We start from the raw sequence: 125,500 nt of genomic DNA on the forward strand, positions 1-125,500 counted from the left end.
GAGTCTTAAAGCGGACACTTACTTTGAGAATTTATCTGTTTTATCACCAACCATAGCCCTAACAACTGTAAATCCAGATGGCTACTGTTTTCCAGAAATTAAACCATACCCTCACTGCATGGCAAAGGGTTACCTATGACAGCCAGTGGCATTGTCCACTCAGGAGGATGCCAGGTAAGAGCATCATAAATCATTTTCTTGGAAATATCCGCCCTGATGTGCTTGCGTGTATTTGGAGAAACACAAACAGCATGTGGAGCCATAGAAGCACCGGTCTCTTCCATGTGCATCCACAACTGAAAAGCTTTCAGATCCTCATGGTCCTGTAGCAGAAATACTTTCTCTTCTCTTGCAGCATTATGTTGTGTGTTACATTGCACGTTACTCCAGAAGAAAATTTGTATCTTTCTCTCAGATACTTCAGATATAAAGTTTAGTATTAACGGTTTGGAGTGAAAGCTCACAATCCGGTGATTCAAACCAGCTTCTTCCGAATGTCTCATTTCTATGTTTCCTTTGAAGAATATTATTTGATGAACTGTGAGGGAAAAGGGAATATGTTTGCTTCTAGATGCCCATTAAATTAAAAAGAGCAAGTAAAAGAAATGAACACTGTTTTTTTTTCTCTCTTGCATGAGCTACATACAGTCAGCAGCATGCACGCTATCCAGAGGATGGGATGGTACCTGGCTTACTTCTCCCTTGCCTCTGTCCAGGCAGGACACGCTGTGCCAGAAGGATTTTCTCTGATGTGGCGGGAGGCTGCCCTCATCACAGGGCAGCTCTGCCCTCTCCTTGCCAGCTGTGGACAGATGTTGTCCTCCCTCCCCCTCCAGCAGTGGGCCTGCTGGGAAGCCAGAGGTGGGAGCTGCCCCAGGAGTTTGCCTGGGCATTGGACGAACTGCAGGCAGCTCCTGGGCAGCGCTGGGGAGAACAGCTATGTGAGAACCGAGCTCCATTCACACAGTGCAAGTGGCTGCCTAAAATAAGCTTGAGCTACTTTTATCTTTCCACCTCATAAACAGGAGTTTGTTCCTCACTTTACAAAGGTTTAGATGCTAACGTGATAGTGTATAAAAATATTTTGTTGCTTTATTGCTTAAAACAGGCAATTAAATTATCTTGATTGAAGAACTGCAACTATTTAAATAATGTTTAGTCCACCATTAGTTGCCAGAAATATGACTGTACAGTCATATACAGCCAGCCAGCCACAGTTCCTTCCATGTGAATTAATTTGTGAAAAGATTATTTAGATGCATAACTTTGTCACTGTTTCTTTTTAATAATGAAGCAACCATGCCATCAAGCATTTGGGACTTACTGCTTTGAAGTTCTAATGAGACATGCACATCAGGTGTGAGCAGGATGATGTGTATTAGCTGCTTTCTGAGTCACACTGCATCTTTTCAGTTAGTCCTTCATGGCAGTATGTGAATGCATTGCATCTAATCCCAGCACTACTTTTTCCCTATTTCATAACTACTGCGTAGCAATTTGGGTTTTTTTGTGGGTTTGTTTGGATTTTTTTAAATAACATTTAAAAAATGCTCTATGCATTCTTGGTGCAACACTGGCGCAACCCTGGCTTTGTCCTGGGGAGCCCAAGGGAAATCTGAAACCTTCAGGACATGTCTAGACTGAAAGATGAGCTATGACAAAGCGTGGATATGCTGGCAGAGATCCAATGGCTGTGATGCTGACTGGTCCCTGGCCCTTGGCAAGGCTGCAGGATCCAGCCTGAGCCCAGAGGGCAGGTCAGCGGGGCCACCAAACATCATTGATGGACCAGCAATCTCCAACCTACCTGCAGCTGCCAAAGTGCCAAATGAAAATGTTGCTTTTAAGCAAATGGGAACAACCCTGCCCCCTAGCCGAGTTTTCAACATAGAAATAGAAATTTAGCCACTTGAAACCACTTGCATGGTTTATAGTGTTTAATGTACAGGAAAGCTATCAGGCCAACTGAAAGACAGGCAGCTGTTAATGCAAAGACTGAGCCAATGAAAATGCAACTTGGGACCTGTAAATATTTAATAGATAAATTAATAAAGACTGTTCTGATGATACTGTAATTACCTGCAGATTGAACTAAATCTACCCATCGGGGAGATGACTGGGTGGTTATTTTTCTTCTCTGACTATTGCAAACACAGTAGAAAGTTAAAATACAGATACTTACTTTGACAATGAGTACAATATGTGATTGATTAAGTTCTCGATAATTTTATAATACTCAGTGAGCATTTTACAGCACTCAGTTTTCCTCTTTCTTAAAAAATGTGTAGAAAGAGGGTGTTTAGATGAAGAATTATAGAACTGTTTCAGTTGAAAATGAGCTGTAGTTTTATGTGTAGTAAGCAGCGTAACATTAAACACAGACGATTAAACTAGAGATACAGGGCAACTCTGATCAAGAACTTAAAGCACATGCCTTGATGCCAACACTATTCCTTTATCCCAGCTCCCATGTTTAACATCACAATTTTTGTCAATTTGTGTGGCTTTCATTGGTTGTTGTGCTTCCCTGGGAGAGTCAGATTGAAGGAACTAGCAACCCTAAGCTGGCTCTGACATATGCAATTGTTACCTTTAGAATTCCTGGGGGGAAAAAAGCTGATATAAACCAGCTTACCAGCCATCTCCAAAGAAGCCATTCCTTGAGCAGCATTAGGAATGACAGTGAGTTGGTATCTGTATAATCCAGTTTCTTCCACCTGTATTTTTGGCAGAAATAGTGCAGTATTGCCTTTTAAAATTTCACTGTCTAGCATGTAGGATCCTACTCCAGGAGGACTGGTTTCCAGCTATAAATGTAAATAGTATCTTTTCTTGGTCAATATTTTGGGTTTCTAAATACCAAATGATTGTCAGATTGTTGTTATCCAGCTGTGCTGTACTCCAAGTTCAAGCACGGTACCAAGGAGTCTGTACTCAGGAACAGCACTATTAGTGCTTATTTGCACTTTCAGGGTCTCTTCCAAAAGGAAATAGCATCATGGAAGAAATGCATTCTTAGAAAACAACAACAAGCAAACAAAAAAACCTACAACCTTTTTGAAACATGGCAGCTGTTGTTTCGCTTTTGGGGGATCATTCAGTTTTCAACATCCTATTTTATTATGTCACCGTTCTGCTTCTTAATTAACTTGTAGAAGTGCTTGGTAATCCTTGTCTTAGGCTCCCTCTAGTGAAGAAACGGTGTGAAACCGTGTGTGCTGGCCATGTGAAAAATCCTTGTGTTGTTATAGTAGATTTTGCATTGCTTCTCCGTAGTAATAAATGCACTGGCAAGGTCCGCACAGCCTGTAGAACAGCTGCGGGCTCAGGAATGTCACTCATTGCTACTGAAGTATCCAGTGTCTTTCTGTGGCTGTGGAGATTTCCAAACACACGAGTTTGCACAGGACTCTAATCCATGGCTGAGTAACAACTCCTCTCCTCCTGGGTGGGCTCCAAATTCTGCCCAGCAGAGGTGGGGGGCTGCCTGCACCCCCATCCTGCTTCCTCCACTGCCACTAGGGAGCTCAAACACTGGAGTCCTCTTCTCAATGTGATATTAACAGCAACGAAGAGCTACTGGGAGAGGGTGTGGAATGAGATGTTAGAGGGGAAACTCTGTGTATTGTCTGCACCATCACCTTCTACAACACAGGAATGGCTCCGTGGGCAGTTTCCTGGAAGATACAAGCTGTGAGCCATTACGTGTTAAGGAAATGCACATTTGATTAAATACTAATTGTTTGCAACATACTCTGAACAGCAGTCACTGTGCAGTCATTCAGACTAAGAGCTTCCCAAATTGATGGAAAAGGTGCAAAGAATGGAGAGGTCAGCTTTGTAGTGCTGCTCTGTCCTTGCATTTGTCACTGAAAAATATACCAGGTTTAGAAACTTGAGTATCTCTGCAAAAAATTACTTCCCCTCATTGATATTGTTCTTTACTACACGTGCAACTATGCAGGCTGTTATTTAGCATAGTGTTGGATAGTATAATTATGAAAAGTGTTACTACTGGATACAAAGTGATTCCGGCAAGTATGGCTTTAAAGGCATTAGAAAACATTGGGTAACTGTAGATGGTTTTGGTGTTTGCTGTCTGTGGATGCATAAATAACAGGACTCAAGCTATTTGTCTATTTCCCATTACATTAAACAACAAAAAAAAGTAAACTAAACTACACCAAGTGTTGCTATATTTTCAGATGGGACTTTCATTTCACTATCAACTACCTCTTAACTTCAGTAACAGATATCTGAGGATGCAAACAAGAAAATACTTCTGGGGCCAACCTTAAGGGTGAGCTCCTGGCATCTGCTATGTACTTTGATGTACTTTGGCATAAACTATATGTCACGGAGGCACCCCGTAGGTTAATTTAAGGGACAACAAGGTCCAAAACAACTTTTATTAAACCGGTGAGAAACAGGGTTTTAGCACTCCAAAGTGACTTAAATACAGGTTCAGATATCAGTTGAGGAAAATTACTAAGGGGCAGCAACTAATACAACACGCGGTCCACAGAGTGCATGCACATGGCTTCACTCAAAACAATGCCAGAGCCGTCCCAGAGTCCTGGAGAAGTACACACTTGCCTAAACATGGCGTGGGATTATTTTTAAAGAGATACATGTACTCGTAGTGAATACGGGAAGTGTACACTCGCAATTCTGCGAGGGTTAATTTATAATACACTCGCAATCCTGCAAGGGTTAATTTACTTACACATGCAAGTGTGCACGGAATATTACACGTGCTTATGTGGAAGCATGGGAGGGAAATACACTCGCGATTGTGCGAGGAAATAATTTGAAGTACACGTGCAAAAGTGCATGGAAAGTTACACGTGCTTATGTGGAAGCACAGGAGGAAAATATACTCGTGATTGTGCGAGGAAATAATTTATAGTACGTGTGCAAATGTGCAGGGAAAGTTACATGTGCATATGTGCATGGAAGGAAAATACACCCGCAATTATGCGAGGATTAATTTTACACGTGCTCAAATGGAGCACGGAAAGTTACACGTGCATATGTGCACGGAAAGTATAAATACACTCGCAATCCTGTGAGGAGAAGTTTTACTCACAGCCGTGGCGGCGCGGCGAGCTGAGTCTCCATCCTGGGGTGGGTCTCGGCGGCAGCATCTTGCTCGTGCTCCAAGAGACCCGCGAATGAGTGGAGTCTCGACGAGAGTCCTGTTTTTATGATGCCTGATCAGATCTGACTGTAGGCATTCTAGAAGCTTCTCTGCACCCCCACCCTGGCTGTGGGTGCCCCTGAAGCCTCCAAACATCCCCCACACTGGTCGCAGGCACCCAGTGGCTCACTGGCGCCTCAGCACTGCCTTCTCCTAATGGCCCTGGCCACGGTGCTCTGGGGCCAAACAAAAGAAGCTGTTGGCCTCAAACAGCAGAGAGAGAGGGAGATGTGCCCACTCCTTCCATACTGAAGGACGGAGGGGGAGAGAGGGGGGCTTGCATTCTGCCACACTATAAAAGGACAACCCATAGCTCAGAGCTTCAGTTCTTTGCAAGATGCCACCATACATCACATTTTTCTTAATTGAGATACATTTACAAAATGGAAAAGTCTGATATGGCTGGATATGGCATCAAGTCCTGTGGCTCTCCCCAAGAGACACATTGCCTCGGCCATTCTGACATCCCCAAACGGTGAGGCCTTGGTTTTGAAGGCAAAATCTGTAAGCAAAGAGAAAGTAATCTAGAGAGAATCTGTTATTAAACCTGGGGGTGCTTCACCTTTTCTGGGATTTCTGGTTTGCATTTGTAACAAGTCAGGGAATTGTGTGGTGTTGGCATGAGTTTGTAATGCTTTTGCAGGAGCATTTTAATTAGTTGGTTTGTATTTTTATGAATACAGAAAATTGAGCATTTGAATGCCTAATTAGCGAATAGCTCTTGCAGCTGGTACCAGGGAAGAACACAAGATACTTACGTATTTTTATAAATTCCTTTTCTTATCTTTTGAGTAAGCAAAAATGGAAGGCAAACAGGGCCTCTAAACAGGAAGTTGTGCATATACACAAGATCTAAACCCACTTCTTTCCCACCCACTTAAAATAAAACACTAGACGTCTGTCACTGCGCTGAGTTTCAGTTTAATCCAGTTAAAAACTAATCTATACAAAGTACAGAGCGGGGCTTGTTTTTTTTTTCCTACATGTATTGCACTGGAGGATATGGATTTGTACAACCTTGACCAAATCTTACTTCTTCATCCTCCTACCAAAATCCCAGCCAAGTACAAAACCAAATCTCTGCATCTTTGTCTTGGAACTGGTGTCTGTATGAAATTACATTCAGTTTTCTTGTAATCACCTCCTAAATGAAAAGCAGAGTACAGATGAAAGCACAGAAGCCCATGATATTCCAGTCCCTTATTTATCTGTGATTATAGCTTTCTACTTCCTCACTTAGCTGTACACTTAGTTTGTTTGGGGTTTTTTTTCAACTTTAAAAAGCTCCTGAGAAATCAGTACTATGGTAGAAACATGCTTTTAGCAGCTAATACTTTTAGTTGCTTTTATGGAAGAGAGAACCCAATTAAAAGACATCAGCACTAAAAACAACAAAACACATTGAAAAGCAACAAATCTGTGAAATATTTCATATGTGTGACTTCAGCACATTGCATAACCTCTAAGGTAGATGTTCCTCAAAGGTTCCTCACTCTTACTTAAACCACACTTCAGAACTGATCCGCAAAAATAGTTTAGTGGCTTTATTACACTCAGATGGAGACCTCTTTTAGCCTGGGCCTTTGAGAAGGATGAGATGGACAGTATTGGGTGAACATTGTCTGTCAATAGACCAGACCTGACAGATCATCTTCTGGAAGGACATCCACCAGGTCCTTGCTGTCTTTGTGGACATGTGACACAGGTACCCATGCACATGAGACTTTTGAACTGGGTGGATGAGCATGACGTTGTAATTTGGTCTTTCATCACAAAAAACATTTAGGCAACAAACTTAAGATGTGCTCAGTAGCAGTTCAGGAACCTAAGCATTATTGAGGACTGAGGCTCTGACTTCCACATAATTTAGGGCAAATAACTGGCAGTTTGACTGAGCCTTGATTACTGTTAAAGATAAACCAAAACACCAATTCTAAGGCTTAAAAAACTTCCCGTTTCCTTTTCTAAAACATGAACAGAAAGTCTGTAGAATATTGCTGAACTGCAAGCCTACTAATTAAATTAACACTGACAAGAACAACATTTAGCTATCATATAGTAATTGAAGTTGTATGTCATTTTATACTGAATGCACCCCAGTGCCTGGTTGAAATGCAAAATGAGAAACTTTTGCTAATGCTGACAGCAAGGGAAAACTCTGATTTCTCACAAGTGGCTTCCTCAGAGTCCCCACTGACACTCACTACACGGTGGCGTGCAGGAGCTGAGTTCAGCGCCCAGGTTATAACAGTTCTTCACAAAACTCTGGGTGTTTCCAGGTAAATGGGATAAGAGAGATACAATACCCATCTCTGACAGCAGGGATAGTCAGGATCTTACAATCAAAATGTAAGAGGCTGCCCTGAAACCAAAGCTTGAGCATTACAATACAAAGCACCCCATTAAATATGACATTTGTTAGGAGGCAGATGTAGCCTGAAGGAATGATTTGTATGGTAGAAATGCCTTTACACCAAAGGTTTCAGTCCTTGATTCTGTACAAACATCTGTGGCTTTATAATTTGTCCTCTGCAAACTTTCATGTGGGATGGGGGTGAACACACATGAAAAATTTCCCCCACCTTTTCCACAATGTTTGAATAATTCCCCCTTTGTTTCCCTCCTTGCTCTGTTACCCATTATCAGGCTGCAACCCCAAAGCCAGGGCTGTGCAGTGAGAAACTCTGTTAGCCTGGCTGTAACTAGAACTATGTCTGGGACTCTTGGCAAACAGTCTCCTGCCAAAGACATAATCAAACTGATGTTAGAAGCATGGAAATGACAAACTGTGGGGACATTGATTTTGGAAACAAAATGTTAACCAGTTGTGCAGAGAACAAAACAAAAAAAAAGGTAAAAGTCCAGTTGTTTGAGTAGCATAAATGAAGGAAATGTGACATGACAACTAACAAGATGAAACAGATAGGGAAACCTAATCTGTTCTGGCAGGGAATTCTATGATATTGTGTGGAAAAAAAAAGAATGTGCTCGATCCTGCTTAAAGGAGCCTTAAACATGGAAGGAACACACCTAGCTTCTATCACAGTTCTTCAGAGAAACTTACCAAATGTCAATACAAAACATGGGTTATTGCCTTCTGTCTTACTTGAGTTGATTAAGATTTTCAAATCTTATTCTGAAAGGAACATATCTTTATAACTGAGGGTTGCCTCTGTTTCTTTGCTCAAAACTCATATGATTTCTTTTAATGACACTCAGCAGTTAGCCAGAGAATAGGAAGGAAAGGCAAAGGATACTTGCCACGGTGTATGCGTATCAGTTCAAAGCCAGCATTATACAGTCAGAACAATCCATGTTTAAAAAAAGCCTCAAACAGGGTTTACAGATTAGGATACTTCCAGTCTGAAATGAATGACAAGCAAGGACAATCGCACGACTTTGCAACATTATAGTAAAACCCACAGGAAAATGAACTTATTCTTGTAAAATCTTGGCTTACAACATTAGGGACCTACGCTGGTTGGTTACCAAATTAATACAGTCAAGTAGCACTCCTGTTTTAAGACCCTTCACAAACTTAGACCAACTGCTGGAAAACTAAGAGTTCATAGTAAGACTCTTAACAAGTCAAAGATTCATGTCTGAGAAGAGCCTTCTGAAGCGCATGGTGCATCTTGAAAAATCTGGTATTATCATAGGAGGTAGGATAATCTGTACAGAAAAAGACAAAGTCTTGTTCTGTTTTGCACAATATTTCTATCAACATAAAAAGCTTACTTAATAACATGCAAAATTTTGAGATCAGCTGGCACCTGATGAAAGAAACAGGGACAAAAGTACTGTCCCAAGAGCCAGCTGAGTATTCAACTGCTACACATAATTAATCTCAACAAGGAGGACGGTTCAGATCAGTACACCAGAAACACAACATTTTTTGAAGGCTTACAGTGAAATTCTTAGGCTTCTGTAAACATGAAAAATATTCACTGTTCCACATAATTCTTTGTTGTGTTTAGATTTTAGAAAGTGCAAATTTTCTGTGATTAAGTGTGATTGTTTTTATTTGGTCTCAAAGAAGAATAGGTTTGGAAGTGCTGGAAATGGTAGGCCTTTATCTATGGTCTTTGTTTCTCCATATTTTGCTTCTCAGCATGTCTGGAAAGAGTTTCTACATAAAACTAGACCTAACTTGACATTCAGGCCAGTTCCCTGCTTCCTCTCTGAGCAGATTCTAATTTGTACCTAAGCAGAGAATGGCAGCCATCTCCTCCCTTCTTTGTAAGAGAAGAGTTCAGCTCAGCCCCCTGCCCATGAAAACCTTTAGTCTTAATAGTTTTCCTCAATTCCCTCCTCCATTATAACCTCTGAATGATTCCCTTACTGTGTTGCTCACTGATGCATTGGAGAGAAAATTAGTTTAATTTATTATTCAAAGATGGTTTCATACTTCATCTCTAACATTTCTAATGGTTTGACAATCCAAGGAAAAAGTGAAGAGTTCATGTTTCGCTCTGATTTCCTGCCCACCCACTGCCCACCCTTCCCTCCCCCCAATAATAAAGATGCTACAAAGTTGAGGCACAAGTGGTTAAGGGTGAACTTGATCAGTTCTGGCAGCTGGTTCTTGGACGTGTACTGGTGGTAAAGGCTGATCACCTCCCGCAGGGTGTTTTGGTGCATCCCCAACTTTGTGTTCACCGGCTGTAAAACAACAATAAAACCATTTGTAACTTCTCAATTGAATTTGCCACAAATGTGAAAAGCCTCTAAAGGCAAGTTTCTAGTGCAGGGACAATCAAAAACAAAGTTCTGGGGTTTGGTCTGTAAGTGGAATAAAGAATTTTATTTGTGACTCCTAATGAAATTGGATTGAGATTACCCAACAGACTGGTCTTCTACAGATTTATATAAACTTATAATATCCTCTTAGATTACTAATTGTTACTGTTTACTGTGAAATATTTTCACTTCCATGAAACATTGGTTCTTTGGAGATTTTTCTTTCTGGAATATATTAGGTTTATGAAACCTTTAATCTCAATATGAGAAGCTTGGAAAAAATACCCACAACAACCTGCTCCTGTATTTTACTCCTCACTGTGTCAACAATACAACACCCTCCCTTTGCCTACCTTTGAATAATACTCATTTTCATAGTTAGCTGTAGATTTCAGAACTTGCAGCTGCATTTTTGTGATTTTTTTTTTTTTTTTCCTTAAATCACTCTTAGTACCTCTAGTAGCCTACAGATTAGAAATACTGTCTACTTGGATCTCCTTAACCCAGTGAATGAGTAGTGACTAGTTCTGGGTAACATAAAGAGTTCCTATGACATTTGATTAAATGACTTTGCAAAAAGTTTTTACATAAAATAACATACGTGTTCAGAACAGAATCTGCTACAATATTGCCAGTACCAAAAGACGTATCATTAATCCAATTCTCAGGGCATCTACTAATTCACATGAAGTTTTTACTGAAGGTGAGGGGGAGTGAGGCTCTCAGAACTAGGGATCATAAAATGAAATTGTGCACAGGCAGTTTTGAGGCAAATGAAAGACAACATTAAATTGGTACTGAAATTTCATTACTTGACAGAACTGAGGAGCTTTGGGATAGAATTTCAGGATACTCAACAAAGTAAGCTGTAATCACTGAATAAAGCATTTATGGTTTGAAAGCCCAATGTTGGGCCTGCAGCAAAGAGCTTCCAGTATTCAAAAGGCTGCTTGGACATAGTTTGAAGTCTTACGTTTGAGATGAATGTCAAGAAGTTCTAGAGCTCTACTGATAATGTTAGCACATGAACATGGAGGCCAGTAAAGCCATATTGATTTCAGCCTTTCTAGAGGAGTAGAAAAAGCTAATTTAGGATGCATGGGAGAATGGAGCCCCTTTAAAGCACAAAAGAAATGTGGACAACGTGTTATGCGTAGGAACTACTAATATATACCTGACCATTTTGTTGCCACTAATAAGTGAATGCAGCGACTTATTACAACATTCTTCTGAGGGTGCTGAAGCAATTGGTCGCTCATACTGTCTCAAACTAACTTGCCATGTCACGTTGTGTGCAACTTCTGGTAAATTTGCCACAGGGGGTACACTTGTTGAAAGCACTTACATGCTTTGATTTGTTCTGCTGTCTCAGACTGGTAATGCAGCCATAGGACACCAGACAGTCCTGGTCATTTCTATGTCTCTCTTCTCTGGATGCTCAGAAATCCCAAATATCCTAGATTTCAATCGTTTTAGACTAATAAGTACAACACAATCTCCTTCTTCTCTACCCATTTGATGCCTTGACTTGGAAAGTCTGCGTTTTTTTTTTTACTATGGGCTTAGAAACACTGAGATATCAGGAGTGCTTTAGAAGAGTTCCATACTTTCCTTTTCAAGACAGTTTAGTGAACCTCTCCCGAGATCATTAAAACCACATTCTATTAACAGTTCCAATAGAAAACACAGTTTTAATGACTGTTACATTGGAGATCTTATTCTGTGTATCTACACAGAAAGATACATACGGGGTTGGAATTTCAGTTCTCCAGCTGGTCCTGCAGGAGGATTTCCTTGCTGTAGTTTCTTTTGTTCCATCTGTTTTACGACCTGGTGAAAAATAAAATACCACAGTTGAAAAACGTAAATCTGTCAAATTTCTCTGATGTGAATACACTTAAAAGAAATTTTGCAGCCATTATGTTAAGTCTGTGTCAATGGGCCTACTGCTGAGTTAAGATACTTGCATTGTTTGCTGTAACTCTGAATGCTAGATTATGTTTTGATGTGGTATCATTAGTTTAGAATTCATCTGGGACTCAGAGGAGAACTCAGGGTAAGGAATGCTCCAGATCTGAGGATTGTCATGAGCTGTCACATGTTTAAGGATATAGAAAAGGAAAAAACATAATTCTGTTCTCCTAAGTGTACCTGCTGAAGCTCTTGTTTCTGAGCCTGAAGCTGGTCCTGCTGCCTCTGTAGCTCTTCCTTTTGCTTCTCAAGGTCTTCTGCCTTCTTTCTAAGTTCATCTTCTTGCTGAGAAATATGACTTTCAAATTCCTTCAGCTCATCCTCAGTGAAGAGCTGCTGTTGATCTAGTGTCTGCAAGAAAATACACACAAACGTGAATACTTAGGCAGAAATGCATACACAATGAAATTATTAACAGCTGAATTGTACAGTTCACTAAACAATCCTCAGAATTTTCATCAAAATATCCAGATGTGACACTGTCAAGCACTAGTACACTCACTGTAAGAAACAGCAAAATAGCAGTTTCTCAGCTATTTTCTCTGCAAAATTCCACTAAGGATTTAGAGGTAGGAGAAAAAATTCCTCTTGCTTCCAGCTGAGTTCCTATCTCCCCTTTAAAGTGACTCATAAACAAAATGTCCATTTTTGTTTTGAAAAGCATGTGGGGAAAGCTCTTCCAGAATCCACAGGGTGGCGTGAGACCTTTCTGTTTGTGTGTGGACAATACATCTGCATTACATTATCTGCTGCAGTTTGTATATTACATTTAGCTAAGGAGCTTAACCATATACATACCAAAACAGAACTGAAAAAAAGCAGATTCATGCCACTTGGTTTGCTGGTTACAATGACAGTAACAGTACAGTATGTTGCACTTGGAATACATTCTCATTACCTCCCAGCTATCTGGCTCCAAAAATTCTTTTTTCTCTGTAGCTCGCAGGAACTCTTCCAAAGTCACAAGCCGGTCCTTGTTGATGTCGACCTATTTGAAGCAAAAACTTAAACTCAATCTAAAGGATAGGGTTTGGTTGATTTAATATTTAATTTCATTATGCAAATATCTTAAAAAATAAACATTTTATAACTGTCCCATTTTCAAGGGAGTGTCTGCAACATCTTCTGAAAACTTCTCTCACAAGCTTATATAGCTTAACAGAAATGGAAATAAAACTAAATCCTCACATTTTACTTAAAAATTCATTGGCTTCATTGGAAACGTTATTTGTGGTCACAGCCCCAACTATAATAGTGGCATGCATCACTTTTTTGAGAAAAATGTTTTGTAGCTTTCTGGTAATAATTTTGTAACTGTGAGTCAGAGTAATATCCACTGTTGGATGGGGAGGTTTTAAAATGTAAAAAAAAACAAAAACAAAAACAAACCCAACTGAATTGTGTCAGAATCCTTTAAGGGGAAGGAAGGAAATGCTTCCCTGTATGACTAATAGAAGACCAGGCTTGCTCCATTCCTCAAGCTTAGGTAATATAGTTGAATACAGAAAAGATATAAATGAAAAACATGGTGGTTCAAAACATCCTATTCCCTTCCCTGTCTCCTGAGCTGAACTAGTAAAGGTATTCACTGTCATAGGTGACACCTTGAGCTCTGAACCTCTTCTGAAGGGACAAAGGTGAGCTACATGAAATAGGGCATTGCTCTACTCTCTCTTCTCACACCTCAATCTTACCCATTTGCCAAGTGCAAAAACACATTTAGAGTCTTTCCTGTTGGACGCAAAATTCATGGGCAATTTCTATTGAATGTCAGTATCTGCAAAATACGGAGGTTACAGCACAATTCCTTCTCTGGAATTTCTTAAATAAAAACTAGTCAGCAGGCATTTACATCAGAACATGGAGACAGGGCTTGAGAACTGTAGCTTGATGTGAATCCCAGCACAAACAGCATTCAGTGTTACAGGTCATCCCTTTCTGCTGTACTTGGACAGCCTCATGTTAGGACAACTGTATTTCTTGAACACAGAAGGAAATCAGCAGCTCTACTGAACATCAGTCCCACCTCGTTCATTACGTGTTCTCTCATTCTGAGCCTTTCTTCTTCCATTTCAACCATGTCATCCTCTTCATTTTTGGGATCATACACTTTTTCTAGCTGAAATTCAAAATCAGCAAATGTTAGTTCGGAAAAATGGCTACTCATTCAAATGACAGAGCATACTTGGAATCATAGTGCAAGATGTTGCTAAAAACACGAGTTCAGTGTTTTTCCAACAGAATGAGAGTGTGTGTGTAATTCTCTTTCAGCATAGTATTTAAGCAACAAGTGAACCTTTCTTTGCTAAGAATTAAATTTTTAGCTAATTCATGTGGTTGTTTGTAATTCAGTGCTGTGAACACTACAGTAAAATAGACCTCAGCATCCACAGTCTGATCCTACATTTAATTCAAAGCAGTCAGAGCTTCCATGTGGTTTCTGGAACAGGAGAGAGCAGCTTTTTTACCAGAGCATGCAGCTGACCTGTAGGCATTCAGGTTATCACAAGACAAATTGACTGCTTAATTTAATGGTCCACTTCTCTTCTTGCACATTGTCTTTCTGATGAGTTCATGCTTATTTGCTTCTACTTAGCTTTCTTAGTCATTAGGCTTCACTTGCTTAGCCATAGGTAATTTTAAGGCCTCAAGTATTTGTTTTCAAACTATGAAGCTGCAAAATGGTGGGACAAATCTGTCAAAAAAGGCTGCCATATATCTTCACTGTATTAGAGGGGATTATGGCAAAGTATTGTTAGAAATCTGTATTTGCAAATTTAATTTATTCAAAAATTTACAGTAGTTCAAATTTATAAGCTTCTATATATACTGTACAGCATATTTCCTCCCCGACTCATGAAATCCAGAAAAAATTCTAAGATTAGATATTGACAGCCACAGTACTGGATCTCTGAATGGGAAAATGAAGACCATGGCCTTTCATTTACTTATTCATTCTGCAATTCCCTTCACTGTAGAATTTCAGTATATTGTTATCATTACTCCCCTGGGAGGCAAAGAAGTACTAATATTTGTGTTTTCACAGACAACAAAACAAGGCTCAAAGAACCTAAGAGCCTGTCTACTTTATCAGATGTACATGAACTCCAAATTAGCTACACACAAAATATTTGAAATTTCTGTAGCAACTTCCACAACGTGCTGCCTTTGAGCCAGTTAGCACAGGCATGACCCTTTTTCTCTCTACAAGGCTTGGGAGTGGAGCATCTCCCTTATGAGGAAAGGCTGAGGGAGCTGGGGCTCTTTAGCTTGGAGAAGAGGAGACTGAGGGGGTGACCTCATTTATGTTTACAGATATATAAAGGGTGAATGTCATAAGGATGGAGCCAGGCTCTTCTCGGTGACAACCAATGATAGGACAAGGGGTAATGGATACAAACTGGAACACAAAAGGTTCCACATAAATTTGAGAAGAAACTTCTTCTCAGTGAGGGTGACAGACACTGGAACAGGCTGCCCAGGGGGGTTGTGGATTCTCCTACTCTGGAGGCATTCAAGACCTGCCTGGACGCCTTCCTGTGTAACCTCATCTAGGTGTTCCTGCCTCGGCAGGGGGATTGGACTAGATGATCTTCTGAGGTCCCTTCCAATCTCTAACATTCTGTGAGTCTGTGACTTGCTGATGAGCCCTGAATGAGCACAGCTACCCAGCTGCAGGACCTCTACCAGGCTGCATGTAGCCAGAGCAGGAGTGCAGCTCTCTGCATCACAAGTTATACAAGTATAGCTATCCCACAGATTAATAAAATCTCAAACAAGCCTGTGGTAGAGAAATAGATGAGCAGTAGATCTCTGGTGTCTGAGTCCTATGCTTCAACTACTTTATTTTCCCTGCTGATATGTTTTTATACTTTCATAGAAACATTAAGGATACAGAAAACTTGGTGTGAATATTCAAATTGGCAGTCCAAAATCCCCAAATATACTTGGAAAAAATACAGACATTCCTGTAACCATTTACTGAAACAAGTTAAGTATCTGAACTTTTTTTTTTACCTCTTTAGTAAATAGGGCTTCTAATTCTTGCTCATCCAGGAAACCATCATTATTGACATCTACAAAAAGTGTTGAAAATAAAAGCTGAGTATGTACAGAAAATAATACATGTAATAGTTCTCCATGAGTTAAGTAAGAATCAGCATACACATCTATGTAGATTAAAAACTTCATTTAACAAGATGCTGGTTACAAAGGTCAATTTTTCTGTTTAGGTTTTTATCAAGCATTGGCTGAACTGTATTGCCATTTTTGGCTGGTTAGTTGGACAAGTCTGGAGCAATCTCTCTATTTCTTAGATTAGCAAACTTAAATAGGTTACAACAGGATAGTACAGTGTGCATTTGCTAAAAAATGTTGCTGAAAACAAGTTGTCCCAATTTAACAACTACATTTGTAAATAGATTCAGGAGCAACAAAAATCTGTAGAAAAACTTTGTTAATCAACAGTACGACTCTTCAAAAAAACTAAAGAATTGTGAAAATCTATATAAATATGCAGCACTTGAGATCACTGTAAAATGACTTCTAATGACAAAAGCAAAGAGAATACTTGATAACTAACAAACCATCTTTTATCCTACATTCTACTCTGAATGTTGTTATACCACCTCTGAAATGGAAAGAGAATGTCTGCTTCAAACAAGTGTTATTATGCAGTCTTTTTGTTTAATTGCTTCAAAGTTTTTTATATACTAAGCTGTAAGGCAAAAGGTTATTTCAGCTATTTCTCTTTTGGTAAGATTTGCACAAAAAAGCTACCAAAAATTTTCAGAAAATGATCTTTCAAGATGTCTCTAAAAAGAAGAAATAAGGTTTAATAGCTATAATGCAAATTTATATATTTTATAAACCAAGATAAAGGTTCAGACTCAAGCTAGAACACTTCAGTTAAATTACAACCTTTGGGAGTAGTCAAATCCTACATACTGTTCAACCATTCATAGGCAAGATCTGCTTAAGGGTACTTCATTATTAAGCATTTAACAATGTCAGAATATAAGGTTACACATTTATATAATCACATTTAAAGCAAAATGCCTATTAAGATGCATCCTCACGTCTGCTGCTGTTTTATTGTTTCTAGCTGCACACTGCTCAGAAATATAGAGGCAGGATTGGGAGTCATTTTGGATTTTGTTTTATACAGGGAATCTTGCAACTTCTGAAGAGGCTTTGCACTTCTCCGGCACTTACCTGCAGAGCTGATGAGAAAGCACATTTTCTCACACACACCTCTGAGGATTTATTCCTAGCATGCTGTATGTAAGTAAACTTACAGATATGGATAGCCCTTTAAGTATCCATATTTGCCTGAGGAATCACTACTGGCTGCATGATTTTATAAGCAGTTAAACAAAACTCTGTTTTTAACTTTTAAACCTAATTTAAAACTTTGCAGTAAACTTACAAGCAATAGCATTTTTTTCTTCTACAGATTCATCCAAATTGCTTGAGGTATATGACTCCATCATAGCATAAGACAAACTTGCCCTTAGCAGAAGGTAACAGAAAGTCACTTCACTTGTTCATGAAATTAAACTAAACCTCTTACCGTGTAATTTGAAAAATGTTTTGGGGTCAAATTCATTAGGATCTAGTCCATCTGCTTCTTCCCACACCTCTTTCAGTTGATCTTTGCTTCCCTATGGATTGGTTACAAAGAAAAACTATTGAAAAGATGACTAAGTATAACTATTACAGTTTCTCTAAAAGGGTTTGTTTTCTAATTAGTCATGTTGCAATGTCTAATACTTTCATAAGACAGAAAGGCCCAGGGAAAGAGGGAGTGTCAAGGAAATGCGCATTCTGTGGAAAGGAACACCTATAATAATCAGTCATGCCACAGATACCCATCCAGAAACAACAGCTGAAGGGAGTTAAATTTTGCCTTTTCTGGAGCAAATGGTACTGTGATGCAGTTTCTTGCGGGCCAGGCATCCCATGAAGGCATCCCTACAGTTTTTAATACCATTCTAGCTTCTTATGAGTTTTAGCTTCTTAGTAAAAAATAATTCTGCCAGCAAATAGCATACTTGTACAGAAAAAAAAAGGGTATACATAGTGGGTTTTGTAATGCTCTCAGCATTGTTCCCACACTCAGCTCCCATGTCAATCAGAAGATGCAAATGCTGAGAACAAACAAGAGACACCCTTCTCTTTATTAGCTTTTTCTCTCTGGAAAGTTTCCACCCAATCATGCAAGAACAGATTATGGCCTTACGGGATGGTGAACTTTAGGGTGATCTCCATGTTTTTTCTTCATCTCCTCAAATTTGGATTCTTCTCGCTGCCTCTTTTCTTCATCCAGTGTTTTTAAATACTCTCTCCTCTCATGTTCTTTCATCATCTCATATTTCTTAAACTCCTCATGGCGAGTCTTATCATAGTTTTCCAGGTCACTTGTGGCCTAAAAATATACATATATGTAAACATATGATTACGCCACATGATTATGCTCACACATATGACATTAAAAACACTGTATTGTTCAGATCTGTGGGCAAGGTTGGCCATATTGCCATTCTCCTTTCAAACATGAGATAGACTAGTCTGGGGTTTCCTTTTACGTGACAGTGATGCAGAAACGTCTCTCTTCACTTTGTTATTTTCACACAAATTGATTTTCAAGGGCTCAACTCCTAGACCAAGACAGTTTTTGCAACCACACAGTACTGTAAGAAGGCACCAAGGTGTTCTTTCCAATCAATTAATAGTAAGTTGACTCAAAGTTAAGCAAGTCTCATAGTAATGAAGTGCAGCTTCAAATAGCTCCATTAACTCCTTGATTATTTCAGAATAAGAACGTTTGTAGCTTATCCTACAGTTTCATTTAAAAGTGCCTTCCTTAATAACGGGAGTTAGTTTGCAGTAGCTTAATACAGATATGGAGAGAAAGGGTGTGAGTGGAGAATTTCTGACAAAATTTTCCAAGGGTAAAAAAAATACACAAAAATAAAAGAAAGCTTAAAATATGCCTTATCTTTCAATTTATTTTGAAAATATAAACTCTGTCAAATTCTCATGTCAGACATGCAGTGCTCTCTAAAGCATATCTGAGATTAAAGTCTTTTTTTTCCCCTTGGGTAGCATATGTTTTTCAGCAGTTGAAAACAGCTGTGCTGTGCTTCATTTAACTGTATCTCCTTAATAAACATGCACTGAAAAAAAACCCCACACCTTTGATTAGTACTGAATCTGCTAAATACTTGAATGCCATGCCCAGCATTTGCAATTTCTAATATGGATATCTTAAATTTTACTCTGCTGTGGTTTTGCAGCTTGAGATATATATATATATATATATATATAATAGTAGATCCCAAAATTTCAAATGGCTAGTTTAGGAATGATTATTTGTGAGACACCTAAATAATTTAGAAATAGAAATCAGAAAATATACTTGGGAAAAATGTACTCCTATCAAGATTGTATTTAATTTAAAGGCTTCCAGAAAGGAGTATTTTATTCCTAAAGTTGTTTGTACTGGCACATGAATGGAAGTCCTGTTAAGATGTCACTCCAAAACTGACGGGCTCTTCAGCATAAACCACGATGGCAAAAATTTTCAAGTGTGCAATGGAGACAACTGACTTTTCTCTGAAAGCTGTATATCATTTATATTTAAAAAGTGGTATATATAAAAGGATTTGGCTTTACCAGAGAAAAAAGGCATAATAATTAATACAAAAAAACCTCATAGTAGCACTCACTGCTTTGATCAACATATCTAAGTCTTTAGGTTCAAACGTGTCAGGATTCTGATGGTTCAGGTGCTCAAACTGTTTAAGGAGAGCCTGATGGTCTAAGCCAGTGTCTGAAAGAACAAGGTACAAATGTAAAACATTAGAATAAGTTTGAAATCAAGCAAGATCCGGAAATTTAAAACTTTCATATGGGAGCTTTTGCCTTCTAAGTACCTGAGGCTCCCTGAGGACTGGATAATTTTTTCACTTTTGGAAGAAACTATAGCAACACTTCTAAAATTGCTTTTCCTGAAGAAGACTGATGAACTTGATAGTAATTTTCCACTATGATGTGTCAGTGTAGCATTGAACACAGTAATTTAACATTCATGAATTAAGGCGTGTGTTTCAGCAAAGAAAACTACAATCAATTTGAGCTTCACAGAATAAGAAAAACATTTTATTCTCTTTTATATAAATCAGATAGTTGCAGTATCAAACCTAACAACCTGCACCTCTTCACTGAGCTAGGAGAAGTCTGACTCTTCTGTCACCCTGTGCATTTTGCAAATTACTTATGTCTGCCCAAAAATGTATGTACAATATGGTGTAAAATTATATCAAATCAGATAAGTAGATATTCAAATTCCATTTGTTCAAAACGCAAGTACAAGACAGTGGAGAGTCAGGTCCTGTGTCTAAAAGCTGAAAACATTTCTCTCTTCCTTATGACAGGAACAATACCAATACACAATGCACTAACAACAAAACACATTTCTACAACAGGCTTTCCTAGCTGTTACCATGGTTTCTGACTGCTAATTCTAGATAATAAAGCTACCTTAAACAGCATACACTTTGATATGTTATGTATAACAATTTTGACAAGATTTTACTAGGTTACTTAGCAAAGAAGATTTCATTTGTTTAAAAAAAAACCCTGAAAAACACAATTTTCAACATGTCATTCTTTGGTAAACTGTCTTACACTCAATGCTGTGTTTGCATTAACAGAAAATGGCAAATGCTGGCTGGTGCAGATTTCAAGCATCATTCCTCCCTGGTGAGATCATAATTTCTGATGAAATACGTGCGGCTAAGCCTGTTTTTGAAAGATGTTTAGAAGTTGCTTTAAGGCTTTATAAAAAGGCAAAAAACAACCCCCAGACCCATCTTCTTCCATATTTATGGGAAAAGACTAATTCTATTTAATAGTTATTTACTTGCCACATTACTGTATTACTGGAGACCAAATCCCTAACATTCTTCTGTCCTATACTGATCAGTCTAGTTGGATCTTGGTGAAAATGTTTAAAAACACATCTGGGTCAGGACTGAATATATACAGAATATAATCTCCAGCCTGTTTTTTTCAAACCTGATCCATTTGAGAGGAAAGAATACAGGGGGGATTTGTGCTTTTTATTTTTTTAGATCAGAAAGAAGAGTAAGATGTTAAGTGGTGTTCCAGGGAAAAGATTAACACAAAAAATAAAAGGAGAGCAAACAGCTCTGCCTGCTCTTACTATAGAATGCTCTTTTGCACATGTTCCAAGATGTTGCCTAGGTGTAAATTATGCAGTTGTATTTTATAGATAATCTGGCCATAGTTGTTGTATGTGATGTGAAGTACTCACTGGCTGGGCTGATTATAAACCTTAAAAAACATTTTCTCACTCCTGAGGTTTTCACATCTTAGTAGTAATCTGAATATTTTGAACCAGAATAATCTGTTCTTGTTATTTCCCAAATGTAAGATCTCACACTGATACTGTAACACATACGATCTGTTGGGGGGGACTTATTTTTTCTAAAGCATGCTTTTTTAGTAGGATTTCTCCCCATAACTTGCAAAGGCTTCTAATAATAAAATAATTATTATTTTTGTATTAGAGCTTTTTGCAAGGAACAGCAATTCAGAAACAAGATCATGCAGTCCATCATTAGGATCTTTGTTTATGAACAACTAATTCTCTCCAAAAATAAACCACTAATACGAAATTTACAGAATTAGTGCTAAATGTGAACTTTAAAAATGCTTCAGTAGTAAGAAATAAAAAGGGACAGCATTTCCCACACAAACATACAGCAACCAGAATAATTAGAAACCTGTATACTTTATTCATTAAAAGAAATGGCCTGAGTTTGTAGGATTTCATTAGCAATTAAGAAAATGCTATGGAGAGTTCTTGTGACTCCAAATGTTGTTGTTTACTCAGGAGCTTAAAATTGTGCCAAAAAATAAGGAAAATACTCTTCTAAACTGAAGTCTTTGATGTTTGTTATAAATTTGTGCAGTAACTCTATTTGGTGGAAAGGAGGCTTAAAAAGAGAAAAAGGAAAACTTTTGTCGTAACTGACTGTAAAAAACAATTAGTTTTCTACTTTGTAAAGACATGAAAAGCTATGTCATGTTGTACTACTATATTACAAGATCTCAGTGACCAATCTATAAAACATAAATCTACAAAAATAAAAATAGGCTGAAAAGGGATTAAAAGTATCTGAAAAACCCACTGCCAGAATCAAGTTAAGTTTATTTATCAAATACAGACTTTTCTTCCCAGTTTCCTATAAAGATGGGTCTTTACTGGCTCCAGGCCAGCTCAGGAAGGACACTCACTTCCAGCTTACAGTCAATATTGCTGACAACAAAGAATGCACAATGGAGGGACTTTGGGCACCCCTCCAACACAATCCCGTCTGTTAACTCACCAAGTTAAATTTTATATTCTTACCTTGAACAGAATCCATTTTAGCTTTAATTAACATTCTTAATCTTGCTACTTCTTGTCTTTTTAGTTCATCCAGCCGTGTTCTCACATGATGGCTCACTAAATCAAGCTCCCTGCTTAGTTTTCCACTCTGTCAAAAAACAAAAGTTATACATAAAAAACAGAAGAAAGTAGCCATTAGGATTCCCATAAGACACAAGCTGCAAGACAGCAGACTAGTGGCTGTCTTTGGCAATACTGTAGCCCACACTATAAGAATACCAACATCTTTTCAAGGAGCAGATTCTTTTTTTTTTTTAAGCCTATGGTTATAAAAACATAGATGAATCCTAAAAGCTTTCTGAAAATATAATATCTAAGTATTTTGCTTCTCTAAAGAGAAAAAGCTTGGTCTTGAAGCGGCAATGGCTAAATATGTTTAAGAAGTGACAAATTTCTTGATTAAATGTTCTTGAATTAGTTAAAAAGAACTGTGAGATACACACAAAATGCTGTGTTCTTCATCCACTTGATGATGGCTGTACGACTTGAGAAAAGGTACAAGCACAGCAACAGCCACCAATGTGTATTGCAAGAATATTTATCAGGATCTGGAAATAGATAGTAACCTTCAAGGGTTACACTAGGTGTAGCACAGAAGAAAAAGAAGCCAAAAGCTGCCAACGGCAACATGAGATATTAAAGAAAATGCAAAGGCAGGATCTCCTCTTTAAGTCTGTCATCACTTTAGACTGTTTCCTACCTGTCCCTTGCTGAATTTCTAGCTCATAAAGGGGAATGCAGAACAGCCACCACCTAGAGCCAGGAACTAAAGTAGAAAAGACAAGAGTGTGGTGAGGTTTTGGAGAGAGTGCTATGTGGATTGGCACAAAAGAAAGGACAGCAGGGAGAAAGCCAGAGGTCTAGTTTATTCCTATATACACTAACTTTACCTTTAGCACAACTCCTTGATTTTCCTAGACTTTAAAATCTGACTGTCTTGTAATTCTCTTCCATGTCATCATATTCATTTGTGACATACTACCTTAATCTCAGAAGGCAGATATACCTCTGTTCAAAACAGCATTCCAAACTACTCAGCAGACAATAGTGAATGAGAGCTATTCTTGCAGTTGTTTTGATGTACATTAAGGTTCACCTGCCTGTATGGAGTCTGTAACTAGCTTTTTAGTAGATAAGTAAAAGGCAGAAACCATGCATTCAAGTATACATTGCTATGGGATATTCTTTAACAAACAAAAGTTCTACTGTCCCTTGACTAAAGACAAAGTTTTAGTAAGAGTTAAATACCTAAGTAAATGAAAATGAAAGGAAATTTAAGCTCACAAAAATTGAGAGGAGTATGTAAAAAGAAAACAAAGAATACAACATAAATGGCTCATGATTATGGATTTAATTAACCTTAACTTTTTTTTTTTTTTTTTTGTACCTACCTTTATTTCTTCTATGTCAGCAGTCTGGAGTTTCTCCCTAAAATGCTTATCTGTTTCCAAGACATCTATTACTTGCTTGAGATATTCATCATAATAAAGTCCTGTATCCTTCAAAAAATAGTGTAAAATTCAGAAAAGAATATACTGCCAACATTTCATTTTGTTTAAATATAAGGATTAAACTGAAACTCAAATCTCAGCAACGCAGACATTATACTCTCTTACTTCATTTTTTTCTGATTTGCATCATGGCCCTATAACAACTTATGATTCATTTGTTTCAGTAACTGATGAGGAGAAAAGTGTTTAGGAATCCATGTCATACACAAGCATCTGTCATGTTAATATAGGGGTTTTTTTTAAAGTGCAATTTATTCATTTGTGTTCTATTTGAAACAGTCAAACAGAATCACAGAGTGGAATTTCCTAAGCCACCACTCAAATCACTTGAAAAAAAAGTCTCTGGAACAGTAAACAGCTCTTCCTCTCAGAAGCTGGGGAATTCCTTCTATGCGCCACCTCACCTTTAGCAGTTCATGGAAAAAAAAATGAAAGAGAACACATTTAAATGGAACCTCACTATAGTAGATGGTAGAGTATATGAAAATACTGATTAGTATCAGTTTCCTTCCTGCAAGCAGTTCCAGTAAAGAACATCTGAATTTCAGGAAGGCAGTTTGCTATAGCCAGATTGCTAACAATTAGGAAAAATATTTAATTAGATAAATTTCATTACACTTACTGGGTTTTCTACCTTCTCTCCTTCTACATGGCCTTCTCCTTTGACTTTTGTCTTATCTATATCTATAGGTACAGCTTCCAAGACCATTAGGAGACATGTCATCAGCAAAATACACTGCTGGGGCAGGACAGGTAGCCACTTCATCTGAAATGAGACCAAGTCACAAAAATTAACATAAATAATGTTATTGTACTGTACTGATTAGAATTTTTTGACGTTCCTACATAGATACCTCCAATAACCCACTTCTCATATGTTCTACTGCTCTCAAGGAATACTAAAACTCACAGAATACAGCTTTAATTTGTAAAGGCCACTAGTACAGAACCAGATTTCCTCAGATTATTTTAGTTGTGCGGCAAACTGAAGTTGTACTGTAAATGGTGAGAGGTTTTTAACATGTTGTGGTATTATCAATGGCTCCACAGTAAAGAAGGGAACACCCAGTGTTCATATACTTGTTTAGAATGGCCAAGTCTTGCATAATTAAGACTGATGTTCCTACTTTGATCATGTCTTTGCTGAAGTTATTGGCAAACTCCTAAAGATAAAAATGGACACTAAATCAGATCTTAGTGTGGTAATGCCAGTAGTTTTTGTGTTTCAGCAATGGAGTAGTTTGCCTAATTTGGAGTCAAGATCCCCTCGAAAATTTATTTACAGGAAAAATATTTTTCAATTCATGTTATATCTGTATTTCAAGTTGACAGAGACTCATAATAAAAGTGTTCACATCACCTGAAATTGTGGCTGAGGCTGGGGTTTTATTAAGCCAGTCTCCCCTATACTTTCTTTGGTGCCTCATATGGGGCTAACTCCCACATAGTTTGATGAGCACTGAGCACTTTGGGAGTTATTGACCTCTGTCTTCATCTCCTCTATCAAATTTGGTTTAAAAAGCTCAGTTCATTCAGAAACTGATAAGATGGAATACTTAAACAGGAAATCAAGCTAAAAAAGTAACTACAGTAATCCAGCATCCAACAGCAAAGTCAGGCTCTTGAGACAATTCAGCCAATTCAGCTTATGACAGTTCACAGTCTCTGGATATTCTAGAAAAAAGCTTGAGCAAACTCCAATGTTAGGTTAGTAATGTAAACCACCTCCTGGAAAGTGAAAGTTACCAGTCCAATACTGCCTTATTTTAGACACGTCAAAGAAAAAGACATAACATTTGAAAAATGGGAAGTCAAAGAAATCTAAAGTATACCTGCCACAAGGAGAATTTCTGTACAAGTGCTTTAACTAATCATGCAAGTCTGTCAAAAGTACCTACGTCCACCAGCAGCAAATCCTTAGTTTTTGGGGGGGTGGGAGGAACAAGATGTAATTATGGTATCAGTGCCGGTTTTCCTGAGTACATGCTCTGGTACTGGATAGCATTAGTTTTGCTTGAATTAAGCTGCCCCTTTACTAAGGCAACAAAAGTAGATAACAGCAGCTGCTTAATATTAAGCATTGTTGACACCCTTTATTCATGTAAGTATTATGTAGAAGAAAGCACTCGTTTTAAGAAAAAAACATGGGAAATGCACACAAGCTATGCAGAGATATTCTCTCTTTTGTTGGGGATGAGGGAATAGCTGGAGATAAAAATGTGTCCACCTACCTATTTTTTGGTTTATATGTCAAAGGCTCAAGAATGACAAGAATTCTCTGAAACTGTTTTTTCCTAAGGACATCTTCAGCAAAAAGAGCCTAAATGGATTCTGCTCATTTGTAGAAAATACCTGTTACCTTCATTTAAAATATGACTAACATCTGATTACTACCAGAACGGATAGCAGGAGCTATTGTTGCTGCCACATTAAGCGCATTAGATTCAATGTCAGTACTTCTGTCAGTCATTTGAAATAGAAGAACCTTAGGAGGCCTAAACTATGCTACAGATATTATCAGAGCATTATTTCTTAACAAGAAAGGTTTATAAATTATATATGTAGGACTGAGAATATTTGCAAGGTGGTGGTTCACTTCCAAAGCAGATTGAGATACAGTTGTGAGGAAGTCACTGTACTTTCCTTCTCAGACGAAAAAAACGGCAAAGAAAGTAAAATTAAGGCAAACACTTAATTCAGTATCTGTCAACTAAGTGTATTTAATAAATGAAAATGAGAGAACTGAACCTCAAAATCTGCTTTGAAAGATTCTGGATGAATAGCCTGGGCAATAAGTTCTCTAAACATAGAGCATCACAGTAGAAAACTTTACAGGTAAACTAAAAATCCACTTTGCTGAAATTCTAGCAGAGTAGGAATAGGGCACTCTTGTAAACTGATAAGTGAAAGGTCTTAAGTATGCAATGGATATAAACCAAAACTAATAAAAGCAAAAGACCTATTAAGTTTATACTAACTATACTCTCAGCATTTTTAGAACTGTTTATTTTTAGAAGGTTATGTATGTTTGAAATATTAATTTAAAGAAACAGTAGCTTCTGGTAATGCTAAAAATTTGGACCCCTGGGAGATTAATATTTTCCCAACTTAAATATTTTCATATATACAAAATTATAGAAAAAAACTAATTGAATTGTATTATAAACCACTCTAGTTATGTAAGGTGTGTAAACAATGCTAGAGTTAGGTTACGTTATGGTTGGACTCAATGATCCTGAGGGTCTCTTCCAACTGAAATGATTCTATGATTCTATATGTGACTATTATTTGAGCATTTCCTGTGAGACCAACACGTCATGTAGTGAGATGAACCGTGGCAGAGAAGCCAGAAACTAGAGTGGTAGCTGTAGTTATGGCACTGACTCATTCCTTGCCTACAGCAAGTACCAAAGCCAAGACTTTCAACAGTAGTAATTGCTCTTTGATCCACTTTAAAGACATAAATAGTCTTTTTTTTAAGCTGCTGACCAACAATGTCTAGTAACATGAATAATTGTGGAGATGGAGATTAGCAGATAGGGCTGAAGGGGGGTACACCTTTCAATTTTTAGGACTTCTTTCCTTGCTACTCAGGAAACCTGATACATAAAATGTCTACGCTGAACTGAAACAACTGAGATATAAGCAACCGTGTTGGTCTGCCAGACCTCATAAGAGAGAGCACTAATGTACAGCAGATTTGGAATGGGCAACTGAAGCTATATAATCTTAAACCACCTCTGCAGCAGTCAGGAGAGCTTATCTATCAAAAGTCCTAATCAAACAAAGAGTCATTGGGTCTGCTGGCTTTCTTTTGTGCTCATTGGTTCCCTTGGAAATACCAACCTTTGTAATTAGATGCTGTCATACATAATGGAAAGGACTGGATGATATAACAATATGTTCTTCACATCTATTTGACATAATAAGCTGCTCTGAAAAGAAAGCTATCTACTGTCCATCAGGCAGTTTTGTTTCAGGTTGTGCATATGGTGTTTTTATTGTAGCCCTTTTGATAAAACAGGTCAAAAATCCACCCGTAGCAGAGAAGACCAAAATGAATAAGCAAAAAAATATCTCTATCATTGGAGCTGACTTTGTAGACTGCTATGCTTAACACAGGACTCTCAATAGTATTTTGAGGAACCCAACTGTTTACACAATCTGTGCTGAAACAAGCAAATTAGAAATAAATTTATTAGAATAAAAAATAATTACTAAGTGAAGACAGAGTTAGTGTATTTAGGTATCTATTAGTCCAAGACAATACTAATCAAACTGCCCTCAATAAAAGGTGACTAAGACATGCATCAGCCTTTAGAGTGTGACAGTCACAACTGAGTCACTGAGCACATTCTACTCTGACACATATTAGAAGATAGAAACCAGGTCCACTGCAAATTCTAAGATTAATCAGCTGCAAAAAAACCTCAGCATGAATCTCAAATTCAGCAACTAGAGGGAAGAGTGACAAGAGGCAGGATGAAAGCAAAACTAGGGTTCCAGGTTTTGTTCCACTAAACACTTTACTATTAAGTTTGTCCTGCTCTCAGCCTGTTACCAGCTGCCTTAAAGAGTTCTTGACTTTTGAGAAACACGTCCCTGAATGCCCATTTCTTCCCAGCCTTTGTAGGGTGAATCTATGTGTCTCACATAGAGACGTGGTTTCTTCTGTAAGGACTAGGAGCTACCAAGGCAATAGACAATCACAGCGCTACAGACAAGAAGCAGTGTCAACCTGGTCATTGTCATCCCCGGTACATAATGCACAGCATACATCCTCATGCCCTGCCATGGGTGCATCACTTAAGCCTTTTATTTTACTTTTCTTACCACTGCTATATAGCTTAATAGAAATATAAATTGTCATGAATCTGCCCAGCTGACTGGTTACTTTCTTAGAGACAGACAGAAACACCTAATGTTACAATTGTCATCTGGAAATTAAGTTACTCTAGTCAGAGACATGTAGCCCACCTAGCTGAAAAGCTAGCACAACTCTAATCTGCTTGTATCAGAAATCAATCTCATCTTTCCCAGAGGGATAAAGAAACATTTCTACTTGTAATACATAAAGAGAACTAATCATAAAAGTAGTGCTTTAGAACTGACTAACATTGTAGTTTTTAAACAAAGCCAATATCCTAAGCTTTCAGAGAAAATGAAAAATAAAAACTTCTCTAAGCAAAAAGTATTCTAAAAAAAACCCAGAGTGAGTGCCAAGAGAATGAGAGACTCAGCAGAAAATAGAGCCACCAATGTACTTGCATGAACAGAAAAATACAATCAGAAAAGTAGGCTGTCTGCCAGCAACCTCGATCTTGATCCCACTAAAGTTAATCACAAATTCCTATAACTTCAGTGGAACAGGATCAGACATTCAAATTATAAAGACTTATGGGCTTTGAAAGATAAATACCAAATGCAGCTTCTAAAGTTTGTTCTAGCAACATTAACACAAGCAGCTAAACATGGCTTTAGCACACTTAGTTTACACAACTGCCAGGTGTTTATAATATAGACCTGAACATTTACTTTTCATTACCTTAACACCTATTGCCCGGAAATCAACATAATACTGGTACTGATATTTCCACCACCCTCCTAGCAAGTAACACCCAATGTCAAATTTTCTAAAATTGAGACAGGCAAAACCATATCCTGATTATCAGTGCATATAGTGCATAGTGTCTGCACATGTAGAAGCTCAGTGGATGATTACAAAGCAAGAAAGCACAACATTGTAAATGCCATATTGCACATTTGCACTTGCCAAACTCATTAAAAAAAAAAAAAAAATCTAAGATCTACAGATCTTCATCTTTCTAAGAATATTACAGCATCAGTACTAGAATGGGAATATTACAAATGCATCTGACCTATATAAAGCACTCCTTCAGCAGTCTGAGTTAGCCATCCAGCATCTTGAATCTCTTTTCACCTCTCTGAAACAGTGATATACCTGTCCACATATTCACAGCTTAGAGAATGTTTAATTCCATGGGTTTTTCCATTTCTTTAAAAATTATTTGCAAATACATAAATTGATTAGCTCACAAAATCTTTTAAAAAATACATTAAATGTTTGAAATTAGGCAGAAACATATTAGTCTTCTGCCATATTTTCTGTTTGTAAACACCTGAATTATCAGTTCCTCCCTGTTCTTTCAGGAGGACTTGCTGCACAGACACAGTGAGCTATCGTACCTTAACCAACAATGAAAGTCAATTAATCTATAGTTAATGCACCTTCTTCACAATGTTAGTCCATGATTTAAAGTAGAATTAGCATAACTAAAATGTGGCAAGAATTTTGAGAAGCAAGTGTGAAAATCTGTTGCAGCTCAAGATGCTAAGCTAAACTTCTGGTAGTGGTGAAGATCTCTTTTCACTAGGTCACCAGTCCTCCACATATAGTTTTCTCATCAAAGACATGAGCATGAAATGATGCAAATGGGGAAGTGGCTACAATCTGCACTAGTTTTCCCTTTACAAGTTATCTTTTGAAATACAGAAACACTTGCATACTTTTCTTCTCAAATAAGAACTCATTCTTTTAAAAGTTAATATGCAAGCATCATTTTTCCCTCTTTGTTCTTTCAGTAAATGTCCCACCCAACACAAGCAGCTACGGTTTCATTACGCTTTAAGCATTTTTTATCTTCTGTCAAAATTGCCCATTAACATCATGATATAGATGTTGCTTCTTTTTTCTAGCCAATATCCAACAGGTTTCAACCTGGCCATAGTGTCCTAACCTTTTGTTACGGTACATACCACTCAATTCTCTGCACCAGGAGACTTTGTTTTTTTCAAGTAGCATTTTAATACTGTACTTAAATATAGTTTTATATAAAACAGTATTATTTAAGTACATAACAGCAGTAGAATCCTTTCTTCTCATACTGTTTATTTTGCTTACATTGTTTTCTTTTGACTTGTATTTGTTACATTTTTCTTTATCTGCTTTGTTCTCTTTACAGTTCAATTTGGCTGATAGAACAGTTTCTTTTTTCAGCTTCTCAGAAACGACAGAATGCCTCAACTGCGTGTGGTACAACATTTGCTGATAGAACCTTTTTTAAAAAAATACATTTCAGCTGTTTTATGAAATGAGTCACCCAAATGCTGGGGGATACTCCATAGTAACACAAACTATGAATGCTCAAGTGGGTAAGAAGCAAGTACTATTTACAACGCAACTGTCCATTCAGGAATAAAGACGGCATAGAAGCAAAACAAACGGCTGCTGCTACACGTGCTTAGCTCTGTCATAAGTAAAGTTTGAAAATAAAACTCTTTTTTCTTCTTGTTGCAATGTTAATGGTTCAATATTTAAAAACCTGCACACACACACAAAAAATAAACACACACATATTTGTAATACTACCTGCCTCTATGGAGCTTCTCTGTCATTGTTTCAGAAAAACAAATACTAGTGTTTACAAAGCTACCTTACTAACTGAAGAATGCTGAAATATTAGTAGTTTTTTAAAATAAACTTGGATGATTTCATCAATTCTTTCCAATAAAGCTGGCTCAAAAGAAAATTAAGAAGCCAATACTCTAGCAAAAACCTGTATTGAATTCAATGCCTACTTGACAAAACTCATCAACTTTAAAAGCAAATTAAAAAACAAAAAAAATACCACTACAAATATAACTTCCTGTATTATGAGTTCAGTTCCCATACAGAACAAAATACAACAGCACACCTGGAATCTCACAAATTAATTTTCATAAATGCAAACAGCACTTTTGTCAGTGCTGGTGTAAAAGGAACCTCGTTTTAAATATGCTACTACATGCAACCAAAGTATTTGCTCAAACCCTAATCTCAAATCAAAAAGTATTTCAATTATTCTACAAATATGCATTTTGCTCTAGTCGACAACACATGATGATGGTGAAATAAACCCCAAATGTCCCAGGACTTCAAGGTACTTTTTTTCCCCCTTTGGACAGAAAATACAAAATAGTTAACAAGAATAAAGCTAGATCTAATGATATGGTTTAATGATTTTAAAATATTTAGGCACCTAATGATAGCTGCCTAATGATATTTATTTCCATAATTTGCCAGTTCTCATTGATTTCTACTTGCTTAGGAATCCAAATACGCATAAATGTCCTACTCTTGTTTTATAAAGTATGATAAATGTAATAATGAGAAGGGTCTACATATTTCCTGAATTACTTGTGATGAAGAATATTTACAACTGAATATGAATAAGATGCAGATTCTTTCATTCTTCTGACTATCAAATCATGTACAGCCTTTAAAAGTAACAACTGTTGAAATTAACATGAATTTTGCCTCCGATTTCCTTCAATTTGGCTTAGGTGCCTGGCCATGTTTTTAGCCACACAGAAGCATATCCCTATCCAGAAGGCCTGTCTCTACTATGTATCTAATAGGAACTTCACAGATATCTCCTCTGCTTACCGAGCAATCAAATAGACAAGAGCACAATAGCTCACCAGATAAACACCTTTGTTGCACAGGCGTTCAAATCAAGGCAACACTGATATGGGCTTTTACCTTAACAGTAAAGGATTTTATCTTTCTTTTGTAAAGTGGATTTGTTTAGTCAGTATATCACTAGAAGCATGGGTCAATATTTTCACACCTCTGACATTTGAGTCAATATAATAATATTTTAGATTTTTTATTATCTCAGAGAACTACTGTTCTCTCCTTTCATGATTACAATTCCAGTTACATATATATCACTTGGGGACAGCTTCTGGCAAAAACCCTTTAACTTGGCTTATAAGAACCAACACTTTATGTTCAGCAGTACTACTGTTACTACACAACATGTTATGGAAACTTCTACTTAGTATTATTAAAAAGTAATTATTTTTGTTGGTTTTGACTAGTTTTTATTTGGTTGATGGGGTCTTCTGAATATAATTTCAGATACAAAAAAAATGGTATCTCAAGCTGTATTACAGCATCAAGTTACAAACAAATTTACATCAGATGCCTGTATTAGATGCCCTTGCAGCCTATAGCTAATGGAAGTTTTAAGCAGACCCAATGGGTAATATTAATTTATCATTTTGTTTTCCTCTTTTTTAATGTTAATTATTTTGGTTAGAAGTGAATGAGATTCACATCGTTCTACTATGATGTAATGTGTTTAAAGACAGACTTATGTTATCACTTTTTAAAATCTTGCCTATTCTAGAATAAAATACTGCCACCATCCAAAAGATAATAGTAGCAAAAAAGGGAAAACACTTAATCACAGTTAGGAGGTACTATATGTAATCAGGGTAATAATTTGTGGTCCATGGTGGATCTTGCACTGTGACTGTACAAGACCATTATGCTAAGACCCCAAGAAATGTGACAGTAAGAAATACAAGTGGATCTTAAGAGCTCACAGAAATGTAGGCTTCTCCCATAAACCTTTTGTGAGTCTTAAGCAGAAGCCCTTAAAGGTTACAACAAGACCTGGTTTGAAGCTATTTTTGAGTGGCTTTTCATCTCCTATGCAGTCTTCAGAGTAGGAATCTTTCCCGTGTTGCTCTGTTTAGTTGAGAGGGACCACAACTTCAGAACTCAGGGCAGAACTGCACCTACACTGACTGAATCAACTACAGGCCTTTTCTTCAGTGTGAGAAAACAAGATAACAAACAAAACCCAAAGCAAACCTCCACACTGAACTCCATAGTGTGGTGTACTTGTGCTTCATAGTTGTTAGTGTGATGACCTAATTTTGAAAATGCTGGACGTTATTTCTCCACAGCAAATACTTACAACTCAAACAGAGGCTTTTCGTCCTACAGGCTGACTAAAAAGTGTTGCCAAACATGAACTCTTTCGAAAACCATAGCCATGCTTTTTCTTTTTTTTGCGGGGGGGAGGGGAGAGGAAGAGGGGAAAGTTACCTCTCTATGGCCATGTTTCAACCTTTTCCTCTTTTGGAATATTTTCTGAAGACAGTGGTTAACTTGACACGGGAGGATTTCACCCAGCTCGGCAACAGAACGCTGGAAAGCTGTATACCCTGTCTAACGAAACCGGTCTAGTCTCCCGGTCAAAGCAGCCGAAGATTTTCCTGCGGTTGTGCAATTAGCAACCAGTCAAGACCGCGCTGCTCCTGCCAGGTATGCGCTAATTTCTGCTGCAGCTTTAAAGCCAAGCGCTCACGCGCGGCCAGCGGGGCTGCTCGAGTGCTACTTCCTGAAAAGCCGCTGACCGGCGGGCGGCCCCGCGCACAAAGGCCGCGGGGAGGGAGGCAAACCTGGGCAGCCGCCTTCCCGGCGGGCGGCTGGGCACCCTCGGCCGAACTTCACTCGCTCCCCGCTCCCGCCACCCCCACCCAGGAGAAAGCCCCTCGCTCCGGCCCGCCCGCCTCCCGGCACCCCCGCGTTACCGTTATTCCACGTTTTCAAACCTGACAGGAGGGAGGGCGGTTAAACCCCGCGAGGGAGAGCGCTCCCTCCGCCCCGCTCCCGCGGCGGCGAACGGCTCCTCCTGACAGGAGCTGCCCCGCCGCAAGGCCTCCGCCCCGCTCCGCTCCGCGCCCGGGGGCGCCTCCCGCCGGCCCCTCCGCCACCGATGGGGGAACCGCCGCCCGCGGGGCGGCCTGGCGCTGGCGACGCTACCTTTCGGTCCCCCTGCGGCGGGAGAGGAGCCGCTGCTTCTTAAGGGCAAGGTGTCTCCTGCGCGCGGAGACGAAGAGGGTGTCCCCCGGGCGTCCTCCCAAGGATCTGCGGGGCTCGGCACGGCGGCGAGGCCCACGGCGGCGCGGTGCGGCGCGATTCAGCACGGCTCGGCACGGTATGGTACGGTACGGTACACCACGGTACAGTGCAGCGCGACAGCCCCGCGGCACTCTGGCGGCCCCGGTCCCGTTGTCATGGGGACAGGTCCCGCCCCTCGAAGCGTGGGGATTGGCCGGCCCTGACCCCCACGCGTACGTCGCGGAAGGTTCTGATTGGACGGTCCCGGACGCCGAGGCGAGATTGCACGAACGGCGGGGCCGCCGCACGGGCGCCTGTGCCGGGAAGGTACGTGGCGGTCGCCGCGGGGGCGGGCCTGGTCGCGCGCCTCTGGCGTCACGGCGGAGGTGGGAACGCACCTGGGCCGCTCCGGGCATTCCGGGGACTCTCCACCGTGCACCCTGTGGGTTACCCGAGCGCTGCTTCAGCCCAGCGCCGCCGCCCGGGCCGGCCCGCTGTGTAGCGCACGCCGCGGTTAGCGGTGGGTGGTCCTGACGGGAGCCCCGGGCTGTGGTGTCTGCGGGGACACGGGCCCGCGCCGGGGCGCAGTGCCGGCTGCTCAACACCGCCCAGCTCACCCTGTGCTGCTGTGAGCGGGAACTGATCCCGCCGCGATGCTCCTGCCTGCGCTGCGGCAGGAAAGAGCGTTTGTGTTCGCTCGGTCCGTGGCGGGAGCGCGTCTGCGGGGGGACAGCGACAGCGGGGAAAGTGCTGCTGGCAGCGACTGGAGCCGCTCGTGGCAGCTCCTTTCTCGCTGGTGTCCGCAGTGGGGACGCTGACACTTCCCTTGTTGCCCCTTGTGAACATTTACTCCTTACACCAAAAGGCATTTTGTGCGAGCCTTCTCTTAGCTGCAGTAAATCGTTAGTTATGTGTCCAGTCGCGAACCGATGTATATAAACTGATACATATACACATATAAAGCTACTGGAGAGTGCCCTGAAAAGGGCTACGAAGTTGGTGAAGTATATGAGGAGCAGCTAAAGTCACTTGGTTTGTTCGGTCTGAAGGAGGCTGAGGAGAGATCTCATTGCGGCTACAGCTTCCTCACAAGAGGAGGAGGAGGAGGGGCAGGCGCTGATCTCTTCGGTGACCAATGACAGGACCCGAGAGAATGGCAGGAAGATGTGCCAGGGGAGGTTTAGGTTGGACATTAGGAAAAGGTTCTGTCACCCAGAGGGTGGTGGAGCCCTGGAACAGGCTCCCCAGGGGGGTGTCACAGCCCCAAGACAGTGTTCAAGAAGAGACTGGACAACACTCTCAGACACATGGTGTGAACTGGGGGGTTGTCCTGTGCAGGGACAGGAGATGGACTCAGTGATCCTTGTGAGTCACTTCCAAATCAGGACATTCTATGATATATGAATAGTGTGGCCTGCACAACTAGGCAAAGGATTGTCCCACTGTATTCACCACTGGTGAGGCCTCACCTTGAATACTGTGTTCAGTTTTGGGCCCCTCACTACAGGAAAGACATCGAGGTGCTGGAGGGGGTGCAGAGGAGGGTGATGAGGCTGGTGAAGGTTCTGGAACACAAGTCTTACAAGTAGCAGCTGAGGGAGCTGGGGCTATTTAGCCTGGAGAAAGGAGGTTGAGGGGAGACCTTATCTATCGCTATCTACAACTACCTGAAAGGAGGTTGTAGCATGGAGGGTGTTGGTCTCTTCTCCCAAGTAGCAAGTGATAGGACAAGAGGAAATGGCCTCAAGTTGTGTGAGGGAAGGTTCAGATTGGATATTAGGAAAAAATTCTTGATAGAAAGGGTTGTCAGGCACTGGAACTGGCTGCCCAGGGAAGTGGTGGAGTCACCATCCCTGGAAGTGTTTAAAAGGCATTTAAACAAGGTTCTTAGGGACATGGTGTAGTGCTGTAGTTAGGTTATGGTTGGACTCTATGATCCTGAGGGTCTCTTCCAACTGAAATGATTCTATGATTCTATAACATTACAGGGATATTAACCAAAAGCATGTCACAGGCTACACAAGCATGAGTCGCTGCAGGCAGGAGATGGTGCTCTGCCCATGTGGCAGCGACCCAGCAGTGTCACCTGTGTGGTGTCTGTATTTGAACAGGTGTTTGCAAGGCTGCAGCGTAGGTCCATTTGCTGCTATTTAAAACAGGTGTGCTTTTTTTTTCTTTTTTCTTTTTTTCCCCTGCCTCTACTTGGAACAGTGCAGAAGGGTTACATGGGGGAGAGATGGAAATTTTTTAAACAAGTATTGGTGTCAAGAGGAAAAAAAGCTGTGTGGAGCTCTTCAACAGCTGCTCTATAATATATATAATGATGAAAATGTTCATGGCCAGTTTATGCCAATAGCCTATAAATCAACAGGGCACCCAGGCAGTAACCCAGTTGCTGTACTGATACTGGTCAATACATTTTCCTGCTTTGTTTCTAAATTTCTATCTGAATTTCTAAAGCATTTTTTTTCTTCTGTTAAAAGTTACAAGATGGTGATATGGGTATTGAGGTTGAGTCTCCTTTTTTTTGCTCCTCCTGCTTTTTTAAATTTTCTTAAATCATTTGGGTTTGTGTGTTGGTTTTTGAGCCCACTTAGTTCAGATATCTCCTCTAGGTTTCATCTGACAGCTTCTAAAGCTGTTTGATTGCTGTTTTAGATGGTTTAAAAGACACTTTCTGAATTTTCAAACATTATTCTGGTTTCAACATGCAGGAAACTGCAAGGTTTGAAAACTGCTAAGTATCACAGTGTTGTAACAGAAGCAGTTACCTTAATCTGAGATTGAGACACACTCTTCTTAATTCTGGAAATATCATAGCAAAGTAGAAGAAAGGATTGTGTTTGGCTACCGTTTTTATTGCACTGTTCCAGTACGTCAGTAAATATGGGTAGGATTTCAAGAGGGCTGCTGTACACCACAGTACCCTTAATACTTTTTGCTGTTATTTTTATTTTGTGGAAGGTTATTGATAGTACTCCCATCAGCAAAATGAAGAGTTAGGTATTCAAATGCCTCCCAAGCATCAGTACTAAACTCTGGCTCCTAAATCTCCCTCTTCTGCCTCTGCTCTGGGAAGTACAGCAGCAGATGCTGCTTTTGCCATTGATAGCAGCCAAGTGTTGTTTTCTCAGGGTGAAAGTGGGTAGAAAAGGTAACTTATTAGCATTAGTTTCTGTTTTAACCACAGAGTAAGCTGGCAATTTCAAGGCTGGTGCTAAAGTTCTTTCCCTGCAACCCTCACCCCCTACCCCTCTGCAAGTTCTGTCCATCTGAAGAAACAGTAGAGACAATAAACCATATGATAACTTCTTTCGTTTGAATTAGGAAAGGAGACCTACAAATGAGAACAGAGTTTATCCTTAATGCCTCTGTGGCCATGGCAATGCTGGTATTGAAAAACTGGTGCTTAATGAGTGCAATGTGTGGTTTCCTGTGACAAGGACCTGCTGGCCACAGAGCTGTGGCTGCTGAAGTCATTTGCTGTGTTTCCCAACAGCAATGAGTTCACAGACCCGAAATGGAAATAAAATAGTTGTGGTAAAGTTAAGGGTGTCATGGTTAAGTGCCCAGTTTATCAGATGTGAGGTGGCTGTTGACTTCATATGAAAGTGGCAGGCAAGAATGCAATTAATTCGCTGGTGAAGCTCTGCTGTGGCTTATGTCTCCTTGAGGAGGCACTGGTTTCAGAGGAGTTGTAGGAGTTTCTGCTTAGCTCATTGTATGCCGGTACATTTTCTTTCTCTGGCAGACCTCTGCCTGGACTCTTTCCCTAATTTCAACAAGGACAGCTCGTGTCCTACTACCTTTTTGTTGTTGTTTTAATATATAAACAATTGGAAACTTTTTATCCAAATGTAGTTATCGGTTCCACTAGCTTATTGTTCTGGTCATACGCTCGCTTTCAGGAGACTGTTCAGTACCAGACTTACGTATTTTGTGGGCGTTGTCTCCTGTTGTAACAGTGTTAGGTTTTCTTTAAACAAAATGACTTCCTTACATTTCAGCCCTGGTATGAGTATCCTGACTGAAAACAGTGTAGAGGAATTATGCTGTAATTTTACCAATTGCTTTTATTGCATAGCCTGTCTTTTACATAGGAAAGAATATTTGCCTCAAAGTTTGCCACATCTTCTGTTATTAACTTATACATAGATGGTCTTACTCTAGTAGCTGATACATGGGGCTGATCTATTATTCCTTGTACAACTGAGATGAATTTACTGTGGCAAGATACATCTCTCTGTTGTAGAACTGTTTGGCTAGTACAAGCTTTTCTAGGAAATTAAATTTAGAACAAAAGACTGCATAGAACTAATCCAAATGTTGCAATTCAGAGCTGAAAACTACAGTCACTTTTGAGAACCCCTTCCAGGCTGGGAGGAAGGAATATTTCTAACTTGTTTTGTGAGCCAAAAATATGAATTGATTAATAAGTTGCTGTGAATTAAACCACAGAATGCTCTTGCAGCAGGGCAGCTATTCTGTGTCAAACCTGAGATACCTCAACCCTTGGTAGAAAAATCAAGTGGCAAGAATTTCTAGTTTTAAAGACAATGAAGTAACAGCTGAAAGATATATATATTTTTTCTCTTCTTGCAGGTCCCATGCTGTTGTAAAGCCTGCTGCTTGGAGTGGAGATTTCTATCATTGCTTTGACTGTTTCAGGATTGTTTTCACCCTCTGTTAATCACAAGCTGATATGTACTGTAGCCTAGTTAGTTGTGCTGCTTATTTTTCTCTCTACAAATACTATGTGGCTACTTCATTTTGGCTCTGGAATGTGGTTTAACTGAAGGGTGGAGAACCCCTGGGGCTGTGCCAGTGCCCCCCCCCCCCCCATGATCTGAGGCACATCTGGCAGCGGGACAGCTCTGGGATGGGACGGCTGCCTGTTTGTGACCGGGAGTGCCGCAGCTGGGTCCCTTGGTGGATCTGCTTCTGGTCGTGTCATGTTATTAGTTACAACGAAAAACTAGACTGATTGTTCTGCTTAGTTATTAGTGACTTCTCATTGCTGTTTTGGTCTTAGTTATCTGTTCAGTGACATATAACAAGAACCTATTTGTTGCAGCTCTTGAGGAGAATTCCATTACACTAGTTAATTTGGAGAGGCAGGCAAAAAAAAATCATTGTGTTCTAACATTGACCAAAACCCAAATTTTAAAATAAAGATGAGTTACCAGTATAAGTCCAACATATATTACTGTAGTAGAAAGTCCAAGTCTCTTTTCAGTTACCTACTGAACAGCTCAGACACAGATAAGAGCTCTTTGTCTATGAAAGTTCGTAAGTCTAAAACTATCCTATATTATCTCTCATCTTGTGCCTCTTCTTTTTTGGGTATGTACCCACCTGGCTTTCAGCTGCAGCTTTCAGAATGATGTATTCATTTTCAGACTGATTTTCTAATTTTAAAATTATATTTCTTCTCTTTCTGGATATTGTAAATGAAAGGAAAAATAAAATACACTGTGCATTTAGAAATGGTTGAAAAGGATGAGGAGAAATAAATATTTTCATAATATAAGCTTTTATTTACTGAATTTTAATAAGGTGGCTACTCCAGAACAAAAATAATAAATATTAGTCTGATCAAAGAGAGTTCTGTTTCAGCTGGACATGTTTTATACAGGTAAACATGCTTAATCAGATTCAGCTTCTAACTTCAGCAACTCTTAAACAGATATATATCACCCAAATAACTTTATTTGGAAACAGGAATATTTAGGCCTTGGTGCAGTAAAATATTTAAGGATATGTTTAGGTCTATGCCCACTTCCTTTTGAGTATTTGTTTACATTTCTATAAGAGTTTATAAATAATATTTTTCTAAATGAGCAAACCAGTGACTCAGGACTTTAGGTTGGAGACTGGGCAAGGGACCCTTCCTTGAAAATTTCAGTTCTACACTGATTAAAAAAGGAAACAAACAGACAGTTTTCTGTAGAGTAAGAATATTTACATATACATTTACCAAAACCTGGTAACCATGCAGGATGCTTGAGAAGCAAAGAAAGAGATATGGTCAGAGAAACAAGTGTGATCTTGCCACCAAAATACCTTTAACTAGAACTGAGGCAAGAACCGTAATGTATTCAGAAGGAAAGAACAGTAAATTGAGAAAGAAAGTCTAGTTTAAAACAAACCAAAACAGCTTTCACTGTTTTGAGGGTGTAGAAAAATACAAATGCTGGTACAGGACATGAGGATAATTTCATACTTGAAGCAACGAGGAAAAGTCACAAAGAGAAAACAGAAGAGAAATAATATCTTGCTTAAGAGGGAGGTAAAACATCTAAGTTGGTACGAACTATTTTGGCGCTCTCAACTGAACAGAGGGTGGCTTGGAAATGAGATAATGATGAAGAGCAGGAAAAATAAGTAGTAAAAGGTAGGGTACGGTGGTTGCAGCAAGAAGTGTATCACTTACAGCACGTTTTTGGCTTCTCATTTCCACTAACGGAAATATTTTAAAAAGCAGGAAAAAAGGCTGTTGTAAGGCCCATACAGTGTACGTATTTCACAGTAATCTCATGTGGAACAAGAAATAGCATAAATGGGTCATTAAATGGAAATGTAGCACTTTATTCCTGATGCAGTTTTTATTTGATTTCTTGTGTGAATCAGTATTTTATTACGTATTTTTTCAAGTCATCGGCAGTTTATATAACGCCACTGTCATAAAGCAGATGAGTAGCATCTGAACATTAGGCAAGGTTGAGTACCAGGTATTTCCAGGATTGTGGTAGTAATTTTTTTAAATGCCTGTCTTTTAAAATTGTATCTGCTTCTGCCTGGTCAGAATTATATGCATGTGATGATCACTCAGTTATTGCAGGGAAAAAAAGGAGGAGTCAACATGGGGGTTTTATTCTTGTGGTGTTTAGAGGCTTTTTGGTTATTTATTATTTTTATAAACCTTGGACTAATGAGGGGAAGACAGCAGAGATGTTTCCCAGGAATTTGTGCTTCAGTGTTATCACGAATGACCACAAAAGGGGTACAAATTTGTGTGAGAGAGTTTGCTGATGACAGGGAATTACTTAGAGTAATAAAATTGAAAGCTGACCTTTAGATCTGCAGAGTATCTCATACTCGGTAGCTGGGTGATAAAGCAGCAAATGATATGTTAATAATGTAAACTGATTTGCCTTGAAGAAAAAGCTGGGTTTTTTACATCCAAAATTGTAAGCTCTGGACTAGCTCTCTAATTGCTCAGCTTGCGAATGTGTAATAAGAAAGTTCTGTGAAAACATCAGCGCAGTGCTCAGTGGTGGCCAGAACTGCAAGTATTAGGAATTATGAAAATGCTGGGAAAACGACAGCATAAAATGCGAAGGGTTTATATTACTGCATAAATCCATTGTGCACCTGTATTGTAAATGTGACAGGCAGGTCTGCTTTTGTAATGTAATGAGTAGCATGCTGGAGGTAAATAGAAATGTCTCATAAAACAAGAAAAAGCAACCAAGACAGGTGGCAGGTTCCAAGGTACGTGCTGAATGTTGCTAGCTGTCTTTTGTTGGTATTGCATGCTGCAGCTCTCAACTGTCTTCTGCTCTGCGAAGTTATCCCACCTGTTGGGCCACATTGCAAATCAGAGTTTAAGTATAAGCTTTTTAACTGCTTTGTGGAGGAAGATGTGGTAGGATCTGACGTATCTTTGAGAGATTAAAGTTCAGAGCACACTTTCCACTTTGCATGTTGTGCAAAGTACAGCTCTTCTCTCTGGGCACAGTGGTTGAAAAGTGCTATTACCTGGTGTTGTCGTGGATTGCATGAACCAAAGGTCTTCATTTTCCTTTGGAGTTTTAAACTTAGTTCCTGGGGAGAATTTATCTTTAATTGCAGACAACATAATAATCAGTGCCATTAGCAGAACTGGGTGTTAAAAATAGAAAATGCATAGCCAAAGAATGAATGATTACTTGTTTGAGCAAGAAGATCTGTAAGGATGGGGGGAAGTATGTGTGAGTGCGAGGGGGTGCAGCTGTGTAAGCGAGTGTGAGTACATGTGAGCAAGGGTGCGAGGTGGAGCAGCACTTGGTGTCTGTGAGCAACAGGCATGTGGAATGCGTGTGAGTGAATGCAAAGAGGCATCAGTGTGTGTACATACCGGTGAGTGTGAGCGAGCACGCAGGTCAATGTGTGTATTGAGTGTTTTTTCAGGAAATCAGAAGGTGAAGGATTTAAACCAGAATTTAAAGGCCATTCATTTTTGTGCCCCACAGAGATGTTTGTGAAGCGGTGGCCCTCACTCCCCGCTCTCTTGAAGTCTATTCGTTTTTCCCTGATACTCTTCCATGGGGAATGTGCTGAAGACCAAATATTCTCAGCCAGAGGGTGCTGGGGCACTGGAACAGGCTCCCCAGGGAGGTGTCACAGCCCCAAGCGTGACAGTGTTCAAGAAGAGACTGGACAACACCCTCAGATACATGGTGTGAACTGTGGGGTTGTCATGTGCAGGGACAGGAGTTGGACTCAATGATACTTGTAGGTCCCTTCCAACTCAGGACATTCTGTGATTCCAATGAAAGGGCAGCAAGAGCATTTCTAGTCTGGAAGCCATTTCCCCAACCTTTTTAGACTCTCCAGAGCATGAAGCACCCTTTTTGTCTGCTCTTTCATCTCGTTATGCTGAAATGAAATATGCATGTTTGTGGACATCTGTAGAATAGTGCTGACAATATTTACAGTTTTGGAAGCTGGAAATAAAACACAAATGTATTTGTGTGCTCATTGAAACAATGAGTTATAGACTGGATTTGTGTTTGTTTACTCACCCTGGAAAAAAGGAACAGTATTTAGCAAAAAGTATTGTTGGTGTCCTTGTCGGACCCCAACATTATCTTGTTCCTGAAAAACTTGCTGAGGAAATTTGAATGTTACAAGAACGGGAGGATATGGTTGCAAGTTCTGCTCCATCTTTTATTGTTTTGGACCCTGGCCATCAGGAAACATTTTGCCTACTTCGAATATGAAACACTTTCTGCTCAGTAGTATTATGAGAAAGACGTCTAAATAATTTGTGGCAAGGGGCAACTTTATTACAAAAAGGGAAATAATCTCAACTTTTCCTTTCTTTGATGAAATTTTAAAAAGAGATTTCTACAAAAGATGTGCCAGGAGGAATTTCCATGTTTTGCATTGACCTACATAAACCCTAGTTAAACATGCAAGTAGCTTAGAAGTTGTTTCACTCTGCTTCTGCTTCCTTTTGTACTTAAGCAACCACTGATCTTTACTCTTTGTCAATTCATATATGTTTAATACTGCATGGCAAATATTTTTTCTCACCTTCAAAAGTATTCATAAAAATCAGGCTTGGTGAGAATATTTAAAAGAGCGTTGCTTGTAATTTGTTTGCCTCTGCCAACCTGTGTGTCTAGAAGATGGAAATACAGACTTCTCTAATACCTACTGCAGAGGAATGGAAATAAATAATAATGCAAGCTCTTTCAAAAGAAATCACATCTCCTGGAGTAGGAAAACTCACAGATCAGTATAACAATTTGTTGTATAGCTTGAGCTTTATTTCAAAAGATGGACTTTATGTAGACATTTGCTTTGGTGTCTCTACTGTAATTTTACTGAATGTATCTAATTTGGATGACAAGTTACGTGTTTAACTGGAATGACTCATGTCACAGGGGAAAAGCAGGGAAAGAACAGTTTGAAGCAACGGGTAGAGAAAAACTTGTGTAGAAAGGAAGTCAGGATTGCTATATACGCCTGCAACTAACACTTTTAAAAATACATTTTTGCAGGAGCAGGAATTTAATAGTGACATAAATATAAAAGTAATACCTTTGAAATCATTTTGGAAGACCAATATCAAATCAATTGTGCAACTAAATGGCCATCACACTGTAATTACTTACGCACTGTTTTTTCCTACAGGCAGTTTTCATATGAAATATTTTATGGTAGTGTTCATACTTATTCTGTGGAAAAGGTAAATATTAAGCCAAGGTTTTCAGAGATTGTGAAGCAAAGTGATTGCATGTTGTGGAGCAACTACCACACTGGAAATAAAAACCAGAAGTTTTGTTTCCAAACCTGTTGATACAGCTTAGAAGTAGAAAAACCTGCCCTGCGAACCAACACCTAAGAGCTTCTTAGAACTGGTGAACTATGTGCTGCCTACTTTTCTGTTGTTGCCATTGGAATTAAGGTAGCTAATGCTGCCTTTTTTTGTGGCACTTGCTGCAATTGCTGCAGGTGTTTACAGCTGGCAAAGGTAGTGGAGAGAGAAATGTCTGAGAGTGACCTATAAAACAGATCAGGACAACAATGATTCTTCTTCTGGAGCTTATTGGCCGATGTTGTCACTTCTGGCCTCACTCCCATGTTCTATACCCTCCACCAATACAAATGTAATGCACACAGTAAAAGCTCTCATCAGTCTATCCGAAAGCAGCTGCAGTTGTTCCTTGTTTCACAAAACCACAGTGAGATAACGGCCACTTTGCAGACTGGTGAACCGAAGCCAAGACAAACTGGTTTCCCTGAACAAACTGCAGCTGTTGTAAAAGTGTTATCAAACTCTTTCTGTGAGCCCCAGGCTGCAGATACAAAATTTCATCTAAGAAATGGTGCAGGTTCCATTGCCTCATTACCAGGGGACTAGAAGGCCTGTCTTGCAACAAATCCTTTTCACCCATCCTTCTCTGGCAGGTCTGAGCCTCTGCCCAAAACTTCTTTTCCAAAGGGACATGTGGACCCCTGCAAGTCCTTGTGAAGACTCATCCTTCCCAACCTACCCAACAGGCCACACAGGTTTAACAGAACTGCAGTAACTCCAGAGATGGAAACAAATATTGCTTCCTATATGATTTTTACATTAATACTGTTTTTTCAGGTTTTAAGGAACTTTACCAACTGAAGTGACTGCACAATTTTTTTTAGATACTTAAACACAGTCTTAAGACTTTATTATCTGGTCCTAAGGCAAAACTCCCTTCACATTAATGACTGCAGACATAAGATCCCTCCCAGGACTCAAGTTCTGGGCAAGAATTGATGTCTTGCATCAAGATATTCTGACTTCTGTACTGCTAAGGTTTAGGATTAGACTGCAGTCATGTTATTTAATCATTTAAGGATTTTTCAAACCCAGTAAAAATATCAGCATCAGACGTATCCCTATTTACAACAACAGCCCAAAGCATTCATTCCCAGTGCTTAATAATCAAAGAGAGACATACAGTTTAAACATGTGTTTAAAAAACCAAAACCAACAACAAAACCGCTTTCAATAGAAGCTCTACCTCTGTCATCATATCTGTCTGCCTTTTGCCATTAGGTGTGCAGTGTATTTATCCTTGGAGTCCTTTATTTGCAAAGGTGCTAATCATGCTATATTAGTACTCTCTGATTTCCACCTGTGCACTTAGTTGAGACCACAATACAACATCTGTTTTTTACTGATGAAATAATGGTTTCTAATGAGTTGCAGGGTCTTCAGTGTTGTAAAGGTCTGTTTTGACCCTAAATAATGTGAGCAAGGTCACTAAAATGCTAGGTGGTGAAATAACTTAGTGTGCTTATTTGAGCTTGCTTAAGCTATATGCTTATTTAAGAAAAGGAAAAAATAAACAGAAATACAGCACTGGAAAAATGTTATTGGTGATTATACTCCAAAAGGTTAGTGAATTCTTAGAACTGTGACATCTGAAGGGATATTTAAAAATTGTGAATATTTTTAAAGTAATTTAGGGTTAAACTAGACTTTCTGGAAACAATCTAATAGTTATGGAAGAGCCTGTGAGAAGCTGGCTCTTCAGACGAGTTCTGGTCCGAACCACGTGCCACCATGTGGCCTCATTTTCAGAGACTAAATATACTCCAGGGTTTGCTGCAAATCCCTTTTATTGAGGGGTCAGATGGAATCTTAATAAATTACATTATGATACATACTGTCATGGAAATAGATATTTTCAGCTTTTTGCTCTGGTTTATTTCTTCGTTCTTTCTTTGTCCGAATGCAACATAGTAATAGCTTTTGAGACTGCATAGAAGAGATTCTAAACTTCTGGGGAATGTTTTAGTTATCCATGAGATTGACCCTGTTAATTTTGGTGCAAATACGAAATGAGTAAAGCTTAATTTCCACTAAAATCAGATTAAAGGAGGATTCTTTAAATGCTTTCAGTGTAAGCCTGCTACAGCTGTCAGGCTATCTGTCCTTTTCCTTAGAAAGCTACGGGGTGACAGCAAAGCTCATGAAACTGTGATGAGAGAAAAAAATAAGCACATAGAAGTGGTATAATTGAGAACAGAATTTCTAATGTGTAGGATTTGTGAGAGCAATAATGGCAATAAATCTTCTGTATCTTCCCTCTTCAGTGAAAGCTGTATGCATATTGAAACAAAATCCAGGGAATTCTCTGAAAGCTTGGGAATGTTTCTTATATGTTCAGGGTTGAAAAAAGTCCACTTCTGTCTGTCTTTAGAACAAGTTATTAAAGTCTCCTGCAACCAAAGAGGAAGATCAGAGATGATCAGTACTGAGTATTTTCTGCTGCTTTAGGGAAGTGTAGTGGCCAAGACTACATTTATAATACTTCATTGCATGGTAGGGCCATTTTATAAGACTAACGTGTTCATCTTTAATTCAGGTTTTAAATCTCATAAAGACTACTTGAGTTTAGAAAAATTTTGGCTTTTCTGACTCAAACATTGTGGATTTTCAGCAGTTTTTAATATTAGATAGGAAATGGGCATTTTACTTCCTAATCTAATGACCAGGTTAGAGTTGGACATATGTTTAATGATATGAGGCTGAGGACAGGATGACCTTGCTAAGAGAGTATGAACAAATAGCTGGAGGACATAGCTTTTCATTAGTTTAGTATTTTAATACATGGTCTCTCACAGGTTGAGGATTCAGCCAGGTACCTTTGGGGGGTGCCAAAACATTGAAGGTGGATTCATCTATTAGTTTTAGTGGGATAAAGCAAAGATAATTTTATTCTTTTAAGGTTATGCTTTCAGTGAACCCAGAGCAAAACTTCCATTGATTTAAATAGAAAACCATGATCATGCTTAATGCTACTGTGATGTGATTCCTGACTTGGGTGATACATTTCTGCTCTTCCAAAAGACTACACAGTACTGTAATGGAAGTAATGTTTGCAGGTGACATATAGGCAATTTAATAAATTTTTTCTGAAAGCTTTGGAATTTAGTTAAAACGAGGTAGCTAAAGATTTTTCCATTAGGAAGTTTCAAAGAGTCACTAAACCGCTCTGTACTTTCACCACACACACGCATAAACTTAAATACCTGCTGCACTGTGGCAAATTAGGTATGGTGTCATAGGCAGGATTAGCCAATGACACTATATTGAAGTGCCATTCCTTTATCTGTACCCTCTTTCTTATCTTTCAGCTACTCTTCAGTATCTTTCTCGAGCAAAGGGCCATTGCTATTTAAAACTTCATACTACATTTTTATTTGCAAAATAAGTAATTTTTCTTAACTTTAATACTGGGTTTGCAAATGCTTCAATGCTGCTCGAGCACTGCTCTTAATTAGGATATTTCTCCATGGCCTGGTGTGTCACTGCCTCATTGCAGAAGGATGACTGTGGATCCCGAGAAGTTTTGCTGACAGGTGATTTCTGTGACACCTGGAAGATGAGAAGTGACGTTCCTTACCTGTTCTGCACACCCACACTTGGGTGCATGAGCCTGATCCTGACGGAGTGCCTGATACATTGGGTAGAATTATTCTGATGGTGAGTAGTGTCCACAAAGCCAGGGTTGGTAATGAGGCCAGACCCGTGTGGTATGCTGATCAGCTTGAAGTTTCCCAGTGAGCACTGCACACATGAACACACACTATTTTTTTCCTCCAACGCGCACAAGCTCCGTGTCAAGTTGTTTAAGTGAGTTGTGACATGTTAATGCTGTTGGCTTCTTTCTGCTGAGGGCCAAGTGCTGTAATCCTATCTGAAAAGTTTTCCATAAAACTTGGAGATCATTTTAATTAAAACAGTATCTGGTTTTGTCCCTCAAGCATGGGTGTCTTTCTGCTCATGAATGTAAACAGCAAAGGCAAGCAATAAATCCCTTTGAATAATGTGCCAGTACTCTACTCTTACATAACTGTCATTCCTAAGTAGAAGATGCTTATTTACCAGTTAAAGCATGTTGGCAAGGATTTCAGGCATTTTGAATTCATTCTGCTGCTTCCAGAATGTTCATTAGATAAAATCTGTTGAATTTTTATCAGTGACCCTTAACCTGAAAACAAGTTTTACAAATGTCCTCCAGGAAACACATTGTGTGCTTAACTTCCCCTATGAAAACTACAAAAAACTGTATACAAAAATACAAAGATTAAAGGCCAGAGCCATGACAGAATTAGAATTGGACAGACATATGAAAAGTACCTCACTGAATGTACTTGATAGGATAATTTATTCTTAACAATGTACACTATGTGACTACAAATAAATGCATGACATATGTAATTGTTCATTTTTTTTAAAATAGGATATTTCCATTGACTTGCAATGCTTAAAGAAGAACTGTGAAGTTGTGTTACTGATTAACATAGGGTTACTACAAGAAGCTTCATGCAATTAGCTCATACCAGAAAGAAAAGATCAGATTTTGTGGTGAGGGCTCAGATCTTGCATGGAACTGTAGGAATTTGGGCAGCTGGAAAAGACCCTGTAGGCTGTTTTCTCAGCAGCCTGCCAAAGAGATCGTTGTGCACGTCTCTTACTTTAGGATTCCTACTGGTAGTGCTGGTTTTATTTTGTTTTCATTTGTTGATGCAGGATAATTCAAGTGAGTAGTCAATATGAAGTTTTATCACCCTCTGCCTTTGGATGTCTGATTAAGCATGACTTGCTGTGATTGGGATTTTAAATACCAGAAGCCTTCCCAATTACATCAATTACCTTTACCCAAGGAATGATTGCTATTTCCAGGTACGCATCCTGTTGCCCGCAGTTTCTCCCTGAGGTTTTTCTGGCATCATTTTTACATTAATAGCCCTTACCAAAGCATATTATAGACTAACAACTATCCCACGGTACCTCCTGAGTATATTGCAGCACTGGCACAGTTTCTGTGTACGTTTTCTAGCTCTTCTACTTCCACTGCATTTTAGGAATGTTCAGATGCTTCATGTTATTTAAGGCCTTCAAATGATAGAAATTGTGCATATCTATGTAGAACATGTCCTATCCAAAAAATATTTCTTATAATTTCTTATCTGATTATATAAACTGTGTATTAAAGGAAGTTGTATGAAAAAATATATCAAGTGAAAAATTATCACAAAACATTTACAGTAAAGAAAGTAGTGAAATGTGTTAAATTGCTTTGTTATTTAGTTCCCTGGTCCAGTAGTTCTTCTGGACATAATTTATTTTTTAAAATGGGATAAATATGAAAAATCTTTTATGAATTTCAAACGTGTGCCCTGTCATGCCATTTTGAAGAGAATGTTGCTTAAATTGTCTGGGACATACCTAAATTTCTGTGCCAAGATTTGTAATAGTATTTTGGCTCCTAGTGCCTCAATTTCCATTTACTGAAACAGGACCTGGGTCCTAAGAAATCAAGTCAAGATTTTACTTGCACTTGAAACTATTGTAAATATTTTTTGATTGCAGAGCAGAATTTTCTCATTACACTTTAGCTTTAAATATGTCATTTGTATATGTAGTCAGCTGAAATTACTGTATAGATTTTGAGAGCCATGTGCAGACCTTAGACATGCTGCAAACACATGCAAGCTGTTGCATAACACTGGAACAATAAAAACATAACCATGGCCTATTTTCCTCTTTCATTCACTACTAACGCTGATATCCCCTTTCTCCCAGAAACAAATCCACAATGAAATATTCATAGCAACATACTGTTGAATAAACATCTGCAGATGTCAGCAATAGCCATTTAAGCTTGAATAAACACTGGGAACAAGTGTGTATTAATAATAAAGTTCAAAATTACCAAGAAAAGGCATTATGAGACTACTCTTGGAAATTTTACTGAATTTTCAAAAGGTGTATTTTTGAGGAAGTATTACAATATTTTGCTTTCTTTAGGAGTAAAAAAGAACCTGTCTCCCTCTGCTGGTTTTCAGAGAGAAAAATACAATTTAGAGTCTAAACAAACATAGCTGAAATGTTGATACAAATTACCAGATGTTCCAGAATTAGGGCTTAAGACTTGCTGCCTTTAAATACATAGTAGTCGCTTTGAGGACGCTAGAACTGTCTGTCTTGCTTAGCTGAGGACTGGTAGATTTTTGCAGTAGTTACTCTGTTTAAGCTAATAGTTTCTCAATATTTAACGTAATTTCTTTATACGTACATCTTTAAGACAATAAAACTTTAATTCAAACATCACTGAATCTTGTAGCTATCCTGAAGAGCAGCCTAATATTTGAGTCGTACATGTAGATTCATAATTTTCCTTTTCTGGATAGTCTGAGCTAGTGCACTTTATAATTCAAATTAAGCTTTTTTCTTTCAAATATGAGTTTCTATCCTGCTCCATAAATATAAGTCGTGGTCCATAACACTTTTGAAGGCCATACACAAGTAGCTACAGTGCTGAGCACAGCTTGCCAGTTATGACAACTGCATGAGCTTTGTCTGACTTGTGCTGGGACTGAAGTGTTGAGGCTGCTGCTCCGGGATGGGTACCCACACCTGGCCAAAATGCAGCGTTGTGGGGTGTGACAAGGAGAGCGCATCCGTGGGACAGGGTGACCTATGTGTTGTAATCCTGGCCCCGATGAACAATGTTCAGGGATTTCCATGGAACAGACGTGCTGAACAAAGGAGGTACCATGTTCTGGTAAATTTCATGAAAATAAATTTTTGTCCTTGGTAGAATATGCTCCATCTTCCTATTTCCAGAGGAAACACATTTGTCCTTTATGGTCCCTGTGCTACTACTAACAATTTCTCATTCACAAAAATAACGCTCTAACAATAGAAATCGAGTTGGTTCCTTCCAATTAGTTAAAGGCAAGTAGCAAATCCAGTAGTTAAAATAAGGCGTTCATCTATTAAATTTGGAGAGCTTACATAAATGCATTTTAGGCTGAAAAGAAAATGAAGGAATTTTAGTTTTAAAGTGAGTTTTTAAAAAAAAACTTTCTATGTGTTATGTTAACCAAAACACTTTTGTTATGCCTTGTTACATGTAGCCATCCTTTTGATCTGGGTAGACATCAAGCTTCCTTGTATCGTAAGTATTGTTGTAGAAGCCATTTGCCAACTGCAGTTTGTCATATTTCCAGTTAATACCAGTGTCAGTATAGTTAGTTACACAAGTCGATTTGATTTTTGCATATGTTGTGTTGTAATTCTTTTGTGAAGTTTGAGTATTGGGGCAGTGAGCACAGCACTTACTTTCTCCAAATATTTCACCAAATTCTCTCATATTTATTCTGCCTGTAGTATACAATTTAAATTTCAATAAAAATGCTAGTTAATAAAGTTGTATGGTTTTTTCTCCTTGTCTATCTGCACACACTTTTTTTTTTTTCCAAGACAGCTTTACCAAGTGCCTCCTGAAAACTCTCAGGGCAGCTGTGGCACTTGGTCAATGTATCACAGACAACACATATAGTAGCCAGGTGGTGAGACTGCTGAGACACACACCTTGTGCATTGTATTTACATAGACATATTAACAACTTCCTGTATAAGAAATACTTTAAAACTGATGTAATGCTATCATGTGGGAATGTGTAACTTTTAATTATCCATCCGTAAGCCAGTCTGCAGGCTATGTCATTGTTCCTTTCATTGACTCAACTGTCTAGGGGATACTGTCGTTTTACTTAGAAGCTGGGCTTCCACTGTCAAGCAGTTATTTCTCCTGAAGCAGAACTATTTTGGATGCCAAGCTATGGAGAATGCTACATGGCACCTGATATACAAATGCCATTTCTAAAACTGGCTGCTACGGCTGCTAGAGCTCATAATTGGTATATATTTAATGTGAATGTAGCTGAGAAACTGTGAAAGCAGAGGCCAAAGTACGGGTGTTGGAGTTACTCTTCAGTGTAAGGGGTGAAAGCCAGGGAAGGAATAGCATATTCAGGTTTCTAATTTAGTGTGATAAAAACAAAATAGTACCTATTGAACATGAAGTGGAATTTGGGTTTTATGCAATCTTTTGTAACCTAGAATATTTTACAAAAATGAGATACCACAAAAAGGTTGGGCTTAAGTTATTAAAACACATACAAAATAGCAGGAAAATTTCATTATAAGAAGGAAATCATTTCTAAGGAAAGTCACAGGAGGTTGTTACAGTTATGGGACTGATAGACAGACTTGATAATAGTCTAAAATTATGCACTAATCTGTAGAATGAACCAAATCATCTTTCCTAGCTTGGCTTTTATGATTCATATTTGACCTGGACGTAGTCATGTATTACCTAACATGATGGGGGTTAGTCAATCAAACAGTCATGATCTTGTTGAAATAGTTGGATATGGTAGCTACCTTTCATTTAGGCTAAGCAGGTTAATGCTCCTTTGGTTAGTGAAACATGGAAAAATGGTTGTCCCAGAGCTAACCACTGTGGTCAGTGACTCGGAGGTACAACCCAGAGCAGTTTAATGTGATCCATGTGAGAGGGAAAGCAGCACAAACACTGTGGGAACTGGCTTGCACCAGGAGATGCTGGTCTATTAGGATCTCAATAGGAAAGGCACTCTGCCTCTGCAAGTATCATTTAAATGGCTTTTTATTAGAGCCAGAAAGAGAGGGTAGCCTAGGTAATCCTACACCCTTAGAATTGCTGGGAACCCTCAGTTGTGCAGCATCAAACAGGTGCAGCACACTCTGCAGACTCCATCCATACAAAATGGTTTCCTGTTTCAGTCATTATAGGATTTTCTAAAATAAAACAATTCTACCCATAATTTCTCCTGCCAAACAGAACGGGTGTTCACATGGGAACATCTTGCTGCACTTTAAGATAAAGGCAAGGCCACGCAGGTGGTGTTATCACTGGTACCAAGTGGGAGCTGCCTGGAGACTGAGCCATATGAGCCATAACATCTTCCCTGCAGCCAAAGGACAGCACAGCCCAGGTCTGAAGGCACAGGTTGCCCTGATGTCGTATGGGTCACCAGCTCTTCCACCTACAGTGGCCTCCTGGCCAGGACCATTACAGGAGCCCAAGAGAAGAGGTCGTCATGAGACATGACTGCCAGGACAAAAATCTAAAATGCAATCAGAAAAGCTGGTGTACATGGACAGACAGTCTGGAAAGAAACCTGGAACTTGTGAGCAAAGTACATATCTTCTGCTGGTGCTCCATTCTGTTTTCAAAAGTGGAGCAGAATTGGGCTATCGGTTGTAAATCCTGGAACAGCATTGGAAAGGATCAATTTCTACGCTTAATAACTGAAAACCTGAAAAATTCTTGATAGCTTGGATCATAACAGTAGTAAGAATTCTGGTAGGTTTTTTTAAACTGTGTAATAAAGAGTCATGGCTGTGATGCTTCTACAGGAGCACATTTTGTGTCAGCCATCCAAGTCTCCATGTTACCCACGTTGAAGTCACCTGCAAGGGCTTTCATTGACCTTAATGGTGCTAGGTCAGGATTCATCCAACAGAAAATGCTTAGATGCTAAAATGATGGGGTTTATACAGACATACAGAAAATGTCACTTCTAGCTATGTATTTATGACATTTTTATTAATTCATTCATTATTGTAGTTTCTGAACTGGCATCTTCATATGTCTTCTATGCTTCATTAAGCATTTATTTTTTTGGAGGGAGAGGAACTTCAGTTTGCTAAAATGACTGAACAAGATGCCAATAAGCATGAACTAAATCCTTTTATTATTTTAACTACTATCCCCTGAATGGACGGAATACGAAATTCTATTCCTGGAATTCTTTTGCATCTACATTAAAAACTCTATTGTTATTTTAAATGCCTGTTACAACTTTTAATTTGATCTCATGAAAGGCCCATTGTCTAAACTTTGTACAAAATCCCACATGCAATACTTTTGAGCATACTCAAAACATTATATTCTTTTGAAGCTATTGTGAAGGTCAAACCAAAATATTGTTTTTGAGATGCGTTGGTACGTCAGGAAGGCTGGGCTTGACAACAGGGATCAGTGGGGGCCGGCGAAAATGCTTCTGAAGTTAAATTAAGCAAAATTCCGTTTAGCAGAACATGTTGTTCCGAACTGGAGTCGTCAACTGGCAAGTGACGAAAAGTGTTTCTTTCTACAACTAAACCCCACGTGCTGCGGAGCACCCGGTTTCACCGGCGTCGCCTCTCGGCCCGTTCCCGCTGCGCGTCGCGCTCCGGCGGGCCGGGCCGGGCCCAGCCCCCGCGGCCGCGGCCGAGGAAGCGCCTTGTACCCGCGGCTCGGCCCCAGCCGCCCGGCCGGACGTTTTTGGTGCGTTGTGCAAGTTTCCAGTCATGCCGAGCATTCTTAGGAAGATCGGGCGATAAGGGGAGGAAATGACGGAGAGTCACCTCAGAGCCACCCACCCAGCCGCCGCTGCCGTGGCCGCAGCGCCGACGCTTCCAGCCGGGCTCCCGCCGGCCGTTAACGGCCCGTTTCCCTGGCGGGGTTGGCCCAGCGCTACCGGCCAGGCTCCGCAGGGTGCCGTGCCGCTCGGGCGAGACGCACACCTGCGGTGCCGGGCTAGCGGGCGGGCGACTGTCCTGGACAGGCTAGTGTCCCGGGCAGGCTCCGAGTGGGGCGGCCGGCGCCCCGCCCCGCCCGCCCATCTCCTCAGGGCCCGCCCCGCCCCTCGCCCGCTCCAGCGCTGCGGGCCGGGCCGGAAGTGAGCGCACGGCGGCGGTGAAGCGGCGGGAGGGGAGGGGAGGGGGCTGCCCGGGCTGGCGCGCGTTCCCGCGGCGGGAGCAGGAGGCACGGAGGGAAATGGCCGTTGCCGCGGGCCGGCGGCGCTGCCAGGTAGGTGCCGGGAACCCGCCGCGGGGTGTCGGGGCGAGGCTGGGGCTCCGCTCCCTCCCGCTCTCCCGTCCCCTCCTCCCTGCCGGTGTCCTTTTGCCGCCCCCCTTTCTCCCGCTTCGCCCTCTCCTCCCTCAGGGGTCGCGGTGCCGCGCTGCAACTCTCGGCCTCCGGGCGCTGCCGGCTCGGCCTCGGCGCCGTTCCGGGCCCGAGGGCGGCCGGTGCACTCTGCGCTGCCGAGGCGGCACCTGCGAGCGGTGGGGCCCGGGGCTCGGGCAGCGGGGCCGGGGGCAGCGCCGCCCGGTCGGCTCGTCCCCGCCGCCTCGTCTGTGTCCGGGCTGGTGCGAGGCGGAGGCGCTGCCTGCCCCGAGAGCCGGGTCAGCGAACTGCGGTGTCTGCCGCGCTGGAGGGGGCCGTTTGGACTCGGAGCCATCCGAGTCGTCCCGAGAAGCCGCTTGTCCTTCACAGCACCCCCGGTTCTGGAGGAGCTTTGTGTACCTGAGGGTGAAGTCTCGGGGCGGCGGGTCGTGAGCAGAAGGCACTTGGGAAGGCTTTAGGGAGCCCGAGTGCTCGCCATGTGTAGGGGGAACCTTAACAGCCACCGCAGACCCGCTGGGTTTACATTCCCTTTTTATTCACCTTCTCGTTGGCTTTTTGAGTGGGTTAACTAACCTCGGGTTGCAGCGTTACTGTGGTTCCACAGAAGTTGGCTGTTGACAAAGCTGATTCTCACACAGCTCTGCTGTTTCCTCCGAGAGGCTTTCGGTTACTCGTAGTTACACATGGAAGCCTGTAACTGGCTTACTGCTCACAAGTTGACCGAGTTTATTATTAAAAAAGGTATACCTGTGTCTTCGTTAGCACTAGTGACCCCTCACTAAAGCTATGCTGCACTTACAGAAAGGGAACATGGTAGTAAAATGCACTCAAAGAGCTTGGAAGAAAAGAAACATTCTGATGTTCTTCCTCATCATTGTATTACTTATTGAAAATGTGGTCCTAGAGCATTGTGCAGTTGAGCTGATTTAGGGTAGGGGAGAGATATAAAGTTTTTAAATAAGTCTTGTGTGTTTAATGCAAATATTTTTCTTAAGGGAACTGAAAAATCAAGAAAAAAAAAGTGTGATGTTGGTAAAAGATGTTGTGCAACACCTACTTACAGTATAAACTGTGTTCAGGAGTAGTAGTGGTGGATGATTTACGAAGAATCCAAAGGGGAAGTAGAAGTGGGGTGGAGGGAGTGAAATCTGACAGATGAAAGTATTTTGTTAGTTGGATTTGTTAGCTTTGAAGGTGGTTGTGTCCCTCATTCTGCCAACAGTGGGAGTGGGCCTGCAAAAAACTTTGTGTCTGGGAGGACAAGAAGTTGCTTAAATTTGGATCATTTACTGCATTTGGTGGCAGGAATGCGGCTACAATGCACACTAGGTTAATTTTTTTTTAACTGAAAGCGAGTTGATATTAAGCTAAAGAATAAATGGACAATAAAAGAAAGTTGAATAATACTTCAGGTTAAATGGCCTTTTGTTGAGGAAAAAATAATAAACTCTTTAGAATTCCATCTTATTAAATGTTGCGCTGTATTTGAACAGTCACAAAATATGTTTTTTTATAAAAGTACATCAGAGGTCTCAAGAAAGATTTAAAATTCCAGTTGATTTAAAAAATAGATTTGTCCTACTTAATTACAATATAATGGTAATCCTGATTTATGAACTTGATGTTCCTCTTTCCTTTTGGAGTATTACTGTAATCATTAAGGACTCAAACATAAAGGTTCATCAGTATAGATGATCAGTGTATATAAACATAAAATGATTATTTTGTTATTTTTATCTTTATTGAGTAGCTCTCTGTATACCACCAAAGAAAACCGAATGCCCTAAGTGGAAAATTATGCATTTCAAAATGTCAAGTAAAAAAAGCTTTCTGAATTTGTGTTCCTCTGCTTCTAACTTCTCAAACCAAGTTAACTTGAAATGGCTGATATTTCTTATCCAATGCTGCTATTGTAGCTGCTGCCTAGCTGAAGAAAATTGTATTAAAACATTGCTTAGAAAACCAAATATGCTGAGGTGATGTTTTTGGGGTTTTTTTTTGTTGTGTTAGGCTGTTGTGAGACTAAAGCCAGACCAGTATGGAGCTATCAAGAAAAAGGAATGCTAGGTTAGAGCAGGGTTGCATATTGCTTGTCTTTAAACTCCTGAATAGTCTTTAGGCTATCTTAATGGAAGCTTTAAAAATTGTAATTAACATTGGTAGGTAGGACATTATAAGCATAACGCTAATGACTAGAATTCATAAAGTATAGCATGTGTTTTAAGGTTAGCTGTAATAACATTCAGATAATGATCTTCCTTTTTTTATTTTAGAAGTATTGCCTTTCAGTGTCTGCAGTTAGAGCAGAAATTACTGTGGTATTTATTTTTAGGACAGTACAACAAACTTAAGAGTATAGCACAAATGTAAATTGTTTGCTTTGTGGAAGTGCAAACTGTAAACATTCTTCTATTTTAAGTAGAAGATGTGGATGTGTAACTACTTACCAGAACCAGAGTTCAGTTTTTATCAGCATGACATCAGTCATCTAATACAGTATTCATCCAGGCCCTTTGTACATGAGAAAGTTGCTGTGATATCAGTTTTTGCAGAAGAATGCAGAAGCTGTTTCCAGACTGGACAAGTGAGTGAAGGAGGAAATGTTTCAAAGTGTGCCACTAATGATAAATCTCACTTAATCTATAATACATTTAGAATGTTTTCCTCAAAGCTCTCACACACACAAAAAAGTTGTGAGAAATATTACTTTGATCTATACCTTAGTAGAAATGCAACCTGAAATTACTTCCCTCGAGTCAGTTGGGTTTGTTCCAAGTGGTGGTCACTTCAAGGTGCTTTCATTGAGGAATCTGAAGTACAGAGAGAAGGTATGTCTGCTTATTTCATTAAAGTTGTAATTTTCAGGTGTGTGGCATCAAAATTATAAACAAAACATCACTTACTAAAAGCCAACCATAATTGAAACCTTACAGTATGTGGTGTATGAGGACCTCACGGTTTTTATGTTAACAGAATGTCACTAGTTCAGATCTTGAGGTTGTTCACCACATGATGACCTAGATTAAATAATTTGGTCCAGATAGAGTTGGAAGCTCGTAGGTTTCAGTATTGTAGTTGATGTTAATAGTTATGGGAGGTACACTGAGAACAGATCACGAGTAATTGATATGGTCTTCTACTTGGATGGTAGTCACAGTAGAAAGGCAGAGGGTGGTGACAGTTCTGAGTTACAAAGTGAGTGCTGAAAGTTTCCATGAGTTCAGCATGCAGCTGGACAAATTCCTGGAGGGAAAAATCCATCAGGGGTCTTAATATTAGAGAAGTTACCTCAAGATTCAGGAAGTCCTTGAGTGGCAAATTAGTGAAGACTGGGGGAGTATTTTGAGGAAGTGTCATTGCATAATTGCCTTGGTTTAATCTTTTTCCATTTGCATTTCTGCAACCACGCATAGAGACAAGTTAAGGATGAGATGAACCTTTGGCCTGAGTGTAGCCATGCTGTTCAGTTTTCTACCAGTGTAGTGTTTTTAAAAAAAGTAATAATTGAATCAATATATCTAATAAACATTTAGTATGTTCTAATGCATGAAACAAACAGGTATATGTGAACACTGCATTTGTTCTGTTAATAATCAACAGTTCTCTGTACTACTTTCATAAACACTAGATTTGTGACTGAGAAGCATCTGCTGGTTATGATTGAAACTGTGCAAGTTTCCTGCCTGAGGGGAAACTCGTCTGCTGAACCAAGTGGTAGAAATAATTTGACTACTGCAGCAGAATTGCATTTGGTTAGCCTGGTAGGTTGATACTAATACAGTGATACGGAGTTAAATCTGGAACAGAGCTGTGGTGGCGTGTTTTTGTCTCCTTGCTCTACTATTAGTTTTGATGGTGTTTTATTGAAGGTGTAGACTGTGTGGTGCTGCACAGGGAATAGAATAAGATCTTTGTACGGGAGGGTTGTTTTCATCTCCCTGTGTTAGTAGCCACTGGATGCTGCATCATGAACTTCCTGTGTTTTACCATCTTTAGAATGCTTTGTGACATTAGGAGAATGTTTGCAGGGCTTGCTTCAGGTGTGTAAATTAAGAAAATCTGGGTTTTTACAGTGGTCCTTTGTGATGTAGAATGTTATAAATCTGTGGAAGGTGTTTGGGCATCTCTGGATAATTAAAGCAGATAGCACAAATGTTCCTGTCCTCTTTTCTCTCTCCTCCTCACCCTCTAGATACTTCCTGTATTTTTTATTGAATTGGCCATGTCGGTTAAAATGTCTGCTTAGTACCACTGCTGTTTGGATTAGTGGAAGTTACGGTATAAATAGATGCTCCAGGTACTCTACTGTGATCAGGCCTGCACTGTATGAATAACTAAAACTTTGTCTGCGATGTTGCTGCCTGGATAAAGCCCTGAGCACCCTTGTCACCTTCTCATAGTTGACCCTGCTTTGAGCAGGTGGTGGAATTAGACATCCCCTGAAGCCCCTTCCAGTCTTAATTGTTCTGTGAAAGTGGTATTTCAGAGTTAAATTATTTTGCAGATCACAAATTACTGCACAAATTATTCAGCTGGGGAATCAGAATATTTGGAGCAATGGAATTACTTAAAAATTTTAAAAAGCCCACCCAAAACAGTAGTTGATAGTGATTTTGTGTAGAATGTTCTGTATTGCCTGAATGTTTTCAAGTACCCTTTGAATAGAAGGATTGGTGGAAATGAGTGTGAATCGTAAGGGTGACATGGAGAAAAGCACAAATTTAGAGGTGGCTGAAAAGCAGGAGAACCAGTAAAAAGTTTATAAAAGTAAACTTCTGAAACAGAGGAGTAGATATGAAAGCATTATTCTGTAAGGAGAAACATTGCAACAGAACTGAAATTCTTAGCCTTTGTCAAACAATGATGCTAATAGACTTGGCTGTAAGGCATGGAAAAAACCAAAACAAAACCTTGGCTAAGTGCTTCAGAATGAAACAGCCTGGGATGCCATCAGTTTCATTATTGCTTTTTCTGGTATGTGCATCCAGAAAGTACTGGGCAGGGGCAGAATTGCAGGTGTGGTGTTAGAGAGCTGAGGACGAAATAGGGAGAAATACAGAGGTGAAAAGTTGATGAGTAGTTCTACAGCTGATGAAAACTATGTGAAGTTTCCTGTTGATTTGTGTCTTCAACTGATTTGCTTTAAGGACTTCTTGCCATAATTCAAGCTTTTATGAAGATTATCCTGATAATAAATCTATGGTGTCCGATAGTAAGAGCTCATGCTACTGCTTCTAGCTGTGGCACCCAGTGTTCTTGGTGGTGTCAGGTTGCTTGTTTTTATGGAACTTATATGGAATTATTTTTAAGACCCCTATATCTTCGACAGACTTAAATGAAATGGTGATTGTGTTTAAAATTTGATGGGAGGAGTGTAACAGCACAAATATGCTGAAGAAGCTTGGAAATGTACTGTGCCAAATCTGCATGTAGCCACATTCACTGGTGGAATGGCTTGCAGTGGCTAATGGTGCAAGCCACTGGTTCAAGAAGGGGAAGAGCATTTTGTGGCAATGGAGAACACAGAACCTGTAGGTGCCTATAGCTGCCTACACTGAGATTTGGGTGGAACATCATCACGGATGCTTACACCTTTTGTCTCTCTTGCAACACTGATCAAAACATCAAGTTTCTACAGTTGCAAAGTATGCCGTATTTAGTAACTCTCCTGCACAGTGTCATGGATAAAAATTGATTTAAGCAGAAGAGTTCAGAAGTGGTTTTATAAACATCGAAAGAGCCAAGGCTGGATTTTTCAAGGGATTTGTTGCCAATATTGAAAGGCCTTAAAGCCTTCCTGGGGGCTTCCTGCTCTAGCACTATTAACACCCTATTCTTTCCTAGCTGTCAAGATCAGACATTTTGTGATAAAATGGTACTTTTTAGATGTAAATGAATTTTCAAAGTACAGTTGCTTAGGTATTTACAAGCTGAATGATTTGAGCAAAACAGAAATGAGTACTGGTTCAGAGTTTGTGCTCAATTAAAATTGTACCTGTGTTTAAGGTAGTGAAATTGCCTTGGAAGATTCTGTAAACATGACCTGGAACAAAATGGATTCAGTCTTTTGATTACCTGTATTAATCTCATCTACAAAGGGACACTTTCTAATTTTGTTAAATTGACTAGATTGAAGAACCAACCAAGTTCTTAGTGGAAAGGCAGCATGATAAAACGACATGCCTGAAACACTAGCCTTTCCAGACTACTTCTGTATACATTATTGAAAAAAAACCTTCTGATTTAAACTTAACAGTATTTTAGAAAATATTAGACTTACTCATGACATGACTTTGTGAAGTATCTGTTCAGTTGTTTCTCAGTTTCTAGCAATCTGGATGTATCTGGCAGAGAGGGCTTTTGAACATCAAAGTTCTAATGGTTTTCTTTCTTGCTAACGAGTTTTCCTGCTGTGGCAAATGTCTCGCTATGAATTCCTTTCCAGATAATTACTACTTTCCATACTGTATTACTGCTGTCTTATTGTACTAAGTTTTCCTTGTTATCCCAGAAAACCGCTACCATCTCTGGTATGCAGTCAAGATTTGTTAATTCTTAAGTTAGCTATGGTTCAATGTTAGGCAAATTCCTCATATGTATATATTTTTTTCATGGCAAAATAACCACAGTTATTGTGAAAATTACACTTGTTCTGAGGAAGCTCTGGCTGCTGTATGTCAGGGCATTACTTCATGAGGAATGCAGGAAATGGTCTAACTTATTATTGCTTCTGTATTTAGTGTTTGGACTCTAGGGAATTAATGTACTCTGAGTTTTGATAACTATTTAGTATTTCTTAAGAATGAATTACCAAGTACTCTGTTCTGCCCTTGTTTAGCACTAGAACAAATTATAAATAGAATATTAAAAGCCTTGGGTTTTTTTGGAAAGAAAATTGTTGTGCAACTCATCTTAAGTAGAGAGCAATGTTAACATGTACATGAGCAGATGGTACGATTACCTCTGCTTAAGGTAACAGGATTTATCTCTAATAAAGTCATTCCTTGCTCATTAAGATAGATAACTAATATAGATTTTGGGAGTCTTTGTCCTGGTAGAAATGTAATATCCTGTATTGATTCTCCTGATGTTTCTTACCAAGCGCTTACAAATTCCTCATTCAAAAAAAAAAAAAACCCAAACAAACAAACCCCCATATAGTTCAGTTTTATGTATTAATATTCGTTAGATTAGTTTGTTTTCCCCATTCCACGTAGAGCCTTTGATCTGAAGATGGTCAGCCATCTTGCAGTTTCTTGGTTCTTTATAATAATAAAGTTTTATTGCTGCATTTTTTTAAAGAGCATTTTACTTTGAAATAATAAATAATGAGCAATACTCAAAATTACATAGCAATACACAGGCACTTGACTGATCAAGTTAACTTTAGACTCTAAACACATTCATTCAAAATTACCATCAAGGAAGTTTTGATCTTAGGGCCACCCTGCTAGTTTGAAGCCAGAGAAGGTCTGCAGACCCGTGTCTGATCACATGTGACTGAATACGTAAAGAAAGTATTGCTTAAAGTTAAGTAAGTCACACCACAAGAGACAGATTACCTGTTGTCAAGGCTGTAGATAAATCGCATAGTTGAGATGTGTAGGCAATATTGGTGTTGCTAGGGCAGTGTAAATATGGCGACTTTATACAAAGCATGAATGTGGCCATTTAATTTCAGATTTAGGGGAGAAATAGGTGGTGTAGGAAATTGTCTTATCACTTTTATATTTCTGTTATAATCCCTTCAGCTGCTTCAAGTTTTCCTTTTTTTTTTTTTTTTTAAGAAAATGAAAGAATTTAACCTGTTCTGTAAGTGTTTGGAAAGAGTTGTGGTCTTGAAAGTGAACAGATTGACAGTTGAAAACTGATTATTACTGTTACTTAAAATAGTGGTCAGCATTTGAGATGAGAACAATCCTGACTCTTTAAGGATTATTTCTGGGTCTTCCAGTGACTTCCAGTTGTTGCAAACTTCTCATGGATTTCTATGGTGTGGTCAGTAGTGACTTAGGTATCTGTTTTTTCTGATTTCTGGGACTTTGTATATATATATATGCTTCTGAGTGTTTGAGAGGAGTTCCAAATGGAATTTCCCCTTATCTTTGTAGATGTTGGAGAAGTATAAATTCTGCTTGCTGTATGCCCTTGAAAGTATATGGCTACAAAATCAGAAGTTCAAAGTGAAGCTGAATTTCTTCTGTGAAATTACCGACACAGTGTAGTTACCATTTAAAAGAAGGCCTATCTTTATTTTAATCATGCTTATACCTAGGGAGCTTTTCTTCTGATGTTTTATCATGTGAATTTACTGCTTAAAACTTGCGTGCAGGGTGAAGCTTGGGTAAAATTATTGCAATTTTATCATATTTTTGACCAGTTTTTAACTTCAAACTGTTTGAAAACTGCAGTCTGCTTATACAGTTTTGACAGAAATTTATACACTGATTTGGTTTTAGAAGTTTCCCAAGGACAGGACTTGCATACAGTGATCGCTAAAACTGTGAATACTAAAAGCCAGTGGATTTATTAGTGCAAGTGTGCAAATCATACACTGACAGAAATGTAGCACTGTAATGTAAAATTGTAAAATAAGCAATTACTGAGCAATTTGGATTCTCTAGGTGTTAAAAACAAATGTGCTGTAGTAGCTGTGCACCATTTTTTTGAGCATGAAGGAATGTAGGTTTATCTGAAGTTGTGACTTTGTGGAACAGAGACTTCTTGTGAGTAGGAGACTGCTTGGCGAGTACGGAGATCAAAGCTGTCAATGTCAGCAGAAAAATAAGGCTTCCTGCTTCTTTAAGGAGCCAGGGTTGTTGTTATATATAGCTACTTGGAAGACTTCATAAGTCAAGGTGTTCTCGCATCTGAAAATTTGACATAGCAATTTTAACCAGCTGCAAGTTAATAGATTAAAGGCTGCTTGTGTATCTGGGCAGTCTGAGCAACTGATGTAAAGTAGAGCAATTGATATAAAGTATATTAGAGTTCTCATTAGGATGTTATCTGTGACTACTAGGCTTAAACCATCTACAAAATATTCAGTGCATCTGGTGTCTGCTTTTTTCTGTAGACTTCATCTGTTGAATATCATCTCATGGAATGGATACATACTAGTAACCTCCAAAGCTCCTTCTTAAGAAGACTTTATTCCCTAGGAGTTTAGTTATGTGGTTTTCAGGGTTTTATAACTGTTAGTCTGTCACTATTTCACTCTTTCTGAAAATGCCCCCTTTAATTTAAACCCTGTCGTGGTACCTGTAACATCAGTTCTGGTTTAATCTTGCTTTGTGAAGGTTTTCACCTGGTTTTATGTTTTTAGACTTAGCTGAAATGTGTCCAGCCTCTTACAAAGACATCTGTCCTTCACAATATGAGCCACTGAAGTGAAATAGGGTAACAAAAGCTTGGTCAGTGTCTTGAAGAATTTAAAGAATCTGTTAGGAATCTGTTAAGAATCTTACTGTTTGTGGCAAGTCCACAGAAGTAGTTAGTTTAAAGGCACATATATCTGGTCTGGTTCAAGGTTGCGGGGGGAAACACCACCTTATGGGTGTAAATTGCAAGGGAACATTAAGACAGACTTTCCAGTTATCTACGTTACTTACTGCAGAGAACTCTTTTAGCTTGTCAACTGTTGCATGACTTCAGCCTGTGGTGATTTACGTGTAAAATTCTCATCTGGTTTGGTGAAACTGTGTTTTAATGAAGATTGCTGTTTGTAATGCTCCGAGCAGAAACTCATTATTCACGATTTTTATCTTGCTACTTGATATGCATATGAGCTGTTGGTGGAAGACATCTCATCTCCTAGACTCAACTCTGTCCTGTGTGTAAAAGCTCTGGAATAAAGTAGAAATAATATTGAAAAATAACATAGTTCTTGGGGTAATCTCTTGTAAGATTATTTTATTAAAGAGGCAGAGATATTGTGATATATATGGGAAGTCGTGTAATAGTGCTGAGCATAAGATTGGAATTGGAGAAATGCAAGATGTCCTTTTCTTGGTGGTAGCCTTAAGCAAAAGTGACCTTTGAGAGTTTCTTCCCTTACCTAGTAGTGAATGACACTTCCTTTAAGGGGCTGTTAAAGGGATTGCTTAATGAGCAGCTATACTTAAATAGCTTATTATGCTTGTCCAAGAAACAGCATTTCATAGGCACTATTTCTCTTGTTAAGCGGGTAAAGTACCATATTTCCTGAAGGGAGGTGCTTCAGCACCATTATGACCATCATAATCGTGGTACAGCAGTTTAATACCTCTATTGTTTTTGTAATATATATAAGTAAACTGGAAGTCCTCTCAGTAATGTGCTTTATCTATGCTAGATATTTGTATGGTCTTTAGAATTATTTCTGCTTCTGAGATTGAACCTGACTAAGTGTGCAGAATTGCTCAAATCTGGAAGTGGTTAGATACCTGAATGTAGCTTTTCTGTGTCTTAGATTTAGTGGTGCAAAAAGAAACCAGGTACTTAGTCTACCTACTGGTAAGTACTAGTAAGACAAATAGGTGGGTGGATTCTCTTCTTAAATTTGACCTTCCCCCACCCCCCAAAAAAGGTTCTCTTTAATATTTTATGTCCTGGGCTTCTGCAGGACACCTTGTCAGGTGTGATGTATGACTTGCTACTTCTCTATGTAATATTTCTTTTATGTGTTTCTAATGTTTCATTTCCTTTTCAGATCTGCTAAATCTATTCCAAAGCCAAGGATAGACAACCAGTAGAAGGGAAGTGTTGCTTCTTTAAATGGACATCTGTTCTTGCAGTATGGCCCAGATATCCAGTAGCAATGGGTTTAAACAGCACTCATCACCTTCTTTGGCGGCTGCAAGGTCAAAAGATGTGGACAAAGAGGAGGCGTTGCAGATGGAAGCTGAAGCATTAGCTAAGATGCAGAAAGAAAGAGGTGTTGCTGGGAATAAACAAACTTTCCATTCTTTTAGCAGCACCAGACAAAAAGCACAGGCTCATAATAAACAGGACCATGATCTAATGGTGTTTCCAGAGTCTGATGCCAAGAGCATGGAAGATAAACTAAGTACCATTGACATAGAGAAGCTTACTCATGCTGAACTAGAAAAACTGCTGCTGGATGACAGTTTTGAATCTAGTAAAGTATCTGCATTACCAGTAAGTCCTATTTTGAGCCCATCTGTGTCTTCACAGTTTTATCTTGGGCCTACGGGTCAGAGAAGACAGTGGACGCCTGGAATACCAGCACCTGTGACATGCACTTTACCTCCTATTTACCCCTCAGCTTCTTACACAAAACAGACTGGTGTATTTCAAAATGGATTCCATCCAACTATGTCCTCCTATCACTCTAGAGAACCTATTTATCTTGGTCTTCCAAGGCAGGCACAATACATTTCATACCCATTGGCAGCTACTACACCTTTCCATCCACAAGGAAGCCTACCCATATATCCTCCAGTACTTACTCCAGAAATGGCAAAAGTGTTTGACAAAATCGCAAGCACCTCAGAATTTCTGAAAAATGGGAAGTCAAGCACAGACTTGGAAATGACTGCTATAAAATCTGCGGTTTCTAACCTACCAGCCTCAGAAAGCTGCGGAGATGTTAGTAAATTTGATTGGTTAGATTTGGATCCCCTAAGTAAACCCAAAGTGGATAGTGTGGAGACTTTAAATAAGGCAGAGAATGATGGAGAGAGGGCTTCAAGTATGACTGCGGAAGATCCATGGGATGCTGTGCTGTTAGAAGAGAAGTTGTTAGTAACTTGTCTGGAAAGAAAACTTAATGGGAAATCTTCTGGAGCAACAGTTACAAGGAGCCAGTCCTTAAACATGCGAACAACTCAACTTACAAAGTTACAGGGCCAAACATCACAGGTATGTAAATCAGCAATCTCATCTGGTTAATTATGCCCCCACAAGTGCATCCCACCCTTTTCCAAGTACAGTAAATGACTGTAGAATATTTAACTTTTCCTAACTTTTAAAATTATTTCTGTGGTAATTCTATCATAAAACAAGATACTATGTTTTAAAATATTGGTCACCTCACTAGAAAGTGAATATGAATACTTCTGGTTGGTTTTTTTTTTGGTAGAGTGCAAAGGCTGAAGGAGAAGTCTTAGAGTCAAAGTCACCCCTAGAAAGGATGATAATGGCATGAAAAATCATAATTGTAGAAACTGGGTAGAGGCAGGGAATAAAAGATTTGTTTGGCTTGGAGACTTTGGATCGCAGCTGTTTTGAATCTTATATGTTGTCTTTCTAGGTGTTTTTAATAGACTAGGGACATGCTATGAAAAACGACTTATCAGTCAAGGATATTTTCCAAATTGCTTCTTATTTCTTCCCTCCCCAGACTGGGGGAGTTTTCTTCTCAGAAAAAGAAAGATTTACTAGATTTCGGCTTAAAGGGCTGTCTAAATTTCCATTGAAGTGAAATTTTTGGGCCCTTAGTTGAAGGATTTCCTGTTTTTCTGGGCTAGTTGTCAGTATTCTGGCAAATGTTTAATAGAAAACCAGTGGAGAAGGACCAAAAAAAACCTGAACTCAAAAAAACTCTTCACCTCTCTTTTTAAGGGATTGCATTTTTAACATTACATGTGTGAATATCTTGGGTCTAACCTAACTTTTTTTCCACTCACTGTTGAGCAGTGATATGTGAGCTCAGCTATTTCCTAGTATTGGGAGAGACATGTAGACTTGGGCTCTACAGCAGTTTGCTGCTTCAGTTTGTCATGCTTTCTGGTGATGTCTGTTGGTTTTCCAGTGATGTTTGGTTGATTGTAATGTAACTGTTGGCTGGAATAGCTAGACTATATTGAATTGGTGCTTTTGAAGCGTTGTCTGTAGAAAGTAGTATTTGACAGTTGCTGAATGAAATTTGTTTTTATAAATTCCAGGGTTTTTTAAAGGGTCTTCCCTGTTCAAGTCCCATTCCATGCTGTTTGCAGATCACTTGTTAACTGATTCATATAATTCTCAAGCTCTGTGTTCACGTATGGTCTTTTCCTCCTACTTTTGATTTTCCAGATGCTCACTGTCCTCAACAGTCATCTGATTTTTACCAGAAATGCATTCATATTAGTAACTAGCTCTTAGCAAATGTTCTTCTTAACAGGATGGAACAGCAGGTATTTAAGATGAAGAACCATTTTGATGTTTACTTCAATAAGCTTTAAGAAACAGTGGCTTTCTGGCAGCTTCTGTGCAAGCTCTGTGTGATGGTTTCCATTTCCTGTCGCTTTTTTATTTGAGAATGGCTTATTAGAATTTGTTGTTGTTGTTGTCCATGTCCATGCGAGAGCACAGTGTACCATGTGCCTTCTACAGCGGCATGAATTAAACCCTCCTTACAGGTAGGGGCATCTTCCTTGGCATGCTCTTGGCATGTTTTATTCACAATGACATCACAATAGCACATATCCTGTAGTCAATTAATATATCTCATTTTCTTAAGCTACCATTTCTTTCAAACAATTTTTTAGTTTATAGCAGGTTTGAAATTTAATTTCTCCTTGTGTTCCCCCAGTCTGTAGTTAACTAGGCTTGGCATAATTCTCCATTTCTAGTCTTTATAATAAAGTTAGCTGATGATACAAGACTGTAAATTATCAGCAGGGCTGTTTCTGCTGGTTGTGCTAAATTATGAACAAAGATAATAGATCTAAAGACGAGTCTCTCAAATGGCTATCTTTTGATCATAACCCGTGGCTTTTGCTTTGTCTTGTGCACATCCTATGCTGCCACTTTATTTTCTAGTGTAAATAATTTTCCATCTGGTATGGTAGGAAGCTGAGTTATTTAGCCTCTATTTTTGGAAGTTCTCTTGTATTTTATCCCATTTACCTCCAGGTATATATTTCCTTGAAAGTATATTCTCAAGTCTTGCGTCCTGACTAGTCTGGGTCTTTTTTTTTCCTCCTGAATAACTCATACTCTTACTGCCCCTTTAAACAAAACTATTAGTAAAAATTCATTGTAATATATTTTGATTCTATCATGTTATATTTAATCCTTCACATAAACAGATTGCTTTGAATTTTGCTTTATATTTGAAGTATCTATATAGTCATTATTTCCCTTTAAATATGTTAGTCATTGTCCTTTCTGAAAGCAGAGGCAAAAATCGTTGTTTTGTCCTGTTTTAGGTGTTGTCATCTTTACCTTTCCTTTCCCAGAGCTGAAGAGTCTTGTGGTTTTATATACAAAAGGGATTTAATTTAGCTTGGCTTTTGTTAATTCACTGGGTTTGGTATTAGTTTTTTGTTGTTAAGAGTAATCGTATCTGCAGACCACTTCTATTTTTGCAGGTTGTACTGCTATGAACTATTTATCTGTTTTGGCCTGAAGTCCTTTCTTACAAGTTCTTTCCTGTTTGGCTAATAGCTCTGGCTCCTCCTAGATTTGTTTATCTGGAAGTTAAAGAAAATCGAATACTGCTTGTTGCTCAAAACCCTGATCATCTGAACCCAGTGGATTTTAAAGAGATTTATTAGTTTATCAAAGCTTGTCCTCCTGAATTATCTTCCAGAAAGTGATAAAAAATAGTATTGAAATTCAGCTAAAAAAGCAAGGAGGTATTTGATATTCTTAATTATCCACCAGGAGGTAATTTCCAACAATGCATATTTGAATTAATTTTAGGCTGTTCTTCGTAGCCAAATGCACCCCTGAGGTCAACTGTGGAGGGGTGTGGTGTGATGGTTTTTTGATGTTGTTTTGTTTCCTTTGCTCATTACATTGGAATTTGTTTACCCCATGTGTGGAAATGCCTTGCAGTTCCCTAAATTTAGGGAATTTAATAGCAGAATAATGTGCAAATTTTGCTGTAAATAATTCAAGTGTTGTATAGCATCAAGTGGCGATGTTGTATTTCTAGTGTGACTTTAAGTAATCCCCTTGTGTATTGCTTTTATACTCTGGTTAGAATTGCAAAGTGCTTTGAGTACTTATTTGTAGTAATTTTTTAAAGTGTCCTTAAATAGAGAAAACATTCGTATAGCCAACTTCTTGATTTGAAGTTACTGGGTTTTGTGTTGAGTGCTGGCCATCAGCTACTTGAATCTTTAGCAAAGTTGTTTACCTTTCACTTGGTATGTTTACTTCCTTTTTCCTTGTATGATTTATTTTTTGTTGTTATTGTGTAATTGCTTAAAGAATGCATGTACTAGATACAATTGCACAGGTTTGTCAGCAGGTCTTGTGCAGTTCCCCAGAAGTATTTTTCTATGACAGAACTTCTCTGAGATGTTAGAACAGAAGAACTTTTTTAAATTGAAGGTATGATTCCTGAATCTCTTTCCAGGTTTTGTGGCTTTACAGCTTCCTGCTCTAATTGCTTCCCATGGTTTGGCTAATTCCCAGTTGTATAGAATTGATCCTTTTGAACTGATTGGTGTTCATGAAACTGGTGTTTTAGCTGAAATAACTACATTTAAATGCAATTCCAATGGCATTGATGGGTTGTGTATGTTATCCCTTGTAAGTTTATGCTATGCTGCTTAAACAAGTTGATTTGAGGGAAAAAAAAGTTCTGAAAGGAAATGACCTGACAGTCCCTGGCTCTGCATGTTACAGGTTTGACCCTTTTTCTGAAAAAGTCTGATTTTGACTATATTTGATATGCTCTAATGAAATTAGATGCCCAATTTTTTCAGTTAATAACAACCTAAATACTACTTAAGTAGTTATTCACTATTTCAAGTGTGAATGAATTGTGGTGATTTGCAGAAAAGCTGTAGTGCGGTATGCTTTTCTCTTTTCCTGGACTTCTATGTGGATTAAAGGTTTCTATAAGCATTGTAGAAGCTCTGGATGTCAAATGTGGCTGGTCAGAAGGTTTTATCCTCTGTGTGCAATGACGCTGAGTTGGACATGAGCAAACTCATAAAGATCAGCTTACTCCAGTTTGGAATTGGACCAGAAATCAATATGTATTAAAAACTGCTGAATTTTTGTTTGTGATTTTTAGCGACTTTTTTTTAATTGAGTACTTGAAAGATTGTGGTTTACATTTTTGGGAGCTGGTAGATGTGTATGGCATAAGGGATTAAAACAGCAGTAATTTGATGCCATGAGGTTAGTTCTGAGTTCAGTGTTCTGAATGCTGTTTCCTTCCAATGTACAATTTATCTTTTCATGATTTGTAGGCAAAGGAGTGATGGGCAGAACTGATGGGGAATGGTTCTTTTGGGGACTATACTGAAGGCTGAGTTGCAGAAGTGGTGGGAAAAGTATTTATCTGTCTTTTTCCTCTGGTTCAGCAAAGTCTTGCTAAATTCTAATGCAATGGGTCACCGAGAACTCAGGAACTGTTACATTTGCAACTTAACCAGTAACGATGTTGTCAAATTACTTTCTGTAAAGGAGTCACTGCTCTGGTAAATCTTAACTTTTTAATTCGGTAATGATACACTTTTTTTTCCTCCTTATAGAAGTAGAAGTAAAACTAAAAGTAACCCTTCAGGCTCATGAAAATCCATCATCTACACATGGCTTTGGCCACAGGAATATGTTTGCAGCTATTTAAATACTGTATTATCTTTGAGTTGCAGAAAGACAATGGGACCACTGGCATGCTGACAGAAAACGTGCTTCTCCAAGAAATTGAAGGGCAGAATCAAGAACTGTCAGCTTTTTCTCAAGCAGTTACGAAGTAAGAAATTACTGAACACACATTAGCTTTCAGAAAGGAAAAAAAAAAAGCTAAACTCATTTTCAGTTAGGTTGACAGAGCCATTTTTTTGCTCAAGGGGATGGATTTTAGTATGTATCCTTTTCTCTTATCCCTGTTTTTTCCTGGTGTTCTCTTTATTTTTTTTTTAAGAATGCAATGGAATTGTTAAGGTCTTAAGTATGAAAGTTTTTGAATTATTGTATCTCCTCTTTATTCTTCTGATCTTGTGACTTTCCTCTCACTTTTTTCCTTGTTTTTATAAAACTTTATATTCAGAAATTTTTTTCTGTATTTCCATATATCTGTCTCTCTTCCTTCTGTATTTTTAAAATGCAAATTCTTTTGGAAGATTTTGAAGCCTCTTTTCTTAGTTGATGCATCTCACTAAATCCTGTCACTCAGTGGCTTTCTAACACTGAAATGGTCTTACTGTTACTGCTTCCAAAGCTGGAATTCTGTAACAAATAAAATATTCAAACTTATTAATGGTTTGATCAGGTCATGAAGTTCCTTGAAGTTCATACCAAAGAAGACAGGACTTGATAACCCAGAATACTCCTTCTATATTTTTTTTTGGTTTTGCTTACTGCCATAGTTTAATGAGATAGTATGGTGGTTTGGGATTTTTTGCTTTCTTCCTATAGAAGACACACTAAGAGTCTTGCCTTTTTTCTTCTCAAGATCAGTCTCCCATAGCTAATGTGGAAAATAGAGATCTTTGAATCTGAAGGGTAACAGCTACTTTTAAAAAGAGGAATGTTTATGAGATGAAAAGCAAACTCCATAAAACCAGTGAGAAGTCATAGACCCTTTCGAGTTTGTTTTGTTTTTTTCACTCATGCTGTTTTCAGAAATTGAGATGATGAAATAGATGACTATTATAGGAGGGTTCTGTTCTTAATCTGCTATAATACTGCTTTAATGATGGCAGATGGTTGTCAAATTATTTTATCTACATTAAACAGCGGAAAATTAAAAACAGCTATCAAAGTACTGTGTATTCATTACTAGGTGAATGTTTTATTGTTTGTGTCCTAAAGAAAAGCATTTCTGTTAATTTAGGCCTCTTTCTCAACTTCTACAACTTGGAATAACTACCTTCTGCATAGTATCCAAGTTTAGATTAGATTTCCAAAAGTTAAAAACATGCGAAGGGTTCTGTGGTATATTATACATAAAATAAATCACCCTTTTCAAAACTTATTTTTAGCAAATGCCATGGATTAACTTTTAAAAAATTGGTTTAGAGCTTATCTTCGACAGAAGCTAGATATGTCCTGTAAGCATTGACCTATTAAGTATTTTAAGCTATGTGGAAAACCTGCCTAATTATAAGCTAGAGCTTTTTCCCCCTCTAACTACTACTTATATAATTATTGTTGGCAGTGTTCTCTAGAGAGTGCAGAAGTTAAATGGTGTTTTGCACATACAGTTTAGGTAAAGAGCAAAAGGTAGTCTTTACTGTTCTGCCTTGTGGTTATTACCATGTTTTGCTTTAGTCTTAGACTTATCCATTGCAGTGTTTCATAAACCTTCTCTACTTACAGATTGAGGACCAAGTTTCCGTACACTAATCAGCAAACAAATCCAGGCTTTGTGCTGAGTCCAGTCATGCTGCAAAGAAATATAAGTGGGGAGAGTGCCAGTATCAAGGTTTCTATAGAAATCGAAGAATTCCAGCAACCAGTAACTTTTACGTGTGATGGTATGTTTCTGCTTTTTAAATTGGAGCTTGCTTGTAAGACTTGTAATGATGGGTTAAGACTGTATGCTCAGTCTAGGCCAAAGGCTTGCGGTTTTTGTAATCCCTAGGTGTCAGGTATGTGGATTGCTTGTGGGGAATGTGGAAAAAGTAACTGAAGAAATAACCTAAATCTGGGTCAGTGCCTCCATCAGAAAATATTTAGAAGCTGACAAAGTGAAACATTTTTTAAAAAAAAGAAAAGCCAAGCAAACCAGAAGCACTATTTGATCCATGGCTGAGAATGTTAAAACAGTTTTTCAATGTTTTGACCTACTTTGTGGTAGTTAAGGGAATGATGACACCAGGACTGAGATTCTTAACTTTTAATTTTTTATTTCAACAGTGTTAACATGTTTAAATAAACTCTTGCAGGCCATCTAAAAATTTAGACAATTTGCTTTTAAGAATAAACACTGAAACCATCTATTACTTGACTTCAATATGTGCTTATGAACACAAACACTAAAAAAATACTGTTGCAGTGTGCCACAACTATCTGGCCCAGTTTTGTGGGTAACCCAGGAGTATTAGCTTGAGGTGGAACTACTAGGTTTGCCTTGTTCTTGCACATAAATTCGTATTCTCTGTGCAGTCAAGACTGCACAGTATGTTTGTGTTGAAGGCTGTAACTCTGGACGGTGTCAACTTCTGGCAGTTCTTTATGATAAAATAACTGATAATAAATGGCCTCAGGAGCAACTAAATTTTTAGCCTTTATACTGCTGTAGTCTCTTGGCCCCTGTGAGAAGCTTCCCATTCCCAGACTGTGTCACCTGATAGTGGGTCTGTGCTATAGCGTGTTCTTATCATTTGGGTCTCTCTGTGACAGTGTAGATGCTTCACAGTGGGTTGTTCTCAAAAGATATGCAGTTGCTTTATTACTCACTTGAACTAGCTGCACTACTGGAAAGTGGTCTCAATGAATAAGTGTTTTCATTATTGTTTTGCTGTGCCTTATAGTTATTCTGCTGTGATTTAGTAGTCTTTTGTTAAGAAACTAGATGGACTGTAGGTGTAGCCTAGGGTTTCTGCTCTTCATACTTAAGATTACACTTTACTAATATTACAGGCTTAGTCCTTTCCTACAAAAGGCTTTTGTGCCATAACCAAAATGCTATGACTTCAGCTCTTTATTTGTAGGAGTTTTGTGCATACCTTGGAATGTATTTTGCATTCTAGCCTCACATATCTTATTCTTTGTGCTCTTTTCCTTTTTCTGATGCTGAAACTAGTCACAGTTAAACTATTTGTCTTCTGTAGTTAGTAAGAGTTAGGGGTAACTCATATGTGACTAGTAATAGACATATCTACAGTTACTGTCTTCCTTTAATTTCTTCTGGTCTTGGTGAAATTGTTGCATACCTTAGCATTGTAATGCTAGAAGTACTTCAGTATGGCTTCCAGTCCTGCTCAGAAGGAACTGCAGCCTTTCAGTGTTCTGACGACTCAATGTATAGAAAGGACTCAGGAGGGAAACAGGTGAACTTTAGAGCTTATTTGGGTACACCTATTCATTTTGTATTCGTTTGTGAGGCATTACACGGAAGTACAAGTCTCCCTGAGCAATGATTCCGTGTCAGCAAGAAATGAGTCTTCCAATAAGACAGAGAGTGGGTGAAAAGGTGGTGACGTTATCTTTGCATTACTCCACTAGGCTTTGCAGAGCTGACAGAGCTTTGCCAATGCAGCCTGTGACTATGGCTCCTAAACTGTTATTGCAGCTTTTTTCTGTATCAACCACCAATCAACCTTCTGCTGAAGGTAGTACAACTTAAATAGTCTTAATAATGAGTTGAAGAGCATTTCTGAATTCATACTTATCATTCTTTGTTCTTAAATTCCATATACTCATTCTTCATATGCTATCAAATACCTGTATGCTTGTAATAATTAGTCATCTGTTAATGAGATGGAGCACTTGTAGCATTACCATAGTAGTAACATTTCTCTCTTTAAAAGAAAAAGGTTTGGGGATAATTGGGAAGGTCCTGAGGGGGGAGGGGAAGAAACAGAAACAAAAACAACAACAAAAATACTGTGAAAGGTACTGATGGAGAAATAAATTCTTTTATGCAGTGTTTTTTACGGAATTTTGAGGTACTTAGTGACATTGTTTGCAAATTATTTAAAGAGGAAGATCAGAAACTATGAGTGAGGGGTGGAGAGCGTTTTGTACTTAAAACATTTGTAGTATTAAAACATAGCCATGTATTTTCCATTAGTGACAGCTGGTTGCTGTGTGAAAATAGATTTTGGGTTTGACTGGGATTATTTCTTTTGCTGTGTAGTTGCTGGATGGAAAGGAGACAGTTTTCAAAAAAGTGTCTGTAGCCTGATGTGAAAGTACCAGTAGTTAGGAGCTGCTTTTTGCAAAGTTCTGGTGATGCTTACTGAAATCTGATCTGTGCAATGCGGAAACAGCCCTAGACAGATGAAGGGGAAAAGAAAAAAGGACTTTCAGTAGGATTTGCCTCTGCTACAGCTGGTACTCCCTCAAAACCAGAACAAATAGGGAAATTCCATCTTGGACTCTTCAGCTAATGATTTTTAAACTTGAAGCAGCTCTGGGATCACTTAGCTATTTGAGGCCTTTGCTAAATAAGTAAAATTTATATTTAATAAAAAGCTGTCCTCATTAAAAACTCCTGGAAAACAGACTGCAGATGATTTTTGTACTTTTAGTCAAGTGACTATACTGTACCCTAATTTTAAAAGGATTTATTGAGTTCTTAAACTACAGACAGGTTTTACAAGATGCCTTTCTTGGGGCAGGGGGAGGGGCAGTGAAGCTCTCAAACTATAAAATTTAGGACATTATAGAAGCATAAGATTTTTCCGTACTGGTATAAAATAAATTTCATTTAAAAACTACAGTTTGTGAGTGAATATCCTTTGTTATAGATTTATATTTAACTTTAAGATGTAATTTATTTGAACAGTGAGTTCCCCTGTTGAGCTTATAATAATGCAGGCACTTTGCTGGGTGCATGATGACTTGAATGAAGTGGACATTGGCAGCTACATCCTGAAGGTCTGTGGCCAAGAAGAAGTTTTACAGAAGTAAGCAGACTCTTTTTCATTAATATTTAACTTCACGAGTTTTTATGGCAGTTACTGGAAAGCGTATCTTTAACAATTAAATGTGGGAAAGCAGAAATCTTAAATGGAGGAGAGTCACACTTTGCACAGAGATCAGAAGTCTTTAGAGTTGTTCTGGGATACAGCAAAGTAGGTTCTCAACAGCTTCCTAGAAATCTGTCCTGCTCTGCCATCTGTAGTGTTGAACGCAAACAGTCTTTTTCAGATGCAGTTTTCTAGAGCATTTCTGTAGACAGATGTTGTAGTTTCCAGCTGTTTTTCAAATTCCAGCAACCAGGGAAAAAAATCTACTGATAAATTCTAGTAGACTGAAGTAACCTCTGGGTTTTTTGGGGCATTTTTTTTATTTTGTTTTATTTTTTTTTCAAAACTAATGGTTTACAAATCCCTATTAGTTTTGTGGGTTAAAATATTTGGTTTCATTTTCAGCCACAGTAGTTCAGAGCTTTAGCAAAAGTATAGGTATCTGTAAAAGAACACTAAAACTTCTGCTGAAGTAAAAATCAGTTCAAGAAGTATGATGTGGGGGGTTGATTCACCATTTCCTTATTTTGAGCCAACAGGTTGCCTTAAGTATGTGAGTTTTCTTAAAAATGCTGCCTATTTTTGGTGTAACTATAGCTTTCTTTTGTTTAACAGTAAGCACTGCATCGGAAGTCATGAGTATATTCAAAACTGTCGGAAGTGGGACACAGAAATCAAACTGCAGCTCTTGACCCATAGTGTAATATGCAGAGATCTGGCACGAACAGTACGTACCTCCTAAACTGCAGCAGCAATATAAATCAAGATGTTGAGGATTTGCATCAGAGTTGGTTGATCTGAAGTGTAACCTTTCTATGTGATTAACAAATTATATGTCTGATTGGTGTTGGGACTTGTGTTATACTAAGAGGAAATGAAATACATACTAAGTTTTTAAAAGGCAAATAAATATGTATCATCTGTCTTACTAGACTAAGTACTACAGCTGGAAAAATATTGCAAATGTGCTGAACTTGAAAACAGTATTATGAACTAGAGAAAGGTGAGAACTGGACTTAATATCTAGTATTTTATTGCAGGAAGATGATGACAGAACACCCATACATCTAACCAAACACCTCTACAAAGTAGAAAAGCCTTTCAGAGAACCTATTATAAGGTAATATTACGTGGTTATTTTAGTAATCAAGCCTAGTGCTGCATTTCTGTCCAAGGTTATGTTATCTTCATGCACTTGCGTTCAATATTTACAATTTCTTGCAGATCTTCTATTGAAGAGCTTCTTGATGTGTATCACAAGCAAGTTAACATAGCTCTTAGAAATGAGGTAAGGGAATTGTAAATTATTGCTGAACCAAAGGTAGCATGAGAAAGTTTACTAATGAGATGGTTGGAAAAAGCCTAGCAGGTATTCTTGGGGAAACTGAGATCTGAATAAGCTGACAAATATAAATTTGGAATAATGGATTATATTGCTTTTCTGCCTGGCTTTTATTGCAAGCTATTTATTACCTTATTGTCACAACTAGAAATGTATCTTCCAAGTCCTGGGGTGCAAAATAACCTTTTCCTCAAAAGTGCTGGAAGAGACTGTTCATTTAGGGGAAGAGGGAAAAGGTCTGAATCCTGACTACATCAGTTGTCAGCCATGGATGAAATATTGGTAACAGACAAAAAACTACACAAAAGTGAGCAGTAATAGTTGTGTACAATGGGAGTTAAAGTATGTTTGGAACATATGAGTAAGTTTTACACGAAGTGTAGTAAAATCTTATTCTGCACTGTTGAATTAAGTTAAAATACGCTGTCAAAACCATTGTCACTGTTAGTGTATGATAGGTAGCTTAAAACAGCTTGCATGGGGAGTAATTTCCCAAATGCAAAAGCTACCGGAATATAACCTGCTTTACTAATTTCTAAAAGGAAAGTCTTAGTTTAACTCCTTATAGTGATGTGACTTGGAAACTTAAATTCTTGAACATCAGCTAACTACGTTTCTTAAACAGTTTCTATAGGAACAGTTGTGAAATGAATGATTTAATTACAATATTTTTCGTTTCTGTTGTTTGTTTACCTCTCTAGAAGTGCAGCTCTGGCCAAGCTGATGTCTGCTATTCACATATTCTCTTAATGTTATTTAATCCCCTTAATGGTGATTCACCATTCTCAAGGGTAGCTTTGAACACAATATTTTTGTAGAAGTGCAAGATGTTACTGCTCTTTGATACGGTGTTTTTGTTGCTTTGCTCTTGCAGCTGCTTCAGCTTGTTTAATAGTCGTTTCACAGGCTGAGGAATGCAAAACATCTTAATTCAGGCTTATGTTCTACTCTTTCCATAGTCTTTTGGAGGATGGGAGGTGTAGCTTGTGGCTGTTGATGATTAGGTTTCAATATCGGCAGTTGCTGCCTTTGAAATTTTTTTCTCCCAGAAGTGGACTCCTGTACATATTCAGTAGCTGAAGCTTGATCATCAAAGTGAAGCAGGGTGATGTGTAAATAACTTGTTTATAGCCTTTGACTTAACGTTGTTGGACACTTTAAAAGTTAGCTATTGTCTTTTTGAGATTGATTTGAGAATCTATGAGAAAAATCCTGGAAATTTTCCTTTTCATGTGCCAAAACATCTGCTATTGTCTTTAAAGTGTTAGCTTTGAAAGCATGGATTAAATATTTACAATGTCTTCTGACTTCTATGGTTATTTTCTTACCAGGACAAAGTTAATTGTTGCTAGATAACTCCCAATCCCAAAACTTTTTGATTCAAATGGCTTCCTTGCTGTCCATGTGTAGGAAGGTTATGAGAATATGTCTGGGGGGCTGGAGATGCGGAATCAGTTTACGTTTTGCCAAGAGGCTGTTACACTAATCTCTCTTACTTAGTTGTAAATGCTCATAAGTGACTCTGAAAGAAACCGATACATAAAGCCTTTAAAAAGTAAAGATCTTTGAAGCAAGTCTTATTAATTTTCTACATGTGTTCTTTAAAATTGGATGAAGATTTTGCTTATATTTAAAAAAGGTATCAAGAAACCTAGGATTATTTAGATGTAAATTATGTCTTTTCTTCTATTTCAAGAGACAAATGAAGGGAATATTAGGAGCATCTCAACTTTGTCTTAAGCAGCCTACCAGCATTTTCCTTCTCTGATAAGAAGCTGATCTGTTAATTTGAAAAAGATTCCTGTTAAGTGTACAATCCACCTTCCTTTCCTTCTTCAAGATGACAGCTTGCAGTTGCTTCATCTGGAAGAACCATTTTAATTAAATAATATGCAAGACAAAAATTGTCACAAACTTTTTTCGAAAGTACATCAAAGTGAAGTAAAGTTCCATTATGGAAGCCATACTGCAGTGTAAGTATAATGTTTAAGAGGCCTGAAATTGAAACACTGCCTCTGTAGTATTCCTTCCTCACACTAATTTAATATCCTTTTTTGAACTACACTTTTTTATGCCATGAGGGAATTTGAGCTTAAGATCTCATTAGAAAGTACTTGTCTGTCTACAAATTAATGGAAAAATCATTGGAAATCTCCTAATGTGTCCCAGAACACCATTCTAAAATCCATGCTACTCCTATGATTTTGGCATTCATAACTGAGCTATAAGGAAGGTCTCAATACTGAGGTTTTTGTTCAGTCAAATAATTACACTGCAGTTTAATGTAACTGAGAGATGCATCCCATAATGACATTTTCTTGACAATTCATTCTGGGAAAAAAATATTAAAGTAATACTGCATTTTGCAACTGTGATCAGATCAATCTGTTCTTTCATACATTCCTCATTAGAACCGACATAAAGCAGTAGATCACGTAATTAAGACTGTCAGAAAAATCTGTTCTACGTTGGATTGTGTAGAGACTCCTGCAATAACGGAATCGGTGAAGAAGCTGAGGAGGGCTGTTAATCTTCCAAGGACTAAAAATGCTGAGGTAAACTTTCATGCTACAAATTGCATTCTGCGATATGCTTTTTAACACTGATAAATATTATTTCATAAACTTTGGTAGTTGCAAATACCAGCAACAGTTAAATCAGGGTTATGGGTTGTGGGGTTTTTTATTTTGCCAGGTATCTTCCATTTATTTTAACATTTCTTTGCTGTTAATGCATTTATCACTTGCTCTTGAAATCCTGTCCTGTTCTAAATAGTGACTTTTAAAACTAGTTTTTGAATCCTGTTTTCTGGTTCTGTAACCTACAGACTTGTGTCACAGCAGATACAGCCAGCTCATACCCTCTCAAGTCAATGCAGTTATGCTTAAAGGAGGAGTTCGCATCATGTATTTTCTGTGCAGTACTTATGTGAATAGCAATGGCATTTTAAAACTCTTAACAGTTCATGCTTCTGCATTCCTGACCATATGAACAAAAATAAAAATCTCTAAGCACAGATTTTGATGATCAAACTGCCTTTCAGTGAACAGTTCACTTAAGTAGAATTGGTCTCAAGTCGTGTTGTCCAAAACAGTCATTAAATGGAGACGTGTGCAGTTAAAAAAGCTGTCTTTTTGTAATGCTAATTCTGTTGTCCTGCTGCCTTATTATGTTGGCAATGCATGTGCTGTTCTGTTTAATTTCAGCTTCTTCAGTTCAATGATATATTTGTAATACTGAACAGAAGTCTTGCAAAATGCAGGAACCAAATAAATATAGTTTTCATGAAAACTAAAATTCTTGCAGGGAAATGCAGAAGGCATATTAAGGAAACTTATTGAAAAACAACGTATGAGATATTTCTTCAATGTTTACTTTTTGGTAGGAAAGAGCTATAGAAATAATTAGATTGCAGTGGAAATATAACTTCCAAAAAGAATGCTATCCCAGCAGAATTTGAAAAAGGTACTTTCTATCAGTAAAATTCTGCAATTCTGTCATGAAGATAAACATTTTAAGCCATTGTATAGGAAGGCATATGGGATTCCTTTCAGCAATGAAATTGTTGTAAAGATTGGAGCCAGTTGCATCTAAAATTTCTGTAAGATATTGTTTGTTTTTGTTTTTTGTTGGGTTTTTTTTTCCCCACCCCCTTAGAGTAGCTGTTTTGTGGTTGGAAGAAGTGGCCAAGAAGTGAAAGAAACCAGTAGATTGTCAAGTAGAAAATTACATGTGTAGTGCTGTTTCAACGGTTTGGCGTCCTGTCATCCAAAAGTACTTGGACTACTTGACAAGTACGGTGGAGACATACAGCAGCTTTTCTGAAAGGGGGAAAAAATGTGATTTTTACCCCCTATCACCCCTCCTCTGGGTTTCTGTGTGTTTTTTTTCTTACAAGAACATGACGGTTTTTGGTAGTTGAAATTTAATGTTGACAAGATGCTCAATTAATACGCTACAAGTGTAAGAAAAGCTTTAGTTCTTCTCCAGCAGTTGTGGCAAACTACTTAGACTTTCTCTGATGTATTAGGAATTCACTGGGTTTTGTTCTTGATCAATCAAAACTTAGTTTTGATTAAAAGTTCTAGTTTTATTAGAAGTTGAATTTGGCATGGAGCCCTTCATGATTAGAAGGAAGTACATTCTCATTATTTGTTTGTCACCTTTTGGCTTCAGTGGTGTCCTTGTTGAGACTAGACATTGCTTTAATGCTGTATCACATGCAAACACAGCAGATAGGATGGAATGACAGTACTTGCTGTTCAGTTTTCTCAGTTGTTTAATGTTTGGGCTTTTTTCATTCCGTAAATTTATAGTAACTCCTCTTACAGAAGATACCTTAACAAATGCCACAAACAAAACAACTGTTCAGACATTAATTACTGGGTAATAGAGCTATCAGCTTCTCCTTTCATGCATAACAGCCCTGATTGAGTTTTATCTCTACCCAGAGAAGCTTGAGTATCCTGAGCAATATTATAATGTACTTTGTCTTTTACGAGTTCATAAAGGCTGTCAAAGTAGTTGTGACTTGACAAAACATGAGCTTTTGAACTTGGTGAATAGTTACTGTGTGTAATGGAAATTGTGATGCTGTCAGTTAACTCTTGAGGAACTTTGAGTAAAAAGATGTGTGTTATAAATCCAAACATGGGCCTAATTCAGATATTTCATAATGTCTGTACAAGATACTGAAGAGCAACAGAAAATTAATACGGGTTTCTTGGTACTGAAATTTTCTCTAACTTTACTGTGTAGGTATCCTTAAAATGTGATGACATGAGCCAGAGCTCATCTGGTGAGTAAAGTTTTTGAATTTTATTTAAAAAGTGCTTTCAGGTCGCTGTTTAGGAAGATATGCATTAAAAATAAATTTAATTTAGGTTCACTGCAGCCTGAAAACCCTCTGAAAGTGAGTATAGACCAGTTAACAAGAGCAGTTGAGGCCCTTCTGCAACTCCACGTGAATTCGTGTAGCAATTCTGCAGCAGTTTCTCCAAGGGACAGTAGGAGCACTAAGGAAGCATGGACTGCCACAGAACATCTCCAGTTCACAATATTTGCTGCGCATGGAATTTCTTCTAGTTGGGTATCAAAGTGAGTAACTTATTAATTGTAAAATTCATCCTGTTATAGATTTGTTTGCTTAATTTACTTTCTTTTCCTTGCCTAGCTATGAAAAATACTACTTGATTTGTTCTCTGACCCATAATGGAAAAGATCTGTTTAAACCTGTTCAGTCCAAGAAGGTTGGCACATACAAGAACTTCTTCTACTTGATTAAATGGGATGAACTGTAAGTGATTTCAGCATGTTAAAACTCACAATAATGTTTTGTTTTAGCTAGTACTTAGCTGGCTGCTGAATACAGTCATTCAAGTAATTCTTGCTTCTGATTCCATTTGAAGAGTTGAAAGAGCAAGGCATGAGACTTGCTGACAAAATCAGAAATATTTTTCCAAATGATATTTCACTACTCATTTTAAAAGTGGAAGTGGAAATGCTGGACTAGTGCTCTGTGCTAATGTGTTTGTCTAATACAAATATAAGGAGCTGGGAAGGTCCAGAGCATTCCTTGTAATGGGAACAGCTTGTGCTGCTTAAAGAAGGATGAATTAAGTTTGCTTATAAGCAGTGCTCAAATTATGTAAATAACAAGGAAAAGCAACTCACTTTTACTAACATCAATGCTGAATTTTTAACAAATACATTGTAACAACTTTGTATCTGAATTGAAACATCTAATTTAGACTTTTTCTATAAAGAGAGCAAATGAGTAAGTGCTTAAGAGTATCTGTCTCGAGCATATGAGAATGTCTGGTTTGAGCTTCTACAGTTTCTCTTTTGGGGCAGGGGAAGAGGTAGAAAGGAAGAACAGAGGGCATACAGAGTAGAATAAGGACAGAGTGGCAGGTGGAATCTGATAACTGAGAGGGAAAAATAATTTTAATTATTTATGTACAGCTTATTCTTTTCCAGTTCATAGTTATCAGGCAGCCTGTCATAACTGGAGCTTCAGGTAGGCTCCATGTTGCCCTGTATCTATTTTCCTGACACTTTTTGAAGGTCAGAGAGACTCTGAGGAATACCCTGAAAGTCTAGAGACAAATTATTGTAGACCAGGAATGAGATTTTCAGGTTCTAGAATAGCTGCCTTCAGAGAGAGTACTCCAACCACTTTTTTTTCTCTCCTGATGATGTAAGGGATTAATTGTCAGATCTTTTGCTAGCAAGTACTAGTGTATTACAGTGAAAGATGTGTTAGTTTGCTAATAAGCTGCTTAATATAGTTGTGGTGTTTTATAGTGAAACTGGCTTAGTAATACCCTGTGATAACTTATAGAATATTTTGGCGTATTACAGAAAATCAAATTTAAACTTCAAGCAGTAAAAACAGTCTAAACAAAAATCTGACTTGGATTTGCTCAGTGAGGCATATACTCAGCTGCTTTCTTTGTGGATGCTGCTTTTGTACTATTTGAGTGTAGCTTTCAGTAGCTCTTAATAAATGGGAAACTATTGTATGATACTAAATCTGAGAGGAGGCTGCTAACATGAAATGGTATGTGTTCTCATATTGAGTAGAGTGGGAAGACTGGTTATGCTGGACAGTGTTGTACTGTGTAAGGAATGTGATTTAATAGACAAAGATTTAAAAGTGTTGTTCCAAATCTGGCTACAGTGCAGAAGTGTAATTTAGCAGGTTTTGTAAACTATTGGTATGGGAGATGAAGTGGAGTGAAATTTCAAGGAAATGTAGCACTTGTTCTTCAATGTTAATTAACTGTTTCAAGTAAAGAGGCATCAGCTGATTATATGGATAAGCCTGTAACTGACCAACAACTGTCCTCTGACTTAATTTCAATCCTTTTATTTTACAGAATAATTTTCCCCATCCAGATTTCACAGCTGCCTTTGGAATCAGTGTTATGTCTGACTTTGTTTGGAATCCTAAATCAAAGTAGTGGGAGTTCTCCTGACTCAAATAAGCAGAGAAAAGGCCCGGAAATTTTGGGTCAGGTTTCTTTACCTCTTTTTGATTTTAGGCGGTAAGTATCCAAAATATGGGTAAAACTATTAATATGATTTACTCTATATAAAGCTTACTCCATTCCCATAACTCTAGAAACTGCTTCTTTGCTACTGAGTGTAGTAGGCTATGATAAAGGAAAGAATTGTAAACTATATTGCTAAGGAAATAATATCTTCAGTTAAATCCTTGTGGATGAGACAGAAGGCTGTGGCAAGTATATTAAACCAGAGAACTATTAAAAAGAACAAGCTGTTCGGTTATACTTCAGTGGCGTGATTTATGAATTTTTATTGGCATCATGAACTCCCAGTTAATCACTATTTACTTATAAAGAACTGTTCTTTCTTTGAAACAAATAAAACCCATAAAACATCTTTCAAAATATACTAAAGGTTTGGCTTTCAAGGAGTCTTCTGAGACTGTATTTTGATTTCTAAAGATTGATAGAAGTTTTCTGTGCCTAACAGAATATATATAACTGATATATGAAGTATCCTCAGTTGTTCCTTACTAAGATTGGGAATGGTATTAATACGGGGAATAAACTGGCAAACACAAATATCATCTGATACATGCTTGCAGAATCTAGTAATGTGGAAAGTCCAGGCAAATAGCAATGTCTATAATATTCATATGCCTATGTCTTTTTTTTTCCTGAGTGTATAAGAATTTGGCGTATGTTCAGTGTTTTCCTCAGAGGCAAAAATATTCCTTTTCTCCCTTAGGGAGAACCTAATTTAACTGGGTCAGCTGGGTCAGCACTGAACTCTTTCATCTGCCTTTCCCACCTACAAGTTGTGTGCAGTGTTTTAAAAGACTTGAAGTACAGAAGACATCCAGTGAAAGAAACAAATTCATTTGATACTTGATGATCATAATTCCCTTTTATAAGATCTGAACTAAATTGCTTAGTTCAGTTTGATTTCCTGTTATCTTTTCTGAACATGTTGAAATACTCATCATAAGATAAATTATTCTCTGCAGTAGAAACACATACTCAGTTTGAACTATCCTCCTATTATCTCTGCAGTAGAAACATACTCATTTTGAACTATCGTCCTACACTGCGCCTATATTTTAGAATTGTTTCCTTGTAGTGACCATTGATGTTCTTCTAATAGTACTTTTATTACTAATATTTTATTGAAGTAAACCGTGACATTAATACCTGTCCATGCTTTTTTCCCCAGGTTGTTAACATGTGGGACAAAGCTCTTGCAACTCTGGACCTCATCACATCCACATCATGTGTCAGGGATGGCCAGTAAGAAAGGAAATATGGAAAGAATAGTATTGCAGGTTATATATAATTCTGACTTGATCTGACTGTTTTGTTTGAATATTGTGACTTTTAACTCTTACATGAGTGGAAACAGATCAGTTAACATTTTGAGAAGAGTGTAAATATTGTGGTCATGGTTGAAAGCCAGTACAGAATAGTCATTTCTAAGCATTAAGGGCAAGGAATGGAAAGCTGCTCTAAGTGTATACAAGCCAGTTATTGAATCACTCTCTTGAAGAGAAACTGGAGATGCCTTAGTAGTGTGTGCTATCAGTACTGGGAGAGAACATCTTTGAAAATGTATCTATGGAAGTGTATTCTGAGATGGGAGTTGTCTAGACCCAAACAATAGCAATTCCAGTTTCTTTACAGAACATAAGCACCTCTCATTCTAAATGCAGAGCCCAAATTTATCGTGGAAGAGAAAGCGCTGTGTTGGGCATGGCTTAGCAGTCCCAAAACATGGTCAGAGTTGGTGGTTGGGTTGAAACAACTGGTGTGAATTTTAATAGTTCTGTGATTAGTCTCCACTCTAAGCATTCTCACTGCACTTCTGAGAAGTACAATACGTTTAAGGATCGTATTTATGTAGAAGAATTGAGATGAAAAATTATTCAGGGAACAGTATCTAAAAATTGTTATTTGTGTAGAACTAGGGAGTTCAGATATCTAAACATCTGAGGTTGCTGGAAGAGGGAACTCTCATATTTATCTATTTTTTTGGGGTTTTTTTTAGATTGACTTCCCATCCCATGCTTTTGATATTGAATACAAAATTCCCCAAGCTGCAAAGACTACTGTGCATCATTCCATAGAAACGTTAGAAAAACCATTGAGAGAACGTCTCCATGCCATTCTCGCAAAAGATAACACTATTGGGTATGTTCATCTGTTTCTAGCTGTGGCCTCTCTGTATATAACAATGTGTGGCTAGGATATGGAATACTTATTTATTCTTAAATTTCCTCAATATTTTCTAGTGTATTTTGAAGACCTGTGGAGACGTAAACTAGAGATCGAATTAAACTTGCAAAATAATGGTGTTGATTTAATGAATTTACTTGTACTTTTCCATGGCCAGTGTCATAATATTCTCCTGCACTAAGGTGGCTCCCCTTTTGGCTGCTTGTTGTGGATGCCTGTTCCTGCTTGGCAGTTCTTCATTCCCAGGGAGCAGTGGCAGTTTCAGCAGTGGCTGTTCATAGGCCATGAAAGCTTCTCTAGCAGCCTTTCCCACGTATCTGCACCAAACTAACATTAATATCTTGGTTTACTTCAGATTATACTAAAACTTATTTTTGTCCTGCCCAAATGATAAGTTTGAACAACTGCTCCTATAATGTTTGAGGCTTTATTTTGCTTCTCAGTTTGACTTTTGTGGAGGAAATATCCATTTTAATTTCATTCCATGTGTTAAATTATCTGTATGTATACAGTGACCAGAAGCATTGAGTATATACAGATGATGGTCTGTAATGTATGTTATAAACTAAAATGCTTTCGTCTGCAGGCTGTCAAAAGAAGATAAAGAATTTTTGTGGGACAAGAGACATTATTGTCATAGTCATACCAGTAGCTTACCAAAAATATTGGTTAGTGCCCCTCACTGGGACTGGGCAAGTCTTCCAGAAATATATTCATTGCTTCAGCAGTGGCCTCCTTTATCACCCTTGGCTGCACTGGAACTACTTGATTCAAAGTAAGAAAAACAATGTAAATAAGTTCTGTGTGTTTATTGTGCATTATATTACTTCTTTCAGTAGAGGATTCTGAATGGCATTCTTGTGGAAAATATTGCTGTATTTCTTGTAGCAAAAGCAATATTTCCTTAAAATTTTAAAGAATATGTACTTTATTCATGTAGGCTTAACCAAGTCATGTAGTGAAAGAATAGCAAATGTGGTTAGGATTCTGAAATCTAATTTGTGGCAAGAAAGCAAGATATACAGCCAAGCTATCAAGACTAAAGTTTTGAGAAATTAGTATGTTTGTCCTAAACATGCACGTGTTTGTATCTTTGAAGGGCCTCAAAACTGTAGGTCCTACTGAGCTGTTAAAGACTTTATATCGATTCCTTTGTATCTAACTGATCTCAAAAAAAAAAAATCCTACATGAACAGAATAAACTTAATGTTGGATTTGTGGTGACTTTCTAGGTTTGCCGATCAGGAGGTACGAAATACAGCTGTCAATTGGATAGAGACATTAAGCGACGATGAGTTAACAGATTTCCTCCCTCAATTTGTGCAAGTAAGACTTTCTCCATACACTGAAGTTTTGGTATTTTTTTTTTTTGCTCTTGAAAACCCAAAGGAATTGCTGATTACTAGTAGCAGAAGTGCAATTGCATGCCTCTGTACTTAATAACCTTAATGCATAATAGGGAAAACAGTTTGAGTAAATAATTCTGTGTGTCCTATGGATTCATGGTGATTCTGTCTGTGCATTGCTCATAAAATTTCAGTCTTCCTCTAAAATGAAATCCAGACCAAATTAAATTTACCTAATTTTCTTTGTATTTAGGCATTGAAGTTTGAAACCTACCTTGACAGTGCTCTTGTCAAATTTCTTTTGGCTCGGGCCCTGGGAAGCGTTCGAGTAGCGCACTACCTATATTGGTAAGATGTTCTTTGTTCCATTGTTCACATAATGTGTTTACTGTAAGAGCAATATTTCAAGAAAAAAAATACTTTCTTAATATCATAATTCATAAAAATTAATGTTATAAGTGGAGAGTATACAAAATTTAGATCCTGAGTTTTTTTCATGAAAAAACAGACGAGACCTCTGAGGCATAAATTTCTTGCCTTTTATATCCTGTATATCAGTAACTTTCAATATATATAGTACTGATTCATTAAAATATTTTAATGTCTTAGTATTGCATTGTTTGTAGTACTTTCCTTAGGAGAATTTAACTGAAATCCTTTCTTTCAGGCTTCTTAAGGATACACTGTATGATACAAAGTTTGGTGTAAGATATGAGCAAATTCTTGGAGCTTTTCTTTCAGTCTGTGGAAAAAGGCTGAGGGAAGAGCTGGAAAAGCAGACCAGGCTCGTGCAGCTTTTTGGAATGGTAGCAGAAAGAGTAAAGCAAACAAGTGGATCTGCTCGACAGGTGTGTATGTATTTTTAATGTTACTTGGGGTGATTAAACTGAGTATACCCTCAAAACAATCCACTCAACTGTCTCTTTAGTCTAAATTCAATAAAATGCTATGTAAAATATATAGTAAAATCTATTTATCTATTGCTCAGCATTTTAACAAGTTAATGGCTTAATGAATTTGATGTTTTTGTCAAATCTGTCATCTGAAACATAAGATTGTGTGAGGTAATAGGGTAAGAAACTGGGATGGATTGTGTACAGTAAACTGGAACTGGATTTAAACCTATTGCTGCTGAAGAATTATCCCATTATGCAAAAGTACTGGGTATCTGTTCATGTGCTAATATGAATTTACAGTTCGATCGAGTGGGATGCTATCATCTGGTTCAGTAAGAAAAAAACCCACTGAAAACCCAACCACAAACTCGTCATGTGAGTGTTGTACTGCTAGGCTTATATATTTTTAATAGCTAAAAGAGCGGTTTTAATTTTTAACATTCCTTTGGCACTGAGGAGTTAAAACATTAGCTTCAGGATGAGAAGTTTTCTGCAGATGCTTCAGTTAGGAAAGTGGTGCTGATTTTTTTGTTTGTTTGCAGGCTGCCTTGCAAAATGGTATGGAGCGCGTGCAGTTATTTTTCTTGAAGAATAAATGCCGTTTGCCTCTTAACCCCAGTCTTGTGGCAAAAGAGCTAAATATTAAGGTATTGTACATTCAAAGCTTTTTTTGTAAAAATTACATATAGGCAAAACTTTTGCAAATAGGCAAAAAAAAATTAGGTTCTTGAAAGCTCTTTATGCTGGAGGCCAAGGTTTTAATTAAAAATTCTGATTGAACAGGACAGTGAAGTTAGCTGAGAAAAGATAAAATTTATACACATACTTGTGTAAAACCAATGAAGGTACTTGTATTTTAAAAAATATCCGTAATAACATTATTTCTTCAGACCCTGTCTCTTTTGAGAGCAGCAATCTTGGGTGATAGTAAAGCAGGGGACTATTCAAAGTGCACCAAAAAAAAATCCATTTACAGTAATCAAAAGAGAAAATTGAGCAAGGCTAGAAAGTTCAAACAATTTGTAAATACTGTGAAATATGTGAAACTACCCATTGTTGGCTGTGTCCAGGAGATGCACTGAATCCAGGGGGCAGAGAGTAGCCTTATTTTACTATGACGATACAGCAAGTGATAATGTAGGAGAAGCAGATAAATTAGTTTTCCAGAACTCTGCAAAGTTTGACAGTGTCTGTTCAAGCACAACCTCGATTATATCATCATGCATGACTGAGAACTTAAAGGCCTGTGAACACTGGATTTGATCCTTTGCGCAGAGACAGTTCCTCTTGCTTTCCTTCTCCTCTGTAACTATTAAATCACAAGTATGTAGTTGAAAGCAGATAAATGAGAAAACACCGTGAAACATGCATATACCCAGTTTTTTTAATAATATCCTCTAGGTTTCAAAAAAAGCTTCTGATAAAATATTTATCCATGTTTTATTCACTTTTCCCTTCAAAAAGGGTAAGACATCACTGTGCAGCACAGTTGGCTTTTGTACAAGAATTCAGCAAATAGGAGCCAAAGGGCTCTTTATTCAAAGGAAGCACGTATTCGCAATGAGTGCAGTGTGAAAAGTCTGAATAGGCACATTGTGGATCAAACCTGCTTGTTGTCAGAATGTCTTGTTTTCTGGGCTAGCAGGAATAGTCCTTTTTGAGTATTAACACTAAGTCTACTTGTAGGCATGTTCTTTCTTCAGCTCCAATGCAGTACCACTGAAGGTCGCACTGCTAAATGCAGACCCTCTGGGAGAAGAAATTAATGTGATGTTTAAGGTAGGCCTTAAATGTGTCTTGGAGAAAAAAAGTTGAATGATAATTGCTGTTTCATTGGTATCAATTAACTTTAGCATAGACCAATAAGCTTAGTTATTTTGTGAGTTTGCTCCTGTGTATCTAGAAATTAACATCTGAACAGGTTGTAAAATGCAAAATGAATTCTGCTTAAATGTAGCCTATTTCTCTTTTTAAGTGCTTAACTATGAAGAAGCAGCATAATGTATCACTTCCTAGAAATGTAAAGAAATTAATCAGTGTAGTTTTGCTGAAAGCATATTATGTATCTAGTTAACTTTTTTTTGCATTTAAGGTTGGAGAAGATCTGAGACAAGATATGTTGGCTTTACAAATGATTAAGATTATGGATAAGATCTGGCTGCAGGAGGGACTGGATCTACGGATGGTTATCTTCAAGTGTCTCTCAACTGGAAAGGACCGAGGTGCAAAACCAGATGCTACCTATAATCTTTGCTCTCCCACTACAATTTCTTGTCCCACGGGTAGTGAAAAATTGCTGTGCAGAGGAAATCCCAAGAAACAGCAGAAGGCCAGAAGCCTTTCATGAAAGGAATTCAGTACTCGAATATAGCAAGTTAAATTGTTCTGAATTTCCTGATGGCTGAGTTACATTTAAATGTGTTTCTTCTCTTGAGTGCTGAGGTTATTATCTGTTCTGCTGTCAATGAACAGTAGTGCAAACAATTAAATATAATGATAAACGCTAAGGTTTCTGTTGATGCCTATACTGCAAGACAAGAAGATAATGGTGCCATAGCAATCCTGATTCTTAAAGTTTAGAAGTTTAGTTATGGTGGAATAAAGTATTCAGGTCAAAACTGAACTTTTGAAATACTTGGAATCTGCCGCAGTTGAGTCAGGAAGCATCATTCATGTACTGAAATGTGCAAAAGGAAGAAAAACTTCACACACACACACACATACACACACACTCACACACAGACCCAGACTAATCCCCCAGAATCGGTGTCATATGCTGGTAAAAGTTCATTGGGAATATGGTCTTTTAGGTTTGAAACTAGGTCACAGAACTCTGAGTGTAAATACCGCCCTGCACCTTGAACACGCTTTCTGCTAGTTGTCGCTTATTCTCTAGAGCCAGCCAATAGAAACTACAAGATCTTTAAGAGGATAAACAATAGCATAAATATTTCTTCAGTCAGATGCTAGAACAGCATGATGGAAACTCTTAAGTACATGGAAACATTGGAAATTTAGGTTGGCAAAACTTAAGCAAAAAGCTATTTATGTAAGACTTGCTTTTTAGAGAAACAGATGGCTTTTCTTCCTACTTTGAATGATGACTTGATTGCAGAGCATGTTAACTTTTTTTGGTTGCTGCTAATATTAGCATTCCTCAAGTACTTGAAGGATTAAAGTGAAAAAGAAAAAATGGGTATAAATTACAGATTTGTCTTTAGTAGCTCTTGCCAAGAGAGAAGTAAAATTCTGTTAATCAAGTAAATGTTTTTGGTTTATGATTTAGCTATACAAATATTTTTCGTAAATGATATCTCCAAAATAAGGCCAGATACAAACCCCACTGCTGTATTTCTGGAGCAGCAGTCTGGCTTGTTTCAACACTTGGCAGCAGCTAAAGTTACCAGGTTACTCAAGTGTCAGTGCATGAGAAATGTCAGCAGCAAAATATTGTGCAGTTATTGTTTATAGACCAGTACTAGTTTATGTAGTAGAAAGTAATTATTCAAAATATAATTTATATGTGCATTGTAACAGCCACAACTAATTGTAGTGAAGTAATCCTAACTTGGATTGCTACATGTGTTTCATGGTATGCTTTGTAATATAGTCTGGAAATGCTTAATAGACTAATAGCACTATTTTTAGACCTAACTGGGTTTTGGAAGAAACTAGTCTTAAGATTATAAAATCCATTGCTGTCAAGAAAGTTCTACTGAATAATGAAAATGCAGTATAACTTAAGGAGATGGTTAAATACACTTTGTTGTATTTTGTATAAAGGTATGGTAGAGCTTGTTCCTGCTTCAGATACACTTAGGAAAATTCAAGTGGAATATGGAGTGACAGGTTCTTTTAAAGACAAGCCCCTGGCAGAATGGTTACGAAAGTATAATCCTACAGAGGAGGAATATGACAAGGTAACTTTCTTCAGTGTTTTTATTTTTTGAAGACTTTTTGCTTAAGGGATAAATACCATCTTTTGAAAGAATTAAATTATTATTCCAGGTCTTCCTTTGAAATTTTTGGTTTTTATCTTTTGGAAACTAAGTTTTTCCTATACTTGAAAAAGAGCAAATGAAAAACCCTTATATAACTGAAAAGAAGCCAGATCGAATGTGAAACCTGAGAACCTGAGTTTTTATTGGATACAGAAAAAATGCACTTCAGATTGAAGATAGGAAGGAATGATGGCTGTTCTTAATTCCAATTTAGCAGCAGTGGCGTGTTCTCGTACAAGGACATGGAGTTAAAGAAGCAGCAAACATGTTTTCTTCTGGCTACAATGCTGTTGAAACACATTGGAAAAATAAGCCTTGTACCCTTTATTCTGCTAACATTTCTTTTGTGATTTCTCTTCAACTCCTCTTTAATTTATTTGAAAAACAAAGCAATCATTTTTGCTGGAAAGTGTGATATCTACAGATTTTTGAAAAGCTATTTGATTGAAGCACACTGTTTGGGAAAAAAAATTAGGGGCTGTTTTATCTGGCTTTGATTTTACTCTCGTCAAGATTGCCTGTTGAATATATGAGTGCTGTTTTCCCACTGATATTTGATCTCAATTCACTTTTTTTCCTCTCCCTTCCAGGCTTCAGAAAACTTCATTTACTCTTGTGCAGGATGTTGCGTAGCTACTTATGTCCTGGGAATTTGTGACCGCCACAATGATAACATAATGCTTCGAAACACAGGGCATATGTTTCACATTGACTTCGGAAAATTTTTGGGTCATGCGCAAATGTTTGGTAGCTTTAAAAGGTATTTGCTATAGATAAGTGAAGTAGAGAATGAAGTGATTCTTAGTATGTTTTTATAAGCATTATAAGTCTAAGCATTAGCTTTAAATTACTGTTATCTACCGTTCTCATTATAGAGCCAATATCTTCCAGTTTAACCACAGAGGTTCCAGAATGCATTCAAACTTACCTCTGTATAAAACTGGTTTTGAAAAAGGTTCCAGCTTCCTATTTCCATATTCTGATCTCTGGGACTGTTTTAAGGCAAAGCACATAGGCACAGCTTTCAAATAAAGCTCCTGTTCTAGCTAATGGTAGATTGAAATAAGGAATTTGGTCTCCTAAACATCATTTAACTTCAATGCTTCCAAACTGCATTCATTCCTTAAGAGCTTTGTGCTATACACATGAATAGAATGGGAATTTCTTCACAATAGATATGAGAACTATGTATTTTGGTACAGGAAAAGATTAATATAACTTCTTACTGATATTTTGGAGCCTCACATCTGACACAAATCTTGGTGTCATACTTTTCCAGGAATATTGGTTAAAACTGTAGTGTAGTTTCACCTTTGTAGCTATATTCATCTGGTTACATGTTGCATGCTTGTTAGGTAAACTTTATCAAAGAATAAGAAATTGAGTATCAGAACCATTGTCATCTGAATATATCAGTGTGAAAAAAATGAGAACAGACTCTGGCTCACAAAACCAGTAGTGAATGTCAACATTACAGAAAAGAGTGAACACCAGGTTTTTATTTACCGCTCCTCTGTGTAGGGGAAGATAATCTTTATCCAGGATAGAGGAGCTATGTTTTAGTCAGATGATAATGTGCTTATTGCATTTGTTTGAGTGTGCTATGGCTCAGAGAAATGGGGAGTGGAAGGCATTGTAAGGTAACCTGGCCTCCAAGCGCTGCTCCAGCAGATCTGCTGTAGGTCCAGCACTGTGCAGTTGTGCTGGGAATCTGAGATGGCACTAAGCAGCTGAACCCTACCCAAAAAAAAGTAAAATGGCATTAATGGATTATTTAATATTACCTCAGGGTGGGGATGGAGGGGAGAAGGAAGCACGTGAAAAACGGAATAGATAGATCTCATAATTAAGTTATGAATTCTGTGCCTTTTGAACAGGGATCGAGCTCCTTTTGTGCTAACATCGGATATGGCTTATGTCATTAATGGTGGTGAAAAACCCACTATTCGCTTTCAGTTGTTTGTGGATCTCTGTTGTCAAGCTTACAATTTGATAAGAAAACATGCAAGCCTCTTCCTTAACCTGCTTTCATTGGTAATCATTTTATTAATTTCAATTGAAACTTGATAGATCTGTTGTGTTGGGTTGTATTAAATGCTGTGCTTTTTATGCTGCAGAAACCCTTAATGCATGCTTTTAAAAATCAGAAACATCAGTGGTACTTTTTAGGAAGGTAGTATTTGGATTTTTTTTAAGCTTTTCTTACTACCTACCTGTTTCCTGAACATTTAAAACTAAGATGATACCATAAATTACATTGCAGAATGTTTCTAACTGCTTTTAATTCAGCAGAAATGGTAAATAACTGCTGATGATAAGCAACTGTTGGCTGTCGCTGTCAGCATTTAGCAATTTATTGCAGCTTCAAATGAATTGGAGGGTGTAAGAGCTTTAGACATTTCACTGTAAAATCATATTGGTTTTATTGTATTAAAACTGTACATTTTAATTTCTTGCAGATGCTTTCTTCTGGGTTACCAGAACTAAGTGGGGTTCAGGACTTGAAGTATGTCCAGGATGCTCTCCAGCCCCAAACAACAGATGCAGAAGCTACTATTTTCTTTACGAGGTACTGGATAAATGAAAACTAAAATATCTGCCAGCTTCATCCTCTTAATAGGAGCGTGTTGCTATGAAGAGATATACTAAGGATGTTCACAAACGTGTCTGTAGAAGTTGAATAGTTACACTGTACAATCATAATGTATCAGTTAAACCAGTGAAGTACATGAATAAGATCACTTTCGTATCAGATTAATGCTTATGCTAAAATACTTCCCTGCTTTTAAGAGTACCCTTGTGCAAAAAAAGTGTTTGAAATACTGAAAGTAAAGAATTCTGTCTGGCTGTTGGGGACTTGCATTTTGAGTACATCCTGAATTGCTTAATAGTAGTGTATATGGTGGGAACCTTGTAATGCATGTGAAGTAGTTCTCTCTTTCAAGAAGTGCTTTTGTACTGTGGAGGGAGGGATGGTGCTCTAGTGTGGCAAGTGGGGGTGTGTATGTAGCTTAACTGAGTTGTTGCTATGTGTTACAAAATGTTATTGTACTTTAATTTAAATAACTGGAGGAAGCTGGAGTAGTATGCATGCAGCTTTTCTGCTCACTCTGGAAAGCCTTTACTTCTAGGGTAATAACCTATTCCAAAGTTTGGATGCTGCATCTTCTATTAAATGCTGACACAATGCTATTTATATAGCCCATTGATCACACTTGGTTTAAAAACTGTTTCTCTGTCAGTAAGAAATTGGGTTTTATTTTTCTTAGAGTTAAGTCTAATTTATTGACAGAGCCATTTTGATGGGTTTTGACTTGGTTTTTTCTTTCCTAGATTGATTGAATCCAGTCTGGGAAGTGTTGCCACAAAGTTTAATTTCTTCATTCACAATTTGGCTCAGCTGCGTTTCTCAGGTCTACCTTCTAATGATGAACCCATCCTCTCATTTTCTGCTAAAACATATTCTCTTAAACAAGATGGCAGAATCAAACAAGTGTCTGTGTTTACATATCAGAAGAGATATAACCCAGATAAACATTATGTAAGTATGTGGAATCTGTTTCCACTCGGTGAAGATCCTGTGCATTATCTTCCAACAAGATACATAGTCCTTCTTGCCAGAAGTTCAGTGGTTAATTACAGAGGATTAGTCCAAGGGAAACATGTCTTGTTTAGCCTTAAGTAGCCAGCTGTGAGGCAGATAGGTAGGTTCTCTTTACTGACAGATTTAGTAAATACAGCTATAGATACTTATTGTTCAGTTGGGCACTAATGTCAGATTTGGGATGAGCTGAAGAGTTTTCTGAAGCCTGACTGCGTTGTCTATAATGGGAGCCTAGAAACCCGCACCAGGGTTGACACTCAAAATTAAGCCCCTCTATGGATGTCTTGAAAGCAAAACCAAACCCCGTAATTGAACTCTAGATGGAAATGGGCCTACTTGCTTGATTCCTGGAGAAGACAAGAACTATACTGGCTCTGGCTAGGATGGAGTCATCTTTCTTCATTGCAGCCTACACAGGGCTGTGTTTTGGATGCTTAACTGAAACTGTATGGATAACACCACTGATTTGGCTCTTGCTGAAGGGTGCTTGTGCAGTGTCAAGACTTTCTCTTCTACTTTGCCCCTTCCCCCCTGCTGCAGTGAGCAGGCTGTGGGTAGGCAAGGAATTGGGAAGGGACAGCTGACTCAAACTGGCCAAAGACGTACTCCATAGCATACAATGTCATACTCAGCGATGAAAATGGGGGTTAGAGAAAGCAAGCAGGGGGTGGGAGGATGTTTTATTCCAAGGCGGCTGTTTCCTGGGGACTGGCTGGGCACGGGTCTGCTTGTGGGAGGCAGTGAGAGATTGTCTTTGCATCACCTCCCCTCCCAAGGGCTGTCTTTATATCAGCCCACACATCTTCTCACTTCTGCTCTTATTCTCTCCCCTGTCCCATGGTGGGGGTGGGAGTGAGCAAGCAGCTGTGGGGGTGCTTAGCTGCTGGCCAGGGTAAACCCACCACAGGAGTGCTAGTGTACAGACCTGTATTTTTAGCATCCAATAATAGTCTTCAAATTGAAGACACTTCTTGAGAAGGATCTAGAAGGAGGCAGAAAGGACAGAAGTTGTGTTGGTGGAGGTGATTTTTTTTTAAAAATGGGGATTTGAGTCACCTTTATGTAGCTACCCTCTGTAAAATGGCTCCTTCCTGAATAGGGAGTCATTCCGTCAAATACTTTCTGGCTTTGTTTTGACCTTCCATTAAAGTTCTTTTTGCTCCTCATAAGTGAAAGCATCATGCCTACAATCCTAGTTGGTCTTGCTAGAGGCAGCAAGCATTACAATTTGCCCTCAGGATTTCAATAGGACTGGGTTACACTTTAAGGCTTGTATTAATATTGGTATTCCTATGCGGATGTGCAACCATCTTCACAGTTTTTTAACTTCTGCTGTTTGGCCTAGAATAGTCAGCTCAAGTTGCATTTTCCTCAAGTTGTTTAAGAAGTGAGCTATATTGATATGTGCAAGTGAACACCTCTTTCCAAGCTGTATTTGCTGTAGATGTCTTAATCTGGTAAGATGCCAGCTAGCAAAGGTAGAACAAAGCTGAATAACACTGGAAGTGAAAAAGAGCTTTGCACTGAATTGCTATGTTATAAATGTGTTTGAGCCCTTCTGGTCTAAGCCAAACAGCCTTTTATCTTCTATGAAACCCTTAAGATGATGTAGTCTCCCTCTGTCTAGATTTTTAAACGTCTTCCCAGTTGTGCATTTTTTAAATGTACATTTAACTCATCTGCCCATAAAATGAATCCACCGAATTGAATTTTCTGTGCAATTTCTCAGCCTTCATTTTCCTTTCATAATAATGTGGAGAACTGTATTCTGGGACTGTACCCGCAGTATTTTTTTAAATGTATGTTATATGATGCAGTACGCTTGCATCTGCCCACCAAATTATCACTTTAAAAGTGGAATCCTTTAGAATCTTCAGAGAATTAGATTGAAAAAAAAAAAAAAAACCTAGGCATTAGTTTCTTCTGTATTCCACACCTGAAAAGTTTTGTGGTAGTTCTGGCCCCACAGATACATGTCCAGATGTAATCTTGCACCGATGTATGAAAATGTTGTACACCTGCTGTCTGGTATGAACTTACAATAAGGTTTAAAAGAGGCAATGTGGACAGCTTAGCCTTAGCTACCTTTATTCCCTGTCAGATGTGGATGTACATTATGGGGAGATCATGTGATGTTACTTTGCATTACAGTACGGCTATTTATAATTCTACCTCTACTATAAAATGCAAATGCTGTTACTAGGATATGGATGCTGGAGAAGGATTACCATAGTAGAAAGAGTTAATTGTTAAGAAAATGATGTTGTTAAGTCAGTTCTGTAATATTGTTGCTACTTTTGTCTTGGTTTTTTTTGTGTGTGTTTTGCGCAGATCTATGTAGTGAGAGTTTTGAGAGAAGGGCAAGTTGAGCCAACGTTTGTCTTCCGAACATTTGATGAGTTCCAGGAGCTCCACAACAAACTTGGCATTCTCTTTCCTCTTTGGAAGTTACCAGGGTATGTTCCTAACTCACTCATCACTATTCTAATGGAAGCAACAAAAACTGCTCCCAGCAGGGTGGAGGAAGAAATGGCTTGAAACAGACACACAACTGCTGAGGGGCAAACTAGACCTCAAAGTTGGCAATTAAGGCAGCAAACTGTTGTCCCTAAGTTTTAAGGAGGAAAGCCAGCGAAGCAATTCAGTGTCTTTAGTCTGTGTGTCATACCACGTATAACAATTGCCTATAAATGTTTCCTTGCATTTCTGTAATGTAATTTCCTATTAGTGTGCTGTGTTTGCACTCCTGATTGACATGAAAAATGGATGCCAGCACTTCAGGATGGAAATGACAATGAAATCTAACTGTGCTAACTGAACACTCTTTATCTTGATCTTCCCCTGTAGCTTTCCTAATAAGATGGTTCTGGGAAGAACACATATAAAAGATGTAGCAGCTAAAAGAAAAGTGGAGCTCAACAGCTACATTCAGAGTCTGATGAACAGCTCTGCAGAGGTGGCAGAAGTAAGTCCAAATAACTTAAGCAAATCCAATGTAAGTTTTCAGATTTTGGTGCTTGTTAACACTTAAACTAATATGTAACGTTTCTTCCAAATTCAGTGTGATCTTGTTTATACTTTTTTCCATCCATTACTTCGTGATGACAAAGTGGAAGGAATAGATGGAATAGCCAGACCTACAGGTAGGTAATGGTTTTTGGGGTGTTTATAAATTTGGTGACTATAGTATGACACCTCTACAATGTAATTTATTTTTTTAATGAACTATAGTTTTCCCTCATTGAAAACTGCATCACTGTCTGTCCAAATGTTCCTGCATACAGTTTCAAGAAAATAACAACATACCAAAAATTGCAACAATGTATGTGAACATTTGGGCTTGCTTATAGCTTGACTAAATTATTCAAGTTTTTACTTTAAACCTCCAAGTTGATTCTTAAGAGAGAATGCAAAGATCTTGAAAACCTATGGCCTTGTCCTCTTCTTAGAGAACTGTAAATAAAATCCGAAACTGAACTTGTTCTGTTATTTTCTCCATATTTCATTAGTCAGTGTAGTACTGATGAAAATGTACAAATACTACAGAGGAAATAATTGTATATTTTTCCAGATGCAAGTCCATCAAGTCCTACCTCAGGCAAAGTGGGAGGAGAAGTGAAGCTATCCATATCATATAGAAATAGCACTCTGTTTATCATGGTGATGCACATTAAAGACCTGGTAGGTGGAGATTCTGAGCTCACTGCCAAAAACTGTTTCTATTTTGTCAATTATCTTCTTGAGTTAGGTTGATGCAGGAATGGTGGAACTCTTCTCTCCCTCCGAATTTTCCACCTGCCAACTTAACTGGTGTTTTGGTCGGCCTGATTGCGAAGTCTAGGTACTTGAAAATAAATATGCAAATAGGTGTGCACTAACTAATTTTCTAACTTGGCTTGGTTTTGGATTGTAGGTTACAGAGGATGGTGCAGATCCAAATCCCTATGTAAAAACATACTTACTTCCAGACACACACAAAACATCCAAACGCAAAACCAAAATCTCTCGGAAGACAAGAAATCCAACGTTCAATGAAATGGCAAGTTAAAATTTATCCTTTGGTTTGCTATTGTCTCTTATTCTAAGCAGTCGCTAAAATATTAACTAAAATTAAAAAATCTGAAGATGTATAACTGGAAAAGGAACTTGTTTCAAAAACTTTCTGCCTCTTTAAAAAAACAAACAAAACAAAACCAAACAAAATAAACAATGCAAAAACCCCAAAGCAACTGATTAGGTAAATGTACTGTTACGAGTAAGCAGAAATTCCTCAGTCTCATGGGGTGAAGGAAAGGAGTCAAAACTAAAGATCCCCTTGCCCTGGATTCACTGATTCATAATGTGGACAAGAATGAATTTAGAAGTCTTGGCATGTAAACAGTGCTTCCTGCTAAAAACACTGGTCCTTGTAAACACAACACTGGGAGCACAAAATAAAATACAGATGTACTTCAGCCCATCTGCTGAAAATCAGATGTGCTGGATGGCCATAATGTGCAGTTAAGACATCTGTTGGTGGCTAGGTAGTCACAAGAAAGGGTGATCTGTGTAACTTCATTTGGATAACCAAAAAATTCTTCACTTCTTACTTTCTAGCTTGTGTACAGTGGATATAGCATGGAGACTCTGAAACAGAGAGAACTTCAGTTAAGTGTGCTCAGCGCAGAATCGTTACGTGAGAACTTCTTCTTGGGTGGAATTACGCTCTCACTAAGAGACTTCAACTTGAGCAAGGAGACTGTTAACTGGTATCGACTAACTGCTGTACCCTATCTGTGAACTCATTTTGACACCTGAGTAAGACCAGAGCAGTTGTATTCACTTGTGCTTTGCGCATCTTCCTACTTGAAGATAACTTGTATACCTTAAAATAGGAGACTCCGCATTTCAACAGATATGTTGGACCAATGTTCATGTAGCCTAATCTGGAGGATTTCTAGGAAACACGGTTTATTCTTATGCGATGTTATCAAAATATCATTGTAAATGTTTAACAGTTGTGGGTGAAAGAAGGGGTTTTGAAACCATCCATGAAAGTGAGATGAACAGTTTGACCAGTGTGGTTAGATGGTTATGGTTTATGGTTAAACTATAACTTAATCACTGAGCCTGTGGATATAGTGCATTTTTTGCTTTTGAATTTTGTTACCTGCATTGTCATCCATGGCGAGATGCTGGAGAACATCAAAGCAATGACATTTGTAGGATTACATTCCTGCTACTAACTAGAGATCACAGAAGCAGCGACGGGTAAAATATTGGTGGCTTCACACACACCTGTAGAAATGAAGGTTGAAGGGCTGGAAAAATTCCTTAGCGTTGCATTTAGTCCCAGATTTATGCTTCTCTAAGACTTACTGAAGTGAGTGCCAATAATGGAAGTTGTAAATAACGGTGCCTTATAATTCAAATGCTTCTCTTTTACCTCATTTCTGGTATTTAAATATGTATACCTGTTAACTTTCAGCTCCTTAAAAAGGGGAAACGTTCTCATATTTGATACCTTGCAGGTCCTACTGGAAGTCTTTTCCTGAGATGTTATTACATATAACATCACTTAATGTACTGATCTTCACGGTTAGTGCAACTCATATCAATTTTTTGTACCTGTGATCTCCAAAAATGGGATGAAGACTGGCTGAATGTGGTGCTGTAGGAAATGTGCCCAGCTTCTCCGTGTTTTGGAATGTCGTAATTTCAAGAACTTTTAAATACTGCAGTGATTAAATGTGGAGCGGATTCAAGCAATAAATCCAAAGTGACAGTTGCACCTAAATTCCTTAGCTGGACCTCCAGGTAAAGGGTGGCCTCTAGTTAAAAAGCACAACTGCTGGATGGATTGCAGGCCAGAAAGGAGCTGCATTAACAGAGCTTTGAGAGAGGAACTTGGTCACTTTTTTCTTTAACAGTTCACAGCAACACTCTTTCTCACTCCAAATCAGAATTAATTTCATTAAAAATACTTAATTCCAAGGAACATTAGATTTGAACTGTATTGTGAGAGAGGAGTGAATACACATGTTGCTTACTATCTCCTGTTGATACCACTGGTTACTGAATTAGGTGTTTCTGCACTACAGGCGTAGCCTTTTTATTCACCTTACTTGGTGTTTAGGATAATTATGTTCTGTCTAAACAAAGCTATAGAGTAAAATTGCACACTTTTCTTTAGTGCTAAATCTTGAAGCAAGACAGACTATCACTGCTGACTATGACTAGAGCGGAATTTTAGAGTAAAATATACAACTAAGAATGAAAACACAATATGGGGAAAGCCTTCTATATACCCAACACTAAAAACCTATTTTATCTGATTTTTCTTTACCCTGCTACTGACCAATCTCCCTTCAATACAGAAGAGAGAAGTAAACTTGAATCTCCTGGTGCCTAAAGTATTCACGGTCCAACTTCTTACAAATTAATATAATTAAAAAGCTAAGAATACCTTGAATGTTAGAAACTAATGGGCGCTAACAAATCCCAGTTTTATTAGGCATCTTCTGCGTATTTCTCATTTAGTACATAGCCTGTAAATAATAAACTATATAACTAACTAGATATATTTCCTGCTCACTTGATGCTTTTGAGACTTACTCCATTCCATCATTAGAATCACAAGTCATTTAAACACAGGAAAGTAGACTACTGTTTTTGTGAAACGTTCCATTGTGAAATAAAATGAAAGCAATATGTACTGCCTTTTTTGCAGTTTCCTATTAAAGCACAGTGTCTTACAGCACAAAATACAAATAAACTAAAATCATTTAAAAAATGATTTGCAGTTTTAACAGTTGTCTGGACTCTGAAAAAAATGTATAGTACTGTATTATTGTTAGCACTTGTCCTGACTTCTGATTTCTTCATAGCTCAACTCTTTTTGTGCCTTTCCCTTCCTTTTCAAAATACTTACTGGCTGGAGCTTTTTAAGGTCATGGTTTTTATTTTGTCTGGGGATCTGGCCTTGGCGTCCCCTGGCACACAGAGGAACAGCACCAAGCTTGCACCTCTTTGCCCTCAATAAAAAAGTGATTGTTGCAGTAAGACTTTAATGTACTACATGCAAATAAAAAAATGGATGAGAAAAAGGAAAGCACTCAATTGGAGTGGAATTTACCAGTACGCTAAATTGCTTAAAAGTTGTAGTTTTAACAGCTTTTTATATTTTGTTTAATGAAAATAAATCTCTTATGCACATCTGTCCTGCAGCCAGAACTAGAATTGTCTGTTTGGACCTTGTTTGGCTTGTGCTATGACCTCTTCCTTTTCTGTATTACCTTACAACTGTGCACTGAAACTTTTATTACTGCCTGCTTAGGATCTCCAGCTCCCTGTCTCAGGAAGCACGTGCGATCTTTGATAAAAGTTCTTTTTCTCTATTTTTACAGCCGGGGTTGTGTAGAAAGGCCTGTCCCTGCCTTACCCTGGGCAGGCCCTGTGCTTGTCGCTCGGACACTGCGCCTCAGAGCTATAGGCGATGAAAAGCAGCCAGAGCAACAGTTTTGCCTCCCATTGTCTATATATCTGTAAGAACCAAATACTTTTAATTAAACGAGCTCTTAATAAAGATGTATTATACAATGTCGTGCCCGTACTGAACGGGCTCAATGTGACTCCGTAACTGTCCTGTACGTACATTAAACGCTATTCTGGGAAAGAACAAGAGCTGGTCGGGTCTTCACTGTTCGCTGGGGCCGGGTTGGGGGGGTCCCGCCCTCAGCCCCGCCCCTTCCCTGGCCCCGCCCCCTTCTAGCCCCGCTGGCGGGAGCGCGGTGCAGGCCGGCCCTCCCGTGCGGCGGCGTGCGCGGCGGAGCGCCGGCACCACTGATTGGCTGGCGTGCGGGCGCGGGGCGGGGCTGGGCGCGAAACCGCCCTTTCCTGCGGAAGTGAGGCGGGAAGGGCAGCTGCCTCGCGTCGCTCCCTCTTTCGTGCCGCCGCCATCATGGGTCGCATGCACGCTCCCGGGTGAGGGCCGCGCCGCGGCCTGGGGCCGGCCGGGGGCTGCGGCAGGGCTGGAAGGGCGCGGGTGCGGGAGCAGAGGGGCTGCTGCGAGAGCTGTGCGGCCTGTGGGGGTGGCAGGGGGAGGCTGGCAGCGGGGGCGATGTGGCGGCAGGGCGGGGGAGGGCTGGGGCCGGTGCTGAGGTGCGGGTTCTCTCGGCCGGGCCCGCGCTCCTGCTCCCGGTGTTGCCCCGCGCAGCCTGTGCCGGCGGCGGCACCGTGTGCAGGCGGTGGCGGAGGCCGCGGGCCCGGCCGGGCGGGGGGCGCTGTTAGCGGGAGGGCCCGGCCGGCTCTCTTCAGCGTCTGATCTGCTTCCTCCCCACAGAAAGGGCCTGTCCCAGTCAGCCCTGCCGTACAGACGCAGCGTGCCCACGGTGAGTAACTTGGGCCCGTCCGTGCAGGGGCTGCTTCCAGAGTGCAGCCCAGGAAAGCAGACACAGCGAGGAGACATGGAGTGCTTGGTGTCATCGTCTTAAATTGTGGTCTGATAAAACGTTACTTTAGCCTGTGGTCTTTAGGATACTGAGACAGCAAATACTGTTTCCTGGTCAGATGATTTGTTGGGGAAAAGTCTCTTTTCCTCTTTGTGCCTCACTTTATATAAGTATCACTTCAACTTTATTTAGTCTGTATGTTGATAATTCCTAGAAATTAAATTACTCTTTTTGCACTGGAAGTTTGACCTTTGCAATTGTGGAATAAGCTGTCTGTTTTCTGAACTGTATACAACAGTAGCTCACTGATCAGAGCACTAACTTCACTAGTTTCAGCATGCCCTTAGTTCATTCAGGGTACTTCCACTTTAGGGGTTTCCCTGTCAGCTAAACGAGCAGCTGCTTAATCCATCTTGCCTTGCCGTCTCTGTCTTGAAGGATCTGTGTCTTGGCAGAAAGATAATTTGCGGTACATGTGGAAAAGCATGTACTGCGAAACAGTTTAAAGCAAACATGGAATTAAAGCACAAGACATGAAAATAAAGACATACAATTTAAAGTAAGGTAATGTGAAGCTGCTTGAAGTACTGATGCTGATGATTATACAGTTTAATTTTTAGATTGCTCAAATGCTCTAGCTATTTTTAAAAACATTATGGCTTTTTTGCTTAATTTTATTTGTATTCTGTTTTGAGTTGTAATCAATAGAGCACTTCCAAATACATTTTTACCGTGCTTTTCAATTTCATGTGATGGTTGGTATTATAAAGGAAAAAAATATCAGAGGGCTTTGTCACTTAGTGAAAGAGTGAGGATTACCTAGCTTGTTGATTCCTTGTAATTTTCACTAATCTCCCTAGGTGTTTTGCCAAGAGATGGCTAAATGAATCTCAGTTCGTGTTTCTGTCCGAGGCCAAATTAAGGAGTTCCTTCCCAATCGCAGTGATTTTTTCCTCTGTAAATTTGTATTCATGCTTGCAGTGCAGCAGTTAAACTGATGATAAAGCAGCTGGTTGGAGGTCACGTGGGATATTTTAAACAGATACTTTCTACCTTCTGTCTTCCACCACCATATTTAACCAGCACTATAGGTTTAGAGTATGTAAAAAAGTTTCTTTATCATTAGAAGCACCATTTCAGTTCTTAATTATTTTTTCAAGTGTTACAAAGTATATATTTCTATCATTTATAAAAAGCTTTCATGTAGCTAGCCTGTGCTTCTCTGTTAAACGTTGTTTATCAATTTTTTTTTTTCTAATTTTCTTTAGTGGCTGAAACTTACTTCTGATGATGTAAAGGAGCAGATCTACAAGCTGGCTAAAAAGGGCCTGACTCCCTCGCAAATCGGTAAGGCTTATGAATAACTCCTAAATGGAGACAAACCACACTTTTCTGACTCTCATAATGTAATTGTTCCTTCAACCCGGATTGAATAACACGCTAAGAAAATACAGGTTTTATGATGTACCTATTCATTTACTGTGTGGATACCACTAAAAATGTAATATGTTTCATTTTTGGAAGAAGCATATTTGGTGAAGTAGGTGAGTATTTTTTCTTCAAGCAGGAAGTGTGAAGCTTCTGTTCAATCTTATAAGCTGTCCTTAGGAATGACCACTGATATTATAGGGAAGTTCAGTCTGCCCATTTTCTTGGAGAAACTTCACATCTCATCTCAGATACCAGCAGCCCTGTGTTTAGGAGCTTACTGAACCTGGGCTCTGCAGCTGCGTAATTGACGATTTCTCAGGAGTTTGGACCCTTGTAGAGCTCTGCTCAAGTGTACAAATGTTGCAACTCTATATGGTAATGAGTTCTGCAGTATAATTATTTTATTTTATGGTAATCCTGAGAGTATTAGTGATCCCTATGGTGTGTACATTTTTTTTAGAGTAAGGTGTCTATGACATCTTTGTTAACAACAGAATAAAGGGTGATTGAATAGCTGGCTTGAATGAGTCCTCTGGAGAATTTCCCAATAACAGAATCGTAGATTGTCCTGAGTTGGAAAGAACCCACAAGGATCATTGAGTCCAACTCCTGTCCCTGCATATGACAACCCCACAGTTCAAACCGTGTGTCTGTCCAGTCTCTTCTTGAACACTGTCAGGCTTGGGGCTGTGACACCTCCCTAAGGAGCCTGTTCCAGGATTCCACCACCCTCTGGGTGAAGAACCTTTTCCTAATGTCCAACCTGAACCTCCCCTGGCACATCTTCCTGCCATTCCCTCAGGTTCTGTCATTGGTCACCACAGAGATCAACACCTGCCCCTCTTCCTCCCCTTGTGAGGAAGCCTAATGTGTTACCTGCCTAAGTGTGACAGGTTAGTTGCCTGTTAAGTGATGTCTGATTAGTGTTTCAGCTTCTGTAAGTTGTATTTAGCTTACTTGTTGTTCACCATTTGTTGACAGTTTCCACCAGAAAGGTTTTCCATTTAGAGAAGGCCTTTTTTGGGTATCTCGTGAAACCAACCTTATAGGTACAAGACCTGTTTGTGTAAGGTTTTTGATTTCAGTGTAAATGTAAACATTTGTTTCAGGTGTGATCCTGAGGGATTCCCATGGTGTTGCCCAGGTTCGATTTGTTACTGGCAACAAAATTTTAAGAATCCTTAAATCCAAGGGACTGGCCCCAGACCTTCCAGAGGATCTTTATCACTTGATCAAGAAAGCTGTTGCTGTTCGCAAACATCTTGAGAGAAACAGAAAGGTGAGTGCTAATTTAATTAGATACTCTCTATATTTGTTTCTTAGTTTTCCCCAAATAATATAGTGGCTTCTTTGTAAAACTATGCAACTGATTCTACCAGTGTGTGTATATGGGGAGACCCCCCCCTCCACTGTCCTATGAAATACATATCTGCCTTGATTGCTATCACTGGCAGCTTAAACATTTTCTAATCTTTAAATATAATGCTAAGTAGGGAGCTATGGGTGGTTTTTATATGAAGATCTCAATTTTATAGAGGAATTGAGTATTTTTTATTTTCTTGTTGGGAAAAGAGGAAAGGAAGGAGTCACTCTTTTGACAAAACAAAGAGTTACAGTGCAGTTCCTGTTAGCCAACCCCTTTGAGTAAACTTATACATTTGGGGAGGCATTTTGTTAAAGGAGAACAGTCTTTGTAATTGTCTGTGAGAAGTATCTTAAAAGCAGGGCTTAAAGTACGTGTTTCTGGTCCTGTTCTGATTTTACCAGACTCATGATACTTCGGCAGTCGGAATGTGAAGTTTGTGGCAGTAGGTGTGGATTTTTTACTTTACCAAAGCTCGTTTGCAGTGTATGTTACCAAGAAGCCAAAGTACTGTTTGATTGTAATGTAACTTTCTTTTCAAGGATAAAGATGCCAAGTTCCGCCTGATTCTGATTGAAAGCAGAATCCATAGGTTGGCTCGCTACTACAAAACCAAGAGAGTGCTGCCACCCAACTGGAAGTAGTAAGTCTTCTCTTACGTTACTACTTTCACTGAGGTCTTGTAGGCTTTGTAAATAATACGTTGCGGCTGTTACTCAAAGGGTGAAGAGTGAGTGCATTATGATCAGGTGTATAGGTACACCAGGCAGCAAAGAAGAGGTATTTTCATAAATATTAACCGATAAACTAATGGAACGTATTGCTGGGTAAAATTACTTGTCATAACACTGGGGGAAAAAATAATTCTCTCAATGAGTGAAGTCACTACTAGATTTTTTTTCTAGTACTTCATACAAGCTGCGGTCCCTGTTCTCACTCAGATACTTGTATAGTTACGTTACTTCAAAATTTGAGAAATAGTTTAGTAGCTGTGGCAAAAATGAAACTAATTTGTAGGTTTTTCTCTAGGAAAACTTAGCCACTGTAGATTTCCCATAATATCAGATTGAGCTGCTCTCTTTCTGAAAAGGCTCAAATGCAACTAGCCAGGTTCTTGAATATATGGTTTCATGCTATTGTCTCAGTATTTATATTTTAAAAGGAAAAGTGAAATCTTTTTTTAAACCTTAAAAAAATTTGAACAGATAGTGGTTAAGCTCAGGACCTGTAGTTAAAGCTTTAAATTGGAGCAGTATTTTTGGCAACTAGTTTGAAAACTGCCTCTGCAATTAATATTTCTCTCTTTTCATCTTCTCTCTTTTTAGTGAATCATCGACAGCTTCTGCCCTGGTCGCATAAGAGCTGCCTTTGACTTACTGAAATAATAAATTTTCATTAACTAAGTTTGTTTTGTCTGTAAATGGTTGGTGTCTTACAAACATTTGCCCGTTTCATGAAACTGCGTGTATATGGACAGTTTTCAAAGTGGAGCAGATGTGTGGCCATATCTCTGTCCTACAGTATCAAATCTGGGTGATTGTTATTGCTGTTCTAGATCAGCTGTATGGTTTGCGTCTGTGCTTAAATTGAGTTTTTGGTCTGATAACTTCAAGTTAGTAGTGTGACCTAGTCATTCACAGCAAGCGTATTTTATTCTTCTGGGGCTGTGCCTCTGTGTCCTGTAGGAAGAACTGGGGAAGAAAATGAGGAAGAACTGGAATTTCAGAAAATGCAGAAAGCATTAGGTGGGGGGGAAAGGGAAACAACATTAGAGAGGTTGGTTGGTTCACTGCAGGTAATGTGCGTCTGCTCCTTGTGCAGAAAGCTTAGGCAGACCTCAAACAGTTCCTGACAGTAACTGTTGCTGTCATTTGTCAGTAATTTTAAGAACAATCTTTGAGATTGGGGTAAATACAAGTTTCACACTCCTCAGATGTTAAGCTTTCACTGAGGTGGTTTTCCTAAACCCAAATTGCAGTGACTTGTATTGTCACTATTGTTGATGTTGTGCCTACAGTTTCCAAATAAATTTGACCTTAAGAGTAGTCTTTCTGGTGGAAAACTGTGGAGAACAGACTAACAGTTTTTTCCTTTTTTAGGATAAAATTATGAATGCAGTTACTCTGAGCTGTTGTGAATGTTAGTTCTAAGTCTTGGCACATTACTTAACTTTTGCCATAATAAAAGGTTAATTTAAGTAATTTTAAATGAGCACTACCATTTTTGTAAAGGGTAGTAGCTACTTTCTGTTTTGTAACCAGTGGAACCTGGTAACTTTTGGATTTAATTTTGCAGAAAGATAGGATTCCTCTGCCCTGATTATGAAGCTAAATATAGGCTTGTGATAAAGACAGTTTTAAGAGAAAAGCACTGCACTCCAGTTGAACTTAAAGTGATACTGTCTGGTCCATCTTAAAAGTTAAATTAGCAACCTCCATATGCTGTAAAAATACTTGCTTTCCTTTCTGAAAGCTTCTGGTAATTACCTGCCAGGCTCTCACAGTGATAATTAAATGTTCAGAGCTGTAGATGTAAAAAAATGCTTTCATGATATCAAAAAAGAAAAGTTGTGGGGTTTTGGGGTTGGAGATACAGCCAACTGAAAAAAAGTACGTGGACACTTCCACTACTCTTTGTTCTGAATAGTTGTAATGTATTTGTAGATAACAAAAGTACCAGCAGATGGCACTTTGAAACATTAGCGTTTTTAAATTACATACTGCAAATAGTGCCACCTAAAGACCAAGCGTCAAGCCTGATCCAAGCCAGTGAACAGATCTCTTTAGAACTGTAACACTATGATATATGTGGTGCCAACTGATACATTGATGTTTAAGCGTGGTCATCTTGAAGTGTATGCAATCCTTGTATTTCCTGCTACTGTGCTACTGAGGTGTTGCAGTCTGAACACAACCTGTACTATTTTTTCCAGCCCTGGTTTGCTGGAGGGGCTGCGAGCAGCCTGTGCTGTCCTGTTGTGGGGTCTTCCTCATCCAGTGGTGCTGAGAGCTGCTGACCTTGCCAGAAGGAGGAGGAAGGGCAGAGGTTGTTACAGTGATGGCATCTATCTGATGGGAGCGGAGGAGAGGGGAGTACCATGTAAATAATTGTCTTGTGCTGTACTGTCAGGAATGAAATTACCCAGGCTTGCAGGCAGGTCAGAGCCAGCTGCTGAAGGGACTCCTGAAGGAGGTGTACACCTATTTGCTGCCTGTAAGATCTGGCAATTTCTTGTTGAAGAATGGTAATGAAATTGTGATTGTACTGTTGTGCGTGTGTATTTCTACTAATTACATTGCTAAAGATCCTGTATTTCCTGTAAATCATATAGGCTAGCTTAAGTAAGTTGTCTGCTCTCGTGGAGATTGCCAGTCCCTTAGCCTTTGGATGGCCAGAACAGGTACACCATGAGTGGAACTCATGGGCCGTGGGGCACACAGGTTCTCAGCTCAGCTGCTGCAGTGCAGCGGGGCCTGGCCAGGTGTGGGGACAGGGCACTGGCAGGGGTCACTGCTCCCTGGGGAGTGGTCTCCCATGATGTGTGGGTCCCAGCAGCACGTTTGGAGGATGGAACGGCTGAAGAGAGCAGAGCGGGACCGCAAGGAATGTGGAAACACAAAGTAAGTTTGTCATTTGGGGCTGTGGTACAGGACTGTGCCTGGGTGAAACTGAAGCTCCAGCGGTCTCGTAAGTGTCCCACCATGTAGCTGAGCAGCAGGACTGTCCTGGGCAGCTTAGGACTTGTGGTCTGGCTGCCCAGGCACAATGCCAGTTGTGGCTGCCTGGGAGAGTTAGTGGAGTCTTTCCTGCTGCAGTGGGTAAAAGTACTGTGACTTCCCTTGGCTGGAGGGGTGTGATACTGGGAATAAATCCAGATCTGAAAGTAGTTGCCCCAAAATAATTCTTTATACAAACCAGCACAAACTGTCTGCCCTTGGGTTGTCTCTGGGTGCCTCCCTGGCAGTCTGGGGTGTTCTGCAGACTTTGGTCCCCACCACCCTGTTGCTTTCTTCCATCACAACATCTCATGTCTTTTGGTTTCTCTTGCTTTGGCTTCGCCAGAAGCTGTGTTCTTGTTTCTACCCAATGCTCTGCAGCCTTTTCTGAATTTCCAGTGTTGCTCTTTTCCTCCTGCAGTATTTTTTGCTCTTCCAGCAGGTACAAACCTGAGCAAAGTTTTGGGGTTTTTTTCCCTCTGTCCCAGTGCGAGCTTTCTTCCTGCATCGTGCCAGGGCACACAGCAGAAAGGAGCTCACGGCATCCCCCACCTCCAGCTCTCTTGGCCCCTCTGGTGCAATGAAGCCTCCCCTTCCTACTTCAGAGAGGTGCAGCCACGGGGCTGCTGCCTCCATGGTGAGCCATGGTACATAGGGGCTGCCTCAGCAGCCGTGTGGCCGCACTGTGCCTTGCTGCTTCACGGCAGGTTTGTTCGCAAAAGCCTCTGACTAGACTTCAGCCCTTGGCAGCTTCGTAGCTCTTCAGGGCTTTGGTTACTTCCCTCTGGCTGATCCGTGATTTTGAAGGCTGGATGCAGAGGCACCTTTCCTCTTGCAGAGCCCCTGGTGGCCAGGGTTGTGTGCCATTAGAAAAGTGTTGGAAAAATGATCCTTGCAGTCACTGCTGGGTTGCTGAGGGTGTTAAGGAGAGAACTGGTTCCCTTCAGGTCTGAACCATCAAGTTCTCCATTGGACATGGCACAGAGAGATGGGACAAGGTCATTCTTTAGGTTACACGTTGGTTTTACTGTGCAGGTTCCCAGTCCCTTCTACTCCAGGATTTTTCCCGGGAGCATGAAGCTGTTCCCTCTCTTGTCTTCCTGCACCTTTTGTTGTTGTTTGGATTTTTATGAGTTTGTTTTTTTCCAAGTGTTTGCCCTGACACTTGTGTGTCTGACTTCCTGTTAAGGAAGTTTCCCCTTGCAAGTCAGTCAAGCCAATTTCCTTCCATCCCTTTAGGTGGCATGAGTTTAGCTTACCCTGATTTGGGTCCGCTAGGGCAGCATTCAAGTATATAAACACGACTTCATGTTTTCTTCACTTCTGCAATTCATCCTGCAGTGGTAAGTCTAGAAAGGTGAGTCTTTAATTCCTATGGTTAAATCAAGAGGTGGTTGATGCCACACGCTGTTTCTGCCTTCATTTTTAAGAGAGAGCTTGAGAGGTGGCTGTTAAGTACGGGAAAGATTAACCCTGCCAGGGATTTATGGGAAAGTTTCGACTTGGTCATGCCCAGAGGACATTTGGAGTGTTCGATTGCTGTTTGTTCAGAAGGATGTTGTGGTGTGTGACTGGTTAACCTTGTGCAGGCAAATAAACCATCTCTTACCTCTGTGAATATTTCTAATTGACAGTTCCTGTTTGCAAGTGCTTCCATGAAAAACAGGAAACTTCCAGTAATTTATTTCAAGTAAGGAAACTTAAACACCAGTTATTCTACTATTCAATCATTACTGTTACTGGAAACCATTAATTTCTCTACCTGAAAAGGGCAAAAAAAGTCAACCAAGCTATAGTAATAACAATCAGAAAAGGCAAGAAATTACTTGGGTTTATAAATGTATGGCTGCAAGAGCATGCTCTTCTGCTTTTTCTAGAAAACAGAGCTTATAAAGGATGTTTCGAGTTGCATTATCTGTCACTAAACTTTCTGCAGGTTCCAATTACAAATAGTTGCATGTAATTTAATCCCAAATAGCAAAATGTGAATGAGGTGTATTCTGATTTTTGTGACCGAAGGCGTGTGTGTGTGTCACTTTCTTCCACTGTTTGCAGTGTCACTTACAGCTCATGAAAACCCACCTAGTTAAAAAGCATTGCACGTGTTTCTCGGGACTCGAGGGCTGGTTTCTTTCCCTGATGCTGTTTCGGTGAAGAGCAGTAGGGCCTGCTCAATTCCCCAAAGGCAGGTTTGGTGCTCTCACAGCTCCAGCGTTGCTGGTGTTTCTGGCTCAGCCCAGTGCTGCTTCACGTTCATGCACTTGTTTTGTTTCCTTTTCAATGCTGGGATCAAACCAGTGAAAAAATGTGCTCTGTTGCTGGGGAGTCCCTTCAACAACTCCCCGTCATTTGCATGACAATATATCGTCGTGCCCTGGTAACCTCCCAGTGCCAGCACATACCTTGGCAACAGGAAAGGGTTCAGCAGTGTTCACTGCACAAATGGGATGTCTGTGAATGTCCTTTTTTTGCTTCCCAAGGATTTCTGGACATTATCACAGTTGGATAAATTAAGGCTTCTCTCTTCCCACTCTCTCCTGCTTTTGGGATAAATTTTACTTCTGGTTAGAGATCTACAACCCTTGTAACGAACAGTGTTGCTAACTATTGTGAGTTCTGTCCTGTTGCCACAGGATTTATTTAAGACATTAACCAGCACAGATGCAGCAACTGCAGCTGAATCGATATAAAAGGTTGATGTTAATGGCATAGCAATATGCATTCCATGTGACAATAAATGGTAGCATTGTCCTAGAGGGCTGGGTCAGTAGAGAAGAAGTACTGACAGTTACTTTCTGGGGGCTTGCTCGGTGCTTTGGACAAAAGGAACCAAAAAACAACCTGTTACATCAGCCCCTGAGCTTGAGATACTACTGTGGCAAGTGATTATGTTTGCTGTGCCTGAGGCAAGAGGTGTACCTACATTAAAAGATCACCTGAGTTTCCTAGTGAGTGCTGGTTTTACAGGCTAATACTTTATTCCCTTTGAGGCTGCTCACTCAAGACCCCTTTTCAGGTCAGAATTCTCCTTCTTCAGAGCCAGGAAGGGGCTTTCAAGTTTAGTGCAGCTGTCAGGGATCAATCTCTTTTACAGCTCCTTCAAGTTCTTTATGATGCAGATGAATTATTTCCATAGATCCTGCGCACTATGTTATGCCGGAGTGGGAAGAGGGTGGCTGGTGTTTTGAACTCTAGCAGCTGTTGACTGACTGGGTGAAATAACCACTGACAGCCATTAAAAATTAATCAGGTTAAATGAACTTGAGAAGGATCCAAATCTCAGAGGATCAGTTCTGATGGCAAAGGCATTTGAGATTTGCAAGGAAAGGGATGGAAACATCTTTCGGTATAATACATGTTAGTGGACACGGGGCACACCAAAAGCTATTGTGAAATACAGGCTGTAAAAAGAACTTGCTTCCTTGTGAGGTTTTTTTCTATTGTTTTTGTTTGTTTTGTTGTGGTGAGTTTTCTTTGTGTGTGTGCTGGTTGGTTATTCATTTGTGGTTTGCTGTTGGTTTGTTGGTTGTGGTTTTTTTTTTTAGTGTATGTGTGTTTTTAACCATAACATCTTTATTTTCCATAAAATAAAGTCCATCCCATCTTGCTCAGCTGTGCTGGTATTGCCAAAACTAGGACCATAAATTGATAATTTTTCAGAAACTGCTGCTGTAGTAATAGCTATCTTTTGTATTGGATATTCCATTTACGGCGTAAACTCATGCTACAGATACCTCCTTAGACTTCAGCAGTTCTTCCTGATAACTTTCTTCAGCAGTAGAGTCAGATCTGGATTATCTTTTGGTTTAGTATTCTGCAATTAAGCCAAACTGCATCTGGAAAGCAATAAAAGAATAATATTTAAGAACAATATTTAGCTAGTTTCCGTAAAGCTAGGATCTCAAAAAAACATGTATGATTAAAGCAGTGAAACAGCTTGCCTGGGGTAGCTGGAGAGCCTGGCGTGGAGCTTTGATGTCCTAAATCCCAGCCCTGTGTCCTACCCCTGAGTTTGGAATACAGTCACACTTCAAACTAAGATGGACATTTATATGTAACTGGCACATGTAGGGAGTGAGGTAGACCTGAGCGTGGAAGCAGTTTGCAGAGGCGTTTGGTGATGCAGACCGTGGCACTTACTGCTGGCACAGGATACCATACTGTGACTCTTGGTGGACAACAGTGGGCAGCTACAATAATCCCTTTTTGCACTGGTATTATGTATGTGCAAGGTTGGGAGCAGAGGGAACAATTCCCCGACCCCTTCTTGTCCAGAGTGGGGAGCAGGCTGGGCTTTTCTTCCTTCCTCCATAGAGCACCAGGGAAATGGAGCCAGACCCTGTCTCAGAGCTTTGTCTACCTGACTGTGCTTTTGTGGGGCACATAATACTCCTGCCAGCTCCAAGCAGATCATGGTGTGGTCTCCAACTGTTATCTTGTCTTTCTGTGTATGGCAACTTAGGATATAACAAAGGAGGACACAAAAAGCAGAGAAAGTTAGGAGCTTGTCCATGTTGTACAGTTGAGACACTGTCACTTCTCAGTTTTGAAACTTCTTGACTTAGAAGTTCTGTGGTAAAATACTGCACAATAATCCCCCCAATTTAGCTGTGTAATATACAGTATTCTCCTTTAAAGCACAGGTAAAGTTTATGTTTCACTCATCTCTGCAAATTGTGTCTTCCCCTCTTAGCAAACATTAGTACCTCCTGTGGGTGTGTAATAGAATTCTGAGGGTCACAAGTTACTCCAGTAAGAAATCCTATTTCAGCTAAGGATTCCCGTCTGCCTTGCTTCTGGCCTGATCCAAAGATCAAACTAATAGGACTGAGTCTGAGCGATTTCATTAAACAATGTTATTTAAGCAAAGTAATCACGTTCTGCTGCAGTCTTGTTTGGTATTAAACAGCAATTAGACTTGTCTGCCCAACAAAATGGAAAAGCTCATCTGAAAGCAACTGTAATCGGAAATGTCATATTGCAGATACAGATGATAGATAGGGCTTAACAAAACACGGGCTTTGGCCTCGGTTCATCACAACGATGGATAATCCCGTGGCATACGGCAGTTTAGTACTGTTTATATAGCTTGCAGTTTTGGTTGAGAGTGAGTGTTTCTTTCACTGTCGAATACACACTTGTATTTTTCTTTTTCGCTCTAGTGTGCCACATGATCAACAACCATGTTAAACTGGAGTGTTTTGCCCACATCACTTATTGTGTAGTGAAGGTGAAGTGAAATGGCATTTGGGATGATGAACCTGAGGTTTAAGCCAGTGGTTCTCACTATAGCAGCACATACATTGAGCTCTGTCAGAGCATTTTGCAGTGGCTCTCTGTGGAAGCACAAGAAACTAAGCAGCAGGTTCAGAAAACTGCAGTGGTGGTGAGAGTCATGCAAGAGTCAACACTGACAATAAAGCACGTGTAGTAAAGTAACTGATTAGGTGGGTTTCCTCAGACTTTAGAGGTATGTGGCTGGATTTGGCTCATCTGTCAGCATTGGAACTCTCACAAAGCTCTATCTCCTGAATTTATGCAAATGTGCAAGAATCTGAGCTTAAAAAAACAAACCTCAGAATGTATTGCGTGTGTGTCAGCCAGTCTTAAAATGCAGTGTTTTTATTAGTTGGACTAACCTGAATAATAGGCCTTCCTCGCTGCATCCTGCCTTTCAGTCCTTAAACATCTGAGTTAACAAGATGTTAGCAGTGATAGAAAGTGAGCCCCGCTGGCATCAGACTGCAGAGTAGGCACAAGCACCTGATGTGTGTATATTAAAAGAGCTGGCCATCAGTGTATTTTTAGTCTTAATCACGTTTCTTCTCACATGAGCTGGGAGATATGAACTTCCCTCTCACTGTGTGTTTTTGATGGGAAGACATGGCCGTTGTGAAGAGCTGTTAGATGTACAGTTGTCCTGGAGGTCTGCAGTGTTAGCATCACCCCACACTTTTATGTCTACAAAAAAGTGACAGGCTATGGATTAGATTGCACTATGTGTATCAAGCAGTGGCTTTTTTCTGCTCCCTAGTCCCCAAGTATTCCTGCACTTACTGAAGTGCAGCGACTCATCAGGGAGCATGTTAAAGTGTCTGGGATCCTGATGTGCATTATTTGGAGCTTTCTCTGATCCGTGCCAGACAGAGAGCTGGGGTAGTCTGAATGCTGTCTCTTCCATCACTTCCCTTCCAAGCCAATGCATCCTGCTGATCTGCTAAAGGTGCCTCATTCCCAGGCAAAGCATCTTTATCAGAAAAAGTGGCGCCTGGCTCTGTGTTACCTCTCCCCAGAGCGCACAAAGATGGCCCATCTGATTGCTGCACCTCCCATGCCTGGTGGACACACACTGACCCCTGCATCATTCATACACATAGCATCCTGTTTAAATGCAGTCTTGCTTGCTGGAGTCCATTCAAGATACAAGTTAAGAGCCAGCTTAAGCAGAAACCTTCACTCATTCAAGTCACAGGAACTTTCTTCTCATTGCCAGGAAGTTTTCTCTGCTTTCAAACAAGAGACGGCTATCCGTTTTAACGCAGGACACAATGAACGGCAGGCATTCCTCCTCCTTTATGGAGGAGGAAGATGAAACAGGTATTTTACCTAGCTTTTTGCCTCAGTTTCCCAAGCAGGGAAATGGGCTGCCTGCCAGATATTGGCATCCACCTTGGTCCTGGTGATGGGAACCTTTGCCAGTTCTACGGCTTGAGAAGAGCCAAACCTCACACATGTTCATGTAGGGTTCAGCTTGCTCTAGGGGTCAAGATCATGTGGAGAAGAATGTCTGCCTATCCGTGCACTTTGGATGCATTCCCTGTCCATCAGGTGCAGGGCTGTTTTCTTTTAACTCATGCCCTTCCCCATCCCGCTCCTGACTTCTTTGACACCCTCATTTGCTATCACCCTCAAATAGGATGCAAAGTTCTGTTATCAGCTATGTAGGATGTAGTTAACTATTTGAGCAGTGTTGGTGTATTAGCCTGTTTCTGCTGCAAGTGCAATCCAGTCTATAGTCACTGCTGCAGCTCAGTCTGCAGACACTCGATCTCGCATAAGGAAGGAGGTAATGCAGGAGTGGGAGGCAGAAGAGGATCCCTTTCAGTGCACACCTACCTGTTGAATGCTCTTTACTGTCACGCTGCCTGCAGGGTTCAGCTTTGTCTGGCAGCAGCATAGAAGTGAGTGGGTGCACAGGTCATGTAGCTCGCTCTGTGCTGGAGGAGGCTGGACATGTCAGCAGCCTTTCCATCCGTGCTCAGTTGGTGTCATCGACCCAACAAATGTGGGAAACTGTGTGAGATGAGCTGTTGTGGTCCCAGTTCAGCAGGCTTCTGCCACCAGCGCCTTTTCTGGGAGACTCTCTCTCCGTCCCTGCGAAGTGATGCATATAGGTCTGTGATAAAAGGGGGAAAAGCCAAGAGAAAGGAGCTGTGGCCCTGAGGCATTGCCCTTGCTTGCCCTGGGTGGCATGCAGACCACAGCCTGAGCAGCCCTGGGAGAGCCAAGTCAAACCCCAGGAAATTAGGATAGTTAGTCTTATATGTAGCAGTGTCACAGTTCCATTAGGAAGGACCCTAAAGCACTTGGGGGATTTTTTTTAGTAGAGTTCTTCTCCTTTTATGACTGTTCAAAATGTTTCCTCCCTCAGTCTTGAATTACTCTGAGTGCTTTTCTTGTGTTAGAGGTGGCTCTTGTCTTCTTATCCTGCAGTGTAATTGAGGAATTATTGGTTTTGCTTTTATTTTTAACACTCCTCTTTGTCTTTCAAATGTCTACCAAGCCATTGTCATCTTTAGTATTAATTTTTAAAAACCATAGTTCTTTCATAGTTCAAACTTGCTACAAAAGCAAGATCCAAGTTGTGCCGTACTCTGTAGAGAATTATGAGTGTGTTGGGCAGGGCTGCAGTTTCTGTTCTTAATAAAATAACTCCAGAAACAAAGACATCTTTCTTCCAAGTAGCTTCCTTCAATTACCCTTTATTTTTATGTACTAATGTTAATAATTCAGTATGTGGAAGCAAAGCTTTGAAAGAGAAATAAACACTTTGTGTCCTGACCAATAAGATGGATGGTTTTGAGTTTAAATTCCCTTGATAAATGCAGCCTGTGGTTTGTTATTGGGCTGTGGTGAGGCCTCAGTAACTCCGGAGCATTAAGCGCAGCAAGGCCTTGCTGCCTTAGGAAGCCCTAGAGATGACAGTGCCATCTGTCAAGCCCCAGGCCTTTGAGCAGTTTGTTTTAACTTTTTAGATTCATTTATCCAATCCCCTAGAAAAGCCTTTTACTACTGCACTGTATATTATATTACCTGCTTTTCCTGTTAAGTAAAGAGCACTTAGGGAAGGCAGCGGGAGCGCTAGTAATTACTTTGGGCTTTAATACAGGGACCTTTTGACCTTACTGCCACTCAGGCCGGGTCTGTCATGTTTAATCCCTCCCGCCCCGTCCCTCCTGGGAGGCTGCAGGGATGTCCTGTTCTTTGGCGAGACCTAAAGACCTTCTGAATACTTACATATAAATAAGGCCTAAAAGGTAAAATTCGTGTGGCGCTTCATCGTGAATTATGCATTGAACACATTCAGGGATTGGATTGCTTTCACACTTTGAGGAAAAGTTATGCTTTTGTTGGGAGGTTGTGATGGGCAGTGGTTAAAATGAAGGGCTGGCATTAGGGATTGTTCCTGTTCTGCTTCTGCCCCTGCCTCGCAGGTTTGCCTTGAGCTGGTTGTTAATTGCTGAGCCTTTGAAATCTATTTCACATTTTGGCTAGTTCTTTTTGTTTCCACAAGGCCAGCTCTGCCGAAATAGCCCTATTTAATTATTGTTTAGTTTTCAGTCTGAGTGACCCATACAGGTGTGGGTAGCCAGTGGCTTAATAACTGGTTGTTGAAATCTGGATGTTTGGTTAGCCATGATTCTTGATTTCTTCATGAGTTCTGAATGTGGAAGTGCAAGAACAAAAATGTAGAGTATTAATTAAGAGTATTTTGGCCCTGTTATTTAGTTTGTCCTTGGATTGGCCCACTCCCAATTACTGCCTGGCTACTATTGCTATTATTCTTGTTTAATGAGATAATCTAAATAATCTCATTTCAGTTTCACAGATCATTAGATCCAACATACTTATTAATAAGGCATTTGTGAGCTCTTTATGCCCACTCAGCTGTGTTCAGTCCTTCTTTTATCCTCTACAAAGGAGGGAAAAGATGTGCTGAACGTTTCTTAGTTGGATAAAGTATCGAAGTATTAGCACTCGTCACTATATATTGTTCAAACAGCCGCTTTGTTTTGTTAATTGCAGCACTAAAAATGTTGTACATCTTGGGCAGAGGTGTTGCCTGTGCCAGTGAAGAGCAGCTGTCCCAGAGAGGGACCTGCTGCCGTCTCTCTCCTGCCGAACAGGTCACCTTTCCCAGGCAGGCAGCAATGCAAAGCAGATGTGGGGCTACCTCGCTCCACTGATGGGGACGAGAGTGAGCAGGGACATTCTTGTGCTGATTTCCCAATGACAGCCAAAGGCAAGGAAGCACTGAGGGACCATCTAGTTCATCGCTTCCCCAACTTTTAAGCCAGCGTATTTACCCGTGCAGGCAATTACCTGTTCTTCACAGGTCTCCCCAGAGTGTGTCGGTCACAGACGTGTGCCCCATGCCTCATTGCCTGTTTTTAAGTTCCTTGCTGGTGAGATATGCCTCAGAAGCAGGGAGTGTGGACGGGGTACATCTGGCAGGGTGGCAGGGAGCATAGGTGTGCCCTTGGTACAAGTGTTTGCAGTGTCCTCTTACCCCACACATCTCCTGTCAATGGCAATGCCTACACTTGCTCTCTGACACTATGGCTTGGATTCTGCTTTTGCTTAGAGTTAGCAAGGGGGTGCTTGGGTAGCTATATGTTTGTTGAGACCATGTTATTTCAAACAATGAAAATTATCTGAAGAATTGAAATAAACAGGCGTATGCGGCTGTGCTTTTGTGCCAACAACAAAAAAAGCTCCAGTTTTTACACACACGTATAGAATTAAAAGCAAAGAGTAACAAATGCTGTGCTGCTTCCGATAGAGTGAACCTATGTCTAACTCTGGGAGATACGTGCTCTTCTAGTCCTGTCAGCAGGCTGCTAAGTGTGACAGTCCTTAAGCTGAAACTGTCACAGTTTGTCACTGTGGTTCAATGATAGGCAGATGTTGCTGGCTCCAAACAAATGGTGAAATGACAAAAGGAAAAAGGTTGGAAAAATCAACCCTATTTCATCATTAGACAAACTGGGATGGGCTGTCCAAGCCGCTGAGGGTGCCATCTATTCTGTGTGAGACCCTTCTCCCTGCTCTGCGACCCATGTATGTCTGTGTTATAAATGGAAAGAGCTGCTGGAAACGGCTGTGGGCTGGAGGCCTTGCCCTGGCAAACTGTGCGTGGCACACAGGCCATAGTCCCATGGTTCTTTTAAAGCTGGAACTTGCTATAAAGGCATGATCCAAACCACGGTGCACTGAACAGCTGATGAATTGTCTGTATCCAGTGAAGCCATTCTTCACCAGGGAAAAACTCCATCTGCTCCACTCGTGGTCACTGTGAGCCTGTCTTCACCACTACCAGCTTTGAAGTTCAGCTCAAAGCCTGGCCTGTAATGGAGCCTGCATTCACATGCAAAAGCCTTTAGCCTGATTAAATGTTAGCTCTTTGTAAGGAAATGTGCCTTGAGCCTTGCTTAAGGCTGGAGTGGGGATGACACAGGCTGTGGATTTCTCATTTGGCACCAGCCCTTCTTAAGGAGGGTTTAGCAGTCTCCTCCTCAGGCCTTTCTTCCTACTTGTCCACTCTCCTTTGCGTCCAGTCGACAAGGTTACTGAGGCAGCAGGCTGGTAAGATGGAGTGAGAACTACTATAGTTTGGGAAGAAAATATATAATCATAAACCAAGGTGGGAGTTCATTTCATTGATTATATAATTAATTAATTTAAAAAAAAATTTTAAAATCAGACTTCTCTGGTCTGGTTTATCACGCCGTTGTACAAACGGTGATGTCAGAGTGGACCAAAGGTAGGAACAGAACCCTGTCCAAGAAGCAAGAGACATTGCATGAGGTTTGTTTTGACGTTTGATAGCAGGGCCAGCAAGACCAGAGAGCTGTGGCAGGCTGATGCTGTCTGCGTGTGCATTACAGGGCTGTAACCCCAGTCACACCAGCGCAGCTGGCTGCGGGGCTGCCTGACACAGAGTCACTTGGACCAGGTTCCCGGCACAACAATCGTGTATTGCTGGTGCAGCCAAAACCACCACACAAACCTCACTGCCGCCTGGTGCAGCCTGAGCAGGACTTCTGACCCTCCCTCTGCACTCACTTGATGAGCAGAAATGCAGCCAATTCTGGGCTCCCCAGTTTATGAAGGACAAGGAATTACTGGAGGGAGTCCAGCAGTGGGCTACGAAGATGATTAGGGGCCTGGAGCCCCTGTCTTATGAGGTGAGACTGAGCGAGCTGGGTCTGTTCAGCCTGGAGAAGAGAAGGGTGAGAGGGAATCTCATCAATGTTTATAAATATCTCAAGGGTGGGTGTCAAGGGGATGAGACCAGACTCTTCGGTGGTGCCCAGTGACAGGATGAGGGGCAATGGGCACAGACTGAAGCACAGGAGGTTTCATCTGAGTATGAGGAGAAACTTCTTTACTTTGAGGGTGACAGAGCACTGGAACAGGCTGCCCAGAGAGGCTGTGGAGTCTCCTCCTCTGGAGACATTCAAAATTCACCTGGACACACTCCTGTGTGATCTGCTCCAGGTGAACCTGCTTTAGCAGGTGGGTTGGACTAGATGATCTCCAGAGGTCCCTTCCAACCCTAACGATTCTGTGAATGAGCTTATGGGTGGATAATCTGAGCTAACACTGCAGTGAAAACAAGTTCCTTGCCTCACATGTCGCTAAAAACTCTTCTGCCCTCCCAAACCTGACTTCCCTGTCCTTTAACAGCAGCTGATATTCTCCTGGCACAGACTACGCCAGGGAAAATTAATTGCTCTGTAATGACAAGCCTCCCCTCTGAAACTGGCCCTCTGTTTTGTGTAAATGGTCGACAATCTGTAGCCTATCAACAGCCCGTTTCCTCTGGGGAAGCAGCCTTGCAGTTCTCAAATTCCAGTTTACACGACTGACTATTGGCATCTCTTTCCACCTCAAGATCTGCTACATCGCTGCACATTTTTTTTCCTCTTCAATTAATTTCTTTCAGCTCTATCAGGATACAGGGTAATTAAATGCTTCAGTATCTTGTCATAAAAATGCCACTTTTCAGAGGAATTGTCTTAATGAGCCTGTTTTTCTGTATAGCAGAGGCTCATCTATTAGTCCAGTGTATATTTTTAGAGCATGGCATTAGTCAGAAAAGCCCATTAGATCGTTATACAAGTGGCTGAATCAGCAAACTGTATCTGCTGCTATCCTGTCAAAGCAATAACATTAACATTATCAAAGTGATTAAAAGCCATTCATTCATTTTGCATCTGAGTTGACAAGTTCATTCCTGTAGAGGCATATAGTATGAAGCTGTAAGAAAGGAAATCTAAAAGCTCATCATATTGCTCAACCTAAAGATCTACCAGCGTGTAACAGATGCAATCAAAACATGACAATTGAGTGAAATATCAGATGCTCATGTTTCTGTTGTTTGGCAGGTTGTCACTGCCAAAGCAAAATCAGTTTTAGCCTGGGACCGTTTTTTAAGGATGTGCATCTGTATGCAGAGAGTTTAAAAAGTTGTGTGTGCATGAACAGGGCAGGGTTTCCACAAGGCATGTTGTCCTTCAATTCTGGGTCGCCCTCTTGGAGCTTCAGAGCAACTGCTGATCTGTCTTTGTGGGGGTCGCGGACTCTGTCTGGCTCTGTGGTCCCCCGCGGTGGCTGTTGAGGGCTGGGGACTTCAGATTGAGTTATTGGCCTTGGCAGGGGGGTGTCGT

The 125,500-nt window shown here is 39.4% G+C and overlaps 3 protein-coding genes across 8 annotated transcripts; 2 read left to right on the forward strand and 1 right to left on the reverse strand.

The window, feature by feature from the left end:
* Nucleotides 1-6,166: 6,166 nt before the first annotated feature.
* Nucleotides 6,167-34,856, reverse strand: NUCB2 (nucleobindin 2). 3 transcript variants are annotated; one of them, XM_080344934.1, is made up of 13 exons: nucleotides 34,524-34,856; nucleotides 24,525-24,668; nucleotides 23,783-23,890; nucleotides 22,353-22,479; nucleotides 19,642-19,745; nucleotides 18,153-18,338; nucleotides 17,484-17,574; nucleotides 15,929-15,987; nucleotides 13,938-14,030; nucleotides 12,810-12,899; nucleotides 12,092-12,262; nucleotides 11,689-11,770; nucleotides 6,167-9,862 (listed from the first exon to the last, which is right to left on the reverse strand). In XM_080344934.1, exons 2-13 carry the CDS (start codon nucleotides 24,666-24,668, stop codon nucleotides 9,750-9,752), a joined length of 1,368 nt encoding a protein of 455 aa, XP_080201060.1. In that variant the 5' UTR covers nucleotides 34,524-34,856; the 3' UTR covers nucleotides 6,167-9,749. The 3 variants fall into 3 exon arrangements, with proteins under 3 accessions (XP_080201060.1, XP_080201061.1, XP_080201062.1); XM_080344935.1 differs by lacking the exon at nucleotides 34,524-34,856 and adding an exon at nucleotides 34,292-34,464; XM_080344936.1 differs by lacking the exon at nucleotides 34,524-34,856 and adding an exon at nucleotides 34,313-34,325.
* Nucleotides 34,857-55,476: 20,620 nt separating this feature from the next.
* PIK3C2A (phosphatidylinositol-4-phosphate 3-kinase catalytic subunit type 2 alpha) lies at nucleotides 55,477-105,206 on the forward strand. Of its 4 annotated transcripts, none has more exons than XM_080345076.1 (34): nucleotides 55,477-55,554; nucleotides 66,341-67,512; nucleotides 72,186-72,292; nucleotides 73,861-74,018; nucleotides 76,997-77,117; nucleotides 77,796-77,907; nucleotides 78,221-78,300; nucleotides 78,405-78,468; nucleotides 80,934-81,077; nucleotides 83,281-83,320; nucleotides 83,406-83,619; nucleotides 83,696-83,818; nucleotides 85,404-85,571; nucleotides 86,746-86,854; nucleotides 87,574-87,716; nucleotides 88,348-88,536; nucleotides 88,994-89,087; nucleotides 89,361-89,455; nucleotides 89,775-89,955; nucleotides 90,546-90,650; nucleotides 91,690-91,782; nucleotides 92,096-92,225; nucleotides 93,787-93,923; nucleotides 94,595-94,764; nucleotides 95,882-96,038; nucleotides 96,464-96,573; nucleotides 97,338-97,545; nucleotides 99,940-100,064; nucleotides 100,456-100,573; nucleotides 100,670-100,751; nucleotides 101,180-101,289; nucleotides 101,522-101,647; nucleotides 102,205-102,356; nucleotides 104,994-105,206. In XM_080345076.1, exons 2-34 carry the CDS (start codon nucleotides 66,406-66,408, stop codon nucleotides 105,133-105,135), a joined length of 5,214 nt encoding a protein of 1,737 aa, XP_080201202.1. In that variant the 5' UTR covers nucleotides 55,477-55,554; nucleotides 66,341-66,405; the 3' UTR covers nucleotides 105,136-105,206. The 4 variants fall into 4 exon arrangements, with proteins under 4 accessions (XP_080201202.1, XP_080201203.1, XP_080201204.1 ...); XM_080345077.1 differs by having other exon boundaries at nucleotides 72,192-72,292; XM_080345078.1 differs by having other exon boundaries at nucleotides 102,205-105,130.
* A 259-nt stretch (nucleotides 105,207-105,465) lies between these two features.
* Nucleotides 105,466-110,235, forward strand: RPS13 (ribosomal protein S13). Its single transcript, XM_080344572.1, has 6 exons — nucleotides 105,466-105,570; nucleotides 105,929-105,977; nucleotides 107,306-107,384; nucleotides 108,578-108,747; nucleotides 109,374-109,474; nucleotides 110,157-110,235. Exons 1-6 carry the CDS (start codon nucleotides 105,548-105,550, stop codon nucleotides 110,188-110,190), a joined length of 456 nt encoding a protein of 151 aa, XP_080200698.1. The 5' UTR covers nucleotides 105,466-105,547; the 3' UTR covers nucleotides 110,191-110,235.
* Nucleotides 110,236-125,500: the final 15,265 nt, after the last annotated feature.

The sequence above is a fragment of the Nesoenas mayeri genome, assembly GCF_963082525.1.
Source record: "Nesoenas mayeri genome assembly, chromosome: 5".
NCBI lineage: Eukaryota > Metazoa > Chordata > Aves > Columbiformes > Columbidae > Nesoenas > Nesoenas mayeri.

Coding starts and splice junctions, on each gene's coding strand:
- NUCB2 (XM_080344934.1), bottom strand. CDS start 24,668: ATGAAGTGGCTACCTGTCCTGCCCCAGCAGTGTATTTTGCTGATGACA. Junction 19,746..22,352: donor TAAAATGGATTCTGTTCAAG/GTAAGAATATAA, acceptor TTGTTCTTTCAG/ACACTGGCTTAGACCATCAG. Junction 15,988..17,483: donor AACATTTTTCAAATTACACG/GTAAGAGGTTTA, acceptor CACTTTTTGTAG/ATGTCAATAATGATGGTTTC.
- PIK3C2A (XM_080345076.1), top strand. CDS start 66,406: ATGGACATCTGTTCTTGCAGTATGGCCCAGATATCCAGTAGCAATGGG. Junction 93,924..94,594: donor CAGAGGAGGAATATGACAAG/GTAACTTTCTTC, acceptor TCTCCCTTCCAG/GCTTCAGAAAACTTCATTTA. Junction 96,039..96,463: donor TCCTTAACCTGCTTTCATTG/GTAATCATTTTA, acceptor AATTTCTTGCAG/ATGCTTTCTTCTGGGTTACC.
- RPS13 (XM_080344572.1), top strand. CDS start 105,548: ATGGGTCGCATGCACGCTCCCGG. Junction 107,385..108,577: donor CCTGACTCCCTCGCAAATCG/GTAAGGCTTATG, acceptor CATTTGTTTCAG/GTGTGATCCTGAGGGATTCC. Junction 108,748..109,373: donor ATCTTGAGAGAAACAGAAAG/GTGAGTGCTAAT, acceptor TTTCTTTTCAAG/GATAAAGATGCCAAGTTCCG.